The sequence below is a fragment of the Bubalus kerabau genome, chromosome 6, assembly GCF_029407905.1.
Source record: "Bubalus kerabau isolate K-KA32 ecotype Philippines breed swamp buffalo chromosome 6, PCC_UOA_SB_1v2, whole genome shotgun sequence".
NCBI classification, from domain to species: Eukaryota; Metazoa; Chordata; class Mammalia; order Artiodactyla; family Bovidae; genus Bubalus; species Bubalus kerabau.
This window is the reverse complement of record NC_073629.1, coordinates 55,945,957-56,090,135: the sequence shown is the minus strand read 5'-3', so window position 1 is coordinate 56,090,135 and position 144,179 is coordinate 55,945,957.

Below are 144,179 nucleotides of genomic sequence, written 5' to 3'. Positions count from 1 at the left end.
AGAATGGGAGATGGTGGAATAGAGCAGGCAAGATTCAAGGTTGATCTCTCTTGTAGAACCAGCTTCACAGTTTCTTAAGTCAACTCTAATTTTCATTTATTTTGAGTTCCTTGGAGATTGCACCTCAAGACCCTTATGTACAGTCTTGTGTTTGTGAAACCTGGAAAGACTGAAGTTTCAAACTGTGTACAAGGCTCAGTTCCAGTAGCCTAAATGTAATGTTTACAATAAATACTTAAGGAAGACAGTGCTATATGGAATAAAACTATGGTAGTGCAGTCATGAGATTTGCGGAGATTACATGCTTGTCAAATTTTACTACCAGATGCTTAGGAGAGAGAGAAAATTACAATTCCAACTGGTCAGTGGTCAGAGGTAATATTCAAAACATCCCACCACATGGATAAACAACAAAATAATTAGAAATCAAATGTTAGAGAATTCTGCAGTGAGCATGAATGTAATCCACAGGATAAACAACACTTGGTTGACATTTGACTGAATAAATTAAAACCCAAAGTAATTTAAATAAAAATTCAAGACATGTATCAGAGAAGTTCAGGACAGGAAACAAAAGATAAAACTTCTTCTTACCATTTGAGCTTTATTGGAGTTCATGGGTAGGCCTGGAAAAGAAGGTCAAGATCTTTTTCCTTGTAGTTCTATCCCACTGCACTCTGGGATGAACTTCACTGTAGCAAGGCCAGATCTTGACTTGAGAAATCCATTAAGCTGAACTGTGTACATTCAAGACAGTGTGTGGCTAAAATTGCCATACTCAAAGCAAATAAAAAGTCAATCCAAACCATCAACATTGTCTCGTGTTTCTTTGAAACAAGATTAATAATAACAAATCAGAAACATTCTACTAGGCTTTCATTACTCTCCATAAAAGAGCAACAATAACTAGTTACCCAGGTAAGGTGAAGGAAGTCTGCCTGTCATATGCATTAACAGTGTACACAGACACACACACACACACACACACAGGCTTTCTTTGGAGAATAAGGATTCTAATATCATGAGTTATACAGAATTGACTATTCAGTTGATTTTATTATCCTACAGCAAATACTTTCTTTGACAAAAATGGTTCTATGAAACTTCCACAGAGTTTGAACTTTTGTACTTTAGGTTTACAGAAAAAATCATAGCCATCTGCAAACCTGGCTCTCAACACTGAAAATATGCACTATATCACACACGCATGCACACACGCACACACACACACACACACACACACACAGATTTTTGCTTAAAGAGACTTAACAAATACCTGAATTGATGGTTATGTCACTAGGGTGACCACAGGTTCAGGGTTTCTGCTTTCTTGAATCTCCTCATTTCAGGCAGACTGAAACCCTCTGGTCACCCTGGTGATATACTAGAGTGCTGAACTTGATATTGAGAGGAACAAAATATATGCTGTTGTACTTGGAATTTAGAGAAAAAAATCACAGATGATAGGAATTCTGATCGGAGAAAATACACGATAAAAGGTTTGTTCTGGTGACCAGTGAAGCTATAGCCATTCAATGATTGTACAGAGTGAACAATGCCATTGCCTAATATATCAAATCCATCAAGAAAAATAATTACATCCATGTCAATTATTGGTCTATTAGAAATGAAGACCTGGTGGAAGGACACTATCCAAAGGTGATTGTCTAGTGCTTTAAAAATAAATGTCTTATCTCTGCCTTGGCATTTTCTGTACCATCAAAAGGCCATTATCCCATGACAGTTCCATTCCACAGACATTAACATTAGATACCAATTCTTTCTAAAGGCTCTTTACAATGCTTTGTCTCATTTGGTGGGTTTGCCAAATGTTCTTCACATTTCATTAATAAATTGACCCACACAAATCCCTTAGGACTTGAGGGGAAATTAAGTCTCATTCTTTTTTTTCCTCCTGCTCTAATTAATACTATTAAGACTGAAAAGATGCTATCAATAGATCAATCGAGTATAGTAAACTAAGCAGCACAATTTAAATGAAATAACATTAAGTGGGAAACTATATTAATAAATATAACTATATATAGCAATTATATGTCCCCCCAGTTATGTTAAGAGCTTCACATGTATTTCATTTATGCACACAATTATAATAAGGCAGCTGTTATTTGTCCACATTATAGTTGAGGAAACAAAGGCTTAGGGAGTTACTAAGTGCTGACGTCAGAATCTAGGTCTGTTTGACTTCAAAGCCTGGGCTGTAAACATTCTCTTTCATTGCCTTTTAGATGGTATATTATAGGACTGTCTTAAACACTGACCTTAGGCAAATCATATAGGAACTCCATATCTCAGTTTCCCACTAGTGAAAGTAAAAGTAGATAAACTGATCCATCTCATAGTCCCTCCTTAGAGGATCTCAACCTCACAGGTGGTTGGCAAGAACAGAACTTATATCTTTAGGCTATGATCAAATGTGCTGTACAACAGTAGTCCCCAGCCTTTTTGGGATCAGAGACTGGTTTCATGGGAGACAATTTTACCCTGGACTGGGTAGGTCGGGATGGTTTCAGAGTGATTCGAGCACATTACATTTATTAGTGCATTTTATTTCTATTATTATTATATTCTGACATGTAATTAAATAATTCTGCAACTCACCATCGTGCAGAATCGGGGGAGCCCTGAGCTTGTTTTTCTGCAACTAGACAGTCCCATCTTGGGGGATGGGAGACAGTGACACTTGAAATGTGTTGCTTATGTCCAGTCTACTCCCTAATCTTGCTTTGGTTGCTGTCACTGCCAAAAAAACCAGCTTCACAAAGACAGGATGCTGGAAATGGAAGCAGGTTTTTCAGAGCATTTGTGCCAACTTCAGGGCATTCCACCTTGACTTTAATCCAGAATGTACAGAGATTTGAAGCTGTCTCAAACATACTTTTAAGGCCACCTTCATTTGTGATCTCAAGCGGTAATGTGAGCCATAGGGAGCGGCTGTAAATACAGATGAAGCTTTGCTCACTCATCCACTGCTCACCTCCTGCTATACAGCCTACTTCCTAATAGGCCATGAACTGCTGCTGCTCCACGGCCCAGGGATTGGGGACCTCTGGTGTAAAACATAAAGTCATGTCATAAGAAGGAAGAATAATACTAAAATCTTACTAGAATATGTTATTTCTAGCTCCTCTCTTTTCCATTGCTCTAGGTGAGTGTCAATTTATCATTCATCAAAATACAATAAGACTCTTCATCCTCTGTAAAGAATCCTAGGGAGGTCTGGTCCAATAAAGCGCTAGAGCCAAGTGTAGAAACGACACTGCACACATTGGCTGCCAAGTTCATGAAACTTGTTCATAACTTGATCCTCCACTTGATTTAATTTTTTTCCATAGGAAAATGCAATTTATTCCCTTGAGCTTATAAGCCTGCAATAACCATCCTACTGTTTATGATAATCTCTGTACTGTTCACATGAAAAACCACTCTAAGTAATTATAAATCAGAGGACCTCCACATAGGAGTTTTTGTCAGTAGGTCCCAAGCAAGAAGAAAATCAGCTGGAGGTTTATCTCTTCCCAGATCCGGGACCAACTTTCCACAAGCACATTTGAGGGTCTGAGGATAAACGAAAGATTGCCAGAGAGTTTATCCTGGATGGAGGAAAAAAACCTTTCCTTAAGACTTTACAGACCAATACAAATCAGTTTCCCTAGTTACAGATAATAAAGACAGACTAAAGAAGATTAAGAACCAAGAGCACTTAGGAGCTGGAAAGAACCGTGAGAACCTATTTGACCCAACTCACTGCCTTCTGGCAAGTGAGTGTCAAAACCTTCCAAGACAAATGAGGGAACCCAACCTTTTAAAAATGTAATATTTTACAGAGTTGTTGTCCAGCCATGAGGAAAGGGAAGACAGAAAGAAAACTTCACTGAGAAGCTCAGAGGCAGGCCAAGTTTCCCTTTCCCCTTCGCTTCTTCTCTCTGGGTAACAGCCTGAAACAGCAAAATGGTCTTTCCCAGGGTGAGGCTGATGACCTTCGTGCCAACCTCACCATTTCCCAGCATGCTCCACCACCACCTCACACGGTGCTAATGGCAGCCTCCCTGAATGTTCAGTTCAGATATTTTTGCAATAGTTCAAACACAGTCTGAATATTATCCCTTTTTTCTTTTAAAAATGTATAATATTAATTTTATTAATTTTGGTCCTAAATATACTTTTGTAGGAATATTTGAAATATATGAGTCAGACACAACTGAGCGTGCACACACACACACACACACACACACACCCTTTCCATTATGATGTCAACAGGAAATGACAGTTAGATTCCAAGGAATTGATTTGCAGGTAGCTCTGAGAATTTATTTGTTGCACTGGAGGAATGCTGCACAGCCCATAGTGTTTGGAATATAATGGAATGATGAACATGGAATGGAATATAATGGAATGGAACATGGGAGACAGGGAATTACATTTAAACAAGATCACAAGTGAGACTCATTTCCCTCAGTGTGAAGAGTTAGATCCAAATAAAAGCCTTCAAGTGATAAAAGCCTTAGACTGAATGATACAATCTCCCATGGATTGGGGCGGGGGGCTGGAAATAAAGTGAAAAGAGAGAGGAAATAAGGTGAGAAGAGAAGGAGAAACTATTTATTTGATTATACTTTGATTCCAAGTCCCTTGTTCTAGCTACTTCTTCAGGTAAAGTTATGTACAAATTATTTTTGGCATATGCCCGTAAAACTTAAGTGAAAGAAACTAAACCATCAAATTGCATTAAAGCTCTGATTTGACAATTTAAGACAAAGATATTCAGAGAGAAGGTTGCTTTTCAATCCTTTAATCATCTGTTGTGTCCTGACATTCTAGGTGTCTCAGAAGAGTGCATGACAAATAACATTCCATATGTGCAGTTAAAACTATCTGCAATACGGATAAGTGACACACTGAAGCACCCTGGCTATAAGTGATGAATACCAACACACTGGAACCACCTCTTCAATGACCTACATGATGGATAAAGTCATACACAGAAAAGGCATGAGCTGGTTTGCTTGTGTGACCCCAAGAAGTTGCACTGATTTCCACCCTCCTGGGTAAAATGCTTACAGTTCACTCAGTATACAAGTTTACTTGGAGGTTTGTGCCCACAACTGATGGTTACCTGCCTATGAATTCTTCAAACCAGAATCCAGTACATTTCACTTCCCTCCCTCCCTTTCCTTACCCGGGTGCAATTACTGAACTGATACAAACTATCATTTTTTTAACACTGGAAGAAGAAAAGGAGCTTCCCAAAGCACCTTACAGTATATCCAAAACCAAACACGAATGAGTTGGCTGTGCTTTGGGATTATCTGATTCCCTGGTGGCTCAGAGGATGAAGCATCTGCCTGCAATGCAGGAGACCTGGGTTCGATCCCTGGGTTGGGACGATCCCCTGGAGAAGGAAATGGCAACCCACTCCAGTATTCTTGCCTGGAGAATCCCATGGACGGAGGAGCCTGGCAGGCTACAGTCCACGGGGTCGCAGAGTCGGACACGACTGAGCGACTTCACTCACTCACTTTCCAAATGCACAGATATTTGAGAGGGATGCTGCACAGTCACCATTGGCATGGCTCCTATAATCGTGCTTGTTTTCCCTTAAGACAGAGGTCTCCGAACGGCAGGCCGTGGACTGGTACCTCCTGTCAGATCAGTGGTGGCATTAGATAGAAATAAAGTGCACAGTAAGTGTCATGTGCTTGAATCAGCCTGCACATCCTCCTCACCCTTGGTCTATGGAAAAATTGTCTTCATGTAATTGGTCCCTGATGTCAAAACACATGGTGAACCTCTGCCTTAGGACATACACAAATACTCAATATACATCATTTTTATCGGACCTGCTTCCATGCATACAGTAGACAACTGAGTAATTAGACAGGATAACACACTGTGTAAGTTCCAAGAACATTTTCATATAAAAAAATAAAAGAAAGGTGGATATTTCCCATTATGTGAAAGTAAATAGACTTTGGTGCTTGTGAGTGGATATATATCCTCATGATCCGAGTAATTTATAAATATTTTTGTGGTTAAAAACACCAGCACTTGTTTCTGCTAAAGATCTGTAAGCATAATGTATATAGAGTATGCCTGTCCTATTGAGTTTTGTTTTTAATATTGGGTCATGAAAGCGTAAATTGTTTCCTAAATCCATATTGGGAATTTATGTGTGTGTATTTCCTGCTGGAATTTCTACAATATTCTAAAGTGACATGATAGAACTTTTTAAGATTTAAATGCATCCCCAATCAGTATAAGAAATTATTCCAAACAAGTTAAAATATATTCAACTCCTTACGGGAAAAAAGAAAGTTGTGCTTTATTTAATGAGAGCAATGTTTTGCTACAAAGGGAGTCATTTTTATGCTTCAACAACCAAATATTTTCTGTTATATGCACATGTGATATGAATGTACAATTTGGGGCAGTTATTCAGAGTCAAGTTCCTAATATTCAGCATTGTTCTGTATCCTATCACACCGCACCCTTTCTTAATCATACTATATGTAGTTGCTCATATAAATTCTGTAACTGAAAAAGGGAAGGAGGAAATCTAACAGAAAATTTCTTGCCAGATGGAGAAAATTGAAACATTACCCTTGTTTCTTTGCCAGCACAGATCCATTTTGACAAGCTGGAAATGATTTATGGGGAAAAAAATGTATTTACACTGGCAGAGATGTTATTAATTGCCATACAATGTTCACATTTTTGCATTGTTTTGTATATGATTACTTATGAGGCTTAAATATACAGTCCAAATATGTGACTTTTTTTGCATGCTGATTATTATATGACAGACAAACTTACAATACATGATGCATGCTATAAATTTCATTTAAACCCTCACAGACAACACAACAGCAAAAACACGAGAAAATGGCAAACCCACAAACAGCATTCAAAGAAAACAGGTCATTTTGTCTGTGCATTCACACACAGAGGCATACACACATGGATGCAAAAGATTTAAGGTGTGATGTACAGTATATGGGAGTTGATGAATAATATAACATTCAAACACATGAAAATATTACTTTTATTACTTCTCAGGATGACTCTTGCTACATGAAACTATTACTAAAAGAAGGCCCCAAAATGTTTGAAAATGAAAATATTAAAGCAATATATAATTTCTGAGTTAGATAAATTTTACAACATAAAAGACTGCTAGATGTGTTAACTTCCATAACAGAAATTTGAAGAGTACTTTTTAGGCATTTTATTTCAAATAGTTTGAAAATAATATCTTTAGAATGTAATTTTTCCTCATATGCATATGTAGTTATAGGAAAAAGAAAAATTAGACTATTTAGTGAGAATAAAAGTGATTGCAATAACAAGGCAATTTATCATAGACACTAACCATTAGCTGTCTGTTTATTGCTTTTACAATACTGTCACATTTTACACTAATATAGATGGATATATTTATTACTACTTGAAATTCCAGATTTTAAACTCATTTTGGAAAGATATTCCCATATAACAGCTATTTTGTCCAGGAATTACTACAATATATCTGTGTCCATTGAGAACATTTTAAGATACCCTTATTTTCAGCTGTGGAAATTAATTTCTAAGGTCTCTATTTCAAGCAATCATATCAGCATTCTTACGAGTGTTCATACATAGCTGTCCCTTAGGTTTAATGTTTTAGTAGCACAGTCTCTCTGCAATTAGTTTTATACTCCTTAAATGTAAATCAGATGTAAGTCTCTATAAACACTCACTCTCTATAGTGTTCTGCAGAGTGTTCCCATTGTATTAGGTTACTCTAGGAGGCAAATAATTCTAAACACGAAACAAAACAGTGTGCCTGTGCCAAAACTATAATTTAGCTGCTTATGATTTACCCAATTCCATTTTTGCTTGGGAAAATGGATTCAATATGTCTATTTAAAATTAGTTCATAAATAAGAGCTTATTGTGAATGATTAATGAGTGGTCCTGCTTATATAAGATTAATTCTGTCCAAGGTCACTCTATCCTACTGGGAGTTTGGGCATTTGCCCAGTGACCCCCTGTGGGTGGTCTTTACTTTTCCAAACTGGGACACCCAATAGGAAGCAGAATCACCCAGCTGCCAAGCATCACATTCAAGCTACTTCTTTCACTTTATCCTGCCTAGCAACTCTTGTACATTTAAGTTCCTAAGGAGCTGAGTACAGACCTGGATTCATAGGATTTATTACCTGCATGTTCTACATATGCAATCACTGGCTCAAAAAGCTTTTATTGAGTATCTACTTTGTATTCAGTGCTCTACTGAGCATCATTGGATGAAGTCATAATACAAAACACTGTTGTTTTAATGAGGCCAATTGCTGATGATTCAAGAAACCGGCATCTCTTTATTTAGAGATGTTTTAACATATATCAATTCAAATTAATAGATCTAAAAATAATTTTTAAATATGTATTCTGGTTAATTGGAGAAGAAAATGGCTACCCATTCTAGTTCTAGCCTGGAGAATTCCATTGGCAGACAAGCCTGGCAGGCTACAGTCCATGGGGTCACAATGATTTGGACATGACTGAGTGATTAACACTTTCTGGTTAATAGGCGATTTAGAAAACAAGGGAATGAGGCTGGAAGAATGAAAAGGAACACCTAGAATATTGTTTTTCTTTTTTCCTCTCATCAGAAAGAACTCTGTTTTCAGATGGTTGTCATTAGAGAGACAGATGATATAGCATCATAATTAGAGCAAGGGTGCTAGAGCCTGAAACTTAGCTCTACCACCAACCAGCTGTGGAGTTCTTTAACACTTTCCTTAATCTCTCTGTGTTTCAGCTTCTTCATCTGTAAAATGGAGATTATGATGATGATGATAATGATGATGACAATATCTCGAAATGCTGTTGCAATGACTAAGTCAGTTAATAAATACAAAGCATTTAGCATATTGTCTGACTTTCAGTAACTACTCATTAACATGTGTTACTACTTTTATCCAGAATGCATTTGCTTTATGATCAGTTCAGTTCAGTTCAGTCGCTCAGTCGTGTCCGACTCTTTGCGACCCCATGAATCGCAGCACTCCAGGCCTCCCTGTCCATCACCAACTCCTGGAGTTCATTCAGACTCACGTCCATCGAGTCAGTGATGCCATTCAGCCATCTCATCCTCTGTCATCCCCTTCTCCTCCTGCCCCCAATCCCTCCCAGCATCAGAGTCTTTTCCAATGAGTCAACTCTTCGCATGAGGTGGCCAAAGTACTGGAGTTTCAGCTTTAGCATCATTCCTTCCAAAGAAATCCCAGGGCTGATCTCCTTCAGACTGGACTGGTTGGATCTCCTTGCAGGCCAAGGGACTCTCAAGAGTCTTCTCCAACACCACAGTTCAAAAGCATCAATTCTTCAGTGCTCAGCCCTCTTCACAGTCCAACTCTCACATCCATACATGACCACAGGAAAAAACATAGCCTTGACTAGACAGACCTTTGTTGGCAAAGTAATGTCTCTGCTTTTGAATATGCTGTCTAGGTTGGTCATAACTTTCCTTCCAAGGAGTAAGTGTCTTAATTTCATGGCTGCAGTCACCATCTGCAGTGATTTTGGAGCCCCCAAAAATAAAGTCTGACACTGTTTCCACTGTTTCCCCATCTGTTTCCCATGAAGTGATGGGACTGGATGCCATGATCTTCGTTTTCTGAATGTTGAGCTTTAAGCCAACTTTTTCACTCTCCTCTTTCACTTTCATCAAGAGGCTCTTTAGTTCCTCTTCACTTTCTGCCATAAGGGTGGTGTCATCTGCGTATCTGAGGTTATTGATATTTCTCCCGGCAATCTTGATTCCAGCTTGTGTTTCTTCCAGTCAAGTGTTTCTCATGATGTACTCTGCATGTAAGTTAAATCAGCAGGGAGACAATATACAGCCTTGACCTACTCCTTTTCCTATTTGGAACCAGTCTGTTTTTCCATGTCCAGTTCTAACTGTTGCTTCCTGACCTACATACAGATTTCTTAAGAGGCAGGTCAGGTGGTCTGGTATTCCCATCTCTTTCAGAATTTTCCACAGTTTATTGTGATCCACACAGTCAAAGGCTTTGGCATAGTCAAGAAAGCAGAAATAGATGTTTTTCTGGAACTCTCTTGCTTTTTCCATGATCCAGCGGATGTTGGCAATTTGATTTCTGGTTCCTCTGCCTTTTCTAAAACCAACTTGAACATCAGGAAGTTCATGGTTCACATATTGCTGAAGCCTGGTTTGGAGAATTTTGAGCATTACTTTACTAGCATGTGAGATGAGTGCAATTGTGCAGTAGTTTGAGCATTCTTTGGCATTGCCTTTCTTTGGGATTGGCATGAAAACTGACCTTTTCCAGTCCTGTGGCCACTGTTGAGTTTTCCAAATTTGCTGGCATATTGAGTACAGCACTTTCACAGCATCATCTTTCAGGATAGACTCCTTTAAACTAAGAGGGATTGGAGAGATAATAAGATTTTAAGGAAAGATATTATAAGTATATATTTGTTTTCATAACTCAACCGTGAGGTCCCTGACATTAGGACTTGCATATATTTCTCTCTAAATTACCAGTTACTAACAAGATGCTGACACTTGTAGATGCTCTATATTGTTTGTTGAACTTAACTGAATTATGTACAATTTTGAATACTTTTGAAACTGAGAGTTCTCAAATGTTCATGTTCCAATCTCTGAGCCAAGGAGTCCTAAAGCCTAACCATCTAAGATTGATTGAATAAATAAATAAACAAAAGAAATAAACATAATTCTCAGGAAGGAAAAACTTATTTTTATTATAAAATGGCTCCTGTAACAGCAGCAAGAGGATTGGAATGCACATAGAGGCTGGGAATCAGAGCAAGGACACAGCCATAGTTATGTGAGGAGGGATGCTAAGATAGGAAACAGAAACAGTCACTGAGAAGTAGGACATTTTACCATCAGGGACCGTGGAAAGAGTTGGCAAATGCACTCCAATAGCCTACAGTCACATGGAGGGGAGAGCTGAACTAGACATTTGTCAGGTATATATGTTGACCTGCCCAGCATGCAAAACCTTCCCATTTGAAAGCAGCTTCAAAAGAAGGTGGGAATCGGACTTCCCTGGTGGTCCCACTGGTTAAGAATCTGCCTGCCAATGTAGGGTACATGGGTTCAATCCCTGGTCCGGGAAGATTCCACATGCTGAGGTAAAACTAAAGCCATGTGCCATAACTACCGAGCCTGTGATCTAGAACCCACAAGCTATAATAACAGAAGCCATCACAAGGAGAAGCCTGCACGTCTCAATGAAGAGTAGCCCTCACTTGCTGCAACTAGAGGAAGTCAACATGCAGCAATGAAGACCCAGCACAGCCAAAAATAAATAAATAAATAAAGAAGTGGAAATCAGGGTAAAGGGAGACAGTTAATTCCTTTCCTCTCCTCTCAGACTCTGGGTTGTAGGCATGTGACCCAGGCTTGACATGGAGATGAAGGGGCTGAGAGTGATGGTTGGCTGTGGCTGTCGGTAGATCGTCCAGAGGTCCAAGGGCAAGTAGCCACTGGCATCAATTTCAATAGTAGCTTTCCAAGTTGATGATTTCTGTGGCATTTTCTACAAAATTTGCTGCCAAGTATCCTTTGGCTCCTGCCTATTTTTGAGCCTGGTTCTTAAGAATTTCCTGGCTCTTCTATGAAATCCTTGATATCCTTCCAGTAGATTTCTTTCTGGCTTCAGTGAACTAGAGTTGGTTTCCCTTACATGTAACCAAGAACCCTGATTAGTACAAAGACAGAGCTAAATGCCTATGTGACTGTCACCCAAAATTATTGTCCCAACTTTATAATACTTATTGGCTATATGACCTTGGGCATGCTACTTGTTACCAGGTTCCAGGAATAGTGACAGTGAATATATTAGGTTATAACAGGATTCAATTAAATAATGAACATAAAGTACTTAGAAAAGTGCCAAGTACATAGTACCCAATGTAGGCCACCTGTCATCTTTGGCTAATCCTAATGAAGGAAACAGTAACAAATGAGACCCCAATTTTATCCTGAATTTTATCCTGCTTGAGTTAGATATCTCAAGACTCCATCTCTTCATCAATGGAAATTGTTCAATCATATTTGAATAGCTTCTCAATAATTGCCTGATATATCACATATAAAGATTTTTCCAGGTGGCTCAGTGGTAAAGAATCCACCTGCCAATGCAGGAGACACAAGTTTGATCCCTGGGCTGGGAAGATCCCCTGGAGAAGGAAATAGCAACTCACTCTAGTAGTCATACCTGGAAAACCCCATAGACAGAGGAGTTTGGCAGGCTGCAGTCCATGGGGTTGCAAAAAGTCAGACATGACTGAGAAGCTAAGCACACACAGTCCACATAAAGGAAAGATTTTTAAGGAATACATTTACTAACACATGCATCATTTCCCTCACATATTTGATGCTACACAACTTCACAGAAAGAAAATAGAAGTTGACTTTTGTCATCTGTCCTCTGGCAGTCTTATGTCTCATAATTAGACTGCAGACTCACAGGAGAGGAGAAATTGGTCTTATATTTCCTTTGTATCCTCACAATGTCGAGCACATAATAGATGCTAACTATACGTGCATTGATTGATAGCCCAGCATTTTGTTTCATTACTAGAGCCATCTGGGCCACTAAATGATGTAGTTTGCACCCAACCATCTGGAACTCCCTCTGACCTCAGTCTGGTCCCCGCTTGCTAGGACTAGGACACAGACCACAAAGTCACCCAGAGATGAAGGTGTGGCTCATAATGACCTGCCTGATTCAGGTGGAGAAGTCCAATTCAGCTTTCTCCTCAATGTCCCTTCTGCTTCTTTACACTGTTAAATGAATGAGAACAAAATGGACTTCTCCAGGACAGAACTGGCCAGGGATCATCAGATTTTCCTAAGCGGGTACTGGTCCAGCATCTCACTTATCCAGATTGCAGGCAGCTGTGAGGTTTGCTCCTTTGGGTCACCTCAAGGAACACTGGAATGATGAGTTTCAGTATCATTTTTTCCTCCTTCGGGAGAATACTGCCACTGATTCCTCTCAGCATACACTTTATTATCATCCAAGTTCCCAAAGGCACTCAAGAATATATGATTAAAAGAATTCCCTACTGTCATATATACGATAAATCTAACTGGCTTTATTATCCAGCAAGTTTTTTTTTTTTTTAACTCCTTCTATCTAATGTCTACTAGCTAGAGATGAAGCCATTCACCAAACATCTCAAACTCAGTCTTACTTTTTTGACATTGAATTGAGGGTGCATAGGTCAAGTGTCAAACTTCCAGCATATTGGCTATTCAGATTTGGTTGGCTTGAAAAGAGGCTTACAGGATTTGAATATTCTAGTGTTATATGGGCAAACTGAATTCAGAATTCCTACACCTTTAAAGCGGAGGTTAGATTTGAAGGCAATGGTACCAAAAAGGACCCTCCTTTCATTTCTATTTAAAGCTTTATTTTCACGTTCCCATTTTTAAGTGGATGAAAAACATCTAAACACATTCTTTCCCTCCTCCACTGGTCTCTTCACTTTCTGTCTTGGTCAGTTTGAGTAGCTATAACAAATTACCATAGACAGGGTAGGTTATAAATGACAGACATTTATTTCTCACAGTTCTGAAAGGTAGAAGTCTGAGATCAGGGTGCCGGCATGGTCAAGCTCTGGTGGCAGACTGCTGACTTGCTATATCCTCACATGGCAGGGAGCAAAGAGAGGAAGCAAATGGTCTCCTATTATAAGGGCACCAATCCCCTTCATGAGGGCTCCACCTTCATGACCTCACTGAATCCCAGTTACTCCCCAAAGGCCCCAGCTCCTAAAACCCTCTTACTGAGCACAGTAGAGTTTCAACATTTGAATTTTGGGGAGGAGACACAAACATTTATTCCATAACACCTTCTCCTTATTCTCTTATCAATTCAATCTCAGTCTTTTAAGTAGTGGATGGAGAAAATGGTCAGGTCAAAGATCTAGTTGAGGACCTTCACATCTGAACCCTGAGCTTTGGATAAGATGAGTGTGATGAAAATAAACCTTCAAGCCCAAAGGACAATTTTCCTGGTAGTTATTTGCCAGTTTGACTTGACTACTAATTCTCCTGTGTTACCACACCAACTGAACCGTTCTGTCAAAGAATTTTTCATTTCCCATTGTTATTGCTGTCCTTGCCTATCTCTCTCATGCAAATTAGTGCTCATTATCAAATTTTATGTCTGCACAGCCTAGGATGGGACCCAATATATGATGATTATAATAGATTGGGAAGACACTTAATTATAAGTGTCTTCCATCCATGAATGTACCTCTTTGCAAGGGTATTAGGCTGTTCCTACCAGCAAAAGGTAGAGCTGATTTTTCTTATCCCTTTAACTCAGATTGACCTCATAGCTTGTCCTGACCAATAGAATAAGGCAGAACTACAGAGTGCCAGGTCCAAGCCAAGGCCTCCAGAAGCGATATAGTTCTGTTTTCAGGTTCTTCAAGGGATGCTGCCACCTTATGAAGAAGCCTGGACTGACTGCTTCCAGAATGAGAGGCTACATGGAGTCAAGATACACCATTCTGGCTGAGGCTCCTTCCACCAACCACTTGACAGAACACCACTTTCTAATCATGTGAGCAAGGTCATTTGAGGCTATCCAGATCCTTGTTGGGCTGCTATATACGATGGCAACCACATGACTAAGCCCAGGAGAGACCAGTAGATGACCATCTGGCTGAGCCCAGTCAAACCACAGACTCACAAAAATATAGGTAAGTAAAATTATTGTTCTAGGTCATTGATTTTTGATGTGTTTTGTCACATATCAGTAACTCTGAGCATTCAATATTATAGGTTTGTAAGATGAATGAATAAATGAATCAGTTAATAGAGAAGAGTAGAGAATCTCATCAATTATAATCCCTTGTCCTCATGGCCAGTCCAGAGCATCAGCAGAATAGGTTAGCATCTGCTTGATGTGACAAATTTATCTACACTTTTTCATGGTCATGATCACACAGACCTGAAGGGACTAATTTCCTACATTATCCCTAATTTCACACTATCCCCTAAAAATTCTCATAGACTTTAACATAGATTCATTAGAAAATTTGCCTTCTTATCTCAAATTTGTCATTATCAAGTCAAATGGCTTTGGAGCAATCATAAGCTCTAAGGTACATCCAGGCCTACCCAGTACAATCCCAGTTTAGTGCCCCTTTCATTCCCAAGGAATCCAAGTTTGGGCAAGAAATTATACAGTAACTCTGCCTTGAGTCTCAGTTCTTTATAAATGAAAAACAATGTTAAAACAGAAATAATATCAGAGCTATTTTCAGAACTAAAGAGAAAATACAGGGGTAAGTAAAAACCACTATTACTACAATAGTAAGGTGTTACTTATGAATAGTACTAATAAATATCCTTTTAATGAATGATGTTTAGAAGGCCAATTAAAATTAAATTACCCCCTTAAAGTTTTCCTCGCACCTGACATAACTATAATATTAACTATAGCTGTACATTGAGTGTCTACTGGGTTCCAGGCACTGAAGTGAGGTTAATATCTTAACACATAGCTATGTCTGACTCTGAAACCCCATGGACTGCAGCCCACCAGGTTCCTCTGTCCATGGAAAAGGAGGTTAGATGTAATATAAATGCCCCCTGTCTTCAGCTATTGATGAATATAAATGAATCCTACTCACAGCAACCAGTTCCATTTCTCTCCCAATTGGTTTCTGGCTTCTATGCAAAAAAATTAATACTTGTTTTAAAGCCACCAAATACTGTGTGCATGCATGTTAAGTCACTTCAGTTGCATCCAATTCTTTGCAACCCTGTGGACTGCAGCCTGCCAGGCTCCTCTGTCCATGGGATTCTCCAGGCAAGAATACTGAAGTGAGTTGCCATGCCCTCCTCCAGGGGATCTTCCCAACCCAGGGATCAAACCTGGGTCTCTTACATCTCCTACGTTGGCAGGTGGGTCCTCTCCAACTAGCGCCATCTGGGTAGTAACTAAGAAATACCCCAAGTGCTCTTTGACAAAAAAAAAAAAAGGATACCTAGACGTCATATAACCATGATAGAAAATTTTATTACTCATCTCAAAAAATGCTCTTTGTACATACATTACCTTATTTATCTACAAGTCCTTATTATCACCCCTGTTTTCCAGATGAGGAAATGTGAAGCCTAGAAAAGTTAAATACCTTGCCCAAAGTCACGTAGTGAGCAAAGGGCAGATTCAACCCAAAATCTAAGTCCAAACTCTGCTCTCAAATCCTCTTCTACAGTCCCACATTAAATTATGTCTTGTGAGAGATGACAAATACAGTGTCATTACAAAAAAATAATCTTTAAAACTGTTTTTAAATGTTATTAAGGATATATGTGAAATCAAGAAAAATGGTAATACATAATCTTCTTTGCAAAGCAGAAATAGAAACACAGATGCAGAGAATAAATGTATAGATACCAAGCAGGAAAGGGGTGGGGTGGGGTGGGAGGAATTAGGACACTGGGATTAACACATATATACTATTGATACTATGTATACAATAGATAACTAATGAGAACATACTGTATTGCACACAGATTTCTAATGCTCTTTGGTGACCTGAATGGGAAGGAAGTCCAAAAGGGAGGGGATATATATGCATATATGGCTGATTCACTTTGCTGCATCGTAGAAGCTAACACAATATTGTAAAGCAACTACACTTCAATAAAAATTAATTTTAAAATGTTATTAAGGACAAGTACATCAGATTAAGGTCTAATACGTTAGAGCCCTACATTAAGACATTGGGCTTCCCAGGTGGCTCAGTGGATAAAGAATCTGCCTACAAATGCAGGAGACACAGGAGACACTGGTTAGATCCCTGGGTCGGAAAGGTTCTCTAGAGGAGGAAATGGCAACCCACTCCAGTATTCTTGCCTAGAGAACCTATGGACAGAAGAGCCTGGCAGGCAATAGTCCACAGGGCCACAAAAAGCTGGAGATGACTGATGCAACCGAGCACACATGTGTGCACAATTCTATAAATTTTAGTAGAATGATGGGTGAGGAGAAAGGAGACCAACAGACAAAGTATTTAGGTGGTGAAAAAGGAATGAGAAAAAGAAAGAGGGTATACAGAGGTGAGACCAAGTCAGGAAAACAGTGGGGTGGGACAGACGACATGTAGAAACTAGGCTGAGGAAAAGAGGCCCTGGGACTTTTCAGATAGCTACCAGCTTAGAACAAGGTCTAAAAATGAAAGGGAGGAGAGCCTCAAAAACTAATTTTTCTTATGCTGACAGGGGCTAGCAAGCCTTTTCCATTTTCATCTAAAAGAAGCTGTGTTTTAGATTTAATTTGTAAGCAAAAACACTAATGTCCTCCCATTATCCGTTGATGGGTACTTTATACTTGTTTTACTGTTGCTTAATAAATAAATTAGAACATAGCTGAACTTGTTCAGCAGCCAGTCATTAGTGCAGTTATATCTACTGTTCAGAAAACTGAAGGGCTATTGACTCGGCTCAGTTTAATGAAGGAAAATGAGTCACAGGAGATCTGGGCAGGAATGACTCATAGCTACACCAGCAGCCTTCTCTCCATTGTAAACTACTTTCCATCATTTGTAGTCAGCAAGAAGCTAAAAGAATGTTGATGTTTCTTTCCTGAATGTTAACTTCCTGAGTTCAGATATACTGAAACTGCAGACAACGGGAAGTCAACATTTCTATGGGAAGTGGCCAATTATATAAAAAGCTAGCAGGCAGCCAGATTTCTCGTTTGATTTTCAGAAATAAAGAGTGGTACTGTCCTAAGAGAAGTCCGGAAACCATCTCATAGGAGAACTGTCTAATAACAAGAGATCCTTTTGATACAGAAGTGATCAGAAGGGAGAACTCTCTATTGAAACTAACAAAAACTGAATTCTGTTCTAGGGTAATGTTACTAGAAGGTCATCAAGTAGTTTCTTGGCTTGTCATGAGAGCAGTTCCTCTTTTTGGTGCCCCAGTCTTAGAAAGAAAGATGTTTGTGACACAATCAAATATGTTATTAATAGGGACAATGAAAAAATTTGTCATTCTTCAGACATAGAGACAGCAATCAGTTTTAGACGTTAATAGGTGGCCCTAGTAGTGGGATTCTGTAAAGCTATGGGAGAAGGCAGATTCTTATAAAGACAGCTGATGGCCACCACAAGACAGGGTAATCTATAAATTATATACAATTCTTGAATTAAGGGGAAAAAAGTATTCATGGAAATACTCAGACTCCAGATAGTTCTCAGAGTTTGTCCTGAGATAGTTCTCAGACTTGGAGATAGAATTAAGGTAGGTTTCCTTGGGCAATACCACATCTCTGTTACCCTTGGCTTCCCCCAATCTCAATGTTACTGAGACCATCTTGAAAAATAATTGGAACTCAGATTAGAATTTCATTTTCAAAGAACCATAATACAACCAAATTATAGATAAGCCCGTAAAAATATCTCAAACTTTTCCTGAAAAGAAAATTTTCTATAACATACCTTAAACTTCAGAACTGTGGAGCTGATCCCCTTGTATTGAAGACACATAAGGTGTAGTAGGGGACACCAGCAAGTAGACAGGTATTTATTACACACCATGGTGAGAGTTACGACAAAACTGCACAAAGTGCTGTGGAAAGAGATCTTAAGCCAGACTTTGAGTTAGGTGAAGGTTCCAGTATAAATCAGGATTTTCCAGAGAAACAGAACCAACAAGATGTGTGCATATAGACAGAGGGTGGGGGGACTTATTTATTTTAAAGAACTGGCTCGTGTAATTGCAGAGGACTAGTGAGTTCGGACATGACTGAAGCGACTTAGCAGCAGCAGCAGCAGCAGCAGTAGCAGTGAGTTCAAAGGGCTTCCCAGGTGGTATAGTTGGTAAAGAATCTACTTGACAATGCAAGAGATACAAGAGACATGGGTTCAATCCCTAGATCTGGAAGATTCCCCTAGAGAAGGAAATGGAAACCCACTCCAGTATTCTTGCCTGGAGAATGCCATGGATAGAGGAGCTTGGTGAGCTATAGGCCATGGAGTTGCAAAGAGTCGGACATGACTGAGCATGCACTTCTTCCTTAGTGAATTCAAAATCTGTTGGGGTTAGGTCAACAAGCTAGAGACTCAGGGAAGAGTTGCAATTAAGAGACCAAGGAAGGTCTCCTGGCAGAATCACTTCTTGGTCGGGGGATATCAGTCTGTTCTATCAAGGCCTTCAATGATTGAACGAGGGCCACCTACATCAAAGACGGCAATTTGCTTTACTTAAAGTACACTAATTTATATGCTAAAAGGGGACAACAGAGGATGAGATGGCTGGATGGCATCACCGATTCGATGGATATGAGTTTGAGCGAACTCCGGGAGATGGTGATGGACAGGGAGGCCTGGCGTGCTGCAATTCATGGGGTCGCAAAGAGTCGGACATGACTGATTGACTGAACTGAACTGAACTGAGTTAGAAAACACTTTCACATAAGCATGCATAATACTGTTTCACCAAATATCTGGACACCTTGGCCCAGCCAAGTTGACACATAACATTATTTGTTTGTAGAATAATTTCATTGATATCCATTAATATTTGAATCCCCACTAGATCAACTGATCAGTCACTCCCGTGTCCCCTCCCCTGAGCCCCTGCCAACGACTAATCTGCTTTCTATTTCTATGGATGCATCTATTCTAGATATTTCACAAAAATGGAATTGTACAATAAGTAACTTTTATGCTGATATCTTTCACTTAGCATAGTATTTTCAAGTTCATCCATGTTGAAGCATGGATCAGCGCTTCATTACTTTTTCTGACTGAATACTATTCCACTGTATGAAAGTACCACATTTTGTTTAGCCACTCATCAGTTAGTCGGTATTTTAATTGTTTCCACCTTTTTAGCTATTGTGAATGGTAGCTTTATTGACATTAATGTACAGGTATTCAAGTATTTGTTTTCCATTCTTTTAGTATGTATATTTTTGTTGTTATTCAGTCACTAACTCATGTCCAACTCTTTGCCATCCCATGGACTGCAGTGTCCCAGACTTCCCTGTCCTTCACTATCTCACAGAGTTTGCTCAGATTCATATCCATTGAGTTGGTGATATCCATACAACCATCTCATCCTCTGGTGCCCCCTTCTCCTCCTGCCCTCAATCTTTCGCAGCATCCGGGTCTTTTCCAAAGAGTAAGTTCTTTGCATCAGGTGGCCAAAGTATTGGAACTTCAGCTTTAGCATCAGTCCTTCCAGTGAATATTCAGGATTGATTTCTTTTAGAATTGACTGGTTGGATCTCTTTGCAATCCAAGGGACCCTCAAGAGTCTCCTCCAGCACAATTCAAAAGCATCAATTCTTCGGCGCTCAGCTGTCTTTATAGTCCAACTCTCACATCCATACCTGACTACTGGAAAAACCAGAGCATTGACAATATGACCTGTGCTAGCAAAGTGATGTCTCTGCTTTTAAATATTCTGTCTAGATTTGTCATAGCTTTTCTTTAAGGGAAAAAGTGTCTTTTAATTTCAAGGCTGCAGTCACCATCTGCAGTGATTTTAGAGTTTAAGAAAATAAAATCTGTTAGTGTATCCATTCTTTCCCCTTCTATTTGCCACAAAGTGATGGGACCAGATGCCATGATCTTCATTTTTGAATGTTGATTTAAGCCAGCTTTTTCACTTCCTTCTTTCACCCTCATCAAGAGGCTCCTTAATTCTCTTCACTTTCTGCCATTAGAGTGGTATCATCTGCATATCTGAGGTTGTTGATATTTCTTCCAGCAATCTTGATTCCAGTTTGTGATTCACCCAGCTCAGAATTTCATATGATGTACTCTGCATATAAGTTAAATAATCAGGGTGACAATATACAGCCTTGACGTATTCCTTTCCCAACTTTGAACCAGTCCATTTTTCCATGTCCAGTTCTAACTATGGAATTGCTGGGTAATATGGTAGTTTCCAAGAAAATTAGAGATACCAACGGAACATTTCATGCAAAGACGGGCTCAATAAAGGACAGAAATGGTATGGACCTAACAGAAGCAGAAGATATTAAGAAGAAGTGGCAAGAATACACAGAATTGTACAAAACACACCTTCATGACCCAGATAATCACGATGGTGTGATCACTCACACTCACCTAGAGCCAGACATCCTGGAATGCGAAGTCAAGTGGGCTTTAGGAAGCATCACTACGAACAAAGCTAGTGGAGGTGATGAAATTCTAGATGATTCTGTGAAAGTGCTGCACTCAATATGCCAGCAAATATGGAAAACTCAGCAGTGGCCACAGGACTGGAAAAGGTCAGTTTTCATTCCAATCCCAAAGAAAGGCAATGCCAAAGAATGCTCAAACTACCATACAATTGCACTCATCTCACACGATAGCAAAGTAATGCTCAAAATTCTTCAAGCCAGTATTCAGCATTACATGAACCGTGAAATTCCAGATGTTCAAGCTGGTTTTAGAAAAGGCAGAGGAACCAGAGATCAAATTGCCAACATCTGATGGATCGTGGAAAAAGCAAGAGAGTTCCAGAAAAACATCTATTTCTGCTTTATTGACTATGCCAAAGCCTTTGACTGTGTGGATCACAATAAACTGTGGAAAATTCTGAAAGAGATGGGAATACCAGACCACCTGACCTGCCTCTTGAGAAATTTGTATGCAGGTCAGGAAGCAACAGTTAGAACTGGACATGGAACAACAGACTGGTTCCAAATAGGAAAAGGAGTAGGTCAAGGCTGTATATTGTCACCCTGCTTATTTAACTTATATGCAGAGTACATCATGAGACATGCTGGGCTGGAGGAAGCACAAGCTGGAATCAAGATTGCCAGGAGAAATATCAATAACCTCAGATATGCCGATGACACCATTCTTATGGCAGAAAGTGAAGAAGAACTAAAGAGCCTCTTGATGAAAGTGAAAGAGGAGAGTGAAAAAGTTGGCTTAAAGCTCAACATTCAGAAAATGAAGATCATGGCATCTGGTCCCATCACTTCATGGGAAATAGTTTGGGGAACAGTGACAGACATTTTTTTGGGCTCCAAAATCACTGCAGATGGTGACTGCAGCCATGAAATTAAAAGACGCTTACTCCTTGGAAGGAAAGTTATGACCAACCTAGACAGCATATTAAAAAGCAGAGACATTACTTTGTCAACAAAGGTCCATCTAGTCAAGGCTATGGTTTTTCTAGTGGTCATATATGGATGTGAAAGTTGGACTGTGGAGAAAGCTGAGCGCTGAAGAATTAATGCTTTTGAACTGTGGTGTTGGAGAAGACTCTTGAGACTCCCTTGGACTGCAAGGAGATCCAACCAGTCCATCTTAAAGAAGATCAGTCCTGAGCGTTCATTGGAAGGACTGATGTTGAAGCTGAAACTCCAATACTTTGGCCACCTGATGCAAAGAGCTGACTCATTTGAAAAGACCCTGATGCTGGGAAAGATTGATGGCAGGAGGAGAAGGGGATGACAGAGGATGAGATGGTTGGATGGCATTACCTACTCAATGGACATGGGTTTGGGTGGACTCCAGGAGTTGGTAATGGACAGGGAGCCCTGGTGTGCTGCGGTTCATGGGGTCACAAAGAGTCAGATATGACTGAGCGACTGAACTGAACTGAACTGAACTGATGGTAACTCTGTGTTTAACCTTTTGAGGAACTGGCAAATAGTCTTCCACAGTAGCTGTGCCATTTTTATTTTCCTACCAACACTACATAAGCATTCCAGGTTTTCCATAACCTTATAAATTCTTGTTATTTCCCTTTAAAAAATTCTTGTCATCTTGGTATGAAGTATTATCTTACTGTGGTTTTGATTTGCATTCTCCTAATGGCTAATGGTGTTGAGTATCTTTTCACATGCTTGCTGGTCATTTTTATATCTTCTTTGAAGAAATGTCTATTCAAATTTTTTTCATTTTTAAATTGGGTTGTTTGTTGCTGAGTTATATGACTTCTTTATACATTCTGAATACCTTATGCTTATCAGATATGTGGTCACTAATATAATCTCTCATTGTGTCACATCTGTTTTCCCCACAGTTATATCCCCAGGACCTCTTACAATTCCTAGAAGAAAATATGTATTGAATGAATGAGGAGAAACATTTGGAGATATGAAGAGTCTGTAGAAGGTTTAAAAAACAAACTCAAAGTTATTATCAAGTGCAATATTCGTAGCATGACACTGTGTTTATCTGAAAGTTGTCATATTGAAACTGGGATTAATAGGCCACAGTTCAGTTCAGTTCAGTCACTCAGTCGTGTCCAACTCTTTGCAACCCCATGAATCGCAGCACGCCAGGCCTCCCTGTCCATCGCCAACTCACGGAGTTCATACAGACTCATGTCCATCGAGTCAGTGATGCCATCCAGCCATCTCATCCTCTGTCGTCCCCTTCTCCTCCTGCCCCCAATCCCTCCCAGCATCACAGTCTTTTCCAATGAGTCAACTCTTCGCATGAGGTGGCCAAAGTACTGGAGTTTCAGCTTTAGCATCATTCCTTCCAAAGAAATCCCAGGGCTGATCTCCTTCAGAATGGACTGGTTGGATCTCCTTGCAGGCCAAGGGACTCTCAAGAGTCTTCTCCAACACCACAGTTCAAAAGCATCAATTCTTCAGTGCTCAGCCCTCTTCACAGTCCAACTCTCACATGCATACATGACCACTGGAAAAACCATAGCCTTGACTAGATGGACCTTTGTTGGCAAAGTAATGTCTCTGCTTTTCAATATGCTGTCTAGGTTGGTCATAACTTTCCTTCCAAGGAGTAAGTGTCTTTTAATTTCATGGCTGCAGTCACCATCTGCAGTGATTTTGGAGCCCCAAAAAATTAAGTCTGACATTGCTTCCACTGTTTCCCCATCTATTTCCCATAAAGTGATGGGACCAGATGCCATGATCTTCATTTTCTAAATGTTGAGTTTTAAGCCCACTTTTTCACTCTCATCTTTCACCTTCATCAAGAAACTTTTTAGTTTCTCTTCACTTTCTGCCATAAGGGTGGTGTCATCTGCATATCTGAGGTTATTGATATTTCTCCTGGCAATCTTGATTCCAGCTTGTGCTTCTTCCAGCCCAGTGTTTCTCATGATGTACTCTGCATATAAGTTAAATAAGCAGGGTGTCAATATACAGCCCTGACCTACTCCTTTTCCTATTTGGAACCAGTCTGTTGTTCCATGTCCAGTTCTAACTGTTGCTTCCTGACCTACATACAGATTTCTCAAGAGGCAGGTCAGGTGGTCTGGTATTCCCATCTCTTTCAGAATTTTCCACAGTTTATTGTGATCCACACAGTTAAAGGCTTTGGCATAGTCAATAAAGCAGAAATAGATGTTTTTCTGGAACTCTCTTGCTTTTTTGATGATCCAGCAGATGTTGGCAATTTGATCTCTGGTTCCTCTGCGTTTTCTAAAACCAGCTTAAACATCTGGAAGTTCACATTTCATGTATTGCTGAAGCCTGGCTTGGAGAATTTTGAGCATCACTTTACTAGTGTGTGAGATGAGTGCAATTGTATGGTAGTTTGAGCATTCTTTGGCATTGCCTTTCTTTGGGATTGGAATGAAAACTGACCTCTTTCAGTCCTATGGCCACTGCTGAGTTTTCCAAATTTGCTGGCATATTGAGTGCAACACTTTCACAGCATCATCTTTCAGGATTTGAAATAGCTCCACTGGAATTCCATCACCTCCACTAGCTTTGTTCGTAGTAATATTTTCTAAGGCCCACTTGACTTCACATTCCATGATATCTGGCTCTAGGTGAGTGATCACACCATCATGATTATCTGGGTCATGAAGATCTTTTTTGTACAGTTCTTCTGTGTATTCTTGCCACCTCTTCTTAATATCTTCTGCTTCTGTTATGTCCATACCATTTCTGTCCTTTATTGAGCCCAACCTTGCATGAAATGTTCCCTTGGTATCTCTAATTTTCTTGAAAAGATCTCTAGTCTTTCCCATTCTGTTGTGTTCCTCTATTTCTTTGCATTGATTGCTGAGGAAGGCTTTCTTATCTCTTCTTGCTATTCTTTGGAACTCTGCATTCAGACGCTTACATCTTTCCTTTTCTCCTTTGCTTTTTGCCTCTCTTCTTTTCACAGCTATTTGTAAGGCCTCCCTAGACAGCCATTTTGCTTTCTTGCCTTTCTTTTCCATGGATTTGGTCTTGATCCCTGTCTCCTGTACAATGTCATGAACCTCAGTCCATAGTTCATCAGGCACTCTATCTATCAGATCTAGGCCCTTAAATCTATTTGTCACTTCCACTGTATAATCATAAGGGATTTGATTTAGGTCATACCTGAATGGTCTAGTGGTTTTCCCTACTTTCTTCAATTTAAGTCTGAATTTGGCAATAAGGAGCTCATGATCTGAGCCACAGTCAACTCCTGGTCTTGTTTTTGTTGACTGTATAGAGCTTCTCCATCTTTGGCTGCAAAGAATATAATCAATCTGATTTCGGTGTTGACCATCTGATGATGTCCGTGTGTTGAGTCTTCTCTTGTGTTGTTGGAAGAGGGTGTTTGCTATGACCAGTGTGTTCTCTTGGCAAAACTCTATTAGCCTTTGCCCTGCTTCATTCCGTATTCCAAGGCCAAATTTGCCTGTTACTCCAGGTGTTTCTTGACTTCCTACTTTTGCATTCCAGTCCCCTATAATGAAAAGGACATCTTTTTGGGGTGTTAGTTCTAAAAGGTCTTGTAGGTCTTCATAGAACCGTTCCACTTCAGCTTCTTCAGCATTACTGGTTGGGGCATAGACTTGGATTACTATGTTATTGAATGGTTTGCCTTGGAAACGAACAGAGATCATTCTGTCGTTTTTGAGATTGCATCCAAGTACTGCATTTTGAACTCTTTTGTTGGCCGTGATGGCTACTCCTTCTTCTGAGGGATTCCTGCCCACAGTAGTAGATATAATGGTCATCTGAGTTAAATTCACCCATTCCAGTCCATTTTAGTTCACTGATTCCTAGAATGTCAGTGTTCACTCTTGTTATCTCTTGTTTGACCACTTCCAGTTTGCCTTGATTCATGGACCTGACATTCCAGGTTCCTATGCAATATTGTTCTTTACAGCATCGGACCTTGCTTCTATCACCAGTCACATCCACATCTGGGTATTGTTTTTGCTTTGGCTCCATCCCAAAGGCCACACATAGGTCTAATTTGTGCTTCTCTCATAGCTCAGTCAGTAAAGAATCTGCCTGCCAATGCAGACGACCTGGGTTTGAGTCCTGATTGGGAAGATCCCCTGGAGAAGGAAATGGCAACCCACTTCAGTACTCTTGCCTGGAAAATCCCATGGATGGAGAAGCCTGGTAGGCTACAGTCTAGGGGGTTACTGAGAGTTGGACATGACTGAGTGACTTCACTCACTTTCACTTTCACCCAGGTCTAATTGACAAGAATGCTATGTTTGGTTTAAAATGTTTTTATTAATAAACTTTTGATAATATAGGATTTTAAACAGTGATATCTTAGCATGATAATACATCAAGAGTGAAGCTTCAGGTAGAGTTGATAAGGACCAGAATGCCATAGTGCTGTTTTGTTTTGTTTTTGGTAGCATGGAAGTAGTAATATTGCCTTGTGCTTGTTTATAGAATGTTTTTTCATCTTCAAACTGCTTTTCAATCATTAATTAATACTCATAATGCTACTTTTAGCTCTTTTATTGCATTCCTACTTATTCTGGCATAAAACAGTTAAGGCAGGAAACCTACACACATGCACATACACACACATACCTATAGGAGAGCTTCTTCTCTATAGTACTGAGATACAAACATACACATACACTCATACACATACACACACACATACACATACACACACACCTATAGGAGAGCTTCTTCTCTACAGTACTGAGATAGAAACATACACATATGCTCATACACATACACACACACATACACATACACATACACACACACCTATAGGAGAGCTTCTTCTCTACAATACTAAGATACAAACATACACATATGCTCATACACATACACACACACATACACATACACACACACCTATAGGAGAGCTTCTTCTCTACAGTACTGAGATACAAACATACACATATGCTCATACACACACACACACACATACACATACACATACACACACACCTATAGGAGAGCTTCTTCTCTACAGTACTAAGATACAAACATACACATATGCTCATACACATACACACACACATACACATACACACACACCTATAGGAGAGCTTCTTCTCTACAGTACTGAGATACAAACATACACATACACTCATACACATACACACACACCTATAGGAGAGCTTCTTCTCTATAGTACTGAGATACAAACATACACATACACTCATACACATACACACACACATACACATACACACACACCTATAGGAGAGCTTCTTCTCTACAGTACTGAGATACAAACATATTTGATTTTATCACCAGTTAATATCTAGTTTTAATCTTTTCATTTCCTAAAGAAATGTTCCCTTTAGATGCAAACTACTGAACTCAAAAAGAGAAACTATAGAGGAAAGCGAAAATGGGGCAGAGGACCAAATGTTCTCTTTGTTCTTTCTTGATCCAAACTCCATTTTTGGAAGACATGTGGATTTATGATACAACTGCTAATATGAAGGGGTGATGCCATAAACACTGATAATCAAGGAAAAGGAGCAACTTGAGGACATATCTCTAAGAGAAAAAGACCTGCTTAGGATCCTAAGAGATATCCTTATCTTTTTAGGGTGGAAGCCAGATCTTTAGTGAGGACTGAGTTGAGTTCCCCCAAAATTCACATTTAAGTCCTAATCCCCAGTACTTCAAAATGTGACTGTATTTGGAGACAGAGCCTTTAAATTTGCAAATAAGGTAAAGTGAGCTCACATGGGTAAGCACTAATCATGACACAGGGAGAAGACAGCTAACTACTAACCAAGAAGAGAGGCCATGGAAGCTAGCCATGCTGATACCTTCATTTTGGACTCCTAGACTCAAGAACTGTGAGGAAATAAATTTCTGTTGTTTAAGTCTGTGATGCTTTGTTATGGCAGCCCAGAAAACTTTTCATATAGTATCAAACTTGCTTTATTATTATAAGACTCCTTTCCAGAGAAATTCTGGTTATATCTGAAGTAAGTCCTTTAAATACAAGGTTGTGTGTGTGTGTGTGTGTGTGTGTTTTCGGCTTGGCTGGTGTAATCAATCATTGATTTATTTTTCTAACTATACTGCACAGTCAAATGAGATCCAAGCTAGGGTTTTCAACGAAAGAATAAATCAAGAGTTGGATTATTTTAAACCCATTGGATATTCAGGAATAATTTTCACTAATACTCAAATGTCTTAAAACAGAAAGTGTTTTTAACTTCTTTCATTCCAACATATGGGAGTTCTTATGTCTATGAGGAGCAAAGGGACACAGCTGTATTCAATGAGCATTTCTATATACTCTTAAAAGAATATATGTGTACACTGTCTTATAGCTTACAAAGTACTGATAAACCATTATCCCATTTGAACTTTAAAACAACACCAAGATAAATCAAGGCAGATGGTATATTCTTGTGTTGTTGTTGTTGTTTTTTTAACTGATGAGAAAACAAAAGACCAGAGAGGATAAGTTACTTTCCAACAGTCACACAGCTAGTAGGATGATTGTAGAAGAGACTCTGCCATGGGCTGACCAAACCAATTCTTTTTATCTCCTAGACCAATGGTTAGCAAACTGTAGCTCACTCACAAAATCCAGCTTGAATGTGAAGTGAAAGTGAAAGTCTCCCGGTTCAGTTCAGTCGCTCAGTCGTGTCTGACTCTTTGCAACCTCATGAATCACAGCACGCCAGGCCTCCCCGTCCATCACAGCTTTCCAGATTTCACTCAAACTCACGTCCATTGAGTCGGTGATGCCATCCAGCCATCTCATCCTCTGTCATCCCTTTCTTCTCCTGCCCCCAATCCCTCCCAGCATCAGAGTCTTTTCCAATGAGTCAACTCTTCTCATGAGGTGGCCAAAGGACTGGAGTTTCAGCTTTAGCATCATTCCTTCCAAAGAACACCCAGGGCTGATCGCCGTCAGAATAGACTGGTTGGATCTCCTTGCAGTCCAAGGGACTCTAGAGCATCTTGTCCAACACCACAGTTCAAAAGCATTAATTCTTCAGCGCTCAGCTTCTTCACAGTCTAACTCTCGCATCCATACATGACTACTGGGAAAAAAATAGCCTTGACAGGACGGTTTGTTGGCAAAGTAATGTCTCTGCTTTTGAATAAGCTATCTAAGTTGGTCATAACTTTTCTTCCAAGGAGTAAGTGTCTTTTAATTTCATGGATGCAGTCACCATCTGCAGTGATTTTGGAGCCCCCAAAAATAAAGTCTGACACTGCTTCCACTGTTTCCCCATCTATTTCCCATGAAGTGATGGGACCGGATGCCATGATCTTCATTTTCTGAATGTTGAGCTTTAAGCCAACTTTTTCACTCTCCTCTTTCACCTTCATCAAGAGGCTTTTTAGTTCCTCTTCACTTTCTGCCATAAGGGTGGTGTCACCTGCATATCTGAGGTTATTGATATTTCTCCTGGCAATCTTGATTCCAGCTTGTGCTTCTTCCAGCCCAGCGTTTCTCATGATGTACTCTGCATATAAGTTAAATAAGCAGGGTGACAATATACAGCCTTGATGAACTCCTTTTCCTATTTGGAACCAGTCTGTTGTTCCATGTCCAGTTCTAACTGTTGCTTCCTGACCTGCATTAGGTTTCTCAAAAGGCAGGCCAGGTGGTCTGGTATTCCCATCTCTTTCAGAATTTTCCACAGTTTATTGTGATCCACACAGTCAAAGGCTTTGGCATAGTCAATAAAGCAGAAATAGATGTTTTTCTGGAACTCTCTTGCTTTTTCAATGATCCAGCGAATGTTGGCAATTTGATCTCTGGTTCCTCTGCCTTTTCTAAAACCAGCTTGAACATCTGGAAGTTCACATTTCACGTATTGCTGAAGCCTGGCTTGGAGAATTTTGAGCATCACTTTACTAGCGTATGAGATGAGTGCAATTGTACAGTAGTTTGAGCTTTCTTTGGCATTGCCTTTCCTTGGGATTGGGATGAAAAGTGACCTTTTCCAGTCCTGTGGCCACTGCTGAGTTTTCCAAGTTTGCTGGCATACTGAGTGCAGCACTTTCACAGCATCATCTTTCAGGATTTGGAATAGCTCCACTGGAATTCCATCACCTCCACTAGCTTTGTTTGTAGTGATGCTTTCTAAGGCCCACTTGACTTCACATTCCAGGATGTCTGGCTCTAGGTGAATGATCATACCATCATGATTATCTTGGATGTGAAGATCTTTTTTGTACAGTTCTTCTGTGTATTCTTGCCACCTCTTCTTAATATCTTCTGCTTCTGTTACGTCCATACAATTTCTGTCCTTTATTGAGCCCATCTTTGCATGAAATATTCCCTTGGTATCTCTAATTTTCTTGAAGAGATCTCTAGTCTTTCCCATTCTGTTGTGTTCCTCTATTTCTTTGCATTGATTGCTGAGGAAGGCTTTCTTATCTCTTCTTGTTATTCTTTGGAACTCTGCATTCAGATGTTTATATCTTTCCTTTTCTCCTTTGCTTTTCACCTCTCTTCTTTTTACAGCTATTTGTAAGGCCTCCCCAGACAGCCATTTTGCTTTTTTGCATTTCTTTTCCATGGGGATGGTCTTGATCCCTGTCTCCTGTACAATGTCATGAACCTTGGTCTATAGTTCATCAGGCACTCTATCCATCAGATCTAGTCCCTTAAATCTATTTGTTACTTCCACTGTATAATCATAAGGGATTTGATTTAGGTCATACCTGAATGGTCTAGTGGTTTTCCCTACTTTCTTCAATTTCATTCTGAATTTGGCAATAAGGAGCTCATGATCTGAGCCACAGTCAACTCCTGGTCTTGTTTTGTTGACTGTATAGAGCTTCTACATCTTTGGCTGCAAAGAATATAATCAATCTGATTTCAGTGTTGACCATCTGGTGATGTCCATGTGTAGAGTCTTCTCTTATGTTGTTGGAAGAGGGTGTTTGCTATGACCAGTGTGTTCTCTTGGCAAAATTCTATTAGCCTTTGCCCTGCTTCATTCCGTATTCCAAGGCCAAATTTGCCTGTTACCCCAGGTGTTTCTTGACTTCCTACTTTTGCATTCCAGTCCCCTATAATGAAAAGGACATCTTTTTGGGGTGTTAGCTCTAAAACGTCTTGTAGGTATTCATAGAACCGTTCCACTTCAGCTTCTTCAGCGTTACTGGTTGGGGCATAGACTTGGATTACTGTGTTATTGAATGGTTTGCCTTGGAAACAAACAGAGATCATTCTGTCGTTTTTGAGATTGCATCTAAGTACTGCATTTTGAACTCTTTTGTTGACGGTGATGGCTACTCCATTTCTTCTGAGGGATTCCTGCCTGCAGTAGTAGATACAATGGTCATCTGAGTTAAATTCACCCATTCCAGTCCATTTTAGTTCGCTGATTCCTAGAATGTCAATGTTCACTCTTGCCATCTCCTGTTTGACCACTTCCAATTTGCCTTGATCCATGGACCTAACATTCCAGGTTCCTATGCAATATTGCTCTTACAGCATCGGACCTTGCTTCTATCACCAGTCACATCCACAGCTGGGTATTGTTTTTGCTTTGGCTCCATCCCTTCATTCTTTCTGGAGTTATTTCTCCACTGATCTCCAGTAGCATATTGGGCACCTACTGACTTGGGGAGTTCCTCTTTCAGTATCCTATCATTTTTCCTTTTCATACTGTTCATGGGGTTCTCAAGGCAAGAATACTGAAGTGATTTGCCATTCCCTTCTCCAGTGGACCACATTCTTTCAGACCTCTCCACCATTATCCTCCCATCATGGGTAGCCCCAGAAGGCATGGCTTAGTTTCATTGAGTTAGACAAAGCTGTGGTCCTAGTGTGATTAGATTGACTAGTTTTCTGTGATTATGGTTTCAGTGTGTCTGCCCTCTGAAGCCCTCTTGCAGCACCTACCATCTTACTTGGGTTTCTCTTACCTTGGATGTGGGGTATCTCTTCACGGCTGCTCCAGCAAAGCGCAGCCACTGCTCCTTACCTTGGACGAGGGGAATCTCCTCACCGCCGCCCCTCCTGACCTTGAACGTGGAGTAGTTCCTCTAGGCCCTCCTGCAGTGATATCCAATTCTTTGCGACCCCATAGACTATACAGTCTATGGAATTCTCTAAGCCATAATACTGGAGTGGGTAGCCTTTCCCTTCTCTAGAGAATCTTCCCAACCCAGGTCTCCCACGTTACAGGCTGAGTCACCAGCTGAGTCACCAGGTAAGCCCAAGAATACTGGAGTGGGTAGCCTATTCCTTCCCCAGCAGATCTGCCTGACTCAGGAATCAAACTAGGGTCTCCTGCATTGCAGGCAGATTCTTTACCAGCTGAACTACCTGGGAAGTGCCCAATCCAGCTTATTTCCATAAATACAGGTTTGTTGAAAAGCAGCCACACCTATTCATTTACATATTGTTAGGGACTGCTTTTGTTCTACAGTAGCAGAGTTGAGTAGATGAAACAGACTATAAGACCCACAAGCCTAAAATATTTACTATCTGGCCCTTTACAGGAAAAAGTACACTGTCCCTGTACTAGACATACAACTAAACTACATTTCCCTGAAACTCCTCTCACAATCCAGGATTTCTCACTTGCTTATCCTGGGGTTGAATGCGGAGGATGCTATGCAGCATTCCAAGGCTTCAGGGAAGGGCAGAACCACCGCATGGAAGAGAGGGTAGAGAGGCATAGAGCACATCCATGCTGCAGTACACCATCGATCTAGGACCCATATGAGAAACGTTTGCTTCTTGCTTTTTGTATCAAGTCACTAATATTTGGTAGTTTTTACATCAATTAATTTATCATGGCTAAGAAAAAACAGTATCTTTGTCTTTTTTTTAATCTAAATCCAGAACTGTTCCCCTTCTTGAGAAGGAATAATGAGTCAAGAGCAAGGTCTGGAGCCAAGAGAGCATCACCCTGACTTCCAGGCAGAGTAGCCTTAGTGCACAGGTGATGGGTTTCATCTCATGTGGGCAGTGCGGCCATTTCCAGTCTCTAAAGAAGTAGAAGCAGGCCAGTTATCAATACCTACCGTGGGCTCAGGAATGGGGAGAAGTATGACAATCAGGGATTTCGCCATGCACACCTCAGAGACAACCTGAATGATGAGAATACCTGTTCTACCTTTAAGGATATGAAAGGGAAAGTTTTCAGTCTGAGCCACATACTTAAATATGCTGATACTAATTAATACACACAGAAGCATATCCTAAATACCAATTTCAAATGATTTGGAATGGGGGCAGGGGAGGCAAGGGGAGCTGTTTAACTCAGAGAATTGAAAAATTAAAATTAAAAAAGACCCCATAAACTGAATTTTACACTTAAGGTATGCTAGGCTTCATACTAGAAATTTGATTGCATTTTTGTTTCGTGAAAAATGACAGCTGCATTCCAAGCATTCACATGGTTTACCCGGGCTACTTACTTGCTACAAAGGCAGAGACCTCTCAATGGCCTTCCCTGGTAAGCAGGAAGGGTGTTTATCATTACTGTTCTTATTATTTACTTTCCTAAGCTTTTCAGTGTTTAGTTGGCAGAGTCTCAGAAGAAAGATTCTCATGAAAAAAATTCCATTTGATTGGGAAAAAGATGCAATTAAGAAAAGGAAAACGAAATTATCTTTATGTCTCTTTCAACTTGAAGTTATTGCTCAAACAAACCATGGATCTCAAAACTCTGCTTGTGTCTTCAATGTTTTCTCATGGTTTCTCCCTGAGTGAATGCAGAAATCCTCATAAATATGGTCTGTTCTGAAGTTTCATTATGTATCTTCCATGAGTGTTTATTTTTGAGGCAATTATAGTAAATAGAAATGAGGTGGCAATAGGCTGTTTTCCACCAACCCTCTTTTCCCTTATTTTGGTAACACTATTGTAGGTCATTCTCCCCTTGCTGAAAGTTTTCCATCGTGTTTTCCAGCGTATCATTTTTATGCATTTGCCAGGTTGCTCACAGGCACTGCAGCACCAGTGAAAGGTTTGTGAGCCATTCGGTAAGTGGTTCCTGCTCGAATGAATTACCTAGCTTTCACGAACAGCCATGCAGAAGCAAAGCAGGCAGAAAAATAATGAATACATTTGTACCTTGGCACTCTTCTCAGCTATGAGCTTCTTACAACCATACAATTTCCCCACGAGGAAAGACAAGATTGCACTGTCATTAGAATAGGTAATCATTAGATTTATCTTTTATATAATTTGTAGCATCTTAAACTATTCTATGTAGCCTCATTACTGCCAGGAGTCCTCTTTAAGTGAGATGATAAGTAAATAAAGTAGAAATTACACACCAACAAGAACCTGGAATATGTTGTTTTAGTGTATGTCTGAGAGCTCCCTTTAGCAAACCTAATCTGCACAGCAGTTACCATTATTTCTACCTCAATGAGCATCTCCTAATTGCTGTGCTATTGCTTGTGAAGAAAATATATTATTAAAGTCCACAACTCATGACTTGTTGCATATCTACCCATGAAAAGAACTTAAATTTCATCAGCTTTTAATCTGTTTCAAATGGGATGATATGGAGAAGGGATATTTTCCCCCTCTCTTGAATATCTGTTCATTGCCATTTCGTAATATCAATGTATCCTTCTAACAGTCAAGATGCATTCATAATTTATTCAGAGACCTGAAGATATTATTAAACCAAATCTATTTAATTCTCCATAAATTGGCTAAGGATGATTTTGGTAGTTTTTGTAATGAACAACAATTAAAGGACTCTGAACCCCCTTTTAGTTGTTAATGTTTTATACTCTGTTGTTGGTCTGCTGCCAGCTAATGATTCACAGAGCATTAAAATCTTGTATTAATATTATCTTTACAAATGCAGTGCTGCTCAGTGGAGGACAAAGTTTCCAAAGGTTTCTTTCTGTATGTGTTAGGTAACTGTTAGAAATTTTAGGCAATATTTGAAGCTGACATATTGGACTCTGGATTAGGGATTTAAAATCTCAAGACCCATGTTCTTCATTCATTTCCTATTGGATATTCTAGCACAGATCGGTCACACCAGCTGGCTTTCAGTCAAGGTGAAATCAGAACAGCCTTATGGTCTCTGAATGAATTTGAGCAGAGTAATAAATTTTAAAACTAGAATGGATTTCATTATTCAATAACCAATTACAAATTATTTAATGATTCAAACAACATGGATCAAGGGCCATATGTAAGTATCAATCAACAATACAGACAATTCAGGAATGCTAGGTTAGTACATTATTGTTCACTTATGGCAGGAATTTGGAAGAATTATCATCAACAGTCAGTATATTTCTCCCAATATATATTGAGCGACTAAGCACAGCATACATTCCAATAAGTATTTGATTTTTCTAGGACCGTTGAGATAATGTTTTGGTCAGAACTCAGATAAGTCTAAAATATTTATGAGAGTCAAAAACCAGGGGTAAAGTTCTCTTTCATTAAACACTCTGCTTTGGGAGTGACATATCAGGTGGTAAAAGATTAGGTTGGCATTAGCCTAGAGGAGCTAAATCAGCCTGTACAGTTATCCAAGCCAGTGATCCAATCTTGTCCCACAGGGCTCAAATGGATGGATCCATCCTATTATCCTTAAGGTTCAAGGTCAGTTTGGTTTGAGAATGGATGATGAAGAGCTCTCCTTACCACCACCACTCAACACTCCCAAGCCCATCAAGAGCCTGGTGAATGAACCCTGTAGATACAAATGTCAGAGTAGCTTTAGTCTAAAAAGTAAGGCTCTTTAAAAATAATATGAACCTGTTGAGAAGAAAAGGACAGAAAGCAAAGGAGGGAGGTCCTGCAGTATTTCCTTCATTAACCTTTGCCTTCAGCTTTTTGCAAATGTTCCAACATAAAAGCTTTGCCTTTAAATTTTCCACAAAGAACATGAAAGATATTATACATGTTAGTAGAGCATATGATTAAGAGATTGAAATCTGAAATCTTATCACTCAACATTCAAATTCTGGCTCTACCATGTACTACCTAGATGAATGATCTCTTGCAATGTTGTGCTTCAGCTTTCTTTTTTTATATACAATTTTATTTATTTATTTTCCACTATGCTGGGTCTTTGTTTCTGCATGCACGCTTTTCTCTAGTTGCAACAAGCTGGGGTTACTCTTTGTTGTGGTTTGAGAGCTTCTGTGGTGGCTTCTCTTGTTGTAGAGCATGGACTCTGGGGCACATGGGCTCAGTAGTTGTGATTCCCAGACTCCAGAGCACAGGGTCAACAGTTGTGCCACACAGGTTTGGTTGCTCCACAGCATGTGGGATCTTCCCAGACCAGGGAGAAAACTGGTCTCTCCTCAATTGGCAGGTGAATTCTTTACCACTGTACTATTAGAGAAGCACTGCTTTAGCTTTTTATCTATAATGGACATAATCATAGTTCCTACCCCATAGACTTCTTGGAAGAATTAAATGAATTATTGCATGTAAAACCCTTAGAACAGCAAATAAGAAGTGTTCACTAAATGTTAGTCATTATTTATTCAGTGGACAGATACTTATTGAGTGCACACTATGTTTTAAACATTATATAGGCACTGGAGATTTAGCAGTTAGTGAAACAGATGAAATTTTCTGCTTTCTTAGGGCCCATTTCAGACAATAGACCAATAAGTAAGACATAAAGTATTAAAATGATATACCAAATGGGTTAAGTGCTTTAGAAAAAAATTAAGACAGTAGAAACATAAAAAAAAAAAACAAAAAACACTGACATTGTAACCTTGAGTGTAAAAAGAGGAGGCTTTACTAAGAAGGCAACATCTTAGAGCAGACCTAAAGGAGATAAAGGACTTCCCTGGTGGCTCAGATGGTTAAGCGTCTGTCTACAATGTGGGAGACCCGGGTTCGATCCCTGGGTCGGGAAAATCCCCTGGAGAAGGAAATGGCAATCCACTCCAGTACTATTGCTTGGAAAATCCCATGGACAGAGGAGCCTAGTAGGCTACAGTCCATGGCGTCACAAAGAGTCAGACACAGTTGAGCAACTTCACTTTCAAAGGAGATAAAGGAGTGGACCAAAAAATTTCTGGAGGAAGAGAGGTTTGTGCAGAGGAAAGAGAAAATAGAAAAGATCTGATGCAGAGCACATTTGATTTATGATGTGATTTAAAAATAGCACAATAAATATTATCTGGCAGCCCAGTTGGTAAAGAATCTTCCTGCAACACAGGAGATCCAGGCTCAACCCCTGGGTCGAGAAGACTTCCTGGAGAAGGAACCAACTCCAATATTCTTGCCTGGGAAATCCCATGAACAGAGGAGCCTGGTAGACTGCTGTCCATGGAGTCATAAGAGTCAGACACAATTTGGTGACTAAACCATCACCACCATTAGCTACTAGTATTTGGGTTATATTTGCATTCCTAAACTCCATGATGGCAAATATATGGGGGAAAAGTGGAAACAGTGACAGACTGTCTTTTCTCGGGCTCCAAACTCACTGCAGACAGTGACTACAACCACGAAATTAAAAGACGCTTGCTCCTTGGAAGAAAAACTATGACAAACCTAGACAGTGTATTAAAAAGTAAAGACATCACTTTGCCAGCACAGGTCTGTCTAGTCAAAACTATGGTTTTTCCAGTAGTCATGTACGGATGTAAGAGTGGGACCATAAAGAAGGCTGAGTGATGAAGAATTGATGCTTTGAATTATGGTATTGGAGAAGACTCTTGAGAGTCTCTTAGATAGCAAGCAGCTCCAGTCAGTCAATCTTAAAAAAAATCAACTCTGAATATCCATTGGAAGGACTGATGCTAAAACTGAAGGCCACCTGATGAAAAGAGCCAACTCACTATAGAAGACTCTGATGATGGTAAAAATTGAGGGCAAGAGAGCAGGTGACAGGGGATGCGATGATTGGATGGAATCACTGACTCAATGGACATGAGTCCAAGCAAACTCGGGGAGATAGTGAAGGACAGGGAAACCTGGCATGCTGTAGTCCTTGAGGTCACAGAGTCGGACGCAACTTAGCCACTGAACAACAACAAGCTCCTTTAACAGTAGAGACCATATCTATAACTTCTTTTCATCCATTATAAGGCTTGATTCACTGCTAAGTGAAGAGTAGAGCTGGTGTTTCTTATAATAAATTACTGACTCTGTATCAGAATGGCAGCATTTGTTTAAAAAGAGTAACCCCCATATCAGGTCTATAGAATCATGAGGTCAGATCCCTGGAATCTGCACTCAAGTGTTATTGGTAAACACATGCCAGGCTGATTGATTCCTTTTTATTTCTATACAGATCCATGGGTCCACATTGCTCTAGTCCTGCCTTGCAGATGCCCTATAGATGGATGAACTTGGAATCTACTTTGGAGAGAGATGCAGTGTTTGATAAAAGTCAGAAAGCATGCTGGCATACATTTACATTGGATGAAATACAAATTCCATTAGGCTACAGTGTGAAATGCTTCTTTTATTTGCATGGGAGATCAACCATATAAGGCATAATAACTTCTTTCAAAAGTTCATTGCTAGTCCCATACTAGCTTCTCCCAGCAGGGTTGGCTGGCAGCTCTTCTTGCAGTAAGTGGAAAGCCATAGTCTGTCAAAGCATCAAGCACTAATGAAATAAACAAAAACTTTCCTTACCTGAGGCAGGTGCCAAAGCCTGCTAGTCTAAGTGCCCCCACTGGACACAATTTAGACTTGCTTTCAAATGCTAAAAACAAATAGGTTCTCCTAAGAGCAATTAAAGCTAAGCCACACATTGAATCTACTGATACTGATGGAGTTATTTTGACTCCAAGGCTCTTAAGAGTTTTTCCTGAAAATATCACATAATTTGGTAATTATTGTTTTATACTAATATATGACAGGGAACGTCAAAAACAGTCATGAGCTTCCTAGTCTTTCTTTTTAATAATCTTGAATCAATACTGAGTATTTCTCCAAAGAACAAAGTAGTTACTGTGCCATTATTGTACAGTATGATTTAATTTAAATGATTTAAATATGCTGTTTTAATAAGAAGTATTTCCATATTAAAAATACTTGCTATTTCCTCCTGTTCCATAGCTCCCCCTCTCTACCCTGGAAAAAAAGCCTAATTCCCAACCCATGCCAATTATTTTACTATTTCTTTTGACATAAGGGTTATATTGGAGAGGTTTTGTTCTTTTTCTGTTATTCAAGCCAATCTGAAAAACTCCCTACTCCCAAATATCTCTAGTTATTACCATCAAAAATTTAGACTGTGGGCAAATGAAACTTCTTTGGCAGGATGAAAGAGGGTTCTATTAATCAGTATGTCAGGACTACAGGCTTAATTAAACCAGGACTGTCCTCAGCAAACCAGGAGATATATCCAATCTAAAAGCTTCCAAAGTGGCGCAGTGGTAAAGAATCAGGCTGCCAATGCAGGAGACACAAGATATGTGGGTTTGATCCCTGGGTCGGGAAGATGCCCTGGAGAAGGAAATGGCAACCCACTCCAGCATTCTCACTGGGAAAATCCCATGGACAGAGAAGCCTGGTGGGCTATAGTCCATGGGGTCGCTCCTACGTCTAATGGAGGGTGTTGATGAAGATGCTTAGAAACTATTGCCCACAAAGAAGCGAGAAGAGGATACGGCCATTGTCTTCCCTAACGTGGGATAATTCAGCCTGCTAAGCACACTGCTCAAGGCCCTGAGGTTCTCTCTGCCAGCCCTTCCCTATCCCCATCTTTTCTCCCCATCCAGTCTCCTCATCTCCTCTTAGGTATCCAAACCCTAAGCAATTGTAGCAGACACTTCCTTCAAGCCCAGGTATAAAGAAATCCTTTACTCCCAGAGCCATAATAGACTCTAAGCATAATGTATTTCATAATCATTCTCCACACACATTCCAAGTAGCCCCTAATAATTTATTATTATTGACCGATGGGATGGAAGTTACCAATTTGTGACTGTCACTCTGGTCCAGTCTAGTGTCATGCCAACATCCATTGCCCGTCCTCTCTAGTGGTAAAGACTGAAAATTATACTATCATAGGAATGGGTTATAATTTAGCTAATGACTTCTCCATGAAACACTCAATACCTGCTAGTTTTCTTACCCTCAAAAGCAACTTGGCAGTAAAAAATAATGTTATTAAAATTTACAAGAATATAAGCTGCATAACGTAAGATAATGAGCCTGTTCTGCTCATCTAACACAAAGCCTGGCACTTAGTAAGTAGATGCTTATTAAGGATTTGGTGATTAGCTAACTGATGGAGGGAAAGAAATCAAGAAATACTACACTCCAACATTATAAATGTAAAGAAGGACAGACGAGGGAAAATTAATTTACTTACGAGGAATTAGAAAAAGATACAGACAAGAGCTAACATTTGAGTGGACCTTAAAAGGATAATTAGAAATTGAATAGAATAGGAAAACGTGGAGGCAAACATTTCAGATAGAAAGAACAATAGGAAATAAGAATTAAAATGTAAAAGTACATTGGCTTTTTAGAAAATGTGAGTAAAGGTAGTTTTCATTTTGGGGTAATGATGTAATTCTAGAAGAGTAATAGGCTAAGACTAGGTTTTGAAAAATCTTATAGAAATGCAGGAAAAGGTCCTTTAGACACAGTTATTATACTTTTAAACATTTACTTTTTTTTTTTATAAAGCACACGCAAGTTTTATTCACTAATAAACAATAATAATGACCAAGATCTATTCCATTAATGTTAAAATTAAAATACTTTTAAAATAATTAGTTACATCTTTTTGTTTTTTATATATGTTTTATAATAAATATATTAATAGAATACTATATGTACAAATTTTTTAGAGGTTATTTTTCTTAAGCTGTGTAAGACCATAGAAAGACAAGTCTATTTTGGCAAGGATGAGTAGTAATCGAATGAGTTTAGGTTTCTTGCCACATTCATGTATAGGGTGAGTAAGAGATTTAGAAAAACAAAATAAATAACCTGTGTTTCTTCCACCAAAAGTTATGGAGGAAAATCACATACTTTCATCAGTTATCTCTGTTGTGAATAATTTTCCTTTAACCATTTATCCGAAATCCACAAATAGAATCTATTCATATCTGCAGCAGCAGCAGCAGCAACATATCTGCATGATAACAAAAAGGGAGGAGGGAGGGGGGTTCGGGATGGGGAACACATGTATACCTGTGGCGGACTCATCCTGATATTTGGCAAAACAGTTATTATACTTTTAAACATTTACTTTTAATATTAGACAAGTGTATAAAGACATTTGTTTAGGAATGTTTATCAGGAAATTTATTACAATATTTAAAAATCTAAGTAACATAAATGACCATTAAAGGGATTTGAAAATTAAATGAATGATGGTCCACCCATAAAATGTACCTGCTAAAAATGATGAAGAAGATCTTTATTTATTGATATGAGAAAATATCTGCACTACATTAAGGGGGAAAAGAAGGCTACAAAATATGCAGAGCATGGTCTCATTTTTGTTTTGTTGTTTTGTTTTAGGTGATATATTCATAGAAAAGAATATGGAAGGAGAAATACCAAAATGTTCAGTTCAGTTCAGTTGCTCATCGTGTCTGACTCTTTGTGACCCCATGGACTGTAGCATGCCAGGCCTCCCTGTCTATCACCAACTCTCAGAGTTTACTCAAATCATGTCCATTGAGTCAGTGATGTCATCGAACCATCTCATCCTCTGTTGTCTCCTTCTCCTCCTGCTTTCATTCATTCCCAGCATCAGGGTCTTTTCCAAAGAGACAGTTCTTTGCATCAGGTAGCCAAAGTATTGGAGTTTCTTCTTCAGCATCAATCCTTCCAATTAACACTCAGGACTGATTTCCTTTAGGATGAACTGGCTGGATCTCCTTGCAATCCAAGGGACTCTCAAGAGTCTTCTCCAGCACCACAGTTCAAAAGCATCAACTCTTCGGTGCTCAGCTTTCTTTACAGTCCAACTCTCACATCCATACATAACTATTGGGAAAACCATAGCTTTGCCTAGATGGACCTTTCTTGGCAAAGTAATGTCTCTGCTTTTTAATATGCTGTCTATGTTGGTCATAACTTTCCTTCCAAGGAGCAAGTGTCTTTTAATTTCATGGCTACAATCACTATCTGCAGTGATTTTGGAACCAAAAAAATCAAGTCTGCCACTGTTTCCACTGCTTCCCCATTTATTTGCCATGAAGTGATGGGACCAGATGCCATGATCTGTTTTTTGAATGTTGAGTTTTAAGCCAACTTTTCACTATCTTCTTTCACTTTCATCAAGAGGCTCTTTAGTTCTTCGCTTTCTACCATAAGGGTGGTGTCATCTGCATATCTGAGATTATTGATATTTCTCCTGGCAATCTTGATTCCAGCTTGTGCTTCTTCCAGCCTGGCACTTTGCATGATGTACTCTGCATATAAGTTAAATAAGCAAGGTGACAACATACAGCCTTGACGTACCCCTTTCCCTATTTAGAACCAGTCTGTTATTCCAAGTCCAATTCTAACTGTTGCTTCTTGATCTGCATACAGATTTCTCAAGAGGCAGGTCAGGTGGTCTGGTATTCCCATCTCTTGAAGAATTTTCCACAGTTTGTTGTGATCCACACAGTCAAAGGCTTTGGCGTAGTCAATGAAGCAGAAGTAGATATTTTTCTGGAACTCTCTTGCTTTTTCAGTGATTCAACAGATGTTGGTAATTTCATCTCTGATTGCTCTGCCTTTTCTAAATCCAGATTGAACATCTGGAAGCTCACAGTTCACGTACTGCTGAAGCCTGGCTTGGGAATTTTGAGCATTACTTTGCTAGTGTGTGAGATGAGTGCAATTGTGTGGTAGTTGGAGCATTCTTTGGCATTGCCTTTCTTTGGGATTGGAATGAAAACTGACCTTTTCCAGTCCTGTGGCCACTGTTGAGTTTTCTAAATTTGCTGGCATATTGAGCGCAGCACTTTCACAACATCATCTTTTAGGGTTTGAAATAGGTCAACTGGAATTCCATCACCTCCACTAGCTTTGCCCACAGTGATCTTCCTAAGGCCCACTTGACTTCACATTCCAGGATGTCTGGCTCTCTGTGAGTGATCACACTATCATGATTATCTGTGTCGTGAAGAAGTTTTTTGTATAGTTCTTCTGTGTATTCTTGCCACCTCTTCTTAATATCTTCTGCTTCTGTTAGGTCCCTATCATTTCTGTCCTTTATTGAGCCCATCTTTGCATGAAATGTTCCCTTGGTATCTCTAATTTTCTTGATAAGATTTCTAGTCTTTCCCATTCTATTGTTTTCCTCTATTTATTTGCATTGATCACTGAGGAAGGCATTCTTATATTTTAGGAATGGTTATTTCAGGATGGTGTGATCATATAAAATGTTTACTTCCTTGTTTTATGTATATATTATATATACATATATAAAATAATATAGTATATACACAGATAGTGTTTTTTACAATGTATATGTATTATTTTTACAATCAGAAAAAGCAAACATTTTTGAGAAATTTAATTTTATTGGTAAGTTTACTTACCAAGTAAGGCTTACTTTACCTTTCTTTTGTTTCTGTGTCTCTGACTCTCTCTTTAGATCATAAATATGTATATCTATCTTTCATGGTCATATTCACCTGACTAGGAACACTTGAGGTCAATTTACTTAATTGTTTCTAAATGTCTGAATATCACTGCAAGAAGATTAGCAAGAAAATTGTATTCTACTTGCAAGATAATAGTCATGATTTTGGAATTACAGGTCCAACTGCAACCTGGTAAGAGAAGTGAATTTTTTAAAAGTAGTCATTAAAGGCACAGGCATTGTGAAGACTCAGAAAGGAAAAAGGACAGTCTGAATGAGAGAATGATCAAATTGAATGATCACATTGGGAAAGACACATTCATAACCCAACAATGGTTGTATAAAACTGTGGTAATTGTAGAAAGTCAGGAAATGAGATCAGATTTGTCAGACAGCATTAACATCAACTTTTCAGAGACCAATTAGAGTTACAAAGACAAAAGTATATTCAAACCTTAAACTGGGTCTATCCCAGCTCTCTTACAGGTCATATACAAGACCCACCAGTTCTTAAGGCATAGCTGTAATACAATTGGGCTTCCCAGGTGGCACTAGCAGTAAAGAATCTGCCTGCCAATGTAGGTGACACAAAAGACACAGGTTTGATCCCTGGGTAGGGAAGATCCCCTGGAGTAGGAAATGGCAACTCACTCCACTATTTTTGTCTGGAAAATTCCACAGAGAGAGGAGCCTAGTGAGCTACAGTCAAAATACAGAGGGAATAATAGTGAGGGAAGACATGATAAAAATACATATTTCTGAAATTTAAAAATACAAATGATAAACTGGAAAAAAATGAATGAACAAAATTCTCAGAAACGAAAATGAAAGCAAGATATTTAAGAAATTTCTACTTTTAATTATTTTAAAATGTGACAAATATATATATAGCACTTGTTTTATTATTATTTATACAATAAAAAGGTACTTATACTTCACTACTGTATCCTCAGTGACTGGAATAGTGTTGGGAACATAATAGATGCTCAACAAATGCTTATATTATGAATTTTATATTAATAACTTTAGAAGGAAATATGCAACTGGTTTAATTTCCTCCAAATAATCAAATCAGAGAACTCAAAAATAATGATTCTGGTGAACTATATTAAACTCTGGATAATAAAGACATGAAGTTTGAATAATTAAAAAGTCACTTATATTTGATACTGAGACACAGAAGGGCCCTGCCCCTTCGAGCATTCTATGATGCTGGACAGGATAGAGTGAGAAAGTTTGGAATTGAAAATCAAGTGTATGAATTCTGGCTCAACACTTAACACTATGGCCTTAAAAAATGATTTATTTACTCTTGTTACTGACAGCTCCAGTTACCTCATCTTTAAAAAGATAATAATAATATTTGCCCCACTCATGTGACTAGTTTTTATACACAAACTTGATCATATATAGTGTAACACTAAAATTCTAAATAAGAGCTACTTTGGTATAGAAGGGGATTTGAGAGGCAACCTTGCCTCCATTATATTTTGTTAAATAAAGGCCTTGAAAATTGAGTAGTTGGAAAAAAGATCAAGCTATTGTTTTCTATTAAGCACATTATAAACATTCTCTCTTTATTCTGATATATAAAAAGTATCCCTAGTTTAGGGATGAAGAACTGACGTTTAGAGAAATACAGAGAATAGGTCAACACTATACAAGCTGTAACTGATGACGCTGTTCAATTAATATTAAAATGCATTTCTTTAGTAATTTTATAAGAAGAATCATAAGAAAAATATGTAGAGGTCCAAATTTCTGTCAGAAGCTATTGTTCATCAAAAATAACCATTTAAAAGCCAATAGAGGCAAGGTTAAGAAGAAAATAGGATTATTTTAAAAGGCACCCAGAACAGGTCCTAATTGTATTCACTCTATGTAAAAAGCACCTAAAAAAAAAAAAAAAAAAAAAAAAAAAAAACCTCTGTAAAGGTTACTAGACTTCAGTGTTAAATTTAAATAAGCAGTTTAATTACCATATGAGACAGGGATCTAACTCTGTACATCTCCCAACATGCAAATCATCCTGAAGATTACTTACCAGAGAATTGAAATCTGGAAGAGAGAAGCCCCCTCATTCTGTCATCAATGTCTGCTGATTTCAGTGAAGCATAAAGGCAACCAAGCACAGGAAGGGAAGTAGTAGGAGTAGAAGGCTTGTCATTGCCCAGCAGTATAGACTGTGTTATTGTGTCTGACCCTGAGTTCTGCATGGTCACCCAACTCTGCACTGAATACCCAGGGGATAATTTATCACAAATGAAAATGCTCTTGGTAAAGGTGGGGGAGGAGTCAGTGGTCGTGGCTAGAGCTGGGATTTATGACATTATAACAAGTTAATTAACTGTTGCACTCATTGCTTTTTAAAGGATGAGAATAACATCCAAAAGCACATGCTTATTGGGAAGGATATCTTAAGGCATACCAAATGCTTGTTAGAGAAGGTGTCTTAAGATGAATTAAAATATGGAGTTTTATGAGGTGTAGGCCTGCACATTAGTCATAAGAATTAGAGAATTACAGGCTAATGGTGTCATAAAGATTTGATCGGGTTACATTTGTGGATATGTGGTGAGATTGTCAGTTAAGAAATACAAAGGGAGTACTAATAGGAATGAGTTAATTTCATTCCAAAATAACCAGTGTACCTGAATATTTGGGAAGATTCTGAAACTAGAGAATAAGATGTTAATAAATGGAAAGAAAAATATTGATGCATTATTCTGCTTTATGTAAACTAAAATAGAATGCTTTATGTGAACTATAATATATCAAAATTATTAATAGCACAATTCATTAAAAATTAAAATAAATTGAAAAAGTCATCTGAAAGCCACATCTGAGCCCTAGAAAGGGAACTCTGTGTCATAACACATTTACATTAAAGTAAATTCCTTCAGACTTTCAAGGGACAAATCTTTGCCACATTATATAAGCTATTTCAGAGAATACAAAAAGATTAAAAATATTTCAGATCATTTTAAGAAAAAACATACCCTAGTTTTTACAATTCCAACAAATTCCAGAAAAAAATATAGTTGCATGTCATTTAATAAAGATATTTTTAAACTTAAATAAAATGATAGCAACTAGACTTCAGTAATATAGAAAAAGGAGTTTTTTACTTATAGCCAAGTAGTATTTATTATTGGAACCCACAAATAGTCTGAAACTAGAAAACCTATTTGTATACCACATTAGTAGATTTAAATTCAAATCAAAAACATTTTAATAGTAGCATATCTTCTTAACATATCTTTAAGATGTCCAGTTCAAACCATCAGCCAACATTTTAGTTAACAGTGAAATAATAAAATAATTCTCATTAAAATACAGATAAATGAATTCACTGTTATTATTTGATATTATTATTACTAATAATATCATCTGACACTTGAGTTCTCATATATCAGACACTTGCTAAAGGATATACATACAGGTTATTTATTTAATATCATTTCAAACATTCTTAAGATATAAAACAAACATTAGAGGGAAGAGACAAAATATGATTATTTATTGTGATGATTTTAGAACATAAAAATAGAAAGAAATCAAATGAAAAGCTATTGGAATTAAATTAAAGATTTGCATAATAGCCAGACAAGATATAAATATTCTTGTATACCAAACACAATTTAATAGAAAAAACATAAACTGAAAAGATCCCATTTATAATCACAAAGCAAAATTTAAATTAACAGAAAATAATGTCTTATGTGACAATAAGCTCAATGTTTTATAAACAGATATAAAAGACAAAAAAGCTGAATAAAGGAAGAAGGAGGTCTAATGTGATTCTAAATAGGAAACTAATTTTTACATAATAAAAGTTTTTATTAAAATGTTTAGTGCATTCATTAAAATTCTACATCACATCCCAATAGGATCTTTCTGGAATTTGACCAAATAATTCTAAAATTGATTTGAAAGTATAAACAGACTTGTGGATTCGGAGGGTGGGGAGAGGAGAGGGTGGGACAAATTGAGTAGCATTGAAATATACGTATTACCATATGTAAAATTAGGTAGCCGGTAGAAATTTGCTGTATGACACAGAGAGCTCAAATCTGGTGCCCTGCGACAACCTAGAGGAATGGGATGAGATGGGAGGGAGGTTCAAGAGGGAGGGGACATACATATACTTATGGCTGATTCATGATATATGGCAGAAACCAACACAGTATTGAAAAATAAATAAATATATTTAAATTGAAAGTATAAACAGAAGAGTAATAATTGCTTTCAAGAGGGAGGGATTACTTTTAACAAAATATTAAAACACATAAAACTAACTACAACTTAATGGCAAGTATAAGAAAAAGGCAAATGAGTAGAAAAGAATAGACCACTCAAAATACACCGCATTATCCATATGTACTCAGGGACTTCCCTGGTGGCTCAAACGGTAAAGCGTCTGCCTACAAGTGCAGGAGACCTGGGTTCGATCCCTGGGTCAAGAAGATCCTCTGGAGAAGGAAATGGCAACCTACTCCAGTACTCTTGCCTGGAAAATCCCATGGAGAGAGAAGCGTAGTAGGCTACAGTCCATGGGGTCGCAAAGAGTCGGACACAACTGAGCGACATCACTTCACTTCACTTCATATGACAAAACAGAAGAGAGATAAGATTTCAACCAAAAATAATCATAATATGTCTATAAGTTTATAATTTAGTCTATTTTAAGCCTCTCAAAAGAGAAGGAATTCCTAACCCAAAATCAATTAGAAAAGAGAAAAGGAACAGAAGGGAGAGAAAAAAGTAACAGAAAGTTTTCTAAACTAAAAGAATTAATTAAAAAGAAGGAGGAGGAGAAAGAAAGAAAAATTATAGCAAAGTAAAAGATTTGACTATGCAAAAAGTAAAAATAGTACCAGAAAATTTTAAAGCAGGATTAAAAGATAAGCAATATGTTAGGAGAAAATATTTGTAGAGAACACATCAATTCAAAGGTATACCATCTTTATTTCATACAAAGTTCATATGAAGTGATACACATCCCTTAAGCTAGATAGGTGCCACACTGCTGAGGCTAAATTCAAGTGCTGAAAGGGTCCCAGGTGAATAGAGGAGGCAAGTGAAGAGGGCAGCCAGCCATGAAGAGCACATGAGCAACAATGGGAGACTGGAGGTAGTAGGGGGCATTCTAAGCAGTGTTCTCATGCTGGAGTGGAATGTGAACCTGTATCCCCAGATCTGCTTTTTTTCAGGAGAAACCAAACATTTAGATCTTTTTTTAATGCTGGCAAAAATTATCAACAATATGCTGACAAAAGAGAGCTTGCATAGTTAGCTACATGCCATATAATCCACCAGTTTACAGTCACTAACTGGCATGAATAGACAATGAGAAAATACTATTAGTAAACAAACACTATTAGCATTGATTGTGAGTTAGTCATATGGCTCTCATCTATATGGGGACTCTTCAGGATATAGGAAATTTCCAAAAAGCAAGCAGCAGTTAAAGCAGCATCGTGCTGTTTATTTCTAATACTCACTGGCTCAGCAACTCACTGTGGGGTCTACCCTGTGCCCAGCCATCAGCAGTCCTACACTGTAGCTATCCTGAATTACATGCAGTTACCCAAACACTTGCATTCTTTTGTTCCTGCTGTTGCTTCCTCCTGGAATGTTCTCTATTGTTGATAAAGAAAATCTTATTTACTCTTTAAAGCTTAGTTCAAACATTACTCCACTGTAAAACCAAAGGCAGAATTAAGCATAAAATCAACACATCTGTTGAGTACCTGCACAGTGTCAGGCAGTGGGAACTATAGCAGCAAAAAAGAGAGAATCATTTCTGCCTTCATGGAGTTTATACTCTGCCTTCCCACAGCACTTAGCTCCTGTCATGGCTCTTAATGTGCTCAAATTTATAATTATTAGAGTAATGAGAGGTTGTTTACTTCCCTTGCTGGACTCTAAGCCCCTAGAAAGAATGAATGTGTCTCCCCATAAAAGCAGCTTTTCCAGTCGTGCATACCTTTTTCTCCCTACAATTTCAGGGTTTGTAAATTGTTTGGGTATAAAATAGACATTTGGGCTTCCCAGGTGGTGCTAGTGGTAAAGAACCCACCTGCCACTGCAGGCGACATAAGAGACACAGGTTCGATCCCTAGGTGGAGAAGATCCCCTGGAGGAGGAAATGGCAATCCCTTCCAGTATTCTTGCCTGGAGAATCCCCTGGACAGAGGAGCTTGGTGGTCTATGGTCTATGGGGTCACAAAGAGTCAACCACTACTGAAGCGACTTAGAATGCATGCACATATAATAGACATTCAGTATATTCTATCCTGAGAGGTGAACTATCCTGTTATAAAAGATCACCATGACAATGGAGTCTTAAACTTTCTGTGGGTAAATTTTTTAAGTTATTTAGAAGTCAAAACTATTCATCACAATTTCCCAGTACTTAGTGCCACACTGCTGCATTCTGCTTTCCCTAAAAAAGTGACAAAACACTGAAACATTAATCAATCCAGATATCTGCTAATCACTCTTACAGTTAATTTGAGCAACAGAAAAAGGAGTCGGTATTCTTAAATTATCAGAGACATATTAGCATAGAAACACAATACAAATTCGTTTCAACATCTGGAGTTCTGTGCAGTAACTACACCTAAAACACAAGTATATTGGTCATGTCCTCTTAAAAAAAACTGCCAATTCATTTCTTCTTGGTATCAGGTCACAAGAGATTTCTATCACAGGGTTATCCTGAGTCACCATGTCTAAGGTCCACAGTTTTGGCTAGAAAATAAGGGAAGTGTTCATTATCAAGATAGGAAATAAGAGGCAGAATTTAGAATATATTTAGTGCCACTCTGGCTTGGGGCTCCCTAGTGTATTTTGTAAGGGGGAGTTATGTGACTCTCCCTGGGTCTATCTTCCTCTATGGACCAAAAGTTCTCTGAAAGTGAGAAGACACAGAACATGTATCTTTTAGGACAATGACTTGTATTTGATGGGTGTGCAGTGAAGGTTCTCTCATTGTTTGAATATGTATTATATTTCATCATATAAAACTTAATATGAACAATTTGCATTTGAGATTATGCAATGCCAACATTTGGTCTTCCCAGGTGGCACAGTGGTAAAGAAACCTGAAGGAGGCTCAAAAGATGTGGGTTTGATCCTTGCCTCAGGAAGATCCCCTGAAGAAGGAAATGGCAACCCACTCCAGTGTTGTGACCCCATGGACTGCAGCACACCAGGCTTCCCTGTCCTTCACCATCTCCCAGAGCTTGCTCAAACTCATGTCCATTGAGTTGGTGATGCCATCAAACCATCTCATCCTCTGTCGAGCTCTTCTCTTCCTGTTGTCAATTCTTCCCAACATCAGGGTCTTTTCTAACAAATCGGTTCTTCATATCAGGTGGCCGAAGCATTGGAGCTTCAGCTTCATCATCAGTCCTTCCAATGAATATTCAGGATTAATTTCCTTTAGGATTGACTGGTTTTATCTCCTTGAAGTCCAAGGGACTCTCAAGAGTCTTCTCCAACACCACACTTCAAAGGCATCAATTTTTCGGCATTCAGCCTTCTTTATGATCCAACTCTCACATCTATACATGAATACTGGAAAAATCACAGCCGACCTTTGTCAGCAAAGTAATGTCTCTGCTTTTTAATATGCTGTCTAGGTTGGTCATAGCTCTTCTTCCAAGAAGCAAGCATCTTTTAATTTCGCAGCTGCAGTCACCAACTGCAGTGATTTTGGAGCCCAAGAAAATAAAGTCTCTCATTGTTTCCATTGTTTCCCCATCTCAGATCATGAACTGCAGTATTCTTGACTGGAAAATTCCATGGACAGAGGAGCCTGGCAGGCTCCAGTCCTTGGGATTGCAAAGAATAGGACACGACTGAGTACACAGCACAATGCGAACATTACCACGTTTTCATTGTTTGACTTTTAAATCATCTGCATTTTATTTGTAATGCCCAGTATAAAATATAGAAATGAGTGGAAGAGAGAAGACAGAGGACCTAATCAAACAGTGAGAAAGCCAGTAAATGTGTCCCTCTCTCAGGCTAGAGTCTATTTACAGATCATCAGTGAAAGATTAAAACTGATATGCCACAGATATCTCATAGTGAATACTAGAATCACCCAGCGCCACAAAAATATCCAAGTTATTTATGCTAAGATATTGACTGAATGCAATAAATCATCCTTAAATACAATCATTCAAAGATAGGAATTGGCTCATTGTTGGGAGCGATAATCATTTGTATAGACATTGTTCAATCATTCATTTATAAAATGTTTTTGAGAGTCGATAGTGTAGAAAGGTGAGTCATCACTGAGAACATCAGATGTGGTTGCTATCCCCAAAAGCCTACAGTCTGAAGGAGGAGAAAAGATAGACATAACTGGAGTATCAGATGCTCATGTTAACCAGAGTTACATATAGAGTTGCTGACTTGGAGGTATTTACAAAGTACTATTCACATTTGTTTCTCTACATTTCTGTGATAGAAGGTCATGTCAGAAAAACAACAAATGCTTCATACAGTCATGAAGTGTTACGGTTTGAAGAATTCATAGAAGTCATGTGCATGCATGCTCAGTCGCTAAGTCATGTCCAACTCTCTGTGATACCATGGACTGTAGCACAATAGGATCCTCTGATCATGAAATTCTCCAAGCAAGAATACTGGAGTGGGTTACCATTTCCTTCTCTAGGAGATCTTCCTGACCCAGGGATCGAACCTGCATCTCCTGCATTAGCAAGTGGACTCTTAACCACTGAGCCACCTGGGAAGCAGAAGTCATGTAGTTACTTTCTTTCTTTACATATTAAAAAATAAATTCCATAACAGCTAAGTGCATTGTTCAAAATTATCCATAACAAAGCAACACATCTTAGACAGAAACATAAGTTTTTAGCCCCTTTGTTTTTCTACTAACACCACACTGAGCTGTCTTTAAGAGAAGTAAGGTATTACATTTATACTGGAAAATACAGATTGCTTCTAATATTAACATGCCCAACTATGTACGCTCTTGTCTTTCAATTGACTTTTAGCAATTCTAGCTCAGCTATAGTCTAGTGACCCCCTACAACAAAATGCTCATCTCTTTATACATATTTTATAATTTGTTTTAAGTTGTACTTTACAAGGTGTCTAAGTTTTTCTTTGGTATCCTGATTTTAGTTAATAGCAGAAAACAACAACAAGAGCAAAAATATAAAATAACAGTCCTTGATCTAGACCTGTTTAGTGTACCAAAGAAAAAATGCATCAGGGCTGCAGGCACATGAAAACATGTCAATCAGATGTAATTGCTCTCCAAGAGAGACACTTTTCAGGCAAGTAAAAAAGAACTCATCCTGAACACAAGGCTTTGTAGCAGCAACTAATCTACTAATGACAAGCTCAGTTTGTTATTCCCAAACTCGTTGTTCAAGATTCAACATTTGAATCATGACAGAAAAGGACAACCTGACCAAGTCAAAGCTCTTTAACAATTACAAAAATGATATGTGCAGACATTTATAGATTATGTATTTATATACTGTATAGAAAGATTATATGTGTGTGTATATATATTACAATGATATTTTATTATATCATTAATAATTGCTGAGAATCAAAGTAGCTTTTAAGTACTTAATGGTTACTTATACCAGTGCCAACAAATATCTGAACTGTAGCACATTTAAAAAAAAAAAGCTTTTGCTTTTTTGCACAATTACTCTTAAGGACATTCAATAGGCCAGATTCTGCCTGAAGACAGTAAAGCTCACATCCCAGGGGGTAGTATTTGAAGGCTATATTTGGCTGGATGCATATAAAGATACCTTTAAAACTCTTTCAATATCTTTTTCCATTATTGCAGAGTCTGCTTAAATGGAAACTTAATAATCCTTGTAACAAAGGACAACTGCTAACTCCAAAAAGAAGGTGGTGGCCTCTATTTTTGCTTGCTTGCATTCATTACTCAAAAACTGAGATGTCATATTTTTTTAGCACCAGAGTTGGGATATTCACTAACTAAAAGGCATAAAAGTTATAGAAAATAAAACAAATAATGGAAAACAACAACAACAAATCTTATAGTAAGCCTGAGCCGAGAACTCCATTGTAATCCCAATCTAAATTTACTAAAATTGGATGCCACCCATTAAGATACTGTCATTCTCTCTCTGGATGCCATATTCAGGACAACCCACAAACTATTTGTGTACAAAACCCATCTGAAGTTTCAAAATAACAGATTTTCAGTCAGGTGGGCAGGCAGGATTGTAGGATATGGTATTTTCTTCTCTCTGCCCATCAGATGCCTCAGTTCATAAGAGAAGAAACCTGAAGCTGAACAGCTGGTGCCTAATCTGTTCAGCCTCTACAAGCTCTTCCCGACAGTGCAAAAATGGCTATCACGTAGTTCCTGATTTGGGGTAAAGATCAGCCGTGTTTCGTTAGTGGTTATGATTGTGGTGGCATTTACAGGTAGAGTTAGATTCCACCCCTCGCTTTCCTCTTCATGTACTCAGGCCATAGGATGTCTCTGCAGGTAACTTCCAGGTTGTAAGTGCAGTTTCTAAGGGGAAGAGCAGCAGCTTTGCCATGTGGACTGTTGGTAAGAGCATTTGGTTGGTACGGTAGACACTGTGATGAATCACCCAGATGCTCCTTGCAGGAAGGACTTGTTACATCAACTTCTGAGATCACTGTTAGCTCCTCTGGAGCCTACTTAGTCTTAGAGAGCCACCACCCTCTCCCCCCAAGGTCACTCATCTTCCCAGGGCAGCCCCCATCAGACAACTTATTAATGGAGCAGTGTAAAAGCATGGTCATCTCAGCCCACCTCAGGAAAACTCTGAAGGCTCATTTTAGTTCCAGAACTCCCAAGGAGTCAGCCTAGACTGTCCTTGTACTTGCATCACAGCTCAACTTTGTCCTCTCTGCACACCTGCTTCCTAGATTTCCCTTCCACGGGTGTGGATTCACAGGCATTTGTTAATAAACATTTCTGCACACTGAATCTTGACTGAGATGTTGCTTCCTGGGGAACACAGTCTGAGACAGTAGGGCTCTGATCTTCCATTCCAGATTCCACGAAGCGGGACTCTCTGTTCAGTTTTCAGCTCTAAGAGTCCTGAGGCAGCTTCATTTACCAGAGAAGTTCTGCCCTTGGATGTGACTGTGCACACTATGCTGCTGCTGCTGCTGCTGCTGCTAAGTCGCTTCAGTCGTGTCCGACTCTGTGCGACCCCATAGACGGCAGCCCACCAGGCTCTGCCGTCCCTGGGATTCTCCAGGCAAGAACACTGGAGTGTTTGCCATTGCCTTCTCCATTGTGTGAAAGTGAAAAGTGAAAGTGAAGTCGCTCAGTCGTGTCCGACTTGTAGCGACCCCATGGACTGCAGCCTACCAGGCTCCTCCATCCATGGGATTTTCTAGGCAAGAGTACTGGAGTGGCTTGAGCTATTAATAAAAATGTATCTCATTTCCCTATTGGATGCTGCCATCATGTCAGAACCTACTTGTCATCGGAGCAGATTAGAAGTGGCAATAAAATTTAAGTATCAAAATCCCACTCAATATCCCTAATAAGGCCTACTCCTGAAGTCAACTGGAAATAAACACCATGAGAATCCAGGAATGTCAAGCCTTCATCTTGAAATCATTTAAATTTGCCCTCTTGAGATTCATCATTTCCATGACAACTATAAAGGAGAAAAGTTACCTAATAGTTTGCAAAATGCAGAAAAGCTGTGAAGACTGAGAAATTTAATACATTTAATTAGTTAAATTAAATTAAGGTAAACTTTCTTTGCTATTTAATAAATGGAAAGAATATAGATATGAAAGAATATCTTTCCTTCCCAGTCCCAACAAAAAGGAAGAAGACCAATCCTCAGGGAAATCTTCATTTGACTAGTTGGAACGTCATGAGAACTTTCAAATTTCAATGCATACTCCATGGCCAGCATTTGTCAGTAGGGGCAAATGATACAAAATAAATGCACATTTCAAATGCATATATCCATGGTCTGATATTTAAGTACCTATTACCTTTGTGTTGCTGAAGAAAGTTTAACCATTAGATTTATGAATTCTACCTACCTGAAAATAAAAGATTATATTCCCTTTACTTTGCTGTTGTTGCTCAGTCACTAAGTCATAACCGACTCTGCCACCCCACGGACTGCAGCACACCAGGCTTCCGTGTCCTTCTCTCTCTCCCTGAGTTTGCTCAAACGCATGTCCATTGAGTCAGTGATGCCATCCAACCATCTCGTCCTCTGTCCCCTCTTTCTTCTTTTGCCTTCAACTTTTCCCAGAATCAGGGTCTTTTCCAACGAGTCAGCTCTTCACATCAGGTGGCCAAAGTACTGGAGCTTCAGCTTCAGCATCACTCCTTCCAATGAATAGTCAGGATTTATTTCCTTTAGGATTGACTGTTTTGATATTTTTGCAGTACAAGGGACTCTCAAGAGTCTTCTCTAGCACCAGAATTCAAAAGCATCAATTCTTCAGCACTCAGCCTTCTTTATGTTCTAATTCTCATGTCCATAGATGATTACTAGAAAAACCATAACTTTGACTATACAGATCTTTGTCAGCAAAGTGATGTCTTTGCTTTTTAAAACACTGTCTAGGTTTGTCATAGCTTTCCTTCTAAGGAGCAAAGTGTCTTTTAATTTCATGGCTGCAGTTACTGTCCACAGTGATTTCAGAGCTCAAGAAAATAAAATATGTCAGTTTCCACTTTTTCCCCTTCTATTTGCTGTGAATTGATGGGACCGGATGCCATGATCTTAGTTTTCTGAATGTTGAGTTTTAAACCAGTTTTTTTTCACTCTCCTCTTATATCTGCTATTTTGATCTGGTTGATATGAAATTTCAACGTATAGCATTCCTATGCTTTTATTAAATATAAACTTACAGGATTATATATATAAACATTAACTTGACATTCTTGCTAAAACTTTAAACTGAAAGTGTTTGCTGAACAAACAAACACAAAGGGCTTATACTGCTATAAAAGTAAATTATTTTTAACTTCTTTTAGGTCATTTGTAAAGCTTCTTTTAGTTTATAATACTAGAATTGAAGAAAAATGTCTTCAGATTGAAAAAGCCCCTGAATAGGTATAAAAAACAAATTCTGGGAAAAATGTTTTCAATTTTAAATTCTATAACTCAAGTAAGCTATTATCAAATTTGAAAGAAGAATAAAGACACTTCTCAATGTATAAGCATTCAGAAATTTTCTGTCTCATATGTTCCTTTTCAAGAAAATTACTTAAGGATATATCCAAGAAAAATGAGGAAATATACAAAAAACAGGAAATCCAGAAAAGAAACAGTTCCAACCAAGGAAAGCAGGCAAAATAAGTCTGAGAATGATGCCTACACATGAACCCATCCAGCCTAAAAAAAGACAGAAAACTCTGTAGAGTATCTTAGAAAAAGAAGGAGGATTGACAGAGAGAGAGAGATTAATTTAAGGGGACTGGAGGAGAAAAATCAAAGAATGAAAAGAAATAATATAACAATTCAGGATATGTGCCAACTAGTAGCCTTCCAAATATGAAACAAAGTAAGACGACAATCGACAGTACTCAAAAAAAAGATTCAATTTATAATTAATGCAAGGAAGAATTCTCTTCTTGTGGCCCAGGTACTTCTCATATTCATTTGGTATTCTAGAGAAGGAAATTTAACACCCTAATTGAGCCAAAATTAAACAATGGGCATAGTCATGCAAATACTATTCACTCCTTTTCAACAAAGAGTGGAATATTTGTTTGTAAATGTAGGACAGAATATGTCATTAACAGTCTTAATGTAAAAATAAAGTGAAGCTGACAGAGAATGTTATGTGGAAGAAGGAAGAAGGTGACAAGGGTAGGAATAATAATACTTTCTTGTTAGAAATTTGGAAGTCAAGAGATAATAAAGGAAATTGAAACAAGAAATAATGTTTAAGGATATTATTTAAAGTTACAAAGATAATGTAAGAACTAAAAATTATATAAATGTCATGTATTTGGAGGAAGAGAGGTAGTATAAATGAACCAGATCTTCATCTTTCATTTCAAAGAGCTAATAGATATTGCCAAGCATATGGAGTCTGAAACAGAAGTAAAAATACACTCTCTAGTCATTTGAAGAAATATTTGTATTATTTACTGTCACGTGTATATATTTGATACAAGTAATTTAAAAATGAATACAAGTGTTAAATTCCAGAGGAAGAAAGGTGTGTATTTTTTTAATTAATTTTTCTTGTTGTTGCTTTATGATGTGTTAGTTACTGCTGTACAGCAAAATGAATGAGCTATACGTCTACATATATCCCCTGTTTTCTGGATTTCCTTCCAATTAGGTCAACACAGAGCACTGAGTAGAGTTCCCTCTGCTATCCAGTAGGTTCTCATTAGTTATCTATTATATACACAGTAGTGTATATATGTCAATCGCAATCACCCAATTCATCTCAGTCCCCTACCCCCACCCCCTTAGCCTCCATATCTTTGTTCTCTACGTCTGTGTCTCCATTTCTGCTTTTGGAGAGGTGTGTGTTTTCAGGAGTAGAACTCTCACTCTCTCCCAAGATAGCCCATCTTTGTTTCTACCCTTCCCTTGGTCCGGGTACTCCTTTTAGCTCCACAGCTCTTTAGTGCCTACTCTCAACTCTCTTCTTTGACTTAGAAATCACTTCTAATTGGGAAACTTGTAATGTCACTGCAACTTCCCTGACTTTTTCTAACATTCTGAGCCTCTTCCCTTCACATTTAATAGAATATGATTATGAATGTGATAGCATGACACACACAATTTTTAAAAAGACAAAGTGTCTTGGTGCTTTAAATGATGATAGAATATTTTTTCACTAGCATAAATCAGTCCAAACTCTTTCTTTTTTTTTTTTTTAATTTTATTTTATTTTTAAACTTTACATAATTGTATTAGTTTTGCCAAATATCAAAATGAATCAATTGCAAGTAACAGAAACTACATTCACACTGGCTAAGAAGAAATACTGCCTCCAGGACTCCAGGAATAGTTAAATGACCAAACCACAGGAGTAAGGCCTCAAAAGAGATGGAACCAGGGGACTTCTCTGGTGGTCCAGTGGTTAAGACTCTGTACTCCCAATCCAGAGGGCTGGGTTCGATCCTTGGTCAGGGAACTAAGATCCATGCATACCACATGGCACAACCTAAAAAAATTTTTAATGGGACCTGGAAATTCAGCACTGCCAGAATTACCCATCTCCATCATCATCTGATTTTCTGCATACCGCCTTTATCTCCCTCACTGAAGACTAGAGTCAACCACAAATAGGGGCAAGCGTGACAGCAGGCAGCTCTCAGTCCTCACAGCATCCAACTTTACCATCAGAGAGAGACTTTGCCAGCTCAAGTTTTAAAGCTCCTAGGGAAGAACTTATTGGCTGACCTTGGGTAAGGTGCCCAACTCTGGACGAATTAGTTATGATCAGGAAATACTACAACTGGACAGGTTGTAGGACCCCTACTCCCACTGACCAATCAACTGTTGTAAGGAACACAAATTCATGTGAGAACAGCCAGCTCCTACTGGAACTGTGTGGTTAGAATAGAGGAAAGAAACTCAAATGAAGAGAAGTGTGGGGTTCCCTGGTGATCCAGTGGTTAAGAATCAACCTACCAATGCAGGAGACACGGGTTTGATCCCTGGTCCAAGAGGATCCCACATGCCACAGAGCAACTAAGCTCATGAGCCACAACTACTGAACTTGTGCTCTAGATCCTGCCAGTCGCAACTACTGAGCCCATGTGCCACAACTACTAAAGCCCTCATGCCCTAGATCAAGTGCTCCACAACAAGAAAAGCCACCGCAATGAGAAGCTTGGGCACTGCAATGAAGAGTAGCCCCCACTTGCCACAACCAGAGAAAGTCTGTGCTCTGCAACAAAAACCCAGCAAAGCCAATAAATAGACAAATCCTTTTTAAAAAAAAAATAAGAGAAATGTGATTCCAAGGAGTGGGATTCCGTGATAGATGTATTAGAAAGATAAAATAATAAGTGCTTGCTATATAGGAAATAAAACTATTTTAAAGAAATTACCTGGTGCCTAATAATAATGAAAAAATAGTTATCATAGCATTAGGGCTTTGCTCTTGAAAAACAATAGTTAAAACATTAATTCAACTTCACCTTTCAAAAAGGCAGAAGAAGAAGAGGAATGATTATTTATGCTCTTAAAGATTATCTTGAAGAAGAATGATTAAGAAGAAGAATGAATTGAATGAGAAAAAGAATGATTATTTATGGTCTTAAAGATTATCTAACTTTTGCCCACAACTCCCCTAAAATAATTTCATTTGAATCTTCTCAAAGCTGACAAGATTTTGTTCTTAGGATATAGATGTAGTTTTAAAACAACTAAGTATCAGTTAGATATATGTGTGAGGACAAATAAGAAAGACAATCAAGCTAAAGATTTTGATTTCAAAACATTTTAGCTTTTAAAAAATAAAATATGTACATCTTTATTCATTCCTCTATTGATGGACATTTAGGCTGCTTCCATGTCCTGCTATTGCAAATAGCGCTACAATGAATATTGGAGTGCATGTGTATTTTTGAATTATGTTTTTCTCAAGATATATGCCCAGGAGTGGGCCATATGGTAGTCTACTTGTAGTTTTTTAAACAACTTTCATATTGTGCCAACTGGTACATATGTACAATGGAATATTACTCAGCCACCAAAAAAATGTCATTTGCTGCAACATGGAGGGACTGATTGTTATAACTAATTGTCATACTGATTGAAGTCAGTCAGTCACAGAAAACAAATATCATAGAATGTAGCTTATATGTGGAATCTAAAAAGGGGGTATAAATGAACTTATTTACAAAACAGAAATAGAATCATGGATGTAGAAAGCAAATTTAGGGTTACCAGAGGATAAGGGCAGGGGGTGGGGATAAATTGAGAGATTGGGACTGACATATACACAATACTATATATAAAATAGGTAATTAATAAGAACCTGTTGTATAGTACAGGTAACTCTAGTCAATACTCTGTAATGGCCTATAAGGGAAATGAATCTTAAAAAAGAGTGGATATGAATATGTATAAATTATTCACTTTGTTATGTACCTGAAACTAACCCACTGTAAATCAATTATACTCCAATGAAATTTTTAAAAATAAATAGGTAAGTAAATCTTTAAAACAATACAAGACTACATGATACAACCAGTTTTCCTGTGTGACTCTACAGATAATTCCAAAGAAGGATTACAGAAGTCATATTTGGAACAAGAGATGTATTTTTACACAAGAATGTATCATATGTCTGCCATCAGTCTTGCTCCTCTATGCTGATATCTATAAACTTTCCTCTATAAAGAGCCAAACAATTAGTTTAGGCTTGTCCTAAACTGTCCTATCTCTATAAGGACTAACCAACGCTGATGTTGCTGCTTAGAGACAGCCATAGTCAGTAAGTATATTAACTGATATGGTTGTGTTGTAATAAAACTTTATTTACAAAACCATACTGTTGGATTTGGCCTACAAGCCATAATTTGCTGACCTATGTTCTATACTAAGCAAATATTTGTTATCTCCATTCCCTCACTCTTCTTCCACATATCCTACCTACTACTTTTATTCTGTTTTAAAGCACAAATGTGATCATATCACAATATTGCTTAAAAACGTTTACTGACAAATTCCAGTTCTTACTTCATTTGAGGTGTTGGCTGAATCCTAAGTTACAAAGGACTGAGAGGTTCAGTAAACAACTTTTGAGTTTGAATACAGTGTCTTACTCTGTGCTTTGTACACCATAAATATTGACAAAACAGATATTTACTCAAGAACCAAAAGACATGACCTTCAACTTTCACATGCTTACTATTATTGGAAAGTATCTAGTATTAGCAAATTAAATGGCATTAAAGCAATCAATCACAAAATAGTGAGTCAAAAAATAGTGAAACACAGGCACTGATGAAATATCAACATCTTTAGGGTTCTTCAGCCTGTTATTCCCTAAGCCTTTATGATTTTAGTTCCATCAACCCCACTGTCAGTTACAAAATAGATTCAATCAATCTTACTAAATTATTTTCCTATGGATCAAGTTCAACTTCCTTGCCTTGTTCCAGAAAGCACGTTATGTCTAGTCTTATCTTTAAACTCCTCAAAACAATGATAGTCATTTATGAACTGAGGTAACAAGCTTTAAACAATATTCATATTTGTGTTTGTAATCTCACACATACAAAAAATCAAGGTATTTTTTACTTTGTAGATATCAATCCTTTTAAAACTATCTCTAGTCTGCTACTCTCACTTGTCACTTGATTTAAATATCTTCTCAAATAACATATTTAAAGAATATTAAATGTATTATTTCTATAGAAATAATACAAACTCATTATGTAAAATTGTAAGCAATATGGAACTTTTTAAAATTTTAAAACTCATTTGATATCTACCACTTAGTAATAAGTATCCTTAATATTCCTAAAATATATGGATTGATGGATAGTGTGATAGGCAAAATAATGACTCCTGAAAGGTGTCCACATATTAATCCTCATTGCCATGTTACCTTACATAGCAAAGGGAATTATAATTAAGGTTATGGACCTTGATATGGGAGAGACTGGGCTTCCAAGGTGGTGCAGTGGTAAAGAACCTGCCTGCCAATTCAGAAGATGCAGGGTACACAGCTTCCATCCCTGGGTCTGGAAGATCCCCTGGAGGAGGAAATGGCAACCTGATCCAGTATTCTTGCCTTGAAAATTCCATGGACAGAGGAGCCTGGTGGGCTACAGTCCATGGCGTCTTAAAGGGTCAGACATGACTGAACAACTGAACACACACACACACATACATACACACATATGGGGAGAATATTCTGCATTACCTGAGAAACCCAAATTTAATTACAAGCCTTTAAAAGCAGAGAAGTTTTTCAGGTTGTAGTCAGAAGTAGAATCAAAGAGATGAAGCGTGAGAATCCAGTTTGCCATTTCCGGCACTGACAATGAAGAAAGAAGGGCATGAGCCGAGGAAGGGAGTGGCCTCTGGAAGCTGAGAATGGCCAGATTCTAGCCAGCAAGAAAACAAGAACCTCAGTCCTATAAATTCAAAAAACTTAATTCTATCAATAACTCAAAAGAACAAGAAAAAGATTCTCCACTAGAGCATATACAAAGAATCATCTTGATTTTAGCCCAGTAAGATCCGTGTTAGACTTCTGACGCATAGAACTGTAGTTCTGGTGACAAAAGAAATTTAACAGAATTAATACATACAGGTAGATAGATGCAGGACTTTTTCAAAAATGAATCATTCTATATATCCCATTTTAGAATAAAAAACTTTATTAAGTTATATGTGCATTTTAAAAAGAGCAAAAATTAAAACAGAAACATTTTCTTACCATAAGATGTGTTTCTAAAAAACAAATTCATCTAATATTTAAAAATTATGAAAAACTGTGAAAATTTGGAAATGGAATGAGCTTTTAAAAAACTATGTTTCTGATTTAGGCAATATCTATCAAATTTGCTATAAAAATAAGTTAGTCTATTCCCACTTCTTCCCATTCCTCTCCCATATCACCAAATTTTATTGCTTACACTATTGATTTTACTATATCAAAGTTAATAATATTTACACTTTGTTCTCTAATCAATAATTCCAATAATTTTGAGTTATTATTTCTAGTTTTAGTGCTTAAAACCAATCCTTTTTATCATGGATTATTTATTCAGGAGTTTTTAATTTTTATTCAGCTTTTGGTTGGCTGAAATTGCCTAATATGCTTTCAAGAATGATTCATGAGTACTGTATTCTGAGTTCTTGCATATGAGGAATACTTAAAACTTGAAGGATAATGTAGCCGGGTATAAAAAACTTTGATTAAATTTATTTCCTTCAGTAATTTTTAGCTATTGCCCCACTCTTCTCTGGCATTTGATGTTATAGAAAGACTGAGGCTAGCCTAATATTACACTCATATATATTTTTGTTTTTTTATTTTTCTTCTCCTGATAGAAAAGTAATCTTTCTTTATCCCTGCAATCCTCTAGGAAATATATTTTTGTGGATAGTTTTATAGCAATTGTTTTCTAGGACAGGATAAATCTTGTTTATATATTCAGATACTTTTTTCAGAGAATTTATTTGCTATTACATCATTTTTCCTGTTTTTCCCCCTGTTCAATTTTTTTATAGGCTTTCCTAGTTATGCTTACTCATTTATTCATCCCTGCAGTATATTCATTTTATTTTCCATTTCTTTTCCAATCACTACAAATTCTGTCTTTACTTCCTTCAGTTTATTATTTTTTCTTTGAAGATTAGCATATTTTCCTTGAACTTCCACTGATCTTCCTTTTAAAGAGAGATCAGTGGCCTGAATTTTCTTAAGCCTGAAAATTTTGCCTCTTCCCACTTAATTATTCCTGCAATATTTTTTTCATTTGTCTTCAGGTTATGTTATTGTTCTCTTTTATTTTATAGTTTATGCTTATAGGCCTCATGGATAATTCTGCCATGATTATTACTTATCTTGAAATGTATCCAGCTATTTATGGAAGTATGAAATGAAAAGAGGGTTAAGTCAAAGCAGTCAATGACTTCTATGGGGTATGTGTTTTAAACACTCTCTTAAGAAATCTATTATCATCTGGGGAAAATGGTATGGCTAGGGAGAAGGCAATGGCACCCCACTCCAGTACTCTTGTCTGGAGAATCCCATGGACGGAGGAGCCTGGTGGGCTGCAGTCCATGGGGTCGCGAAGAGTCGGACACAACTGAGCGACTTCCCTTTCACTTTTCACTTTTCACTTTCATGCATTGGAGGAGGAAATGGCAACCCACTCCAGTGTTCTTGCCTGGAGAATCCCAGGGATGGGGGAGCCTGGTGGGCTGCCGTCTATGTGGTCGCACAGAGTCGGACACAACTGAAGTGACTTAGCAGTAGCAGTAGCATAGATAAGCAAAGGAAATCCTTGCTGCTCCTGAACACATTTTCAAAAAATAAAGTACATTTTCAACGTTTTAAGGAATATGTTGAAATGATGCCTATAATGAAAAGACATTACGGTTGGTCTGTTCATTGTACAATTAAAATGTCAATGTTCAAAATGTGCTGACCTTTTAAACTTCAAAGCATCCCCTTTCATAACATATCATACCATATCACCTCTCCTTCATACCATATCACCTCTCTTTCACCTACATATCACCTCTCCTTCATACATATTCATACCATATTCATACCATATCACCTCTCCTTCACCTAAAGCAATCTTTCCTTAGGATAGATGATTTTAAAATAAAAGAGTAAGAAGATTTGTTGACATGTTGCCTCCTTCAGTACCAACTTACAGTTCTGTAGTATTTAAGTTTCTACAGAGCTACTTCCCACTGCTTTCTGGGCCCACTCACATCCCTAGATTTTACTTTTAATGAAAATGCTCTTAGATAATATCCATTTAGATCAAAGATATTTTTAGGAAAGTATAGTTCTGCTCTGGTTTCAAGATGGCATTTATGGGCAACTTCCTTGTCAACTCCCATTCAGATGTCACACTAGGTAAGTATTTATAAAAGTGTTCCATTGTAGCTGATAATATTTTGATGGAGTGTTTCTTTTTCTAGTTAAGAGTTTTACTGTTTTGATTTGTTAATTTTGAGGGAAAGAAGCATAAAACAATGATTTTATTTATCATTTTTAACCAGGAATCTCAGATAATCTTTCCTAAATCAAAATTAATAAAACCCTAGCCAATGGGTTATGGAATTGAGGTAAAATTTGGATATGGGTAAACAATTCATGGACCACAGCCCTGTCTAACTCAATGAAACTAAGCTATGCCGTGTGGGGCTACCCAACACAGGACGGTCCTGGTGGAGAGGTCTGACAGAATGCGGTCTACTGGAGAAGGGAATGGCAAACCATTTCAGTATTCTTGACTTGAGAACCCCATGAACAGTGTGAAAAGGCAAAATGATAGGATACTGAAAGGGGAGCTCCCCAGGTCGGTAGGTGCACAATATGCTTCTGGAGATCAGTGGAGAAATAACTCCAGAAAGAATAAAGGGATGGAGCCAAAGTAAAAACAATATCCAGTTGTGGATGTGACTGGTGATAGAAACAAGTTTCGATACTGTAAGAGCAATATTGCATAGGAACCTGGATGAATCAAGGCAAATTGGAAATGGTCAAACAGATGGCAAGAGTGAACATCGACATTCTAGGAATCAGCGAAGTAAAATGGACTGGAATGGGTGAATTTAACTCAGATGACTATTATATCTACTACTGTGGGCAGGAATCCCTCAGAAGAAATGGAGTAGCCATCATGGTCAACAAAGAGTCCAAAATACAGTACTTGGATGCAATCTCAAAAATGACAGAATGATCTCTGTTCGTTTCCGAGGCAAACCATTCAATATCATGGTAATCCAAGTCCATGCCCCAACCAGTAACGCTGAAGAAGCTGAAGTTGAATGGTTCTATGAAGACATACAAGACCTTTTGGAACTAACACCTAAAAAAGATGTCCTTTTCATTATAGGGGACTGGAATGCAAAAGTAGGAAGTCAAGAAACACCTGGAGTAACAGGCAAATTTGGCCTTGGAATACAGAATGAAGTAGGGCAAAGGCTAATAGAGTTTTGCCAAAAAAATGCACTGGTCATAGCAAACACTGTCTTCCAACAACTCAAAAGAAGATTCTACACATGGACATCACCAGATGGTCAACACCAACATCAGATTGATTATATTCTTTGCAGCCAAAGATGGAGAAGCTCTATACAGTCAGCAAAAACAAGACCAGGAGCTTATGGTTTAGATCATGAACTCCTTAATGCCAAATTCAGATTTAAATTGAAGAAAGTGGGGAAAACAACTAGGCTATTCAGGTATGACATAAATCAAATCCCTTATGATTATACAGTGGAAGTGAGAAATAGATTTAAGGGACTAGATCTGATAGATAGAGTGCATGATGTACTATGGACAGAGGTTCATGACATTGTACAGGAGACAGGGATCAAGACCATCCCCAAGAAACAGAAATGCAAAAAAGCAAAATGGCTGTCTGAGGAGGCCATACAAATAGCTGTGAAAAGAAGAGAAGTGAAAAGCAAAGGAGAAAAGGAAAGATATAAACATCTGAATGCAGAGTTCCAAAGAATAGCAAGGGGAGATAAGAAAGCCTTCCTCAGCGATCAATGTAAAGAAATAGAGGAAAACAACAGAATGGGAAAGACAAGAGATCTCTTCAAGAAAATTAGAGATACCAAGGGAACATTTCATGCAAGGATGGGCTCGATAAAGGACAAAAATGGTATGGACCTAACAGAGGCAGAAGATATTAAGCAGAGGTGGAAAGAATACACAGAAGAACTGTACAAAAAAGATCTCCAAGACCCAGATAATCATGGTGGTGTGATCACTAACCTAGAGCCAGATATCCTGGAATGTGAAGTCAAGTGGGCTTTAGGAAGCATCACTAGGAACAAAGCTAGTGGAGGTGATGGAATTCCAACTGAGCTATTCCAAATCCTGAAAGATGATGCTGTGAGAGTGCTGCACTCAATATGCCAGCAAATTTGGAAAACTCAGCAGTGGCCACAAGACTGGAAAAGGTCAGTTTTCATTCCAATCCCAAAGAAAGGCAATGCCAAAGAATGCTCAAACTACCACACAATTGCACTCATCTCTTATGCTAGTAAAGTAATGCTCAAAATTCTCCAAGCCAAGCTTCAGCAATATGTGAACCATGAACTTCCAGATGTTCAAGCGGTTTTAGAAAAGGCAGAGGAACCAGAAATGAAATTGCCAACATCCACTGGATCATCAAAAAAGCAAGAGAATTCCAGAAAAACATCTATTTCTGCTTTATTGACTATGCCAAAGCCTTTGACTGTGTAGATCACAATAAACTGTCGAAAATTCAGAAAGAGATCGATACCAGACCACCTGACCTGCCTCTTGAGAAACCTATATGCAGGTCAGGAAGCAACAGTTAGAACTGGACATGGAACAACAGACTGGTTCCAAATAGGAAAGGAGTAGGTCAAGGCTGTATATTGTCACCCTGCTTATTTAACTTCTATGCAGAGTACATCATGAGAAATGCTGGGCTAGAAGAAGCACAAGCTGGATTCAAGATTGCCGGGAGAAATATCAGTCACCTCAGATATGCAGATGACACCACCCTTATGGCAGAAAGTGAAGAGGAACTAAAAAGCCTCTTGATGAAAGTGAAAGAGGAGAGTGAAAAAGTTGGCTTAAAGCTCAACATTCAGAAAACTAAGATCATGGCATCTGGTTCCATCACTTCATGGGAAATAGATGGGGAAACAGTGGAAACAGTGTCAGACTTAATTTTGGGGGCTCCAAAATCACTGCAGATGGTGACTGCAGCCATGAAATTAATAGATGCTTACTCCTTGGAAGGAAAGTTATGACCAACCTAGACAGCATATTCAAAAGAAGAGATATTACTTTGCCAACAAAGGTCCATCTAGTCAAGGCTATGGCTTTTCCAGTGGTCATGTATGGATGTGAAAGTTGGACTGTGAAGAAAGGTGAGCGCCAAAGTATTGATGCTTTTGAACTGTGGTGTTGGAGAAGACTCTTGAGAGTCCCTTGGACTGCAAGGAGATCCAACCAGTCCATCCTAAAGCAGATCAGTCCTGGGTGTTCATTGGAAGGACTGATGCTTAAGCTGAAACTCCAATAGATTGACCACCTTATGCGAAGAGATGACTCATTGGAAAAGACCCTGAGGCTGGAAGGGATTTGGGGCAGGAAAAGAAGGGGACTACAGAAGATGAAATGGCTGGATGGCATCACCAACTCGATGGACATGAGTTTGAGTGAACTCCGGGACTTGGTGATGGACAGGGAGGCCTGGCATGCTGTGATTCATGAGGTCGCAGAGTCGGACACGACTGAGCGACTGAAATGAACTGAACTGAAACTTTTCAGACATCAGAATGATGGTGATTAAGTGAAAGGTGGGGGTAAAGTCAATGCCCATGGGCATTACTGTGATAAAGAAGATTTAAGAGGCAATATCTTCAGGTTACAATATTTTTAACCAGGAGAGAAGTGATGAAAAAAATATCTTCAAAGACGGAATATAATATAAACTCAGGTTACATTTTTAAACAACAGATAGATCTTTGGCAATATTCTGAAGAGCTCTTGGAGGTTCTGCACAAAAAGCATGAAGAGTTTCAGCTGAAAAGATCATTTCCATCAAATAGGTGTGTGAGTTGGTCTATCATAGTTTTAAACCTTGTCTACATCATAGTATGAGGCATCTTTTTCTAAAACAGAAGAGTTTCATCTCTGTTGACAATCCAGTAAATAACCCTCTTTGTGATAATCACAGCAAGAGTAATAGTGAACTCTTCAGTAGTTGCAGTTTCACCTTCAATGTCCTGACCACTCACTTTGATGTTGCACAGATTAAAATAAGTTCCATCTGCTGCTTGACCAAAGTTTTTTCGGTGGTAGACTATGATTAGCTTTTAGGTTCTCAAATTCTTAACTTTCCACTGAATTTATATTAAGCTAACATGCACTGAGAATTTACTTTGATCCTCTGAAAGAAAGTGAAAGTGAAGTGGTGTCCGACTCTTTGCGACCCCGTGGACTGTAGCCCACCAGGCTCCTCCGTCCATGGGATTGTCCAGGCAAGAATACTGGAGTGGGTTGCCATTTCCTTCTCCAGGGGATCTTCCTGACCCAGGGATCGAACCCAGGTCTCCCACATTGCAGGCAGACGCTTTAACCTCTGAGCCACCAAGGAAGCCACACTCAAAATATTCTCCATCAATCATATTTTTTCACCTCTTGTTAATTATAGTTAAATATATATATATATATATGCTGTACTTCTCACATTATGGCTGACTCATTCTGTATTTCAGAATTTTCTCACTGTCAAATGACTAATTCACAATAAATTATGATACTTATGCATCATTGTCTCATCCTTTTCCATTTTTTAAATTATCTCAGTTTTGTTTGCATCATAATCTATACTTCTCCTTACTAGCATTTGCAACATTACTATTACATTGGGATTAATAATACTGCTATAATTCCTTAAGACTAAACAAGAGCACAGTCAACATATAAGCATACAGAAATAATGATGACTAAGTCAGCTGCTTGTACCCAGTATCACATCTTGTGGTTTAACAATAGTGTGCTCTAGCAGGTAGCTTTCTTGCTCAAAAATTGGTACAACTTATACCTCTCTGAGGGGCTTTCCTGGTGGCTCAGATGGTAAAGAATCTGCCTGCAATGAGAGAGAACTGTGTTCAGTCCCTGGGTTGGGAAGATCCCCTGTAGAAGGGCATGGCAACCCATTCCAGTATTCTTTCCTGGAGAACCCTGTGGACAGAGGAGCCTGGCAGACTATGGAGTCACAAAGAGTCAGACACGCCTGAGCAACTATCACACACACACACACACAGCTCTTTGGGTCTTGAAAGGCAAGCAATGAGGCTAAATTACTTGCTAATTTAGTAATACTGCTTTTCTTGGCCAGTGGTCTCAGTTAGAAATATGGGTGGAAAAAAAGTGAAAGTGTTTGTTAGTTGCTCAGTTGTGTCCAACTCTTTGAGACCCCATGGACAGTAGCCCACCAGGCTCCTCTGTCCATGGGATTCTACAAGGAAGAAGACAAGTGGGTAGCCATTTCTGTAAATATTGCTAAATATGTTCCTAAAAGTATAAGAATATTTGGCTAAAAAAAAAGGAGACAGTTGGCATTACCAGGATCGTTTTTGTATCTCAGTTTTTACATGAGGAAAACCTTGACCTCCTAATCTGAGGAGACAGAACTTGTTTTAATGATTAGTAAATTCTCTTTCATACGGTAGCATTTTCTCCCTTGAAATTTTAGAGATTTGCTTCTTAATGCTCTTAAAGTTAGGCAGTGGATTGTAATAGTCTTATTTCCACCAGTATAAATGCGAAGGTTGCCCATGGGAACTCAAGGAAACTCTGTTGGCATCATTGACATTTAGATGGAAACCTGCTCTAGTCATTTACTTCTAATCTGGTGAACTATTAAGCTCGTAGATTTAAAACATATACTTCCTACTTTTCCTCTTCTTAGTGCAGCACCTGATACAGGGCATAAAGGCATGTCATAAAACATTTTTATGGTAAGAAAGAGATTATTATTTGATATTTGTGGCTACCACACAATAAAATGGTATCAAAGTCTTCTAACTCTCTGCTTGAGCTCCTTAAAAATCCCACAAAAGTATCTTCTCATAGGTTCATCATAGCCATTAAAGTCAGATGGCATATACCATGGTTTCTGTTTATTCCTTCCAAATACACACCTTTCCAAATGGAATTTGATGATTTTCCTAGAAAGGAAAGAAATGTGATCTTTGGTATGATTGCTGTTATCCAGTATATCATTGAAATACATTTAACTAGGTATCTACTGTTTGGGGAATTTGCGGTGATTGAGTTCCAGTTCATTACTTTCAGGGCTGCGATGCTATTGTCATGGCCTCAAAATCAGTGCAATGGCCTAAACCCAGGTCAGAGAGGCTACGATAGCACAAAGGCAATTATGCTGCAAGAAAAATGTTGTCCACTAATCAGCTGGCAATCAATTACTAAGAAGAGAAGATAACCCTCTCCCCACTCAAGCTCTTCAGTATTAATAGTGCCATTGTGTAATTACTTTCGGCTTGGGCAGGTGCATGAAAGGACAGACTATAGCACACTGCACTGAAGATTAATGAGTTCTGTCAATTTGCCCAGCAGACATCTGATTCTCCAGTTTTCGGTAGCTACTAGTTTTACACATGCCTCAGGGTTTTTTCCCCCTGAAAAAATTAGCTAGTAATTTAAATACATTCAATAAGCATATATCTTTAAGGAAAGGAAAAAAAACCCACTCTAATTTTGCAATGAAGTACAAACTAAAAAGACTCTTCATCTGAATATTAACATAGCAAGTGGTTCATAATGGCAGTATTCTTTTAAGTCATACTTTATTTTTAGTTATTGCAATTAGTGATATACAGGATTCGGAGGCCGTATAAACTCCTTAAAGTAGGATCATGTACACCACACATCCCTAACATTCTCCCTTTACTTTTGTGGCCCAGAAGCTAAAAAGGGAAAAACTGTGAGAGCTCTAATAATTTATAGGACTGTTTTAAAGTCTCCTATAATACAAATGGCCTAACAAGGAGGAGACTTTAGCCCACAGATTTTCTGGGTAAAAGTCACTGAGACTTCCCCCACACTCCCACCCCAAGGGAAAATGCAGCATTGGCCCAGAGAACTTGGTCATCCAGGCCTATACATTTGTGTCAGAACAGGAATTGCCTATAAACTGAAATGAATATCAGGAAATTTGCTGTTGCTCCAAATTGATATTTTATAACCCAACTACTGTAAAATCTCATAATCTTTAAATACATGAGGTCAATGTACTAAATGGCTATTTTATGATGTTACCTAAAGGCTCCGATTTGTTTCTCATGAGGATCTAAGTCTTTCTAGTTCATGGCTCTCTCTCGATTGCTCTTTCAACGAGTATATGAATAAAAGGATGAGAAAAAAACTGATTCAGAAACATTATTTGTTCCTTTACCTCTGCCTGCATTTAATGCTACAATCACCCATCCATGAAATTTTTTTCCAGACTACATTTATTGGATATTAGATTCTGCTAATTAATTCTTTGTATTAATTTCTTTTGAAGTGATGTTATCAATTGTTTCCAGGAGAAGAAAAAGAATAAAACAAAGACAGACATTTAAAAAAAAAAAAAAACAGCCCAGCCATACTTGATTTTTGCATAAATGGATTTAAGCCTACTCAAATGCTATAGGCTTTTTTATCCTTGATCTGTATTCATTGGTTGATGCTGTTTGAATTATTATTTTCCACAGTAAGAGACAATAGAGTAGGAAATACTTTTGATCTGGAAAACTGTGTCTAAGAAGATACCAGTACCTGTGCTTCCTTAAAAAAAAATAAAGTCTTATGCCTCTAAAGTTACTAATCTTCAAAGTTGGAAATATTTTGAAACCCACATCAGACAGAGAATCTTCATCAAAAAAAAGATGAGAGACATTATAAAAACCACGATCTCATAGTCAACAAGGACTAATGCCACCATACCCCTACTATAAAATGATCTTCACTGTTTGAGTTTTCATCCTGATCATATTTTTAGTTATGCTGATATCTTTATAGCCATCTAGGGGTTACAAAAGAGGTTATTTTTCCCTAATATCTGTTACCTTCTAACGAAGCTCTTAGCAGGTACTTCATAGGGCTCAACTAGAAGAATGTCTAGCCCAGCGACAAGAGCTGTCCTGCCTGGAGACACAGTTCTGGGAACTTACCCCTGATGTGTGATGACCCAGGCCACCCTCTGTACTGCCACAAGAAGTGTCAAAGGTAGAGCTAATTTCAATCATAATCATTCAAATATGTACACATGTAAGTATGCATACATGTACATTTAAATAATACTTCAGTACCATTCTGACTACTAATTTTTGGTCAACATTGTTATGTTAGTCACTCAGTTGTGTCCGGCTTTTTGACCCCATGGTTGGTAGCCCACCAGGCTCCTCTGTCCATGGAATTCTCCTGGCAAGAATACTGCAATGGTTAGCCATACCTTTCTCCAGGGGATCTTCCTGATCCAGGAATTGAACCCAGGTCTCCCACATTGCAGGCAGATTTTTTACCATCTGAGCCACCAGGGAAGCCCCTGGTCAGCATTACCTGAGTACTGTAGAGACCAACATTTAAGATCTATTTGGCTCTTCTGCCCAAGAAAATCTAAATAGTGTAAACTCAATAGATATGTAAGGAAAACAGGCAGTACTAAACTCAGCACACATAAGAAATCTCAGGCTTCCCTGGTGGCTCAGACAGTAAAGAAGTTGCTTGCAATGCAGGAGACCCAAGTTCAATCCCTCAGTCAGGAAGATCCCTTGGAGAAAAGAATGGCTATCCACTCCAGTATTCTTGCCTGGAGAAGTCCATGGACAGAGAAGCCTGGTGGGTTACAGTCCATGGAGTTGCAGAGTCCAACACGACGGAGCGACTAATACACACATACAGGAAATCTTAACACTCTGGTCCAAAGGTAACCTAAGTTCAGTAGTCTCTTCGCATCACTACTCCATGACTGGAAATTGATTAATCCTAATAGGTACATTATTATTCTTAGATGCAGAAAGATAATTCTTGCTGCTGCTGCTAAGTCGCTTCAGTCGTGTCCAACTCTGTGCAACCCCATAGACAGCAGCCCACCAGGCTCCGCCGTCCCTGGGATTCTCCAGGCAAGAACACTGGAGTGGGTTGCCATTTCCTTCTCCAATGAATGAAAGTGAAAAGTGAAGGTGAAGTCACTCAGTTGTGTCTGACTCTTCGCGACCCCATGGACTGCAGCCTACTAGGCTCCTCCGCCCAATGGATTTTCCAGGCAAGAGTACTGGAGTGGGTTGCCATTGCCTTCTCTGAGATAATTCTTAGCAGACATATAAAATGTCTAAACCCCCTCCATCCAGACTACCAAGGGGCAAAAAAAAACACAATGAATTTAATTTTAATACAACTTTGAGCAAGAGGGGATATGGAAACTTAAGGGGTTTGTCATAGGAAAACAAGGGTATTTCTCATCTCTAACCCTCATCAGTCCTGGAACATGTTTTATCCAGATGGTTTTCTGTTAACTGGTCAGAGTACTTCTTAAGTAAGGGCCACCTTTAACTGGAAAGAGCTCACTATGGCAGCCAAAGGCAGTCTTTCACTCAATGCATACCCTGTAGGTGTTGGCATGTAGAGATATGTTTACATAAGTATAGAGGTAAGCCTGGATAAGTATAGCGGTAACTCTGAATCTTCTGCCTGCCAATGCAGGATACATGGGATCCCTGGGTTGGGAAGATCCCCTGGAAAAGGAAATGGCAACACACTCCAGTATTCTTGCCTAGGAAATCCCATGGACAGAGGAGTCTGGCAGGCTACAGTCCAGGAGGTCACAGAGTTGGATACGACTTAGTGACTAAAGAACAACAAGAAGCCTGGATCTACTTAAACAGAGGGATATTTCTTGCAATCCCAAACCTCCCAGCTTCTTCCATCCAGGAAACAGATTTAATTAGCATGCCTTGAAATAACATGGGTGAAAGAAACAAACACAGTCTCTCTATTTCCTGCTCTGTGAAAACTATCACCTACGAAGTCCTTGTACAGAATTTACCTAGTACATACACGAGGGGCTAAATCCCCTAAGTAGGACACATTTACAATTTAAGCCCCTTTGAACCTTTTTTTCCTGGTCTACCATCCTTAGAAATAGCCTCATCATGTATTCCAAATATAAAACCATATTACTTTGTAAATTATAATTTTGTATTTAAAATTCAACATAGTCTAAAAATTTTTACAACTATTATAGTAATAAACATAAAATAATAGCTAACACTTTGGCCTTGCTAAAGTCGGGCACCATGTAAGTGTTTTACATGCATTAACACTTGAAATCCTCATGATGACTTCATGAAATTGGTACTACTATGATTTTCACCCTAGAGATGCAGAAACCAAGGTGCACAGAAGTTAGTAATTTGATTGGGACCAAATACTAAGTGGAAAAACTAAGATTCAAACTCAAGGAGTTTCTCTTCAGAATCTGCTTTCTACCATTACATTAGAATAGAATTTTTAAACAATCATACCATCAAAAAATGACAAAAACAATAGAAAATATTTTTAAATGTTATCAAATACTAGACTCAAAAATGAACATATAATTAAGCAATATTGTGATGGAGCTATTTAATCAATGTAACATACAAAACACCCTATTTATAAGCCCAAGGCTGAGTCAATTGAGTTTTCTGAACTCACTGAACTTTGTCTTTAGTGCTCAATCTAAATGTTCATTTTTCATCCAGATAATTTTTGTGGTGGGCTGGCATTGAATTAATTGCATGCATCATTGGATTTCATCCACAAGACACATAATTATCTTACTTTTTCTGATCAGGGTATCTATGAAGATCAGCTTGAGAACTGAAGGACTGACACGCATCCCCTCTTAAAGGACTTCCTGGAGACTGCAAGAAATCATCAAAACCTCCCAGTACACAGACATGGACCACACATCCTTCCTCTCATGCCTCAGGTGTGCTAGGTTTTGGATGGAGTCCCAGGACACACTGCCAACAATTTAAGCAGCTATCTTCCTATGTCATTTCATAAGCAGGTTCAGCTACACACAACAGAAAATTGAACTCATGATAACTTAGCCAAACAGAAATTGGTTGGTTGGTTTTCACACAATAAGAGAGATCAGATTGAAAGCTGCCAGCTGATCTACTGTATAGTACACGGAACTCTATTCAATGTTACGTGGCAACGTGGATGGAAAGGGAGTCTGGGGGAGATATATGGATATATGTATATGTATGGCTGAATTCCTTTGCTGTATATCTGAAACTATCATAACATTTTTTGTTAATCAGCTATACCCCAATACAAAATAAAAAATTTAAGAAAAAAAAGAAAATCCCAGGCTGATGCGGCAGTGAAAAAATGTCATTGGTAATGCATCTTCTATCCCTGTTTCACCACATGCTTGGGGTGTGGACTCAGTTTGCATAGTTTCATACACTATGTTTCTGGCACAGATAGAACAAAGCGGGGAGGACAAGGTGAAAGGCATATGCCAGATGGGTATGGCTGTCATCTAAGGAACGTCACTGAGAGTCTTGTACTAAGACTTTTGTTTACATCTCATCGTCCAAAATTGCAGCATCTTGCCAATCCCAATCATCAAGGAAGTCTAGGAAATGTGTTTTTCAGCTGGGCACTTTGCCACCTAGAAAAATAATTTGGATTATGATAGTAATAAAAGTGAGAGTAGAATTGGGTTGTCAACTCTCCGTCTGCCGCACTGATATTAGTCATGCATGGGAGAATCCTTACATTGATGTATCTTACCTCTGCTTAACCAGTTCCAAAGTTTGGAATCTGTGGACTGCAATTCTGATACATAAGCACACTATTAGTTATAAACAAAAGAACTCATTTCAAAGAAGCTTAAGTGTAAAAGGAAATTTAATAAGTTCACATAAGTTAAAATTCTAGGGCATACTGGCTTCAGGTACAGCTAAATCCAGGAGCTGAAACAGTGTCATCAAAGTCCTTCCTCTCTATTTCCTTTTCCTCATCTTCCTCCTCTTCCTCTTATATAAGATTTTTCTATTAGAAAAATAGAAGTAAAAATGGCTGCTGGCCATCCATATCCTATACACTTAGCATTTGCAGTGGAAAGAGTGATTATGTATAGTATTGAGGTTCCAAAGAGGAGTTAAAAATGACACTATATTTAAGGGCTTCACAAATCTAAGGAAATGCTTTAACTTTCTTGGATGAATCAAGCTATATGAAAGTAAAATATTATACTCCTACTAATTTGAAATACTTTTTAAAAACTACTGTTCATCTCTAGTCTGTACTACCATCCATCATTACATAAATATCCCTTTGACTCTAAAACCATAAGACTGAGCATAATATCTCAAAGGTATACCAAAAAGCAGCAGATCTGTCATGTTACATAGAAAAGGGTTTCCATGTCAAGTAAGTGTCAGAAATCATGCATACTCATTCTATTCTTATATATTTAAAATGTTCATTAACTTTTTAAAGGTCCTAAGGTTAGGAAACCTGTATAATTTTATAAAATCCAGTATTGTCCAAACTTTGCCAAACAATAATTTTTTGAGTTGAGTAAATGAAATTTAGCTCTGAAAAGCAAGTTCTTGGATTTGAACAAAATTTTGAAAACAGGAAAGAAATTAGAATTGTAATTTATATTTTATAATATTTCACATTATCTTTCTCTTACCTGTAAAGACATAATTTCATGTTCATGCCATGATACACATCATTAACCACAGCAAAAGTAAGCAGGGAGCAGAGCAATGAAAAAATGAGAGAATGGTTCACTTTGGTATGAAGTGGAAGATTGAGTTATTTCTTTTAAAAGCCGCTTTGTCTTCCAACAGGAATCTAAGTGCATTTTGACAGAATAATGCTGCATGGTTCATGTTGTTTATGATACAGTGTTTCAGTTACTTAATTATACACTGAAGTACCTAGAAGTGAAATATCTCTTTTATGTACAGCTTGCTTAGGAGAGCTTCTAGATTGAAACTACATGGCTTTCTTTGTATTCTGGCAAGTTGCTAACTGCCTTATACATTAATAGGCTCTCTGTGTACTTGATGTTGACAATAACCATGAGCAATCAGAACAACTAACCTGACCTAGTGACCCTCTCTCAGCACACTTTCTGCTTCGTTACATTCACACCATGCGCAAGCTGTTCCTGCTATGAGAACCCCCTATTTGGAAGCTAACGAAAAACCACCCAAAACTAATCCCATGTCTTCTGTGAAGTCATCCCTGACAATAAAAGTAATAGTTAATATTTGCTAGGCATTTACCATGTGCCCTGGTCTAAGTGTTTTGCATACATTATTTATTTGATCTCCATGTATCGTAAAGCCCTATAGGGTCAGCTTAATGATTATCTCCATCTTATATGAGGCCTAGCCATCATACGCCAGTCATTTCCCAAGAACCACTTTGGACAATTTCCACTAGGCATGGTTCTAAAATAGGACAGGAATTGTTCTCATCCCATGGCCACTCTGGCAAGCACGGCGCTAGTTGTAAAGGTTTTGTGTCAGATTGCAAATATCAAAGGTTACATAGAGTGTATGAACTGAGGTTGACTGTTGAAGGACATGGTAGATTGTTAAAATCAAGTAAACAAGAGCTTACTGGGGCTCATGGACCTTGAAAATCCTCATCATCAAGTGACTCTCAAAGCTGTCTAAAGTCTGGATCTCTATATATAACGTCCATTACATCAAAAGACAGAGGCAGGAATCCATTCACTGAAACTGATATTATGCCTTTAAAAAGTATTTGATTTGAGCATTTAAAATACTGTGCTTCACTGCTGGTTTAATTTTTACAAATGTTCCCCCTCTTATAGATCTTCTCAATAGCCACATCAGAGGAGAGTGAAGCAAGAATAAGCTCCTCATTCAGGCTCTCAGTACACTTCTGCTTGATTAGAATGGATATTGTACATAATATGTCCCTACAGATGTTTCCTCCAGTGGGGCACATTGAATTTCATTTAAATGCCAAGGCACAAAATCTAAAACAATGTGACTTTAACAAAAAATCTGATGAGGAATTTGATGAGAAAATGGCAAGAATTCCTGTGGCATTTGGGTAACAATTTCAAGCCCTCATTTTAATAGAATAAACAGGATCATATTTCATTCAAATCTGGCAATGAGATGAGCTTTGGGTATTACATTGATATAAACCAATAAAGAATTTGCAAATTTGAAGCACTAATTAACAGACATAATATTAAATGAAAAAAGTTTGCTCCAGGGGCAAATATATTTTGAAGACTTTAAACTTTTATTAAAAGACATTTTTTTGAATCACTTCTTTTGTAGTTTGCTCTTCTGCTGATTTTTATAAAATATGGGAATATTGTGATATTTTCAAAATGATACCTTTAACACAGCATCTGATAGTCCTTTTTACCTTTTTGAGGCAATACATCAATGTCACAGTGTTTTGAAATCTAGAGAAAAATAAGCCAAAACATGAGCTCAAATATCACAGAATAATCAGAGCAGGCTTAATTTAAGATATTCTGTCAATGAACAAAGTGCAACAAACTACAGGTATTCAACTTGACTGTAGTAGGCGCATACTATAAAAGTCACAGGGTCATTCTCACAATAGACCCAATTAAGCCAATTATCTCCAAGGGTAAGGTCAGGTACCCAGAAAGAGCATTATAATGGTGGAAAGATGGAGTTCCACCTTTTTAGACTGGAAGAGATCCCAATATTTTATTCATGTAATCAGATAACATTTAATTCCCCCACCACCATGTCAAGAGCATCCATGTAAATGCTTTTGTGACTCCTTGCCCCAAAGATGTCCTCAGGATGTTAATTTGGACCTGATTTCCACCTGGATAAATATGTGAAGGAAGATGAAGGGATGAATGTGAAGAGATACAGTAGATTTGACACGGGTCTTGCAAACAGATAAGCCTTTTTAAATGAATAACCTATTAATTTTAAACTCCATGTGAAAATCATTTCATCATAATTCTAGAGGAAGGACTCTGAAGCTTGACTTACTGGTCACAAATGCACTACAGAATGTTCTCTATCTAATTGCAATGCTGCACAGTTCCTTTCTTGAGACTACAATGTCTAAGATATATGCATCTAAAGACTCATACTTCAGAAAGCAGGAATGCCTGAAGAATGTTAAAGAATCAAATACATGAGACCAACCTTCACATAAGATATTGTGGCTTGGCTCTGTGTGTGTGTGTGTATGTGTGTGTGTGCACACACTCATGCATGCACATACAAGTGCACATTTTTGGTCTTGGTTTGAGCGTGTGTATTTTTAAAGTAGTTATTTTATGCAAAGCATGTATTCAGCAAAAGTCAGCTGCTGTTAATACTACCTGTACCAACAATTCTGCAATCTGTGCCCCACTTACGGGTTTTCACAGAGAATAAATTTGTTTGCATAATGACTAAATACCACATTTTCTAAGAGGAAAGGAAAGGGGGATTAAGTATAGTACAAAGATCTTTATATACATTTTATCCTTACAACCACCTCATGAGAGAAATATTACTGCATCCGCATTACAAATGAGGAAAGTAAGACCCAGAAAGATAAAGTAGCTCGCCCAATGTCACACAACCAAAAACAATTTTTAAAAGAGCCAGAATCTCAAACCAAACAGATTTGGCTCCGGAACCCAGGCTTTTTTCCTACTACACCAGAACATCAGAAAAATTGGTTTAAAAGTGAAAGATTTGATCAAATTAGTTAGACCATTAAATAACCAATTTAACTTATTTTAACTCATTTTTTGCTCAGAAGATACTCTTATCTGATTCAATGCCAAGAACACCCATTTCATGAAAACTGTGAGCCAGCTTTTGTTGTAGAAAGCTTAGAAATAAATTTGTGCTTGCCCACCCTGTCTCTTTGGTCTGTCATGTTATCAAGTAGAACCTTATCACTAGCCTCATTCAACCTCAGCCTTTCTTCTATTTTGCCACTTTGTTATATTTTACACACCCTTATAGGTACAAGAATTGCTTTCTGGAAGAAAGTATACTATAAATAAGCAACAGAAATTTATCCTATTGCACTAATCAGTCCTCGGGTGGAACTTATGGCTCAATCAGTGTCTTGAGTATCATTTTCCCTCCTCCAGTTTTTTATATTCATCACCCTGTCTGCACTGTATTTAATACAGTACAAATAAATGATATTCTATTGTAACTTAAGATGTATTGACTTTATATCCTAGTATTTAAAGATGGTTCATTTTACATCATCATATTTAAGTTACAGGATATCAAAGAGAAGAGTAAATATTATTCAAGGATTTTACCTCATTTTCTGGGGAAGGAATTAGTGCATTTCCAGTTGTGCACAGGATAATTGTATAATGCTGGGTAGAATTATGACCTTGCTACTATTTTTATTTGGAGATTAAGTATCATTTAAGTTAATACATATGGGTGCCAAGTTGACAAGCGGTGGACTTGTGATGGTTAATTTTTGTGTCAACTTGACTGAACCATGTGGTATCCAAATATTTGGTTAATGTTATATCTGAGTGTGTCCACAGGGGTGTTTCTGGATGAGATTAACACTTTAATCAATAGAGTAAAGCAGATTGCCCTTCCCAGTGTAGGTGGGCTTCATCTAACCTGTTGAGCACCTGGAGAGAGTAAAAGGCTAAGAAAAAAATTTTGCTGTCTGGCTGTCCTCCTGAAACTAAGCCATCAGGTCTCTTAAATCTCCAGTTGCCAAGTTCAGATCTTGGATTTCTCAGCCTCTTAATTCAATCATATGAGCTAATTCCTTATAATAAATAAAAATGTGTCTCTTTCTCTAAGATATCTCTTTCCTGTTTATATACATTTATTATATAATAATAAATTATGTTATACCTCCACACACAATTTCTGTTTTTCTGAAGAACCCAGACTAACACAGATTTTGGTTCCAAGACAGGGGCTTGCTGCTGTAGTAAATACCTAAATGTATGGAACTGACTTTGGAACTGAGTATACACTGAGAGGGTTTCAAGGTATCTGCTAGAAATATGAACATTAAGGGCAGTTCTAGTGAGGTCTCAGATGGAAATGAGGAACATGTTATTGGAAACTGGAGGAAAGGCAATCCTTGTCATAAAGTGATATTGAACTTGGCTGGGTTGTACTGTGTTCTAGTGTTTTGGGAAAGGTAGAAATTTCAAGTGATGAAATTGGATATTTAGCTGAGGAGACATCTAAGCAAATATACGAAGTGGGGTTCTGTTCCTCTTGACTGCTTAATAGAATGTGAGAAGAAAAAGATGAATTGAAAAAATAATGTTAAGCAAAAATTAACCTGATCCTAAGGATTTGGAAAATTCTCAGACTGTTCATACGGCAAAAACCTAAGAAATTATATTCAGAAAAGAACACTAAAAGTATAACTGGACTGTCACTTGATAAAACAGTTCATTTTATTATAAAAGCAAAAGCACTATCATTTTGAACTGAAGGGGATGGAGACAGGATGAAATAAAGAAAGCTGACAGATTTCTTAGATCCTGCAGGACTGGAAAATAGAGCTATTCAGCTGTACACATGCACTATCCTTCAAGTTTATAAAGAGAAGAATCTCAAAAGTAATTTAGAAATTATCATAACCATGGGAAGGGAGGTGGGAGGGATGTTCCAAGTGGGAGGGGACATGGGTAAACCTATGGCTAATTCATGTTGATGTTTGGTAGAAAACACCAACAAAATACTGTAAAGCAATTATTCTTCAATTAAACATAATTTTTTTAAACAAGAAATTATCAGAGCCACTACCTCAGTCTGAACAGGCAACAGCCTTGGAGTTCAGGTCATCCTGTGGAGTCAGGGCCTGGGACTTCCACTTAGACCCAGAAGGAGTGGTGCTTCTGTCCCTGTGGGCAGAGCTTTGAAAGTTCAGTTCAGTCACTCAGTCGTGTCCAACTCTTTGCGGCCCCATGGACTGCAGCATGCCAGGCCTCCCTGTCCATCACCAACTCCCGGAGTCTACCCAAACTCATGTCCATTGAGTTGGTGATGCCATCCAACCGTCTCATCCTCCATCGTCCCCTCCTCCTCCTGCCCTCAATCTTTCCCAGCATCAGTGTCTTTTCAAATGAGTCAGCTCTTCGCATCAGGTGGCCAAAGTATTGGAGTTTCAGCTTCAATATCAGTCCCATCAATGAACACCCAGGACTGATCTCCTTTAGGATGGACTGGTTGGATCTCCTTGCAGTTCAAGGGACTCTGAAGACTCTTCTCCAACACCACAGTTCAAAAGCATCAATTCTTCGGCACTCGGCTTTCTTTATAGTACAACTCTCACATCCATACATGACCATTGGAAAAACCATAGCCTTGACTAGACGGATCTTTGTTGGCAAAGTAATGTCGCTGCTTTTCAAAATGCTGTCTGTTGGTCATAACTTTCCTTCCAAGGAGTAAGCGTCTTTTAATTTCATGGCTGCAATCACCATCCGCAGTGATTTTGGAGCCCAAAAAAATAAAGTCTGCCACTGTTTCCACTGGTCCCCCATCTATTTGCCATGAAGTAATGGGACTGGATGCCATGATCTTCGTTTTCTGAATGTTGAGCTTTAAGCTAACTTTTTCACTCTTCTCTTTCACTTTCATCAATAGGCTCTTTAGTTCCTCTTCACTTTCTGCCATAAGGGTGGTGTCATCTGCATATCTGAGGTTATTGATATTTCTCCTGGCAATCTTGAATTCCATTTGTGCTTCCTCCAGCCCAGCGTTTCTCATGATGTACTCTGCATATAAGTTAAATAAGCAGGGTGACAACATACAATCTTGACGTACTCCTTTTCCTATTTGGAACCAGTCTGTTGTTCCATGTCCAGTTCTAACTGTTGCTTTCTGACCTGCATACAAGTTTCTCAAGAGGCAGGTCAGGTGGTCTGGTATTCCCATCTCTTTCAGAATTTTCCACAGTTTATTGTGATCCACACAAGCTGGAATCAAGATTGCCAGGAGAAATATCAATAACCTCAGATATGCAGATGACACCACCTTTATGGCAGAAAGTGAAGACGAACTAAAAAGCCTCTTGATGAAAGTAAAAGTGGAGAGTGAAAAATTTGGCTTAAAGCTCATCATTCAGAAAACGAAGTTCATGGCATCTGGTCCCATCACTTCATGGGAAATAGATGGGGAAACAGTGGAAACAGTGTCAGAGTTTATTTTGGGGGGCTCCAAAATCACTGCAGATGGTGACTGCAGCCATGAAATTAAAAGACGCTTACTCCTTGGAAGGAAAGTTATGACCAACCTAGATAGCATATTCAAAAACAGAGACATTACTTTGCCAACTAAGGTCCGTCTAGTCAAGGCTATGGTTTTTCCAGTGGTCATGTATGGATGTGAGAGTTGGACTGTGAAGAAGGCTGAGCGCTGAAGAATTGATGCTTTTGAACTGTGGTGTTGGAGAAGACTCTTGAGAGTCCCTTGGACTGCAGGGAGATCCAACCAGTCCATTCTGAAGGAGATCAGCCCTGGGATTTCTTTGGAAGGAATGATGCTAAAGCTGAAACTCCAGTCCTTTGGCCACCTCATGTGAAGAGTTGACTCATTGGAAAAGACCCTGATGCTGGGAGGGATTGGGGGCAAGGGGAGGAGGGGACGACAGAGGATGAGATGGCTGGATGGCATCACTGACTCGATGGACGTGAGTCTGAGTGAACTCCAGGAGTTGTTGATGGACAGGGAGGCCTGGCGTGCTGCAATTCATGGAGTCGCAAAGAGTCAGACACGACTGAGTGACTGATCTGATCTGATCTGATTGTGATCCACACAGTCAAAGGCTTTGGCATAGTCAATAAAGCAGAAATAGATGTTCTTCTGGAACTCTCTTGCTTTTTCGATGAGCCAGTGGATGTTGGCAATTTGATCTCTGGTTCCTCTGCCTTTTCTAAAACCCGCTTGAACATCTGAAAGTTCACGGTTCGCCTACTGCTGAAGCCTGGCTTGGAGAATTTTAAGAATTACTTTGCTAGTGTGTGAGATGAGTGCAATTATGCGGTAGTTTGAGCAATCTTTGGCATTGCCTTTCTTTGGGATTGGAATGAAAACTGACCTTTTCCAGTCCTGTGGCCACTGCTGAGTTTTCCAAATTTGCTAGCATATTGAATGCAGCACTTTCACAGCATCATCTTTTAGGATTTGAAATAGCTCAACTGGAATTCCATCACCCCCACTAGCTTTGTCTGTAGTGATGCTTCCTAAGGCCAACTTGACTTCACATTCCAGGATGTGAATTTGGTGAGTGAATCACTCTAGGTGAATGATCACACCATCATGATTATCTGGGTTGTGAAGATCTTTTTTGTATAGTTCTTCTGTTTATTCTTGCCACCTCTTCTTAATATCTTCTGCTTCTGTTAAGGCCATACCATTTTTGTCCTTTATTCAGCCCATATTTGCATGAAATGTTCCCTTGGTATCTCTAATTTTCTTGAAGAGATCTCTAGTCTTTCCCATTCTATTAAACATCAAAACAAAGAAAATTATTCTGAAGGTTTAATATCTCATGGAATTTGCCTTACTAGACTTTGCACTTGCCCGATTCTATCACCCATTCCTTCCTTCTTATTATTTCTTTTAGAATGGGGATGTCTATCTTATGACTGGCCCATCATTGTATTCTTGAAGCACATAACTTGTATAGTTTCACTGGATCACATCTGGAGGGGAATTTTGCCTCAAGACAAACTGTACCTCAAGGCTCACTCATATCTGGTTTAGATGATAATGGGTTGAGATTTTAGACTTTAGAGCTAATGTAAAACAAGTTAAGACCTAGAGGTTGCTCCTATGGAATGAATTAATTTTTCATTCAAGAAGAACATTAGAGGTCCATGGGTAGAATATTACGGACTGATATTTGCTCCCTAAATTCATATGTTTAAAGACTTTACCTAAACATGATGGTTTTTAGAGATGTGGCCTTTGAAAGATAACTAGGTTTAAAGAGGTCATATATGTTATATATGTAAGGCCCTCATGGTGGTATTAGTGCTCTTAAAGGAGATCAGCACAGAATATTCACTGGAAGGACTGATGCAGAAGCTGAAACTCCAATGCTTTGGATACCTAATACGAAGAGCTGACTCATTGGAAAAGACCCTGATGCTGGGAAAGATTGAGGGCAGGAAGAGAAAGTGATGACAGAGGATGAGATGGTTGGATGGTATCACTGACTCAATGGACATGAGTTTGAGCAAACTCAGAGAGATAGTGAAGGACAGGGAAGCCTGGAGTGCTGCAGTCCATGGGATCACAAAGAATTGGACACAACTGAGTCAATGAATGACAACAAGGTGGCAGAGAGAGTTCTGGTTTGTATTCTCTCAGCATGCACACCCTTAGGAAAGCCCATCTGAGAACATAGTTAAAAAGAAGCCATCTGTAAGCCACAAAGAGAGCCCCTAACAAACCTGCTCATGCTGGCACAATGATTTAACCCCCAAAACTATGAGAAAATACATTTGTGTTGTCTAAGCCACCCAGCCTAAGTTATGTTGTTATGGCAGCTTGAGTAGATCAAGATATGAATTTTAAAGGCCAGAGTTAGGCTGAGTATGTCTATTTCAATTATTCATTCCAGAACTGAGCAAACAACCACAAGAAGGGTTTATGTCTTAGTCCACTTAGGATGTTATAACAAGAATATCAAGACCTAGGTGGGTTATAAACAACAAACATATGTTTCTCACAGTCCTGGAAGCTGAGAGGTTCAAGATCAAGACTCTGACAGATCCAGTGTCTGGTGAGAACCCACTCTATGGTTTAGAGATGTCACCTGCTCACCATGTCCTCTGTGATGAAATAGGCTAGAGAGCCCTGCAGGAATTCTTTTATAAGCACACTAATCTTATTCTTGAGGGCTCCATCCTTACCTCCCAAAGGATCCAAGTCCTAATACCAACACAAAAGACATCAGGTTTCAGTATATAAATTTTGAGAACATTCAGTCAATAGCCATTCAAGAACCCACTAAACCTACTGTGAGATGGTCCTCGGCTAAAATTTCATCAATCACCTGACCTCCTTAAAGCTTCACCTCTAGCTGGTAGACCACAGTGACATCCTTGGTTTCCTGGAATTAATTCAATTTCAACAGCAATATATGTTGAAAAGTATATCAGAAAAATGTGATTATTTTTCTTTTCTTTCAGTACACATTAACCTTGTTTAAAGGCCATAGATTCCTTTGAGGAAACTGGGGGAAAGGCTAACAGTATAAATTTTGGCCCTGTAGCATGGTTCTTCCTCAAGGAGGGAGACCTGACCTCTCTTTCATTCATGGGGTTCTGGGTCTCTAAACTGGCTCAAGTCTGATAATTGATTAAGGGATCATGACTCTATCATTAAATCATTAGATCATTTTAATGATTTCAGTTAGACTTCTATTCACTTGACCTTGAACTCACCCAGATAAACAGATTAAGTAAGAATTTAGTAGACTGCCCATCTATTTCACTGCTAGGGACACCATGATCAACTAGTCAAGGTTATAGGTCTGTAAAAGTCAAGACTATTCTGATTACTGCTTTGACTCTGTGGTCTACTATGGTAATCACACCCACCTTGTAACATGGCCCTGTCACTCTGAGATTCAGTTGGCTACACTGCATTTAGTTGTCCAATTCAGTGGCATCACAATTTCTGACTCACAAAGAAAAGTGACCAGAGGGAATTTTTTGGCAGTCTAGAGGTTAGAACTCCATACTTTCACTGCTGAGGGCCTAGGCTTGATCTCTGGCCAGGGAACTAAGATCCTTCCTCAAAAAAAGTGACCACAGACACCAAGAACCCTGGGCTCCCCTCACAAATTTATCCCTTGCAGTGGTGGTGAAAGATAGGTCCTCTGGCCTCTCCTGGAGTAGATGAGAAGAAACCCACTTTAACATGACAGAGTTGAATGTATGGGTGTGTGAGAGCAAATGACCAAGATGGGAGGGATCAGTGGATAGTATTTAAAAATTAAAATAAAACATAACTCTTAGGTAGAGATTTAATTAAGAAGTGTTTTATTCCTTGCAGAGCTAATTCTATCAAACCACAATCTTAAAAGCAAAGACTTGGCTTTTTCTTTTGGTTGAATATAGTCTTTCCAAGTTCAAGACACCTCAGTACCTTTCACACTAATTTCCCCTATCTTCCAAAGATAGTGACAGCTTTTTTTTTTTTCCCATTTGCAAGCAAGAGTGAGTGCATTCTAAGTCATGTCAGTCGTGTCTGACTCTGCGACCCTATGGACTGTACTCCACCAGGCTCCTCCTGTCCATGGGATTTCTCAGGCAATACTGAAGTGGGTTGTGATGCCCTCTTCCAAGAGATCCTCTCAACCCAGGGATCAAACCCGTGTCTCTGACATCTCCTTCATTGGCAGGTGGGTTCTTTACCACTAACGCCGCCTGGGAAGCCCAACAAAGAGTAATGCTTACAAATATAAATGAGCCCCAGATTGCAGATGAAGGGCCTATCTTTTTAGACACTGCCATGAATCAGAGCCAAAAGGGGAGGAAAGTATTGTCTGTCCAGCACTGATTCTATCAATAACACTTTAAGAAAATTTACCTTTGTTTCTAAAATGCTATTAACTATAGAAATAATTTAACTGACATGCAAAACAAAACAAAACAACTCTAAAAGTTTTACCCAGTACCCATTCTAATAGTTTAGCCTTGCCACTTCAGTATACAGAGTAATACAGAGCTGAAGCTGGCTTTTTATTTATTTTTTTCCACAGAGACACTGTTTATATTAGTTATGGACAGTTAATCATATTATAGGGTCCTAGGTCCTATATTATTATACTAGGGTACTAATACATTATACTAGGGTCCTCATATCTGCTGCTGCCTTTTTTTTTTTAATTGGAGGCTAATTACTTTACAATATTGTGGTGGTTTTTGCCATATATTCACGTGAATCAGCCATGGGTGTACATGTGTCCCCCATCCTGAACTCCTCTCCCACCTCCCTCCCCATCCCATCCCTCAGGGTTGTCCCAGTGCACCAGCCCTGAGCACCCTATCTCATGCATCAAACCTGGACTGGCTATCTATTTCACATATGATAATATACATGTTTCAGTGAAGCTGGCTTTTTAAAAATTAAATCTAAATACCTTCAAATAAAAAACCATCCAGGAAAGTGATTTGCATATTATACAGTTTAAATGCAAAAATCTGCCAAGACTTGCCTCCTAGCCTAGTGCATTTGAGACGTAAACTTTTCTTATCATGTATAAGACTATTCTTTTACAACATCTGGGAAACACTGGCTTTACATAATAGAAAAGGAACTAAAGCTTTTTCTCTTTCTTCCCCTGTGGGTACCTTTTAGGTCCATGAACATGGATGTTGATGAGACACTCTGTATCATTCAAGGAAAGATATGGAAAGTTTGAATTTTAAATATCAATGTTGTTTTTTAATTCCAACTGATATATATGATTACATATACCATGTCATTTTAATTATTTATATATTTATATTTCTGTCTGCCCCAGTAGACTGTGAGCTTTTTGAAGACAGATTCTTTCTCAATTTTTCACATCCAGTGGCTAGGATCATTCCTGGCATGAATCTCTCTAGGCAGCATGTTTTCAACTTAAGCTTCCCATGTGAACGTTTGTTCAATCCTAATGATTGGATAGAATATATCAATTCAGTGGAGTAGAATTCACATGAAAAACTGGCCATGAAACAATCTATCTAGCAGATTGGCTGCTCCCTTGTCTACAACTACTGCAACAACTATTAGCATTATGAAATAATAGTTTATAGCAAATTGAATCCTAGAAAATCTCTATTTCTGTTGAATATAGAGTCCAATGTAGCAGTTTGGGAGCAGAACTTTGGGGAACCATGCTATTGCCTCCAAGACCCAAGCTGTCAACCCTATCCCCATATTCTTATTATTTTTAAACCTTATGTGCAGAATTTAGTTATCTTACACTCCAGTTTATGACACACTGCTGTCATCTGTCTATACCAAAAAAACACACATTTTGTTTTCACCCACTATATTTGATATATTTTTCCCTAAACATACAGGTTTCCTTGAAAAGTAGCATGTTTCAGATTCACAGACAAAAAACAGCTTATGGTTGCCAGCATGGAAGGATTTGGGGAAAGGATAGTTATGGATGGACAGATGCACACTGCTATATTTAAAGTGGATAATACAACACAAACCTACTGTATGGCCCATGGAACTCAGCTCAATGTTATGTGACAGCCTGGATTGGAAGAGAGTTTGGGGGAGAATGAATACATGTACATGTATGGCTGAGTCCCTTCACTATTCACCTGAAATTATCACAACATTGTTTGTTAACATTGGCTATACCCCAATACAAAATAAAAAGTTTAAAAAGAAGTATCATGTTTCATAGTTCAAGGTATAATCTTATTGTATATACACATTAATATTTAATCATTAATCACTAATAATTACATGTTGTTTCCTGTGTCCCCTAAACATTATGTTTTTGAATTCTGCTCATTTTGCCAGTTCAATTCAGTTCAGTCACTCAGCCATGTCCAACTCTGCAACCCCATGGACTGCAGCACACCAGGCCTCCCTGTCCATCACCAACTCCCAGAGTTTACTCAAATTCATGTCCATTGAGTTGGTGATGCCATCCAACTAGCTCATCTTCTGTCATCCCCTTCTCCTCCTGCCTTCAATCTTTCCCAACATCAGGGCCTTTTCCAATGAGTCAGTTCTTCTCATTAGGTGGCCAAAGTATTGGCGTTTCAGCTTCAACATCAGTCCTTCCAATGAACACTCAGGACTGATCTCCTTTAGGATGGACTGGTTGGATCTCCTTGCAGTCCAAGGGACTCTCAAGAGTCTTCTCCAATACCACAATTCAAAAACATCAATTCTTTGGCACTCAGCTTTCTTTATAGTCCAACTCTCATATCTATACATGACCACTGGAAAAACCATAGCCTTGACTAGATGGACATTTGTTGGTAAAGTAATGTCTCTGCTTTTTAATATGCTGTCTAGGTTGGTCGTAACTTTTCTTTCCAGGACTAAAGTGTCTTTTAATTTCATGGCTGTAGTCACCATCTGCAGTGATTTTAGAGCCCAAAAAACCAGAGATGAATACAATTCATGGTTTCTGACTTCTGCATCTCATCATATGCATATACTCACAATTTATTTATCCTTCTTCTTTTTTTTAATTTTTAAATTTATTTTGGCTTTGTATTTTTTGTTTTCTTTTTTTGGCTGTACAGCATGTGGGAATCTTAGTTTCCTGGCCAAAGATCTAACCGGCACCCCTGGAAGCACAGAGACTTAACCACTGTACAACCAGGGAAGTCCCACTTACTCATCTTCTTAATACCTCTGAATCTTCACCACCACACATAATCCTGCAGTGGATATCCTTGCACATTTCCCCTTGGAGACTTTATCTACATCTTTCACTGAGCACTGCCAGATTTCCTTTCAAAGCAGCTGCACTAATTTATACTTCCATCTATAGTTCCTAGAAGTTCTCACTTGCCCACATCCCTGTCAACACTTAATATTATGCATTTTCTAACCTTGGCCAATAAAATGGATATAAAATTATATCTCATAGTTACAATATAGGTTGAACATAATTTCATATAGTTTTGGTCTTTTTTTAATTCCTACTTTTTTTGAATTGTTGTTTATATTCTTTATTTTTCCTTGTGCTCTGTTTGTGATATTCAATGCAGGAGTTTCTTATATAATCCAGATTTCTTTGATGGTTTTAGGTATTGCAAAAACTCCTCCCAATCTTTGTCTGTATCCTTATTCCACAAGTATTGAGACTGACTGTATAAGAGTTACTGTTCTAGAATCTGCAGAAACAATAGTGAACAAAAAAGAAAAAACCTCCACACTTAAAGTAGGGGGAAAAAAAAAGAGTAGGAAAAAACCCCATAATCTAAGTGAGAAGTTACACAGTAACACACACTAGATCAAGATGAACCACCACAACTTCTGGATCCCTCCCAAGAACTAATTCACTTAAAAATCAAGATGCTGAGAAAACTTGGCGAAAACCCCTGAACATTGATAGGAAAGGGTTGAACTAACTGGTGTATGTGGAGTAGCAGCATTGGCCTGAGGCCAAGAGAAAGGATACCAAAAGGTTATTGCTGAACCACGAAAAGACCCGGGATTCTTGGCCTCCAGAGGAGAAGAATTCAATCCAGAGCCAGAGACGAGGCTTGATCACTCAGAGCTTTTGTGTAATAAAGTTTTATTAAAGTATAAAGGAGATAGAGAAAGCTTCTGACATAGACATCAGAAGAGGGCAGAAAGAATACCCCCCTGCTAGTCTTTAGCTGGATATTATATAGCTACTAGCAGTCTGCCTATTAAAGGAAGGAAGTGTCTCAAAACTCAGAGAATGGCATTAGGCCCCTCGCCCACAAGATGCATTCTGAGATCATCTTGGCACCAGGTGGTCATCCTGGGCCATAAAATGATTGACATGAATCTTGAAGAAAGGCAGATTCCCATGCAAATATGTAGTTTCATTAACACAGATTAAGAGAACAATGTATGAATATTACATACTGGTTTGTCCAGTCAGTTCTGAGCCTTTAGGAGAACCGACTTGAAGACAGAGTCTGGGGTAAATGCGTAGTACATTAACATAGCTTCAGACAAACATTTCCATAAGAAAAATGCATTGGTTAGCTTAAGGTTTGAGAATAGTTAAGTTCAAGTGGAACCAGGTGTCATTATGGCAACACAGTATTTTAAGAGAAAGCACTTTTTAAATTTGTATAGAGAAGGGGAAAAAAAAAAAAAAATATATATATATATATATATCAGATCAGATCAGATCAGTTGCTCAGTCATGTCCGACTCTTTGCGACCCCATGAATCACAGCACGCCAGGCCTCCATGTCCATCACCAACTCCAGGAGTTCACTGAGACTCATGTCCATCGAGTCAGTGATGCCATTCAGCCATCTCATCCTCTGTCGTCCCCTTCTCCTCCTGCCCCCAATCCCTCCCAGCATCACAGTCTTTTCCAATGAGTCAACTCTTCGCATGAGGTGGCCAAAGTACTGGAGTTTCAGCTTTAGCATCATTCCTTCCAAAGAAATCCCAGGGCTGATCTCCTTCAGAATGGACTGGTTGGATCTCCTTGCAGTCCAAGGGACTCTCAAGAGTCTTCTCCAACACCACAGTTCAAAAGCATCAATTCTTCAGCGCTCAGCCTTCTTCACAGTCCAACTCTCACATCCATACATGACTACAGGAAAAACCATAGCCTTGACTAGATGAAACTTTGTTGGCAAAGTAATGTCTCTGTTTTTGAATATGCTATCTAGGTTGGCCATAACTTTCCTTCCAAGGAGTAAGCGTCTTTTAATTTCATGGCTGCAGTCACCATCTGTAGTGATTTTGGAGCCCAGAAAAATAAAGTCTGACACTGTTTCCACTGTTTCCCCATCTATTTCCCATGAAGTGGTGGGACCGGATACCATGATCTTTGTTTTCTGAATGTTGAGCTTTAAGCCAACTTTTTCACTCTCCACTTTCACTTTCAACAAGAGGCTTTTGAGTTCCTTTTCACTTTCTGCCATAAGGGTGGTGTCATCTGCATATCTGAGGTTATTGATATTTCTTCTGGCAATCTTGATTCCAGTTTGTGTTTCTTCCAGTCCAGCGTTTCTCATGATGTACTATATCACTAGTTTATTTCCTCCTGCCACTTAACAGAGAGATAAAAAATGTCTGACACTTGCAGCCTATTTCCTCCATTTGGAGACCCCTGGCCTTCCTGCCTGTTACCCTCTCAATACCACTGTTGGGGGTTCTGCCCTTGCATCCCCTTCCACTTTGCTCCTCTCATCCTCACTGCACCCATACCTGTATAACTCACACTTCTGGTCCAAGTGTTTTCAGAAGTTAAATCAAAACAAGACAAAGTCCTATACTTGAAAGCTGCTGAGAGAAACAGAGAAGAACTAACTGCAGACAAGTAGCATCTCACCCTTATTCTCCAAGGACCTGGTCCTAGTGACTTATAATCTATGTATGTCTCATTCTACAGCTGCTTCTCCTTGGGCCTTGGGGTGCAAAGTGTGAAGATTTGATCTAAAGAATTGTTTAGTAGGTTATGGTTTTCTATACCTACTCTCTTCACCCAAGCTCACTCATTCTCTCTCTCTCTCTCTCTCTCTCTCTCTCTCTATCTCTCTCTCACACACACACACACACTTGCTCACTCTTAAGATCATGCACACTAAAATCTTTGCAGCTGACTTTGACAAGGGTCTGGGCTTCCTGTTTAGTTTACCTAACAGCATTGGTGAGATTCCCAGGGGAAAATGAACTCACAGCCCCAGAAAAGAGCACAACTATTTCAATATGGATATCATTAAGAAGAATATTAGAAAAAGCACACGAAGATTTCAAAACTGAAAAATATGTTGAAAGAAAGATATTAGCATATGGAACAAACACATAGGCAAGAGATGAAAGACTGGCAATTTCAAATAACATTCAGGGATGGCTTCACTAAACGGTAACATTTAAATAAAGACCAAAAGAAGAGAGTCACATGAATAGCAAGGAGAACAGCAAAGCAATCCAAGTTGATAAAAGTCAAGTGTGAGCTGGAGCCAAGAGAGAGGAGGAAGAGTGGCAGGAAATGAAGCCAAGAGGAAAGAAGACAGACTATAGGGGTCATAGATACCATTGTTTAGTTTAGTTTAGTTAGTTTTTTTTTTTTTTTTTTTTTTTTTGAAGCTTGGAGTCTTAATCACTGGATTGTCAGGGAAGTCCCTGGATGCCATGCCATTGTATAGCTTGATTTTACTCTAAGGGAGTCAGGAAAGTTATTGGAGGGTTTTGAGCTTAGGAATGATATGATCTAACTTGTTTTAACATAATTATTCTGTTAAAATAGACTATAGGGGAGAAAAAAATTGACAACAGGAATACCAGCCAGTAGGATATTCTAGGTGAGATGAAGGCAACTAGGACTTGAGTAGCAGGTGCTGAGAAATGGTCAGCTTTGGGATGGAATAGAGAAAAGAAGCAGCCGTTTACTGAGTTGAGGGAAACTGAGAGAGGAGCAGGTTTGGGAATAAATAATAGCTCAGTTTTAAATGTGCTAATTTTGAGAATGCTTAAAGAATATCCAAATGAAATGTCAATTAGGTAGGCAGATATAGAAAGTCTCTATGTCAGAGGAAACATCAGAAATAAATACAGAAAGCCTTGGAAGTCATATACTATTAAAAAACTAAAAGCTTTTCAATGTGATGAATTAAATGAATGGACTTCCTGATTTTGAACAATCATATCATTCCTGGGATCAAAAAGTACTCAGTCATGACATATTAACTTTAGTACAACCTAAGATTCAATTGGGCTTCCCAAGTGGCATAGTGATAAAGAGCTTGCCTGCCAATGCAGGTTAGAGGTAAGAAATGTGGGTTCAATCCCTGGGTTGGGAAGATGCCCTGGAGGAAGGTACAGCAACCAACTCCACTATTCTTGCCTGGAGAATCCCATGGACAGAAGAGCTTGCCGGGTTACAGTCCATAGAGTCGCTAAGAATCAGATATGACTGAAGAAACAGCATGCATATGGAAGATTCGATTAGCCAATATTTTATATGCATAGATTTTTGCATCTATATCCATGAGTGATATTGGCCTATAAGTCTTTTTTCTTAACAATATTTTCCAAAACTTAAACCTCAAGTGTTGGTAACAGGTTTTACTTACCTCATAAAATGACTTTGGCAACTTTTCCTCTTTTGCTATTTTCTAGAACAACTTGTGTAAGATAAGAGTATATGCCTTATAAACAAAGAAAAAGACTTTGGGGTATATTCCAAGTGTGATGGGAAAGCATTGGAGGATTTTGACCAAGAGGATTACAAAATTCAATTAATATTTTAAAGAGACTAACTCAACTGTGAGATAGAGAGGAATTATCAGGGGCTATTGCAGTAATCCAGGTGAGAGATAATGGTGCCTTAGACCAGAATCATAGAAGTAGAGATGGAAGAAAATGAACAGATTCACAATATATTTTGGAGAATCTAGTTAGTGACTGTGTGTATATTTGAGTTTCTAAAAAAGGAAGTGGTGACCATTGTTATGACAACAATTTCTTAAAGGTCAAAAGAATCATGTATAAATAGGACGATCATCATACCATACACATGCACCTTTATCCCTATCCCAAATACAAACTAAATGTATAAATTATATTAAAATTGGTGTTAATATAGGTCAGATTAATCTCAAATCTCTCAGTAATATGTTTCACACTTGTGAGGAGACACTTTCAAGTGCATTTTGCATCACTGCCATGTGTTCATAACTATTACAAAAAATATTAGACTGAATTTTTTAAAAAAATTAGGTTTCATTTTTGTGGAACTGGAAGATCCAACTACCAATCCCAGGTGAAGATTCCCATTGTGTAGAGGATGCCAAAGAGTATAACAATTTCAACAACCAGAGGTAGGAACCCACACAGCTTGGCCCACTGTATCTTCTATGGGTTCAGAGTTGTTGAGAAGGACTCAACACACAAGACACAGGTTGGAACAATGCTTAACTCACAGAAAGGAGAAGAGATACAACAATATCCTCATCTCTAGTGTGCTCTGGTCTCCAATGGCCAAAAGGTCTCTCCAGAGAGCTTTCTTAGAGCAATAAACTGCATATACCCCTCTCAAACTGCAGAAGAGAGGAGAGTGGGACTAGCCAGGTGCTATATGACCACATGCTTGAGCAACATAAAAGTTCACTGCACACCCAGGACAAGAAAATATTTCTCCTAATAAGTAAGAAGAATCTAGGGTCAAGTGAAAGCTTGGAACCTGGCCTCCATATAAGAGAAAGCTCCAGACCCAGGGCACTGATTGGGAATCCTAGGACAGGCAACAGGTCATATGACGATTGCTTTTCCAACAAATGTTATAGGCAATGGTATTTCTTCTAACTTTTCCATTCTCAGGTACTTTTTAACATCCACATGAGAAGGGTTTCTGATAGAAAATCATAAAACATGATTCAGAAAAAGCTACCCAAGTGTTGTATGATGACTTCAGATTTTCTAATCTACCCTTCTCCTATACATCCTGTTGATTAAGAAAATTCATTGATTTATGAAGTAGTAAAATGTAACTAAGTTACACTGACTTATAATGCATCAAAAATATGTATATCACAGAGAGTCAAGGAGGAAATACTTGTAAGAAAAATTTCATTGAAAATAAAAGTATCTGCAAAAAAAAATGTTCTCAATATTTCAAAGGCAGCAGGTGGGTTATGGAATTCTACCAGCTCAAGTAATTTTAGTCTCCATTTGGAGATGAAATTGCTTAAATCTTTACCACTACAGTGCTAACTTGTAAGACATAATTGAATCAGAGCAGGCTTGGTATCTGCTAAGAATCTTCTCTCAAACTTAAGAGCTATTGTCACTGGTTCCCCGAGGACCATTCATGTTTATGAGTTTACATGTATCAATTATGCCTTTTTCAACAGACTCTATATATTTAAGACCATCAACCAAGCTTATATTAAACTGAAGACAGGCAAAAAGTCTAATAATGCTATCAATGAGAGGCTCCATGGACAAAGATTGAAAAGGTCAAAAAGAATTTACTGCTGGCTTTTTTAAAAGTGTTGAGTGGAAAGCTGTCTATCCTGTCTATTTCTGTTACTGAGAAAGAAGAGGAGGCTTAATTCCCACGTATATAGGGCTAACATATTAATACTACAGTTTCTGAAAACATATGGAAAAAAAAACAGGAATCAAGACTTTAAAAAGGAAAAATATACTGATCCTAAAATATAAAAGCCACACTATCTGAACTTGTGACCCCAATTGGGAGTGTAATCTAGTGTTTACTGGTATCATATTTTGGTACACCATGCTACTATGACATTTTATTTTTCAATTACACTCTTGCCACACTTGTGGCTGTGTATATTTCTGTCACTTTAAAGTGAAAGGTTATTTAGGGCAGAGAATCTGGTGTAATGGATTCCAAAGTTGAAAGACTTGACTTTGAACCTCATATATGACCCTTTTTATGTAATAAAACTTAAATAACTCACTGGGCCTCAGTTTTCTCCTCTTTAAATGGGGATAGCCATAACAGATTCTTCTTAAATGATAAGATGTCTGATAAGTAAATGTAAATTTTTAGATCACTAAACAAATACTGATGACTATTGTTGCATATCTATGTATGCCACAGGGTGAAGCACAGTTTTTTGAACACTCAGAGCACTTATTAACCTTTGTTGAATGTGTGTGTGTTAGTCACTCAGTTGTGTTCAACTCTGCCGCACTATGGACTCTAGCCCGCCAGGTTCCTCTGTCCATGGGATTTCCCAGGCAAGAATACTGGAGTGGGTTGTCATTTCCTTCTCCAGGGGATCTTCCCAACACAGGGATTGAAGCCAGGTCTCTTGCACTGCAGGAGTCACCATCTGAGCCACCAGGGAAATCTCTTGTTAAATGGCACACACACAACTGAAATAGTGAATTAATCTTCAGTTCAGTCCAGTCACTCAGTTGTGTCCAACTCTTTGCAATCCCATGGACTACAGCATACCAGGCCTCCCTGTCCATCACAAAATCCCAGGGCCTACTCAAACTCATGTCCATTGCATAGGTGAGGCCATCCAACCATCTCATCCTATGTCGTCCCCTTCTCCTCCTGCCTTCAATCTTTCCCAGCATCAGAGTCTTTTCCAGTGAGTCAGTTCTTCGCATCAGGTGGCCAAAGTATTGAAGTTTCAGCTTCACCATCAGTCCTTCCAATGAATATTCAGGACTGATCTCCTTTAGGATGGACTGGTTGGATCTCCTTGCAGTCCAAGGGACTCTCAGGAGTCTTCTCCAACACCATAGTTCAAAAGCGTCAATTCTTCAGCACTCAGCTTTCTTTATAGTCCAACTCACACATCCATACACGACTACTGGAAAAATCATAGTTTTGACTAGATGGAGCTTTGTTGGTAATGTCTCTGCTTTTTAATATGCTGTCTAGGTTGCTCACAGCTTTTCTTCCAAGGAGCAAGTGTCTTTTAATTTCATGGCTGCAGTCACCATCTGCAGTGATTTTGGAGCCCAAAAAAATAGAGTCTGTCACAGTTTTCATTGTTTCCCCATCTATTTGCCATAAAGTGATGGGACCAGATGCCATGATCTTAGTTTTCTGAATGTTGAGTTTTAAAAAGCCAACTTTTTCACTCTCCTCTTTCACTTTCATCAAGAGGCTCTTTAGTTCCTTTTCGTTTTCTGCCATAAGGGTGGTGTCATCTGCATATCTGAGGTTATTGATTTTTGTCCCAGGAATCTTGATTCCAGTTTGTGCTTCTTCCAGTCCAGCATTTCTCATGATGTACTCTGCATATAAGTTAAATAAGCAGGGTGACAATACACAGCCTTGATGTGCTCCTTTCCCTATTTGCATCCAGTCTGTTTTCCAGTTCTAACTGTTGTTTCTTGAACTGCACACAGATTTCTCAAGGGGCAGGTCAGGTGGTCTGGAATTCCCATCTCTTGAAGAAATTTCCACAGTTTGTGGTGATCCACACAGTCAAAGGCTTTGGTGTAGTCAATAAAGCAAAAGTAGATGTTTCTCTGGAACTTTCTTGCTCTTTCCATGATCCAACAGATGTTGACAATTTGATCTCTGGACCTCTGCCTTTTCTAAGACCAGCTTGAACAACTAGAAATTCATGATTCAAGTACTGTTGAAGCCTGGCTTGGAGAATTTTGGGCATTACTTTGCTAGCATGTGAGATGAGTGCAACTGTGTGGTAGTTCAAATTAAGAAAACTCAGCAGTGGCCACAGGACTGGAAAAGGTCAGTTTTCATTCCAATCCCAAAGAAAGGCAATGCCAAAGAATGCTCAAACTACTGCACAATTGCACTCATCTCACGCGCTAGTAAAGTAATGCTCAAAATTCTCCAAGCCAGGCTTCAGCAATATGTGAACCGTGAACTTCCTGATGTTCAAGCGGGTTTTAGAAAAGGCAGAGGAACCAGAGATCAAATTGCCAACATCTGCTGGATCATCAAAAAAGCAAGAGAGTTCCAGAAAAACATTGATTTCTGCTTTATTGACTATGCCAAACCCTTTGACTGTGTGGATCACAATAAACTGTGGAAAATTCTGAAAGAGATGGGAATACCAGACCACCTGATCTGCCTCTTGAGAAATTTGTATGCAGGTCAGGAAGCAAGAGTTAGAACTGGACATGGAACAACAGACTGGTTCCAAATAGGAAAAGGAGTATGTCAAGGCTGTATATTGTCACCCTGCTTATTTAACTTATATTCAAAGTACATCATGAGAAACACTGGGCTGGAAGAAACACAAGCTGGAATCAAGATTGCCGGAAGAAATATCAATAACCTCAGATATGCAGATGACACCACCCTTATGGCAGAAAGCAAAGACAAACTAAAAAGCCTCTTGATAAAAGTGAAAGAGGAGAGTGAAAAAGTTGGCTTAAAGCTCAACATTCAGAAAACGAAGATCATGGCATCCAATCCCATCACTTCATGGGAAATAGATGGGGAAACAGTGGAAACAGTGTCAGAGTTTATTTGGGGGGGCTCCAAAATCACTGCAGATGGTGACTGTAGCCATGAAATTAAAAGACACTTACTCCTTGGAAGGAAAGTTATGACCAACCTAGATAGCATATTCAAAAGCAGAGACATTACTTTGCCAACAAAGTTTCATCTAGTCAAGGCTATGGTTTTTCCTGTGGTCATGTATGGATGTGAGAGTTGGACTGTGAAGAAGGCTGAGTGCTGAAGAATTGATGCTTTTGAACTGTGGTGTTGGAGAAGACTCTTGTGAGTCCCTTGGACTGCAAGGGGATCCAACCAGTCCATTCTGAAGGAGATCAGCCCTGGGATTTCTTTGGAAGGAATGATGCTAAAACTGAAACTCCAGTTCTTTGGCCACCTCATGCGAAGAGTTGACTCATTGGAAAAGACTCTGATGCTGGGAGGGATGGGGGCAAGAGGAGAAGGGGACGACAGAGGATGAGATGGCTGGATGGCATCACTGACTCGATAGACGTGAGTCTCAGTGAACTCTGGGAGTTGGTGATGGACAGGGAGGCCTGGTGTGCTGCGATTCATGGGGTCGCAAAGAGTCAGACACGACTCAGTGACTGATCTGATCTGATCTGATCGTGAGCATTCTTTGGCATTGCCTTTCTTTGGGATTGAAATGAAAACAAATCTTTTCCAGTCCCATGGTCACTGCTGAGTTTTCCATATTTCCTGGAATATTGAGTGCAACATTTTCACTGCATCATCTTTTAGGATTTGAAATAGTTCAACTGGAATTCCATCACCTCCACTAGCTTTGTTCCTAGTGATGCTTCCTAAGGCCCACTTGACTTTGCATTCCACAATGTCTGGCTCTAGGTGAGTGATCACACCATCGTGGTTATCTGGGTCATGAAGATCTTTTTTGTATAGTTCTTCTGTGTATTCTTGCCATTTCGTCTTAATATCCTCTGCTTCTGTTAGGTCCATACCATTTCTGTCCTTTATTGTGCTCATCTTTGCATGAAATGTAACCTTGGTATCTAATTTTCTTGAAGACATCTCTAGTCTTTCCCATTCTATTGTTTTCCTCTATTTCTTTGCATTGATCACTGAGGAAGGCTTTCTTTTCCCTCCTTGCTATTCTTTTGAACTCTGCATTCAAATTGATATATCTTTCCTTTCCTCCTTTGCCTTTAGCTTCTCTTCTTTTCTCAGCTATTTGTAAGGCTTCATCAGACAACCGTTTTGCCTTTTTGCATTTATTTTTCTTTGGGATGGTGTTGATCACTGCCTCCTGCACAATGTCATGAACCTCCATCCATAGTTCTTCAGGCACTGTCACATGAGAGGGTTCTTCTTCATGAGACACATTTCAAATTTGTGAAGCAAGCCTAGTTTTCCCTAAGACCCACAGTCTGTTTTATGACCTCAAGCTGTTCCTCTGACACCCTAGAGCTTATTACCTGATTTAACCCAAAGCCCTCTCCTTTCCTTGGTTGTCTATTTCTCTAGAATCTTGTTTGTATAAAACTCAAAATTGTCAATGGGCCAACTGGGTAAACAAAGCTTTGCAAATAGGGAAAAGAGCTGTATAGGACATAAAACAACCCCCTTTCCAGCCATTTTCTCAATGTTCCCATTTTTTGTGTATCAGTTTCTCATAAACACTGATCCTACTCTGAGTAATATTAAAAGTATGCTTTAAAACATTTAAAAACTAAATTCAAATTTTATATTTAATTTATGTTGCTGTAGTATTGCAAATTTCTGTAATGGTTATGTAAATGCTAGGTTCACCAGTATACTACTGGTCATTCCACCAGTAGTATACTAGCCAACAGTTGAGAACCACCGACCTAACAAATGAACATTAATGCCTGATAAACACTTTGGCCAAAGGGGGATATATTCTTCAGATATATCTTCTGCTGGTAGACCTTCAGAGGTTTTGTGTTAGAAGAGTATTCAGACAGTCTTGCAAATACAATAAAATTCTATTATATGATATTCCTCTCATCTTGAATTCAGATTTGTTGTTATTACTTGCTGAATCATGTCTGACTCTTTAGTGATCTCATGGACTGCAGCCCACCAGGCTCCTTCATCCATGGGATTTCTCAGGCAATAAACCTGGAGTGAGTAGCCATTTCTTTCCCTAGGGAATCTTCCTGATCCAGGGATCAAATCCTCATTTCCTATGCTGACAGGTGGATTCTTTACCACCGAGCCACTAGGCAAGCTCAGTAGTGCTATAACACTTACTATTAAAAAAATTGTATGTATGTGGACCCACAGAGTTCAAATCCATGTTGCTCAGAAGTCAACTGTATATGTATATATACAAATCTACAATAACCACCAGTATAAATGATAATTCCTACAGTTTATGCAGTGCATAACCATGAGGCAATGACCCCTTCCTCATAAGTAAATGAGATTTTACTTTGCCATTTATAGCATTTAGTACAATTTCAGTAAATGTCTATTATTAATATATAGACAATGCCCAGCCTACACTATTGATACAAAAAGTCTAGAACATTGATATTGTGTTTCCTAGACAATAACACAGCATCACTGTAGCAAAGTTGCACTGTATAAATATTTTTACATTTCTAAATGAGAAACATGCATGCTAAGTTGATTCAGTTATGTCCAACTCTTTGCGACTCTATGGACTGTAGCCTGCGAGGCTCCTCTGCCCATGGGAGTCTCCAGGCAACAATATTGGAATGGGTTGCCATGCCCTTCTCCAGGGGTTCTTCCTGACCGGGATTGAACTCATGTCTCTTAATGTCTCCTGCACTGGCAGGCAGGTTCCTTACCACTAGTGCCACATGGGAAACCCTCTAAATGAGAAGGGCAAACAGTAAAAGCATCAAAATCATTTTCAAGACACTTTTCAATATTTTTGAGCCTGGTAAAATTTCTAATCAGTCCAAAATGTTTGCCTTAAGTAACATACTTCTTAATGCCACTGAAGTTTTTCTTTTTACTGTTCAACTCTTCTCATATATCTTATATTAACAGAAAACAAGTAAATAGCTACAACAAAGTTATGCTTGTAGTTCAGATCTGGACTTGGATTTCCAAAAAAAGCGAGCACAGAAGAAATATCAAGAGGAAGCAAAATATATTTAACTTACATTAGGTTTCCCCTGTTGAAATAAAATTGGAATTTCTTTGGAAAGATAAAACTTGCTTGTTTGCTCTCCTTGGTTTGATTTTGTTGATTTTGTTTGTTTTAGGGTAGATGAGGGTCATCAAGGATAGGAACAGGAGACAAAAACCTTCAATTTTAAACAGATTAAACTTATAAATGATATTAATTTGTATATAGAAATGTTAAAGAAATCTTAGCTCAGTCTTTGAGCTGAACTCCAATCTCATAGCCACACTCTAGTCCTAAAGCAGCTTCATTCACATTAAATGCAAAAGAAAAGAACACGTTTATAAATGGAAGAAAATAGTTTATAATTAAGCAGAGCTAAATGCTCTAACAGACAATATGCAAGGAATAAAAATGAAAAACATTTCAATCCTTCTTTTGCTTTCTTGGTCTAACACATCTCTCCTTGATGAGCTGGTGTGACCACAGCTGGGCCTTACATTCTGTAATTAGCACAGCACAAGCCCAAGCGAGGGTGCAGCTTTTCCTCTTCTATTGTTTGCACATTGGCGGGCAGGATTTGAAATGTGAGAGGCTTCTTCTACAACAAAATGGCCTACTAGCTCCTCAAAACAAGTTTGAAGACCTTTCAAGAATTACTGAAATCAGACCCCATATCCCCCATTAGATAGGGATTCTAGGCATCAGGAACTTCCAAAGGGCTTGTCAGTTTTCTAAGGAAAAAATAAGAATAAAAATAAATGAGCTTTTAGCTTGCCTTGTGGAAAGCTCTGATGTAAATTTTGAGGTGCAGGACCCTGCCCTTTGATTTCATCTTCACATCACTTCATTGAAGGAGAGATGCTTTCTTTTAAATCAGAGGAAAAAGCTGGAGGAAAAGCCAAACTGTGACTTCTGTTTGAAAGTTTTATAATTCCTAGACATTCATTTTCATACCCACTTACTGACAGCTAGATCTCCTAAGTCAGTAAATAACCTAAGAAGAAAGAGTTTGGATCTTGTTTCCCTGACAGTTACATAATATGTAGGCCCTGTAAAACACTAGGTACTGCTTTTACATCAGGAGAAAACTGCCAGGTATCTAGACACCTAAAAGTTTTATATAGTCCTAATTACTGCAGTGCAGGGTGGCAAGGAACTAAATCAACCATCCCATTTTTTTTCCCCTTGTGAGTTTCCAACTCCTGGAAATAAAACTGAGGATTAACTTAAATGAGAAAGAAACCCCACGTTGCTTAGGTTATTTGAGAAGTCCACGTAACATGGACAACACACTTTCATCTACTTCCCTATTTTTCTAAGTTAGATGAAACCCTAAAGACCATAATGCAAAACAGAAAACTAATCTTTATTCTGGAAGTTGTACAGGTCAGCCTTGGCAGAGAATCTGTGGCCCATTAACAAGTAACATGGTATAGATTCCACTCAGCAAAGCAATGTATGCCACCACAAAACCAAAGGACAAGATCAGATTCATAACATGAAAAGCAAGAATCAGGGTGATGGTGGGAAAGAGGATGGAAAATATCAGGATCATGTAGAACAACTTTTCATCCATACACTGACAAAATGTGCTACACTTTAATTGCTTCTCTTCTACTGAAAAGGGAGGAATTTGGTGAAACCACCAACAGGACAGCCTTGATGGAAAGGGGGAATAATATCCAAGATAGGAATTGCTCAACTTGATGGACAATTTCATTCTCGCTTATCAGTAGGCTCATAAATAGTCAAGTGCTTACTGTGAGATTTTTTTTAAATTTTTTAGAAAACAAAATGAGATAGACAGTCTAAGGAGAGATAAAGAAAGAAGAGTAGCACCTGTAGTTATACTTACGTCTGGTCCATCCTTAATCTCACTTTCTAGTAATAATGTTCACCACTTCCCCATGAACTTCCATAATTTTTCATCAAACCAACGTATCATTTAGCCAATCACAGAATAAACATTGTGGAGAGTCACAATTCATGCATTTGGATCCATTAAAGTTCCTTCACTTTCATATATGTGTATATGTGTTTATATGTATGTATGAGCATGTACATGCATACTCAAGGGGGTGTATGTGCCTCTACAAGCATTCGTTCTCAACAGTACAGCTCAGTTCTGATCATTAGTACTTTCTGTTTTGGTGGAAATGGTCTATATCTGCACTGTTCAATATGGTAGCCATGTGTTTATTAAGTACCTGCTGGTTGAGTGTTTTGTTTGCTTCCTACTTGCCTTGTTTATTTTAGGTTTGTTTAAGTTTTTTTTTTTTTCCTATGTGGTAAATAACACAAACAGAGGTATACCTATTCAATCACTGTGGAAGAGGAAATGATAATCAAGTCAAACTAAAATTCACACCCAGTCATCTAATGACTAGATGATGCATTCACATCACAGTACATTTCCTCTCTTAACACTTTTTTCAGTGACAAAGAATGGTGAGTGCCAGGAGAGAAAGTTGCTCAGTCATGTCCAACTCTTTGCGACCACATGGACTATAGTCCATGGAATTCTCCAGGCCAGAATACTGCAGTGGGTAGCCTTTCCCTTCTCCAGGGGATCTTCCCAACCCAGGAATTGAACTCAGGTCTCCCACATTGCAGGCGGATTCTTTACCAGCTGAGCCACAAGTTTGAGTCAGCTCCAGGAGTTGGTGATGGACAGGGAAGCCTGGTGTGCTGCAGTCCATAGGGTCACAAAAAGTCGGACATGACTGAGCGACTGAACTGAACTGAGCCACAAGGACTGCCAGGAGAGATAGCTCTAAATACTAATCCAAAACTTGTTTAAAAAAAAATGGAGGCGGGGTGTCTCAGTGTTGCCAATACCAAAGGGATCAGGATGGCTGAATTTACTAAGGAAGAAGACACTGTTTTCAACTGCCATTGTTTCCAAACAAGCGCTAGCTATGGAAACAAATACTAAAACAACAACAACTGCATCTCCCAGGCATCTATCTAGAACATACTCTATGATCAAAGCAAAAAACAAGGAACAGATGTGTCTCAAACCAGAAATGACTTTCCATATCCATAAAAGTAATGTTTTGAGCTACTTTCAAATATTTTTATCCAGGACAGATGACAACACTGCTATATACATCAGAATAATTTTACAAGAACCAACTTGGTGGTCCTGATGTTGCACTGGATTGATAGTGATGATGTTTTTATCAGATTTTATTATAGAATATTGCACCTTTGAGAGTAAGAAGAAACTGAAAAGTTACAGAATTATTTTGAAGTCTTAAAGTGACCTCTAAAATAAGCATAATCCAAGTTTTCTTCCTAGTAACTGCTTAACCTTATATGGCAAGGGAAGTTATAGTCTTTCCTTTTAGTATAGCAGTTAAAATTGCCACTTTGGAACATCAAGCCATTGAATTTATTTTCTTAAAGGATCATCTTTTAGATCCCATAACTCTAGCATTCCAGATAATTTTCTACTCTCTTTTCAATACAAAAAATTCTGGCTAAAATTGCACTATCTGACCTTTGCATTAACAGTCTTGCTTTTTGCCTGTCAAGCTAATAAAGAGTTTGGGGAATCACAAGGACTCATCTGGAAATGATACAATTTCTGCCTTTGTCTTTCTTCCCTGGACACTAATGGCTTTTTGTCAGTCGTCCTCACTCAGTGCATGACACATGAAGCCATTCCATTTTAGTTGTCCATTAACTTCAAGCATTATGACAAGAACAAAGCAACCCCCCAAAGAAACTGAACTCAAACACTCACAATAAATTCCTCCAGTTTCTAAGCTTATAAGGTGCTGTTTTCAATTGTCAATAATGTTCATAAGAGTAAGCGATATCCATTACTAATTAAAACAAGCTGTTTAAACAAACACAAAAGGTCACCAAACCTGTAGATCAACATATTCATGCTATTGCTTGGTTTCCTGGTGCATTATCATCTGATGATTTGTTTCTATCTTCTAGTCACCTATTTTTCTAAGTAACAAACATAGAGAATAAACACGCAGAAAGCTACCTTCCCCAGTAGGTGCCTTGAGGCCCAGGGCTTCAATGTACCAGTGGATATTGTTTCCTTAAGATCAGTAATGTGCATTATATCATTGCAAATGAAAGCAAAGAAATTTTCATTTACTTTTCCTGAGTTTGTAGGGATCAAAGGCATAAACTACAGGAAAAATGCAGGTTTTATTAGAAAAAGTGACACCTGTAGTTTTCTGCAAGATGTTTAAACAACCGTTCATCTGTATGTATGTGCTAGCAAGACACAAATAAAATGTAATATTAATACCTTGTCTGACATGCTGAACAATGGCTTACTTTAAAAGTTTTCTTTATTTTTGTGCCACAAAGTTCCCTATAAAATATTTTGAAACTATTTACTCAATCATGGCTGGAGCTCTGACATTTGAAACTGACTTTTCTTTTAAAATTGTATTGCTTAATAGTTTATGAATTACACAGGGGATATGATCTCTGAATTAATATCAAATCAATTGAGTAAGCTGGTGGATATAAGGAACCAGAAAGACTTTTTAAGCTACTTAATATGAAGTTGTATGATTCAATTATTATAATTAATTCCAAATTATCAACAGAAATAAAAGGAAGGAATAATTTAGATTAACAAAACTCAGAGATAATTCCCAAACCTCACTTTAGCCAGTTATCAACATTCTCCTCCAAAAGTTCTATCCAAAAGTTTTATGAAGACTAACTTACAGATTTTTATTCATCTTAAGTTTTTTTCTGGCCTAAACTATATGAAACATGTAAATGAAGTTTGAAAGAAGGAAGAACAGAAAAGAATCTTTGTTGCTCGTCTACTACATTCTTGTCTAAGCGATAAACCCTTTACTTACATCATCTCATCTCACTTTTTTGCCGTTCTATGAGGCTGGTAATATTATCCACAATTTGCAAATAAGGATACAAAAACTCAGAGAGTTTACATAACTTATCCAAATCCATTCGCCAGGAATGAGTAGAATTCATGCTAAGAATTCAATTATATAATCAAGTCCAGCAGCCTGAGGAGTTGACTAAAGTCAATACGATTCTTTGGCATTAGCTAAACCAGAAGGCATACTGAGTTTGAAAGTTTTAAATGGTGTTTATTTGCAGTAAATAATGGAATTGCCTTGTTTCATTCTGACCCTATGATTATACATATTACGACTTTGCTTCCAGCTTTACAGAATTGTAGTCATGTGGTGCAGGGAAGTACTTCATTAGTTACTATACAGTGAAAACAATACAAGTTGGATAGTAATGTTGACTTGGCCATTCAATACAGAAAAAAAAACCTTCAGACATTTGTATATAGAAAGCTACAATGTTTAGACATTTGAAAATTGTGATTCTTGTCATATTCTGAGTTTCTGCCAACTTGTAAACATCATTTGAACTCCACTTATCCATATTCTCACTTCATTGCCTACAAAATTTAAAGAGCAAATACATTTTGGGGTACAGATAACACTGAAAAACAAGCAATCTTCAAAACAGAATCTATAGAACAATGCACTGAAATCTAAATCTTATTTTCTTCCTGTTCAATTAAGCAGTTTCTAGTTAAAAAGCTATTGTATCAAGTACAAACTAACCAAACTGAGCATGTTTTGCCAACTTCAGGATCTACTTAGAAATCATTATTTTGTTTTGTCAAATTCATTTTAAACATTTTGAATGACTAAAAGCATAACAAATTGTGAATTGCTTCCTACAAAAAATTAAGTTTCACAGATATTCAAAATAATATAGTAGTAGTATGCTTGATTTAAGAAGGAATAAATCAGAAAACTGGATTAAATGCCATTTAATAATCTTTATTTCTAAAAGTGTAAGCAACATTCCTTTTTTTTTTTTTTTTAATTTTCTGAAACATAAAACATAGTAAAAGGAGCATGAGGATATTTTTGATAACAAGGAAACAAAAGTTCACCCAACTGACTACCTCCATGAACACCCACCATTGTTCTTCATTTTTTTTTTCTCTTCCTTCCCACATTCCTGGGCATTAACATATTCACCAGAGCCTTATTGGAAAAAAATCAAAGGAGGTGAAATTCAATTCTATTGATTCTTGCTATCTCTTAACTGCTCTGATAAAAGGTTGAGTGGAGAAAATGGTTTAAACCGCAAAGTAAAGTGCACCACTTAATGACTTGTAAGATTAAATTCTCCAGGCAATTGAGATCTGGCTACAGACTGTTTTACTCCTAACAATATTGGGAAGAAAGTAACTCCATGTGACAGAAAACACATTTTGTATAATATACAGTTAGTTGTTCAGTGAACTTTAGGAAAACAAAAACTTCATTAAAATAAAGACTGAATGTCCGACTTTATAACATACTAGAAAGTCCATAGAATTTAAAAGAAGGCCTAGATTCAAATCCCAACTCTCCTACTTTTTAGTTATATTATCCTAAAGTAGTCATTCAGGATTTCCAAAACTCAGTTTCTTCACACATAAAGTTAATAATACACTAATGTATTGCAAGAGATACATGAGATAAAACACTTAAAGTACTTAACACATTATCTGGAACCTTGTTATTGTTCAGTCATTAAGTCGTGTCCCACCCTTTGTGACCCCATGGACTGCAGCATGCCATGCTTTCCTGTCCTTCACTATCTCCTGGAGTTTGCTCAAATGTATGTCCATTGAGTCAGTGATGCCATTCAACTATCTCATCCTCTGTCACCCCCTTCTCCTCCCACCCTCAATCTTTTGCAGCATCAGGGTCTTTTTCAATAAGTAGGCTCTTTGCATCAGGTGACCAAAATTCAGGAGCTTCAGCATCAGTCCTTCAAATGAATATTCAGGGCTGATTCCCTTTAGAATTGACTGGTTTGATCTCCTTGCAGCCCAAGGGACTCTCAAAAGTCTTCTCCAGCACCATGATTGAAAAACATCAATTCTTCAGCACTCAACCTTCTTTATGGTCCAACTCTCAAATCCATACATGACTATTGGAAAAACCATAGCTTTGACTATATGGACCTTTTGTCAGCAAAGTGATGTCTCTGCTTTTTAAAACACTGTATAGGTTTGTCAGCTTTCCTTAAAAGGAGCAAGTGTCTTTTAATTTCAAGACTTCAGTCACCATCCACAGTGATTTTGAAGCTCAAAAAAATAAAATCTGTCACTGTTTCCACTTTCTCCCCTTCTATTTGCTGTAAAATGATGGGACCACACACCATGATTTTAGTCTTTTGAATGTTGAGTTTTAAGCCAGCTTTTTCTGAATGCAGAGTTCCAGAAAACAGCAAGGAGAGATAAGAAAGGCTTCTTAAGTGACCAGTGCAAAGAAATAGAGGAAAGCAATAGGATGGGAAACACTAGAGATCTCTTCAACAAAATTGGAGACATCAAGGGTGCATTTCAAGCAAGGATGAACACAATAAAGAAGAGAAATGGTAAGGACCTAAAAGAAGCAGAAGAGATTAAGAGGAGGTGACAAGAATACCAAAACTATACAAAAAATGTCTTAGGGGATCTTCATGGCCCAGGGATCGAACCTGTGTCTCCTGCACTGACAGGCAGATTCCTTACCACTAGCACCACCTGGGAAGCAAAAAGATATTCAATATATCGGATAATTCTAGGAAAGTGACATGTTCATGACCTCCAATGACTTCATTTTTACCCATCTTCATGTCCCATAATAAATATTTTTATAATCCTACCACATGCAATTGCAGGGTACAACAGACCAAAGGAAAAGAAGAGGAATCAGATAGGCTACAGTAAAAACACCATTTCTGTCATATGTCATGTGTACACATTCAAGGACTCATGATTAAGGGAAGGAGAAAGTAGAGTAAGAATGTTGACTCCATTTTTAAGGAAAACTCAAATGGCCACTTTATTTGCAGAAAGTCCTCAGCAGCAAGTCTTATTGACTTGTAGGTTAGTTATTAAATTAACAGTGCATTATATGTACATGTAATTCTGTGGTAGATTAGAGACCTCTAAGCCATAAAAGACCGTGTGCAGGAGGGCCGAGAGGAGCTACTCCACATTCAAGGTCAGGAGGGGCGGCCAGTGAGGAGATACCCCTCGTTCAAGGTAAGAAGCAGCAGCTGCACTTTGCTGGAGCAGCAGCTGCGCTTTGCTGGAGCAGCCGTGAAGAGATACCCCACATCCAAGGTAAGAGAAACCCAAGTAAGATGGTAGGTGCTGCAAGAGGGCTTCAGAGGGCAGACACACTGAAACCATAATCACAGAAAACTAGTCAATCTAATCACACAGACCACAACATGGTCTAATTCAATGAAACTAAGCCATGCCCTGTGGGGCCAATCAAGATGGGTGGGTCATGATGGAGAGCTCTGACAGAATGTGGGCCACTGGAGAAGGGAATGGCAAATCACTTCAGTATTCTTGCCTTGAGAACCCCATGAACAGTATGAAAAGGTAAAATGATAAGATACAGAAAGAGAAACTCCCCAGGTCAGTAGGTGCCCAATATGCTACTGGAGATCAGTGGAGAAATAACTCCAGAAAGAATGCGGGAAAGGAACCAAAGCAAAAACAATACCCAGTTGTGGATGTGACTGTTGATAGAAGCAAGGTCCGATGCTGTAAGAGCAATATTGCATAGGAACCTGGAATGTCAGGTCCATGAATCAAGGCAAATTAGAAGTGGTCAAACAGATGGCAAGAGTGAACATCAACATTCTAGGAATCAGCGAACTAAAATGGACTGGAATGGGTGAATTTAACTCAGATGACCATTATATCTACTACTGTGGGCAGGAATCCCTCAGAAGAAATGGAATAGCCATCATGGTCAACAAAATAGTCCAAAATGCAATACTTGGATGCAATCTCAAAAATGACAAAATGATCTCTGTTCGTTTCCAAGGTAAACCATTCAATATCATGGTAATCCAAGTCTATGCCCCAACCAGTAATGCTGAAGAAGCTGAAGTGGAACGATTCTATGAAGACTTACAAGATCTTTTAGAACTAACACCTGAAAAAGATGTCCTTTTCATTATAGGGGACTGGAATGCAAAAGTAGAAAGTCAAGAATCACCTGGGGTAACAGACAGATTTGGCCTTGGAGTACGGAATGAAGCAGGGCAAAGGCTAACAGAGTTTTGCCAAGAGAACACACTGGTCATAGAAAACACCCTCTTCCAACAACACAAGAGAAGACTCTACACATGGACATCACCAGATGGTCAACTCTGAAATCACATTGATTATATTCTTTGCAGCCAAAGATGGAGAAGCTCTATACAGTAAGCAGAAACAAGAGCGGGAGCTGACTGTGGCTCAGATCATGAACTCCTTATTGCCAAATTCAGACTTTTGAAGAAAGTAGGGAAAACTGCTAGACCATTCAGGTATGACCTAAATAAAATCCCTTATGATTATGCAGTAGAAGAGAGAAATAGTTTTAAGGGTCTAGATCTGATAGACAGAGTGCATGATGAACTATGGACAGAGGTTCATGACATTGTACAGAGACAGGGATCAAGACCATCCCAATGGAAAAGAAATGCAAAAAAGAAAATGACTGTCTGAGGGGACCTTACAAATAGCTGTGAAAAGAAGAGAAGTGAAAAGCAAGGAGTAAAGGAAAGATATAAGCATCTGAATGCAGAGTTACAAAGAATAGCAAGGAGAGAGAAGAAAGCCTTCCTCAGTGATCAGTGCAAAGAAATAGAGAAAAACAACAGAATGGGAAAGACTAGAGACCTCTTCAAGAAAATTAGAGATACCAAGTGAACATTTCATGCAAAGATGGGCTTCATAAAGGACAGAAATGGTATGGACCTAACAGAAGCAGAAGATATTAAGAGGTGGCAACAATACACAGAAGAACTGTACAAAAAAGATCTCATGACCCAGATAATCACAATCAGGCTCTAGGTGTGATCACTGACCCAGAGCCAGACATCCTGGAATGTGAAATCAAGTGGGCCTTAGAAAGCATCACTACGAGCAAAGCTAGTGGAGGTGATAGTATTCCAGTTGAGCTATTTCAAATCCTGAAAGATGATGCTGTGAAAGTGCTGCACTCAATATGCCAGAAAATTTGGAAAACTCAGCAGTGGCCATAGGACTGGAAAAGGTCATTTTCATGCCAATCCCAAAGAAAGGCAAAGCCAAAGAATGCTCAAACTACCGCACAATTGCACTCATCTCACATGCTAGTAAAGTAATGCTCAAAATTCCCCAAGCCAGGCTTCAGCAATACGTGAACTGTGAACTTCCAGATGTTCAAGCAGGTTTTAGAAAAGGCAGAGGAACCAGAGATCAAATTGCCAACATCTGCTGGATCATCAAAAAAGCGAGAGAGTTCCAGAAAAACATCTTTTTCTGCTTTATTGACTATGCCAAAGCCTTTGACTGTGTGGATCACAATAAACTGTGGAAAATTCTGAAAGAGATGGGAATACCAGACCACCTTACCGTGCCTCTTGAGAAACCTATATGCAGGTCAGGAAGCAACAGGTAGAACTGGACATGGAACAACAGACTGGTTCCAAATAGGAAAAGGAGTACGTCAAGGCTGTATATTGTCACCCTGCTTATTTAACTTATATGCAGAGTACATCATGAGAAACACTGGACTGGAAGAAACACAAGCTGGAATCAAGATTGCCAGGAGAACTATCAATAACCTCAGATATGCAGATGACACCACCCTTATGGCAGAAAGTGAAGAGGAAAGAAAAAGCCTCTTGATGAAAGTGAAAGAGGAGAGTGAAAAAGTTGGCTTAAAGCTCAACATTTAGAAAACGAAGATCATGGCATCCAGTCCCATCACTTCCTGGGAAATAGATGGGGAAACAGTGGAAACACTGTCAGACTTTATTTTTCTGGGCTCCAAAATCACTGCAGATGGTGACTGCAGCCATGAAATTAAAAGACGCTTACTCCCTGGAAGGAAAGTTATGACCAACCTAGATAGCATATTCAAAAGCAGAGATATCACTTTGCCAACAAAGGTCCATCTAGTAAATGAACTGAACTGAAGCCATAAAGTAATGTAGCATCAGATCAGATCAGATCAGTCGCTCAGTCATGTCCGACTCTTTGCGACCCCATGAATTGTAGCACGCCAGGCCTCCCTGTCCATCACCAACTCCCGGAGTTCATTCAGACTCACGTCCATCAAGTCAGTGATGCCATCCAGCCATTTCATTCTCTGTCGTCCCCTTCTCCTCCTGCCCCCAATCCCTCCCAGCATCAGAGTCTTTTCCAATGAGTCAACTGTTCGCATGAGGTGGCCAAAGTACTGAAGTTTCAGCTTCAGCATCATTCCTTCCAAAGAAATCCCAGGGCTGATCTCCTTCAGAATGGACTGGTTGGATCTCCTTGCAGTCCAAGGGACTTTCAAGAGTCTTCTCCAACACCACAGTTCAAAAGCATCAATTCTTCGGCGCTCAGCCTTCTTCACAGTCCAACTCTCACATCCATACATGACCACAGGAAAAACCATAGCCTTGACTAGACGAAACTTTGTTGGCAAAGTAATGTCTCTGCTTTTGAATATGCTAAATATTCCTAAAACATGGTTTAGCACCACAATAATCATTTATTATCTTTGTGATTTCTGTGGATCATGAATTTCAGAAAGGTGTCAGCTAGTAAGTTATTGTTTTGGGTTTCTCATGTGATTCCAGTCAGTTGTTTGGTAGAGATTTAGTCATCTAAAGACCATTTTTTATTGAAAAAGAAGGGCAATTCAAGAGGTAAAACCCAGAGCCAAGAGGTCAAAGGGAGTTATTTCCAGGCAGTAGAACTGAGCCTAAATCAAAGGATTGGCAATATATTCCTGCTCGGGCTCCAGAATTCTTTGGATTAGTGAGTGATTCCTGTGTGTGTCTTACTTTTCCCACTTTGGAATAGGAAAGGCTACAATGGTTATTCTTGCCTAGATCACCATTGTACATTGGTTGGGTGGGGAATCAGATAATATACTGCTTCAGTTCAAAGTCTTTAAATCAAGAACTATACTGAAGAAGTGTTAGTTGGGGAAGCTTATTCATAGCTAGACCTGAGTTAAATGACAAGATCCCAAACCTACAGCTTGAGTCAAAGCTGTAATAGATGTGCTTTTAGAGCCTTAAGAGGGAGAGGCATATTTTGCATTCGGGAAGAATATGAAGTATCAGAGACTGGACAGAGTACTGTGATAATTAGCCTCCAAGGTCCTTGCCTCCTAGGGTTTATGTCCTGGGTATTATTCTCTTGCATTGAATGAAGGCTGGCCTAGATGATCAATAGAATATGACAGAAATGGAATTTGACTTCCAAACCTAGGCCACAAAAAGTATTTTGGTTTCTGCCTTAGGGTCTTGATTCTCTCCCTCTGGATGAAGCCAGTTGCTATCTTATGAAGATACACAAGCAGCCCTGTGGCAACAACTACGGCTTGTAGCCAACTGTCAGCACCAGTGAGTGAACCACCTTGAAAGTGGATCTTCTGGCTCCAAGCAAACCTTCAAATGACTACAGCCCAAGATCCAACTGCAGTTGCACACAAAATCCCAAGTGAGAACTATGCAGCTGAGCCCTTCTCAAATTTCAAATCCATAGGAAACAAGAGATGTGATAAGTAATTGTTGTTGTTTTGAGCATCTAAGTTTTCGAATAATCTTTTACACAGTCAAAGTAGCCTATACATAAATACAAGATTAATTAAGTATTGAAAATAGACAATAAGTGAAAAGTAAACTTGTAATAAAAAAAACATAGATTATATTTTGTAGCAGAGAAACTTCATCAAGAAAAAAAGAAAATATGGCAGGAGGAAAGATACTGTGACTCAACAGGAAAACTTACCTGTGTTTTGCAAAGCATTTTATTTCAGTAACAGGATATAATACGAGATATTAATAAGACACTACATATATGCTGCTAAGTCACTTCATTCATGTCTGACTCTTTGCGACCCTAGGGACTGTAGCCTGCCGGGCTGCTCTGTCAATGGGATTCTCCAGGCAAGAATACAGGAGTGGGTTGCTATTTCATATCACTCAAAAAAGCAAATACAGTAATTATATAATAGATATTAACTGGTACAATTAACTCAAAATTTCATGGTACAAACATTATAAACATGTCAATGCCATACATACTAACAAAGTATACAGAACCAGTTTTTAAAAGGCTACAGGTATCTAAAAATGCACACTGAGACCATGTGGCATAATTTCAGAATGTAAACAGTTACTCTTTTTTGTCATTTTAACAAGAATTTAAAATATTGTTTGAATTTCTTTTAAATGAACTTGTATTTACTAGAATATGGCACCAAAAGTTTGTTTACTTTTATTTTGTCTGCAATAAGCAATATGTATTAACCTATCCAACTTTACATATAAACTAATTGTAATTATTAAAATCCATGTAATTTAGCAGGTTTTTTTAAAAAAAATTACACCCAAGCAACACCTTTCCATATGGCCAATTAGTAGAGTCGTAAAATGCAACAAATATATGATGCTGTATTGAACATCTGTGTTGGTTATCCTATGGGAATTTTTAATAAAGGACCAAGCAGCATATTGATGTTAATTCTACGTTACCGGGACTTTAAATAAAAAACTAAAATAAATAGCATCCATTAAACTGATCATACTGTTGTAACTCAAATTGTGTTTATTATGCTAATGGAACATGAAATTAAGAAAAAGACCTTTATGCCAGTGGAATTAATTAATGAGCTTTATGAAGACATTGGGATGTAATTTATTTCTAGATAAGTAAGTCTAATTTGCAGTTCCATGGGTCTCTGCAATGCTGATTGTAATAGTTATTCCTGCAGATGTGCAACTCACAGCATGTCTTTCCATTAGAACTGAACACCTCATTATATAAACTGTACCTAATTAAACATAATACAGTGGTGACTTGTTAAACTGGCCTTTTTAAGTCAGCAGCTGCCTAAGCTAATAATACCATACACAAGATTTATATCATCTTCCCTATAATACTGATATTAAAATATACTGCCCAAGGGATTGATAACTAATTTACCAGTATGTAACAGGTACATTTCTGATTCTGTGATAAGAGATTAAAGACCAGCAGCCCATAAAAGTAAAATGAATTCAAGTCCATTTGAAACTCAGGAGTACTTGGGAAACTTTATTAAAACTACATAAGCATTTTAAAAAATCAGTAAAATAGTCATGAAAAAAGTGAACACTAAAAATAGAAAATATAAATAAATAAATGTGAAAGATATAGAGGTCCTTTGGGTATTTTTTCAAGTGTATGAAAAATTTTCTCAGAGTCAACAAGACACAGTTACATTCGTCACTTATAGTCATATCTGGATATGAAATATGGCATTTACCACTAGAGATAAGAAAAACACTTATAATAGCAGATCTTCCTTTTTTTAAACTAGGATTTTATTAGACATCTTTATAGACACCATAATACTCTTCTTTTTTTTTAATTGTTGACTGGTAAGGTGAAAATATAGTCATAAGACTTGAGCTCAGTAATACAAAGCACATACACAGAAATACTCATGCTAATTCATGTTCTTCTCCAACTCCCCATTCATCTGGTTAAACTATTCACACTTCACCACTCAACTTGGTACTAAAATGCTCTGAAAAGTTATTCTTGACCACCCAATCTATCTTAGCTATTTTTTGTTGTATCTCCTAAATATCACTATTTCTATTTCAGGTAAGATACTGCACCATTATAAATGTCCAGAATGTGTTTCTATCTTTTCACTCCTGACCACTCATAAGACAAGGTCTATCTATAATTTATCACTTCAACCCAACTCCTATTCAGAACCTAGTGTTGCTTAATAAATATTAGTTGATTGGATGATTTACATATGTAACTTTGCTGTTAATCCATTCTTCACCTAACTCTTTACAACTTTATAAGGATATAGGAGATAACTTGGTAAGTATTTTTCAATTTAACCCATCAACAGACCCTATTAAAACCATAGTCCATTTAATTGTGAACCGTATTTAAACATCAGAAATTCCACACTTGACCAAACCTGGTACATCTCATTTCCAACAGCCACCTCACTTAAAATATATACTATTTGAATCATAAAAGAGTCTTCTTTCAGCAGTTCCAATTATCATATACTAGAAATTGGGCTTCCCTGGTAGCTCAGGGGTAAAGAATCTGCCTGCAATGCAGAAGATGCAGCTTCAATCTCTGGATCAGGAAAATCCCCTGGAGAGGGAAATGGCAAGCCACTCCAGTATTCTTGCCTAGAAAATCCCAAGAACAGAGGAATCTGGTGAACTATCGTCCATGGGGTCTCAAAAGAGTCAGACATGACTTAGCAACCGAACAAAAAACAAAAATATTGCAAAGAATCAGTATGGCCATTTTAGAGCATTTAAACATAAGGCATAATAAGTTTTGACAAATTGGTATTTATTTGTAGTATATAGTGGAGCCACCACAATCCCTATTGTTCACTCCTCCTAAAATGTCCTAAAAGTCCTGCTATCCTCATTTTAAGTTAGCAAAAGGCATTAATCAAGGGTTAAAAAATAGTCATAGGTTAGCCAAGGACTAGCAGCCAAAACAAACTGACTTAAAAAAAAAAAAAAAACTAGGCAATAGTAGGGGACTTTAACACTCTATTTACACCAATAGACAGATCATCCAGACAGAAAAATAATAAGGAAAAACAAACCTTAAATGATACATTAGACCAGATACACTTAATTGATATTTATAGGACATTCCATCCAAAACAGCAGAAAACACTTTCTTCTCAGGTGCACACAAAACATTCTCTAGGATAGATCACATCTTAGGTCACAAATCAAGCCACAGTAAATTTAAGAAAACTGAAATTCTATCAGGCATCTTTTCTGATCACAACATTGTGAGATTAGAAATTAATTATAGAAAGAATACTCTAAAAAACACAAATACATGGGGCTAAATAATATGCTACTAAATGACTAATGGCTAACTGCAGAAATAAAAAAAGTAATCAAAAAATGCTATGCTATGCTATGCTAAGTCACTTCAGTCGTGTCCGACTCTGTGCGACCCCATAGACGGCAGGCTCCGCCATCCATGGGATTTTCCAAGCAAGAGTACTGGAGTGGGGTGCCATTACCTAGAAACAAATGACAACAAAAACACAACCCAAAAGACTACAGGATGCAGCAGAAGTGGTTCTAAGAGGGACCTGAGAGCAATTTATTGACAGCAATAAAATCCTACCTTAAGAAACAAGAAAAATTTCAAATAAACAACCTAACTTTACACCTAAAGAAACTAGAGGAAGAACATCAAATCCCAAAGTTAGTAGAAGGAAATAAATCATAAAGAGTAGAGCAAAAATTAAGGAAGTGGAATTGAAGAAAACGGTAGCAAAGATCAATAAAACTAAAAGTTGCTTCCTTGAGAAGATAAATAAAATTGATAAACCCTTAGCCAGATTCATCAAGACAAAAAGAGAGAGAGCCCAAATCACTAAAATTAAAAATGTAAAAAGAGAAGTTACACCTGACACTGCAGAAATATAGAGCCATGACAGACTACTACAAGCAACCACATGCCAAAAAAATGGACAACCTGGAAGAAGTGAACAAATTCTTCAGCTCAGTTCAGTTCAGTCGCTCAGTCGTGTCCTACTCTTTGTGACCCCATGAATTGCAGCACGCCAGGCTTCCCTGTCCATCACCAATTCTCTGAGCCTACTCAAAGAATCTGGAAGAAGTGTATAAATTCTTAGAAAGACAAATTCTTAGAAAACTTTCCAAGGCTGAACCAGGAAGAAACAGAAAATATGAACAGACCAATCACAAGTAATGAAATTGAAACTGATTTAAAATTTTCCAGCAAACAAAAGTCCAAGACCAGATGGCTTCACAGGCAAATTCTATCAAATATTTAGAGAAAAGCTAACATCTTTATTTCTCGAACTCTTCCAAAAACTTGTAGAGAAAGGAACACTCTCCCGCTCATTCTATGAGGCTATCATCACCCTGATACCAAAATCAGATAAAGATATAAAAAAGAAAATTACAGGCCAATATCACCAGTGAACATAGAAGCAAAAAATTCTCAACAAAATACTTAGCAAACAGAATCCAATGACACATTAAAGGATCATATGCCATGATCAAGTGGAATTTAGCCCAGGGATGCAAGGATTCTTCAATATATGCAAATCAACCAATATGATACACCATATTAACAAATTGAAGAATAAAAACCATATGATTATCTTAATAGATGGCCAACAAGCACATGAAAAGATGTCCAATATCACTAATTACTATAGAAATGCAAATTTAAAAAACTACAATGAGGTATCACCTTACAATGGTCATAATGGACATCATAAAAAAAAATCTACAAACAATAAATGCTGGAGAGGATGTGGAGAAAAAGGACCCTCTCACACTGTTGGTGGGAGTGTAAAATGATACAGCCACTATGGAGAACAGTATGGAATTTGAAAAACCAAAAATAGAACTACCATATGACTTAGCAATTCCACTCCTGGACATATACTTAGAAAAAAAACATAATTCATAAAGATATATGCACCCCAATGTTCACTGCAGCACTATTTACAACAGCCAGAACATGGAAGCAACCTAAATATCCATCAATAGAAGAATGGATAAAGAAGATGTGAGACAGATATGTGTGTGTATATATATATATATATATATATATATATACACACACACACACAATGGAATATTGCTGCTGCTGCTAAGTCGCTTCAGTCGTGTCCGACTCTGTGCGACCCCATAGACGGCGGCCCACCAGGCTCTCCCGTCCCTGGGATTCTCCAGGCAAGAACACTGGAGTGGGTTGCCATTTCCTTCTCCAATGCTTGAAAGGGAAAAGTGAAAGTGAAGTCACGACCCCATGGTCTGCAGCCTACCAGGGTCCTCCATCCATGGGATTGTCTGACTCTTTACAACCTCATGGACTATAGACCGCCAGGCTCCTCTGTCCATGGGATTCTCCAGGCAAGAATACTGGAGTGGGTAGCCATCCCCTTCTCCAGGGAATCTTCCTGATTTAGGGATTGAACCTAGGGTCTCCCACATTGCAGGCAGATTCTTTATCATCTGAGCCACCAGGGAAGCCCACAATGAATATATCCACTCTTTTTTTAAATTCTTTTCCATATAGACCATTACAGAGTACTGAGGGAGTTCCCTGTGTTATGAAGTGGGTTCTTATTGGTTGTCTGTTTTCTGTATAACTGTGTATATGTCAGTGTGTTTTTGGAAGATCTGGCCTTACTGTCAAAGAAGAATTTTAAGCTAAAAATAAAAGGCCAGAAAGACCAAATAAATAAATAAAGTGCAGGAGGAATGTAAAAATAAGATGTATATACATGGATGTTTCCAGGCAATACATAGAAATCATTTCGATCATTATCATATATGAATTATGAAAGAAATCTGGACCTCCCAATACTGATTATGGAAGTCACTTTTTGATTCTTCAGATACTTTAGGCAAGGCTTTTAGTTATATATAACCATGCAAGAAGAACTACACATGATAAGAACACAAAGGAATAAATAATGATGAAAAATCCCTGATTTTACAGTTAATAATCTGGCACTGTAATTTACACTGGACAATAAAATTATAGTCAATGTTAAGTTAAAAGATAAACCTGTAAATGACATTTATTTTCAACAAAACTGGAAAAACAAACACGATTGGTTAGTCAGAAATGAAGTTGCATATGAAAATGTTCACAGAATTGGGTAGGAGCCGTAGCAGGCCAAAGCTATTTAGAAGCTAAAGATGTAAGAAAACAGAAAAGGCATAGAGTACAAGAACCGGAAAAGGTCAGTTTTCATTCCAATCCCAAAGAAAGGTAATGCCAAAGAATGCTCCAAGTACCGCACAATTGCACTCATCTCACATGCTAGCAAAGTGATGCTCAAAATTTTCCAAGCCAGGCTTCAGCAATATGTGAACTGTGAACTTCCAGATGTTCAAGCAGGTTTTAGAAAAGGCAGAGGAACCAGAGAGCGAATTGCCAACATCCACTGGATCATCAAAAAAGTGAGAGAGTTCCAGAAAAACATCTATTTCTGCTTTATTGACTATGCCAAAGCCTTTGACTGTGTGGATCACAATAAACTGTGGAAAATTCTGAAAGAGATGGGAATAACAGACCACTTGACCTGCCTCTTGAGAAACCTGTATGCAGGTCAGGAAGCAACAGTTAGAACTGGACATGGAACTACAGACTGGTTCCAAATAGGAAAAGGGGTACGTCAAGGCTGTATATGTCACCCTGCTTATTTAACTTCTATGCAGAGTACATCATGAGAAACGCTGGACTGGAAGAAGCACAAGCTGGAATCAAGATTGCCAGGAGAAATATCAATAACCTTAGATATGCAGATGACACCACCATTATGGCAGAAAGCAAAGAACTAAAGAGCCTCTTGATGAAAGTGAAAGAGGAGAATGAAAAAGTGGGCTTAAAGCTCAACATTCAGAAAACGAAGATCATGGCATCCAGTCCCATCACTTCATGGCAAATAGATGGGGAAACAGTGGAAACAGTAGCTGACTTTATTTGGGGGGGGGGGGCTCCAAAATCACTGCAAATTGTGTTTGCAGCCATGAAATTAAAAGACGCTTACTCCTTGGAAGAAAAATTATGACCAACTTAGACAGTATATTATAAAGCAGAGATATTACTTTGCCAACAAAGGTCTGTCTAGTCAAGGCTCTGGTTTTCCAGTGGTGATGTATGGATGTGAGAGTTGGACTATAAAGAGGGCTGAGCACAGAACAATTGATGCTTTTGAACTGTGGTGTTGGAGAAAACTCTTGAGAGTCCCTTTGACTGCAAGGAGATCCAACCAGTTCATCTAAGGGAAATCGGTCCTGGGTGTTCACTGGAAGGACTGATGTTAAAGCCCAAACTCCAGTATTTTGGCCACCTGCTCCGAGAGCTGACTCATTTGAAAAGACCCTGATGCTGGGAAAGATTGAGGGCAGGAGGAGAAGGGGACAATGGAGGATGAGATGGTTAGATGGCATCACCAACTCAATGGACATGAGTTTGGGTAAACTCCAGGAGTTGGTGATGGACAGGGAGGCTTGGTGTGCTGTGGTTCATGGTTCGCAAAAAGTCGGACACAACTGAGCGACTGAACTGACTGACTGACAAGGTGAGGTGAACTGTTGGTCAAACAAGAACAGTACAGTCACTCAACTGGAGTAGAGATGTGACAAAAGAGACCTCTGGACTTCCCTTTACAATTTAAATCCACACACAAAAAAGTCTTCTTTTTCTTCAGGCAACTTTAGTAGGCATCTGTTTTTTATACTTAAAAGAACCAAAATCAAATGCATGATTAGATGAGAGGCATATAAATTAGTATAACGCTAGTTGCTACAACAAACAAGGTCCAAAACTTCAGTAGCTGTTCTATTAAAAAGTGTGTAATCTCATGGATGCATTCAAAGGTCAAAGAAACCACTACTTCCAAACCATTACCAACAATTGAGCTAAAAGTGTTTGTTTCAATGTGAAATGAAGATAGCAACTCCACCAAGGACAAAGACAAGAGGGAGAGAGATTTTTAAGTTCTATTTGTTTTTTAATACAATTCATACAATGTGTGCATTCTCAGTCATGTCTGACTCTTTGCAACCCCATTGATTGCAGCTTGCCAGATTCCTCTGTCCATGGGATTCTCCAGCCAAGAATATTGGAGTGGGTTGCCATTTCCTCCTCCAGGGGATCTTCCCAACCCAGGGGTTGAACCTGCATCTCCTGCTTCTCCTGCACTGGCAGGGTCATTCTTTATCACTGAGCACCCACAATACATGCATAACATCACATAATATTGGATCCGGACAAGGGAAAGTAGGTTATGAAACTTAATAAATGTGAAAACTTGACTGAACATAACTGAAACTAAGAGAAAATAAACTTCATGTTGCAAAACATGTAAGGAATGCTATTTAATTTTAGATACTCATGTTAGCAGCTTCTTTTCTTCTCTGTTCTGTCACTATTGGGACTACCTTGAAGGTAAGCAACAGAGAGTCATGGAAGAAATTTGAAGACCTGTTTGAATTCTTTCTTGATAGTTATGGAGCATTTAGAAAGCTTTTGGAATATTTCTGAGCTTAAGTTCCCACATGTAGAAATAAAGTAATAACAGCAACCAAATAGCATAGAATGGACATAAAAACAAACACAGAGATCAATGTAACTGAATAGAAAGCCCAGAAATAAACCACATGTATACGCTTACTCCTTGGAAGGAAAGTTATGACCAACCTAGATAGCCTATTCAAAAGCAGAGACATTACTTTGCCAACAAAGGTCCGTCTAGTCAAGGCTTTGGTTTTTCGACTAGTCACGTATGGATGTGAGAGTTGGACTGTGAAGAAAGCTTCGTGACAAAGAATTGATGCTTTTGAACTGTGATGTTGGAGAAGACTCTTGAGAGTCCCTTGGACTGCAAGGAGATCCAACCAGTCCATTCTAAAGGAAACCTGTCCTGGGCATTCTTTGGAAGGAATGATGCTAAAGCTGAAATTCCAGTACTTTGGCCACCTCATGCGAACAGTTGACTCATTGGAAAAGACTCTGATGCTGGGAGGGATTGGGGGCAGGAGGAGAAGGGGACGACAGAGGATGAGATGGCTGGATGGCATCACCGACTCAATGGACGTGAGTTTGAGTGAACTCCAGGAGTTGGTGATGGACAGGGAGGCCTAACGTGCTGCGATTCATGGGGTTGCAAAGAGTCGGACACGACTGAGCGACTGAACTGAACTGAACTGATATGGTCAATTAATTTATGACAAAGAAGCCAAGAATATACAATGAGGAAAGGACAGTCTCTTTAATAAATGCTGCTGGGAAAACTGAACAACCACATGCAAAAGAAGGAAAATAGACTATCTTACACCGTACACAAAAATTAATTCAAAATGGATTAAAGACTTGAATCTAAGATCTGAACTAAAACCACAAAACTCCAAGAAGAAACCATAGCAGTAAATTCCTTGACATCAGTCTTGGCAATGACTTTTTGAATCTGATTCCAAAAGCAAAGGCCACAAAAGCAAAAATATACAAGCGGGACTACACCAAACAGAAAAATTTCTGCATGGCAAATGAAAATTATCAACAAAATGAAAAGTCAACCTACTGAATGGGAGAAAATATTTACAAATCATATATCTGATAAGGAGCTATATCCTAAATATGTAAATAATTCATATTAATACAATTCAATAACATAAAATATCCAACTTAAAAAATGACCAGAGGACCTAACTAGACATTTTTCTAAGAAATATAAAAGGCAGACAAATACAAGAAAAGATGCCAACATCCATAATCAAAACCACAATGTGGTAACACCTCATACCTGTTAGAATGGCTATTACCAAAAACAAGTGTTGTCAAGGATGTGGAGAAAAGGGAACCCTTGTATACTGTAGTGTGAATGTAAATTGGTGCACCCACCATGTAAATCAGTGTGAAAGTTCCACAAAAAATTAAAAATAAAACTACTATATGATTCAGCAACTCCAATTCTGGGTATTAATCCAAAGAAAACAGAAACACTGATTTGAAAAGATATATGCACCCCCTGATGTTCACTGCAGCATTATTTAAAAGCCAAGATATGGAAACAACGTAAATGTTCATTGATGGATGAATGAATGGATAAAGAAGATGTGGTATGTCCATACATACAGTGAAATACTATCCAGCCATAAAAAATAATGACAGCTTGTCACTTGTGACAACATGGATGGAACGTGAGGGCATTATGCTAAGTGGAATCAGTCAGATAAAGAAAGATAAATACTGTATAATCTTACTTATATTTGGAATTTTTTAAAAAAGCTTATATATCCAAAGAATACACTGATGGTTGCCAGAGGCAGGAGTTGAAGATGAGCAAAAATAGACGAAGAAATAAACAAGGTATGAACTTCCAGCTATAAAATAAATAAATCATGGGGCTGTAAGTACAGCATGACAGCAGTAATTAATAATACTGAATTATATATTTGAAAGTTGCTAAGAGGACAGATTTTAAAAGCTCTCATAACAGGAAAAAATTATTTGTAATTATAAATAGTTATTCTACTTAAACAGTATAGTCATTTTTAAAAATGAGAACACCTATTCTGAAGTTGTGTGTAAATTAAAAGGAAAATATATAAAAAGCTCCTATTACCTTCTATACTATAGATCTTAGCTTAGTATAGCATGGCTAGTTCAGCTTCAAAATGTAACCTGAGCATGGCACTATTATTTTGATAACATGTTTAATCTAGATTCCTTCGAGGATCAGAATTGCTACCCTTCTGCTTTCCAAAACAACTGAGGTCTCAAGCTGTGGCTGTGCCAATAATTTCTGAATTTAAGAACACAACTCCTCAAATATGAAAGTTATCTTAGCTGTGTTAGCCATCAAACTAACAGTGCAAATTATTCTCCAAAGCTATCTCCAGCCATGACGCGTTCAGTAGAATAGTTGATACTTTGTTCTGAATTGTAATAGGAATCATAATCCAAAATCTTCCCAGTCCTCTCCAAAATGCTGACAGCAATGAGGTTACCCAAAGAGCAGCAACCCAAATTTCAGTTACCTTTGTATAATGCTGGAACTCAGCCTCCACTCAGTTCTCTCAAGCTATGTATGGAGGGCTGGGGGTTTTCTCACAAGTTCTCAGAAATACAACATCTTGTATTTACCGTGTGTCTCTTCTTCCCCCCACCCCACCCCCTGCTTCTAGATTTCTATTGCTCAGAAATTCACTTGAAGGCAATTTTTCACCTGCATTACTACCAGTACCATCCTTTTTAAAACAAAGGTCCCCTGCCTAAGATGCTGTCCCCAGGGTACCCAAAACTACCAGTGCCAAAGTGTTGAAGTTAGGCTGTGTTCCTAACTACACTGAAGCCTCTCTAGGCTTTCATAAAAATGAACAGAATGTATCCCTCCATTATTCTATCATATCTCTTTGGGGGCCCATATGATACCTCTGCCTTCAGAGCTAATAACAGATCTTCTCTAGAAAACTGAGCTACTCCTTTCTCCTAAGAGAGAACACTGTGCAGTCTTCCTCCATTCCCTGTGTCCTACTCCACTTTCAACAGAAGTTATCTTGTATATCTTTGTTCTTTAAATAAATCAACTCATATAAATAAACACTAAGGGCAAAAGGCCCTACCAATGTTTCACACAGGCCAAGATATGGAAGAAAGTCAATGATGATACCACCAGTGCCTTGAATATAATAAAATATACAGAAATTAACATGCTAAGAAATATCCAATCAAAATACTCTCTGGTGGTCCAGTGACTAAGACTCCATGTTCCCACGCAGGGGACCTGGGTTCAATCTCTAGTCAGGGAACTGGAAACCACATGCCATAAAGATCCTGCATGCCACAAAGAATGTCAAAGATCCCATGCACTGTAACCAAGACCCGATACAGTCAAATAAATACTTTTTAAAATACCAATGGATTAGAAAACTATTTCACTCGAGCAGTCCCAGGTGTTCATTTTTCAAACAATTTTAGACTCAAGATGTACCAACTGGCAAATAAGCTAATAATTGGGCCTTCATAAAGATGCGGCCATATAAATGCTTCATATAGACGTCATTACAGATTGACCAAAGAAAACCAAACTACTAGGTAGAGAATTCAACTCTCAGAACCAAACCTTCCTAAATCCTTTAGCATCAGAAGTTAAGCTGTGCTCGCACAGATAAATACATTAAGCAAAATTTGATTTTTTAAAATTTGTACCTTACCTACATATAGAAGTGGCTGCAGTAACTCCATTGGAGAAGATCCTATTTGATTCTTCCAGGGTCAGTTCTCAGAATCTATAAAACAAAAACATTTCATAGGCATTCTTAGGAAATAAAGACAGAAAATTGAATGTTGTGACAACAACAAAACAAAAACACAACTAACGGGACATAATAAGTTTACATTTCAGGGCTTGAAAATGAACTATTACTATCTTGAATGTATCTATTTCTCTCTAATTTTACTGCCACCCTTTTTGGTTAAGTCAGGCTTATTGACCACCTGAACTATTGCAATAGTTGAACTTGCTGTCCTGCATCCTCACCTATATCCCTGTTTTTTCTTCTTTTTACCTGGCATATTTACATCTATTCTTCAGGTTTCAATGTAAATGTCAATCAGTATAAAAATGAAAGCTTACTCTGACACTCTTTCTCTAGGTAGATTAAGATCATGTTATAGGCAGAATAATGGCCCTTCAATGATGTCCTAATCCCTAGAAATTGCTTAATTTGTTATATTACATGGTAAAAGGAGAATTAAGATTACAGATGGAACTAACGTTGCTAATCAGCTGACCTTAAGATAGGAAAAGTAACCTAGATTATTCAGATGGGTCTACTGTAATACACCATTCTTAATATGGAAAAAGGATCAAAAGAGGTGATCAGAGTAAATGTGAAAAAGGACTCAATCCACCACTGCAAGCATGGAAGATGTAGAAAGGGATCCACAAGCAAAAGGATGCAGGTAGCCTCTAGAACTCTTACTCCTTGGATGCTTACTCCTCGGAAGGAAAGTTATGACCAACCTAGATAGCATATTCAAAAGCAAAGACATTACTTTGCCAACAAAGGTCCATCTAATCAAGGCTATGGTTTTTTCAGTGGTTGTGTATGGATGTGAGAGTTGGACTGTGAAGAAAGCTGAGCACCAAAGAACTGATGCTTTTGAACTGTGGTGTTGGAGAAGACTCTTGAGAGTCCCTTGGACTGCAAGGAGGTCCAACCAGTCCATCCTAAAGGAGATCGGTCCTGGGTGTTCATTGGAAGGACTGATGCTAAAGCTGAAACTCCAATACTTTGGCAACCTCATGAGAAGAGTTGACTCTGGAAAAGACCCTGATGCTGGGAGGGATTGGGCGCAGGAGGAGAAGGGGACGACAGAGGATGAGGGATGGCATCACTGCTCGATGGACATGAGTTTGAGTGAACTCCGGGAGTTGGTGATGGACAGGGAGGCCTGGCATGCTGCAATTCATGGGGTTGCAGAGTCGGACATGACTGAGCGACTTAACTGAACTAAACTGAGCCTCTGCTGCTGCTGCTGCTGTCACTTCAGTTGTGTCCGACTCTGTGCGACCCCATAGACGGCAGCCCACCAGGCTCCCCGGTCCCTGGGATTCTCCAGGCAAGAACACTGGAGTGGGTTGCCATTTCCTTCTCCAATGCAGGAAAGTGAAAAGTGAAAGTTAAGTCGCTCAGTCGTGTCTAACTGGAATAAGCAAGGAAGCAGATCCTTGCCTAGAGCATCTAAACACACTGATGATAGCCCAGTGAGACCTATGTTAGACTTTTGACTTCCAGAATTGTAGGCAATAAAGCTGTGCTGTTTTAAGCCACGATGTTTGTATTAATTTTTTATAGCAGCAACATAAAATGAATCCATCCCTTTATTATAAATTCTCATGGGTCATGTTTAGCTAAAAAAGTCATTACACTAATTATTTGGTCAATGTCTGTCTCCTTTCTTAAAAAGAGTGTATTTTCAGTCTGTCATGTTTATAACTGACTTAGCGCATTGCCTGGAATTTGGGGTTATCTGTAAATATTTGTCAAATTTGTTGCTGTTCAGTCACTAAGTTATGTCCAACTCTTTGCAACCCCATGAACTGCAGCATGCCAGGCTTCCCTATCCTTCACTATCTCCCTGAGTTTGCTCAAACTCATGTACATTGAGTCAGTGGTACCATCCAACCATCTATTCTCTGTTGCCCCCTTCTCCTCTTGCCCTCAATCTTTCCCACATCAGAGTGTTTTCCAATGATTAAGCTCTTCACATCAGGTGGACAAAGTATTGGAGCTTCAGCTTCAGTGTCAGTCCTTCCAATGAATATTCAGGATTGATTTCTTTTAGGATTGACTGGTTTGATGTCCTTTCAGTCCAAGGGACTCTCAAAAGTCTTCTCTAGTACCACAGTTCAAAAGCATCAACTCTTCAGTGCTCAGACCTCTTTCTGGTCTAACTCTCACATCCGCACATGACTATTGGAAAAGCCATAGCTTTGACTAGACAGACTTTTGTTGGCAAAGTGATGTCTCTGCTTTTTAATATACTGTCTAGGTTGGTCATAGCTATTCTTCCAAGGAGCAAGCGTCTTTTATTTCATGGCTGTAGTCAACATCTGGAGTGATTTTGTAGCCCATGAAAATGAAATCTGACACTGTTTCCACCTTTTCCACATCTATTTGTCCTGAAGTGATGGAATGGATGCCATGATCTTTGTCTTTTGAATGCTGAGTTTTAAGCCAGCTTTTTCACTCTTATCTTTCACCTTCATCAAGAGGCTCTTTAGTTCCTCTTTGCTTTCTGCCATAAGGGTGGTGTCATCTCCATATCTGAGGTTGTTGATATTTCTCCCAGTAATTTTGATTCCAGCTTGTGCTTCATCCGGCCCAGCATTTCATATGATATACTCTGCATATAAGTTAAATAAGCAGGGTGACAGTATACAGCCTTGACATACTCTTTTCCCAATTTTGAACCAGTTTGTTGTTCCATGTCCAGTTCTGTTACTTCTTGTCCTGCATATAGATTTCTCAGGAGGCAGGTAATGTGATCTGGTATTCCCATATCTTTAAGAATATTCCACAATTTGTTATGATCTATACAGGCAAAGGCTTTAGAGTAGTCAACGAAACAGATTTTTTTTTTTTTTTTTTGTATTCTCTTGCTTTTTCTATGATCTAGTTGGCAATTTGATCTCTGGTTCCTCTGCCTTTTCTAAAACCAGCTTTTACATCTGGAAGTTCTCAGTCCACATACTGCTAAAGCCTAGCTTGGAGAATTTTGAGCATTACTTTGCTAGCATATGAAATGAGTGCAATTGTACGGAAGTATGAACATTCTTTGGCATTGCCTTTCTTTGGGATTGGAATGAAAACTGACCTTTTACAGTCCTATGGCCACTGCTGAGTTTTCCACATTTGCTGGCATAATGATCGCAGCACTTTGACATCATCATCTTTTAGAATTTGAAATAGCTCAGCTGGAATTCCATCACCTTCATCAAATTTGTTCATAGCAATGTTTACTAAGGCCCACTTGCCTTCACACTCCAGGATGTCAAATTAGTGAACTGTATATGTAGTAAAATATTCCTATCCAAGTAATGCCCAATTCACCCCCAAAGCTGAGTTTTTTGTGACTAAATGATACATGCAAGGCCTTAGATTTTTTAAAAAGGATCACTTTAAAAAGAGAAACACTTTTAGTTTATAAACATTAAAAGGGTGCAAGAGTGAGTGAGAAATATGAAGGATAGTCAAAGATCATGGTCGGAGGAGCCTGGTGGGCTGCAGTCCATGGGGTCACAAAGAGTCGGACATGACTGAGCGACTTCACTTTCACTTTTCACTTTCATGGACTGGAGAAGGAAATGGCAACCCACTCCAGTGTTCTTGCCTGGAGAATCCCAGGGATGGCGGGGCCTGGTGGGCTGCCGTCTATGGGGTCGCACAGAGTCAGACATGACTGAAGCAACTTAGCAGCAGCAGCAGCAGCAAAGAAGACCAAGTATACATGTAAGTCCCTAAAGAATAAAAACAAAAGAAATAGAACAAATTTTAAAAATTGTAACTCAAAAATTTTCTAAAGTTAAAAAAATACTTAAAACTATATATTAAACAAGCACTCATACTTAAGAATATCAACTTAGAAAAATCAACATTAGGCATATTTTAGTAATTATGGAGTATTCTAACTTGACAATTTCCTATGTCCTAAAGAATCAGATTCTCAGTGCAGAAGAAATAGAAATAAGCAAAGAGTATAAGTAAAAATCTTTAGTTCAAGAGATATTTAAAATTTAAGGACACATGCACACACATTTCCTAGATCTGTCTACTGAAAAGGTCTAGAAACAATGACTAACCCAGAATCAGTGAACACCATTAAAGCCCATACTATCCACAATGTACCATTTCCCTATAAGAGGAACCATGATTGTTTAGACTAATGGTTAATTTCAGGTCAGGAACAGTAAATGTATAAGGTTGGCCGAGAACATCTTCATATACCAGATAATAAAATTATCAAAGACTGCAAGGGTGAGATATGGAGAGAGAAAGATATTTATCAACAGATAGATACAAACATATACATACATATATATGTGTAAGTGTGTATATATATACATATATATGAACTTAGAAGACAACTTGAAAGGAGAACCCAATGGCCCAAAGACAGGAAAATCTGAGCTTTGATAAGGAAAAGACTTCCAGAAGGGCATGGCAACCTATTCCAGTATTCTTGCCTGGAGAATCCCAAGGACAGAGGAGCCTGGCTAGCTATAGTCCATAGGGTCTCAACGAGCCAGACACTACTGAAGCAAATTAGCATGCACACAAGGATAAGATTGCAATGTATTGAAATCCATTAATTATTCTTAAATTTGTGAGTTTATAGTATCTATGAACAAAAATTTTGATTATCTTCTGAGAATGACAAGGCATAAATTCAGTATCTTGAAAATTGAACAAATAAAAATAAAATACCAAGATTTAATCCTGTCTACCTATGTGATTTGTACTAATAATAGACTATTGAAAATAATAGGTGAGAGGAAGTATCTCCTTATAAAATTATTACCTCTAGTAAATAAAAACAACTTGGTAGAATTAGAACATCACCATTTTACAACCATCAAGGAATTAATGCTTCTAGGTATTGAGCATCAGTGGCAGTAAAAACAACTATAAAAAGAGCAAAAACTGGATATCATGTGCTTCCTGATTAAAAAAAAAACATACTACTACCTATAATATTGCCAAAGGATCAAACCTAAATCACATGCTGCCTCTGGATCCAGCAGCCAACTTACAGGAAATACAGAAGAAAGGACGGGAGTGGGGAGGGAGGCTCAAGAGGGAGTGGGTAGATTATAAATTATAAGTTATGACTGATTGGTACAGCAGAAACCAGCATAACACTGTAGAGCAATTATCCTCCAATTAAAAATAAACAAATAATTTTTTTTTTTTTAAGGGAGAACATGCAGAACTGCTTCTTGAGTATATAGTCAGGAAAATCCAGAATGTGGACAACTTTACAAGTCAGATGGCAGGTTTACTGATACATATGTTGTAAATAAAAGAATGAAACATTATGTTAATTGTAGATTAAGAGATACTTAAAAGAATTTCACGTTTCTAAGATAGAGAACTGAACTACTGGAGTGTCTAGGGAAGTGATGAAGCCATAAAGACGTTCAAAGAAGTGACAACTACAGCAGTCAGATTAGTTACTTTTGAAAAAAGGAGGAAAAGACTGTCAGGAGGTGCTAGGATGGCTGAAAAGTTCCATTTTTTGTCTCTTTTGTCCCAGATGCTGATTGCAATGGTTTTTACCTTGAAACAATTTACTAGCTTTATATTTTGGTGTGATTTCCTATACTTGCATTTTACCTTACAATAAAAAGTTTTTAAAATATAAATGAAGTTTTTAAGACTACAGACAACTAAGAATAGAGAAGCAACATCTTTCTCCCTGAGTTGGTCACAGGTATAAATAGAAATCAATGCTGAGCAAATTCAGAGCAATAGAATTCATATAAGATTGTTTAATTCTTATGAAAATATGCTTAAAGAATGACGGTAAAGTCAGATTCACCTAGACAGTAAAATCCTGAGAACCTAACCATCCTTTCCCCCAGAACTTTAGCATGGTTACAGGGATGGAGGGTTGGGCCCTTGGAGGGAGGCCAGGGATGATAATTTGTGATTGCTTGACAAAATCACAGCTACAAATTTCCATTAACATTTTAATCTACACCATGGAAAATTGGAAAATTTGAGCTTTTTTTTTTTCCTCTGTAATCTCATTTCCTAGATTCAGCTGAAACCAGGGGTAGAAATAGCAAAACCAACTACTTGAACTGAACATGATCCTATTTAATTAAATAAAGAAATAATATAGTTAACCCTTTTCAATATAATTATTAATGATTCTATATGCTTATTTGAAATTATTTTAGTTCCAAAACATCAGAAAATTGGGATTCTTCTCAAAACTGAATTTCTAAAATACATACAGGATCAACGCAATCACTAAATACAACCCATGAACAATTTAGACCCAATTGCGATGAAGTGGAAAAAAATTGGATATTGTCCTGAAAATATGTTAAAATTAATAGAGACAGAAAATAGATTAATAGTTGCTAGAATCTGGGAGGAAGAAGGAATGGAGTGACTGTTAATGGGTATGTGATAAAAATGCTCTAAAATTGGGTAGTGTGATGGTCACATAAGTCTGTGAACAAACTAAAAGCCATTAATTTGTACCCTTTTAAAGGGGTGAATTTTATGATATGTGAATTATATCTCAATAAAGCTGTTACACAGAAACACACGCACACAGATAAATATTTCTGCTGCTCTTACTCCTGCTCTCACCTATTCTTTTCCTATCTTTATATCCTTGCTCCTTCACCTGAAAGGTAATCAAATTAATTCTTTAAAATCTTTTAAGTGTGCTTTCTCTAAATATCAGGTCATGCATATAGTTGTAAAAGATTGCATCCTTTTACTGCAAATTAGAGCTTTGGAAATTTGTCATGCAAATTTATGCAAAATAAGAATATGAGTGTGTTAGTAACTTTCAATTCAGAGAAAAGAACACTGTCACTTTAAAAAATAGAACCAACCTACCTCACTGTTATCCTGATCTTTCTGATTTCAAGAAATAGAAACTGTTTCTGATTAAAATGCCTTCCTACTATTATATGTATTTTTAATAGGCATTAATAGCACATTACACATATTACATCCATTAAGTGAAACACATATCAGCAAATTTGTGTGCTGCATGCATCGAATGGAGCAGAGATGATAACATACTTGATTAAAATACTGGGTAAAAGTGTTTCTATCCAAGAAGTCTCTAGTATGGATATAATTTCGTTTATGTATATATAAATTATACTAACTGCCTTGGTTTCTAAGTGTTTAAGTGTAATGCTACAGTGATTTTCAGCAACATGTACCTCTACTACATTTCTCATGCCACTATAGATTAGATATGTCTTCAAAACATAAATGTAACACCAGAATTTTATCTTATCTTTTCATGACTGCTATCTATAAACCAAACACTTCAAGAATGTTTTCGAAATCCAAACACGACCACTACAGTTTTTGCATTGGAAATTTTAAAGTCATACTGGGTTTTAATTGAATTCTAACTCCATATTCTCCCTGATTATTTGAAAAGCATATCAAATTTTCCTTATAGCAAATGCTTCAAGCTTAAACATTATATTTGCATTTGTTTCAAGGCCAGAGATTTATTGAAACAATATCAAAAAAACATTTTTTAAACTTTAGTAAATACAGTGTCTCATTTTATAAAGCAAAATACTCAAAATTTGTGCCAGTTTTCCTGTGGTTTGTAAAATCTGGTGTACAGTATGTTTGGTGAGTGAAGCCAAATCATTGGGATAGAAAACACAGTCCCAAGTTAATACATCACTTTACCATCTAGCATTTATCAAACATGTACAGAAAAGTAGGAAAACAGTGTGAAATGTGTTTTACATTTTATGGTAGTAGATACATCAGGGCATTTTCTTAAAGTTAGATACCTTTGTTTAAAATAAGCTAATTCTCATTCTTTAAAAAAAGTGAGTAATTTATTGAAAATGACAAAATTATAAGAGAGGTCTGTCTTTCATCATTTGTTTTTTCCTTACTAGGACAAAATGGAACATATTTACCCCATTGCTGTCCCATTTGGCTTTGTGATTTCAGTCACAAAGATATTTCAAAAGCAGAATTTGAAATATTGCTGTAAGACAGACAACATTAGCCTAACACCATGGCATTCTCTGTCCATGTGATTCTCCAGGCAAGAACACTGGAGTGGGTTGCCATTTCCTTCTCCAGGGGATCTTCCTGACCCAGGAATCGAGCCTGGGTCTCCTGCATTGCAGGCAGATTCTTTACTGACTGAGCTATAAGGGAAGCCCAGCAAGACACTAACTAAAGCAAAACCAGTCATTTATGTGGCAAGGATTTACCAAAATATAAAATATCCACTGTTTTATATTACCAATGATGATTCTTCCTCAAAATTAGCAAAGCCTGTTAGAACATGCTACCCATGAGGCAGAACCTTTGTCTCATTCACCACTTTATCCCCAACACCTAAGATGGAGTCTGGCATATATCATGGAGTCATTACATATGCACTAAATAAATAACTTGCTAGTGAATTAATAAGTTAATGAAACTGATGATGATTTATAACTGTATCTAAAATGCTTCATGTAAACACCTGAAATTTGAATGCATAGAACGACTGTGAGTTTAAAAAAATTTAATATCCCTTGTTAGCTCTTCTTTCATTTTTCTACATTTTTACTATCATCTAAAGTTTATGCAGATGTAAACTAATACTTTTTTGGATGACAATGTATCATATACATTATAAGCTTTACATCCAGAACTATTTTTACAAATTTATCTGAAGACAATGATCAGAGATAGGCACAAATGTTTACTCACAAAGATAAAAGGGTTATTTATAAGAATGAAAAGTTGAAATAAGTTATTCATCTAAAAGTAACAGAGTTGTAATCTACAGATGTAATGCAATTCCTATCAAAACACCCATGACATTCTTCATAGAATGAGGAAAACATTTCTAAAATTCATATGGAACTACAAAAAAACCAAATTGCCGAAGCAATCTTAAGATCAAGCTAGAGTTATCACCCTTCCTGACTTTGGACTATACTACAAAGCCATGGTAATCAAAACAGTATGGTACTGGCACAAAAGGGTATCAATGGAACAGAATAGAGAGCCTAGAAATAAACCCACACACTTAGTCAATTAATTTATGACAAAGAAGGCAAGAATATACCATGGGGAAAAGATAATCTTTAAAACAAGTGATACATGGAAAACTGTACAGTTATGTGTAAAACAATAAGATTAGAGCATTTTCTCACACCATATACAAAAATATAGTCAAAATTTATTAAAGACCTAAATAAAGACCTGAAGGCATAAAACTCCTAGAAGAGAACATAGGCAGAACACATAAGTCATAGCAATATTTTTTTGGATCTGTCTCCGAAAGCAAAATAAATAAGTGGGACCTAGTTAAATATAAAAACTTATGTATAGCAAAGATGACCACTGACAAAATGAAAAGACAAATTATTGAATGGGAGAAAATACTTGCAAATTATAAAACCATCAATAGGGTTAATATCCAAAATATATAGACAGCTCATATAACTGAATATCAAAAATAAAAATTAAAAAATGAGTAGAAGACCTAAACAGACATTTTCCCAAAAAAGACATACATATGGCTAACAAGCACATGAAAAGATGTTCAGCATCACTAAATTAGCAGAGAAATGCAAATCAAGACAGCAATTGGATATCACCTCATGCCTGGCAGAATGGCTATCATCAAAGAGTCTACAAATAACAAATGATGGTGAGATGTGGAGAAAAGGGAACATTTATACACTGTTGGTAAGAATGTAAATTGGTGCAGTCACTAGGGAAAACAGTATGAAAGTTTCTCAAAAACCTAAAATAAGAACTGCCATATAATCCAGCAATTCTACTCCAAAAAATGAAAACACTAATTTGAAAAGATATATGCACTCCAATATTCAGAGCAGCACTATTTATAATAAGCAACCCAAGATATGAAAGATATGGAAGCAACTCAAGTGTTCATCAATAGACAAATGGATAAAGAAGATGTGGTGTATATATACATAGGCTTCCCAGGTGGCACTATTGGTAAAGAACCTGCTCTCCAATGCAGGAGACATGAGATACAGGTTCCATTGATCCCTGGGTCAGGAAGATCCCCTGGAGGAGGTCATGGCAACCCACTCCAGTATTCCTGCTTGGAGAATCCCATGGACAGAGGAGCCTGGCAGGCTACAGTCCATAGGGTTGCAAAGAGTCAGACATGACTGAAGCAACTTAGCACACACACAAACATATATATATGTATATGCAATGGAATATTGCTCACTATAAAAATAATAAAATTCTGCCATTTCAGGATATAGATGGACCTAGAGAATATTATGCTTAGTGAAATAAGTCAGATAAAGACAAATACTGTATGATATCACTTATATGAGGAATCTAAAAGATTAAAACAAAATGTATCTTGAAAAACAGACTCACAGATCTAGAGAACAAACTAGCGGCTACCAGTGTGGAGAGGGAGAAGAGGCAAGATAGGGGTATAGGATTAAGAGAAACAAACTACTATATATAAATTTGATATGCAACAAGGATATATTACACAGCACAGGGAATTATAGCCATTATTTTGTAATAACTTTTAATGGACTACAATCTATAAAGATACTGAATTACTATGTTGTACACCTGATATTAATACTGTAAATCAACTAATACATCAATAAAAATCACATAAAATAAAAAAACAAAAGTAATGGAGCAGTCAATAAAGTTATGGAATACCTATAGAATGGAATAATATGCAGCAATCAAAAACTGTCAAAGTATTCAATAACACCAAAAAAAGTTCTAGAAATTTTAACTTAAAAAGTCAGAAAATAGTATGATCCCTTTTAAAATAAAGTTAATAGGCATATTCTTAAAGAATGGAAAGGGCTTCCCTTGTGGTTCAGATGGTAAAGAATCTGCCAGTAATGCAGGAGAGCTGGGTTCGATCCCTGGGTTGGGAAGATCCCCTAGAGGAGGGCATGGCAACCTACTCCAATATTCTTACTTGAATCCTTCTCCAATGCGTGAAAGTGAAGTCGCTCAGTCATGTCCGACCCTCAGCGACCCCATGGACTGCAGCCTTCCAGGTTCCTCCATCCATGGGATTTTTCCAGGCAAGAGTACTGGAGTGGGGTGCCATTGCCTTCTCCAAATGAACTTATTAATATCTATTAAACAGACTCACAGATACAGAGAACAGACTCATGGTTGCTGGGGTGATGGAATGGATGGATTGGGAGTTTGGGATTACCAGGTGCAAACTAGTATATATACAATGGATAAACAACAAGGTCCTACTGTATAGCACAGGGAACTATATTCAATATCCTGTAATAAACCATAATAGAAAAGAATATATATATGTATAACTGAATTATTTTTCTGTACAGCAGAAATTAACACTAAATTAACTGTACTTCAATAAAATTAAAAAAAAAAAAAGAATCCCCATGGACAGAGGAGCCTAGCAGGCTACAGTCCATGGGGTTGCAAAGAGTTGGACATGACTGAGCAATTAAGCACACAAAGAATGGAAAAAACTTCAAAATATTCATGGTGGTTATTTCTTGGTAGTGGACTATAGGTGATAAGCATTTTTAATATTTTGTTATCATTTTTTTCAATATTTTCCAAATTTTATACAATGAGAAAACATTAATTTTGAGGCCAGATGATTTTGATGATATTGATTTAAAAGCAAAATGTCTCAATTCCAGAAAAATAAATGACCCAATCAAAAAATGGGCCAAAGAACTAAACAGACATTTCTCCAAAGAAGACATACAGATGGCTAACAAACACGTGAAAAGATGCTCTTCATCACTCATTATCAGAGAAATGCAAATCAAAACCACAATGAGGTACCATTTCATGCCAGTCAGAATGGCTGTGATCCAGAAGTCTACAAGCAATAAATGCTGGAGAGGGTGTGGAGAAAAGGGAACCCTCTTACACTGTTGATGGGAATGCAAACTAGTACAGCCACTAGAGAGAACAGTGTGGAGATTCCTTTAAAAACTGGAAATAGAACTGCCTTATGACCCACCAATCCCACTGCCGGGCATACGCACTGAGGAAATCAGAATTGAAAGAGACACATGTACCCCAATGTTCATCGCAGCACTGTTTACAATAGCCAGGACGTGGAAGCAACCTAGATGTCCATCAGCAGATGAATGGATAAGAAAGCAGTGGTACATATACACAATGGAGTATTACTCAGCCATTAAAAAGAATACATTTGAATCAGTTCTAATGAGGTGGATGAAACTGGAGCCTATTATACAGAATGAAGGAGGCCAGAAAGAAAAACACCAATACAGTATACTAATGCATATATATGGAATTTAGAAAGATGGTAACGATAACCCTGTATGAGAGACAGCAAAAGAGACACAGATGTATAGAACAGTCTTTTGGAGTCTGTGGGAGAGGGAGAGGGTGGGATGATTTGAGAGAACGGCATTGAAACATGTATAATATCATATAAGAAATGAAAAAAAAATAAAAGCAAAATATCAATACAAAAAAAAGCTTGAAACTAGGTTTAAAATTAGACTTAGGCAAAATGTTCTTATCCTGTCCCTTTATGTATATAATGCCATCTACATTGCAAGGCTTGATTTAGGATCCTGCACATAGCAAACACTCAATAAATACAGCTAATATGAAATACATCCAGTTAATACTACACATCAACATCTACAGATGAAGATTAAGAAATGTATTTTTTAAATTTTCTCTTTTAACATCTTTATACTCATCAAAAATGTATTTCATTTGTTACAGAGGGTCAGTTCAAAGAACACTTAATTACATATGGAAGAACCATGTGAAATTACAGCCAAAGCAATTGCTAATGCAGTTCGTGAATGTATTTTTGAGCATATTGCTCAAATGCTTAAAATGTCATTTAAAAAAAATCTATCTAAAACATTTTATAACTGGCCAGCTTTTATGACAATTTAAATTTTTCCATATGGCTAACAGCTGACAGTATTACGCCAGCTTTAGTGTTCCTCTCCATTTTTATATAAATATGAACTTTCAAAAACAGATTTAAATTATTGAGAAGAGAACTATGAATTTTTATAGAGCTCATGTTGACCTAGAGCTTCATATTACTTAAGCTAAACTTTATATCTTTTATATCATTTTTCTCCATAGAACACATAGAGTTGTAACTCTATGAAAATACTGAAGAGGTCAATTTTCAATCTCTTTAGTGCTATTGATTCTTCCATAACAAATTTTGTGCTAATAGCCTAGCTCGATCTGAGCTTTTGACTGTTGAAGGAGATCCAGATTAGAATCTCCCAAATGTTTATCATCGAGCCCTAGCTCCACATAAAGCACATGAAAGTAGGATTCTGTGCTCACAGGAGCTTGGGAAACTGTTTTCCCATTGGCGAGTCACTGGCACATTAACACACTAAACCTGCGATTCTCAAGACTGTTGAGGAGGCCGGTGGAGAGGACATCTGGAGGACATCATCAGAATCAACATAAAATCTCATTCTCCCACCCCCACATACCCAACAACCCAGCAATCTCAAGGTTACACTTTGGGGTGAAGTAAATTAATCTTTTTTTTTAATTGAAGTATAATTTATTTACAGTATTATATTAGCTTCAGGTATACAACAGAGTGATTCAGTATTTTATAGATTATACTCCATTTAAGATGACTACAAAATAATGGCTATATTTTCCCCTGCGCTGTATAATATTTTCTTGTTGCGTACCTATTTTATACAGAATAGTTTGCATATCTTAATCCCATACCCCTATCTTGTCCCTCCCCACTGCCCTCTCCCGACAGGTAACCACTAGTTTGTTCTCTACATCTTTTGAATCTGTTTCTGTTTTGTTAAATACATTTTTAAAAATCTGTTTTTTAAAAGTATCTCAGAGATTCTGAAATAGGGGCATGTCAGAGCGTTTAAAACTTTTCTATTAAAGGTAAGAATTTCTCCATTAATATACAGGCTGGACTTTTTAATCTTGCTATTTAACACACTATTATAAGTAATATCTGGGCTTTCCTAATGGCGCAACAGTAAAGAATCTGCCTGCTAATGCAGGAGACGTGGGTTCAATCCCTGGTCAGAAAGATTCTCTGGAGAAGGAAATGGCAATCCACTCCAGTATTCTTGCCTGGGAAATCCCAAGGATAGAGGAGACTGGCAGGCCACTGTCCATGGGGTCACAAGAGTCAGACATGACTTGTTGTTGTTAAAACAACGACAAATAACATCTATTAATACCCCACATAACTAAGTGTTTTTCAGAACAGGGCTTAGAAAACACTGCACCCTGAAATGTAAGTTAACATCATTGCAATTATTATTCACCACACTGGCTTGAGAAAACCACCTGATTGAAGAGGTCACTAAAAGATGTAATCCATGCATGGGGTTCTGAAAGGTCTATGTGAAGTTTTCAAAGGTTGCCAGTTAAGATTTATTCTGAAACTGGGCAAGTATGCAATGAAAATACTCAACTAAAGGAAAATATAAAAGATGTCTATGACTTTGGGATAGGAAAAGCTTTCTTAAAATTCATGCATCGCCTTAAATATAAGACACAAGATTAATAAGCATTAGGCAAGTCTGTTTTTTACAACTGTATTGTCAAAAAGAAAATTAAATCCTTAGGTCTAAGTGTGCTATATATCCTTTTCTTTATGTATTCATTCACCAAATAGTTATTGTATACCTACTATGAAAGTTTAGAAATGATTTTTTTCAGAAACTTGTGTACTAATTATTATTTTTTCACATAGAATTTCCTGCAGCGATCATAAGCCAAACTTTTCAGTCACAACAGTTAGGTAAAGTTTGAAACTGTGCTCTCTGTCTTAACACTGTTCTGTTTACTCCTTCCTTGTTCTTCACAACACGAGGCTTCTAGTACAAAACCGCACTATTATTCACATTTGACTTGGAGAGATTACATATTCCCCCAAAATGACAGATTGAACGTTCAGGTAGGAGCAATCACAATGCCTCATCCTATATAATAGAACTATAAGAAAATTTGATTTGAGGGTTTTTTCCAACTATTGGGCTTCCCCTGTGGCTCAGCTGGTAAAGAATCCGCCTGCTATGCGGGAGATTGTGGTTCCATTCCTGGGTCGGGAAGATCCACCAGAGAAGGGATAGGCTACCCACTCCAGTATTCTTGGGCTTCCCTTGTGGCTCAGCTGGTAAAGAATCCACCTGCAGTGCGAGAGACCAGGGTTCGATCTTCCCTGGGTTGGGAAGACCCCCAGGAGAAGAGAAAGGCTACCCACTCCAGTATTCTGGCCTGGAGAATTCAATGGACTAGTCCATGGGTGTCACAAAGAGTCAGATACAACTGAGTGACATTCACTTTCAGCCATTATTTCTTTGAATACTTTTTTCAGCCCCACACTTCTCCTCCACACTTTCTGAAATTTGGTTTAAATGACTGTCAGATCTTTTGTTATAGTTCCATAGGTCCCTGAAGCTCTGTTCATCTCTGTTCTTTCACCTATTTTCTCGGTTTTTCAAGTTGGGTAATTGCTATTACTCTAATTTTAAGTTCATATTCTTTCCTCTGTTCTGTGTATTACATCACTGAGCCTATCCAGTAAGTTTTTAGTTTTAGTTAACTGTATTTTTCCATTCTAACACTTCCATTTGGTTCTTGTTCATATCTTCTATTTCTTTTTCTTTTTTGTAATTAGCTCTCATTCAATTT